At 34.8% G+C, this 142,226-nt stretch overlaps 6 protein-coding genes and 1 pseudogene across 6 annotated transcripts; 4 read left to right on the forward strand and 3 right to left on the reverse strand.

The window, feature by feature from the left end:
• Positions 1 to 4,379: 4,379 nt before the first annotated feature.
• On the reverse strand, positions 4,380 to 28,846 carry LOC147068885 (kelch domain-containing protein 4-like). The gene is made up of 10 exons (XM_085951468.1): positions 28,693 to 28,846; positions 26,949 to 27,069; positions 25,093 to 25,266; positions 23,805 to 23,926; positions 19,940 to 20,048; positions 17,054 to 17,281; positions 15,962 to 16,276; positions 11,945 to 12,146; positions 11,055 to 11,279; positions 4,380 to 5,802 (listed from the first exon to the last, which is right to left on the reverse strand). The coding sequence occupies exons 2-10, from the start codon at positions 27,057 to 27,059 to the stop codon at positions 5,654 to 5,656; spliced, it is 1,635 nt and encodes a 544-aa protein (XP_085807594.1). The 5' UTR covers positions 27,060 to 27,069; positions 28,693 to 28,846; the 3' UTR covers positions 4,380 to 5,653.
• A 13,262-nt stretch (positions 28,847 to 42,108) lies between these two features.
• On the forward strand, positions 42,109 to 46,067 carry LOC147068886 (cuticle protein 19 pseudogene; annotated as a pseudogene).
• A 6,178-nt stretch (positions 46,068 to 52,245) lies between these two features.
• LOC147068887 (replication factor C subunit 4) lies at positions 52,246 to 63,433 on the reverse strand. Its single transcript, XM_085951477.1, has 6 exons — positions 63,207 to 63,433; positions 62,144 to 62,419; positions 58,728 to 58,946; positions 57,484 to 57,640; positions 55,200 to 55,282; positions 52,246 to 54,007 (listed from the first exon to the last, which is right to left on the reverse strand). The coding sequence occupies exons 1-6, from the start codon at positions 63,317 to 63,319 to the stop codon at positions 53,803 to 53,805; spliced, it is 1,053 nt and encodes a 350-aa protein (XP_085807603.1). The 5' UTR covers positions 63,320 to 63,433; the 3' UTR covers positions 52,246 to 53,802.
• A 313-nt stretch (positions 63,434 to 63,746) lies between these two features.
• LOC147068888 (uncharacterized) lies at positions 63,747 to 66,383 on the forward strand. The gene is made up of 3 exons (XM_085951646.1): positions 63,747 to 64,136; positions 65,022 to 65,116; positions 66,001 to 66,383. Exons 1-3 carry the CDS (start codon positions 63,800 to 63,802, stop codon positions 66,346 to 66,348), a joined length of 780 nt encoding a protein of 259 aa, XP_085807772.1. The 5' UTR covers positions 63,747 to 63,799; the 3' UTR covers positions 66,349 to 66,383.
• A 1,570-nt stretch (positions 66,384 to 67,953) lies between these two features.
• Positions 67,954 to 72,145, forward strand: LOC147068889 (ribonuclease H2 subunit B). Its single transcript, XM_085951374.1, has 5 exons — positions 67,954 to 68,124; positions 68,236 to 68,448; positions 69,652 to 69,785; positions 70,917 to 71,091; positions 71,375 to 72,145. The coding sequence occupies exons 1-5, from the start codon at positions 68,034 to 68,036 to the stop codon at positions 71,710 to 71,712; spliced, it is 951 nt and encodes a 316-aa protein (XP_085807500.1). The 5' UTR covers positions 67,954 to 68,033; the 3' UTR covers positions 71,713 to 72,145.
• A 9,285-nt stretch (positions 72,146 to 81,430) lies between these two features.
• Positions 81,431 to 92,104, reverse strand: LOC147068890 (uncharacterized). The gene is made up of 7 exons (XM_085951244.1): positions 91,905 to 92,104; positions 88,919 to 89,097; positions 87,592 to 87,760; positions 85,803 to 85,963; positions 85,211 to 85,385; positions 83,750 to 83,913; positions 81,431 to 82,197 (listed from the first exon to the last, which is right to left on the reverse strand). Exons 1-7 carry the CDS (start codon positions 91,981 to 91,983, stop codon positions 81,562 to 81,564), a joined length of 1,563 nt encoding a protein of 520 aa, XP_085807370.1. The 5' UTR covers positions 91,984 to 92,104; the 3' UTR covers positions 81,431 to 81,561.
• Positions 92,105 to 94,453: 2,349 nt separating this feature from the next.
• Hacd1 (3-hydroxyacyl-CoA dehydratase 1) lies at positions 94,454 to 118,172 on the forward strand. Its single transcript, XM_085950975.1, has 4 exons — positions 94,454 to 94,666; positions 99,513 to 99,636; positions 112,559 to 112,788; positions 115,529 to 118,172. The coding sequence occupies exons 1-4, from the start codon at positions 94,542 to 94,544 to the stop codon at positions 115,788 to 115,790; spliced, it is 741 nt and encodes a 246-aa protein (XP_085807101.1). The 5' UTR covers positions 94,454 to 94,541; the 3' UTR covers positions 115,791 to 118,172.
• The last annotated feature ends 24,054 nt before the right edge of the window (positions 118,173 to 142,226 follow it).

Raw genomic sequence — 142,226 nt, forward strand, 5'->3', positions numbered from 1 at the left:
ATTGTACACAGTGACAAGATTTGTGTGTAATACGCACTGCGTATTAGTGTATTAGTAAATGCCAGGCGCCTGATTGGCTGATTTCAAAAAAGAATTCAAAAAAATCTATTCCAAATTGCAAGGTTACGTGGAGTTCTACTGAGTGTGTTGAAACAAATGAATGTTTCAAAATCTGTCACTTTCATACAAACTATGTTTATATGACAATTTATTCTCTAATTTCTAATGTCAGAAAGTGTCATTTTTAAAACGCATTTTTGTTTATTGATTGCTACAAATTTTAAAATGTATTGAAATAACGCGGGTGCCCTGAGAATTTTTCAAATGTATTTTCCCTGTATTTAAGAATTGTCATCTAAGTGAGCAAGCTAAACGCAGAACAATTCTACTATTTTTCTTTTTCTTTTTACCATGTCCGATCCTAATAAGATCATTTAGGCCTCCACAAGGTGGAGGTTTGTATTAACAGATTTTTGTTTTTATGAGAAATGGATGTTAGACACTGCTCAACCTATTAGGTCCATACTCTGTTTCCAAACACAAATTGAAAAACAATATGACGTATATTTGCCAGACCCAGGATTCAAACCTGGTATCCACGAGATTATAAGCGGACGCGTAAGCCGCTCGGCCATCGTCCATTATACCAACTTTATTTTTCATTAGTAAATAGCAAATCTCACACCACACCACATTTGCTTCCGTTCTTCCGGGCACCTAATATTTTATTATGTTACTACGAAAAAAAATGTCAATAAAACAACATTAGCTACATGTCGAAACATGATATTATATTAAGTATTGACTTAAAACGCTCGACATGTTACTGTAAGTATGAATGTTTTAACACAACTTCTGCACGCATTAAAACTGGGTTCACAAGTTTCATTCTCTACTTTTGTTATTCTATTGTCTCAAAATATAATATATAATTTTTTTATACATAACATATCTATTAAGAATTTTATATTTTTATAAAAAAAGTACAATATGTTTACCACAATTATTGTTATGGTAATTTTTTGTAATAAAAATCTATTTTTGGTATGAAATCTGTGTTTTGAAATTTGATTCTAACCCTTTGACCCTATCAACTTTTTATCTGAGAGAATAATGATTTTGTCTACTTTTTATCATTGACTGTTACACATTAAAGAGAAACGGAGCAAGGACACAACCCTATCCGACTTTAATCGTGACCCCGAACCATTCCATAATAGTGTCACCAATTCTGACAAAGCATTCGCTACATACTATGGAAATCAATACCACCTGACCGAGGTATATCTGTTACCCCACGGTGAAGCTATGCAACCTAAAATACCGTCGCCGTAGATGTCAAGGGAGCCAAGCCACAAATTTGGCGAAAATGAGTAAAGTACACAAAAGCAGATGCAGTGGTCAAAGGATTTAAGCCACAAAACTCTTTTGACTACATTTTTTGTACATTTCAATATTCAGTGGTAAAGAGATACACATAACTTCTAAGATACTATTTTTTTTAGTTATTTGTACAAAATAATAAAAAGATAACACCACAAAGTATATTCTATGTTGAAAGTTTCACCGTTATATCTTTAAAAACAAAAAAGTTCAATAAAAAAATGTTACTTTTCTTTGTCACACAAAATCTTTGAGTGCTTGTTTCTCGGCAATATGATTTTGTGGACTGGCTCCCTTGACATCTACGGCGACGATACGCCAATGACGCTGTCCTATTCGACAACCCAATCGAGGACAATCAACAGGCTGCATGACAACTACTCATTTCGCGTTGGTTTGAAAATCGTTGTTTTTTGCATTAGCACCTGTCCTGATCCAGATTTCCCTCTGATTAGCGACGAGTAAAACATCGAGAGCGTCGACAGATTCAAAAACCTTAGAGGTACGCATTTTACAGAGAGAGTTCGCTATTTGAATGGGAATGGCCGGAGCAACATTCAACTCGATGCGGAGTGTCTGGGACTCACGATTGTACTCAGTCTAAACCAAATGCTGCCTATTCGAAGCTTGCATTCTAACGGTACTGCTTTACGGTAACGAATCATGGCACCTTATGAAGGCTCAGAGTAAGCGTATACTGAGCTTCGAGAACAGATATTTGCGATGGATACTGGGTGTATGACTTTAGGAGACATGAGAACTCACCAAGTAGCCTCTCATCATGCTGAGAGTGAAGAGGCGACGTCGGACCTGGCTTGGCCATGTGCTGCGATTGCCAGAAGAGAACCTCAACCTGGCTTGCCTGTTCATCAAATCTGTGCACTAGAATTTGAGTGATTCCTGCCTGAAAAGACCTCGAGTAAAATGCAACAACCTTTTTGACTTGAAAAGATCTTACCTTTCGACCGTCATATGGGGACACAACCAGAGGATGTGATCGGCATCCTGCAATTCGCTACATAAGCAAATCGGAGATTCTATTAAGTCAAGCACAACTTTGACATGGTATACGTCTGCATAACAGGTGGTGGACAGAAAATCAAGTATATATTATATAATTTGAAAACTCCTCAGATATAAAAGGTGTTTTTTTTTCCTTAGATAAACCTTACGAAAGGGTTAACTGACAAGCCGAGCTGTGATAGTGCGCTAACTTTTTGACATTTTATGATCAGTATAGTCTGGCATATCATCATGATTAGTCACGCTTGAACAACGCTATCAAATTATCAAAATTTACAAAAAAGATGTTGTTGATAGGCGACTTATTATTTAGCAGCTGTTTAAAAATGTAGATATAATTTGGGTTTGTTGTGATTGTTCATTAATGATTCCAAATAATGATAGTTCAGTGCAGTAACGTCCCTAGACAAAATGCCGCCCCTGGGCAGCGCCAAAATGTCATCCCATTTTTTATACAGTATTTTGTATCATCCGTGTACGTGTTGTTTCTGGTCACCATGGACGTTGAAGGGAAACGGAAGTAAACTAGACATCTTGAACTCGAGAAAAAAAATACAGTCTTATTAAACCTTTTATGTCAACTAATACATTTTGTTTCCAACCAGTGAGCAGAATTTTTTAATGGAAAGATATTTTCGTTATTACTAAGTTTAGGTAGCTATTTCTATAGATACCAAATAATTCTCCTCGATTTGCCGCCTTTCGAGTAACTGCCGCCCCCATTCGACGCTCAATCTGCCTACCCCCACGGGACGTCACTGGTTCAGTGTATTTGGCTGAATATTATTAAGTAGGTATATAGATTCATTCACTCCTATACAAACAGGTTGAGGGCAACAGCATAGATATATTAGAAAAATTTATATACAACATACCTACTTAAATATGCTTTATTCTTATAAATATTATAATCCATATTTTGAGCATCGGTAGAATCAAATTCCGATAACTAGTAATGGTCAGTTACTTAATTGTCACTGTATGTACCAGCGGCGAGGGGTGAAGGTAAGCTGTTAAGATTCAACATAAATAATACACACTGAACTTTGTCAGTCCTACTTATTTGTTTTCATTGAACTAAGAATACAATTTGCAGATGGTGGTGGCTTGTTTTTAAAATCCGATTAAACTCTGTCTAAATCAAACCATAATAGTTTAGGTATGCTATGGGCGATCAGACAAAAATAGTACACACTTTTTCAGTCATACTTATTTGTTTTCGTTGAATTAAGAATACATACATATTATTACAGATGGTGTCGGTGAGTTTTTTTAAAATTCATTAAGGCTTCAGTGAAACGGCAAATAATTTTCAACTATAGGCGCGACGAAATTTTGGACTCGCTGGCAGTCTGAGAGTGAACGTCGAGGTGTGAATACGTCAATTTGTGTCGTGATGGCGACGGGGGTATTAATTCTTAAATCGTGTAAAGATTACTAAAAACGTTACCCATTTACTTTAAAAAGAAAACATGTCAATGAATATATTATTATTGTTACTAATAGAACAATAAACAGAACATTAAATGGACGCATGTTGGATTTATATGACAGATTATATTTCGTCCGGCATGCATCATTTGCACCCGTGAGCCGCAATCCGCGCATCGCCTAGCCACGATCTTTTTAGACCATGCCTCAACTGAGGTATAGCCTTAAGCCCTACCTACAACAAACCATAATAGATAAAAAATATTCTTCTATCTACAAAATATCTAAAATTATGTATGATTTAATGGCATAATTTTAGATATTTTATAAATAAACGAATATTTTTTACTATTATCTACTATGGCTCGGATTAGGTAGGGTTTAATTGAATTTTAAAAATTAACAAACACTATCTACACATTGTAGTTTTAGTTCAATGAACACAAATATGTTTGATTGACAAAGTTTAGTGTGCACTACATATTTATGTCAGATCTTAACAACCTACCTCCATCCTTCGCCACCGATATGTATACATGCAGTACATTGCTATAAACATTAAAATGTATGTTAGTAAATTAATATATAGTTATGTAAAAATGTATTGTATATTTCTAATAATGAGAGTTTTGTACGAGTCACGGCTGAAATTAAAAAAATTGTAGAACCAATAAGAAGTAGCTCCATTGGTAAATACATCGCGACGGTATCTATTATAGCGCCTGTACACGTGAATGGATTTACTGGCACCAATAGCGTGTAAATTAACTATCGGGATAACTGTTTACACGTAATAGTGCTGACTGTCTCGCCAATTTCATTCTTCAAGCGTAAAGGTGCACATCAATTCTGTTGTCCGTTCAGTCGAAGTTTCCGCTTCGGTCCGTTCAGTTTTGAAATGGTGGTGTATTTAGACGATCAGTTTAGTTGTCCGTTCAGTCTCAGTTGACAGTTCAGATGGGAAACAGCGATGTATATTTACATATTTATTATCCACTAAAAATGAATATTATTTTTATAATAACATATTGGTTGGTATAACGTAGTGCCTATATTTAAAGAAATTTTAATATTTCAATCGAAATTAGAAAAGTAATATGAAAAATACGGCAACATAGTCAATTTAACTAGCAACTCTAAAAACGGATAAAATAACTGAACCATCCTGTCTCGGTGTCCATTTTGGTTTGAGTCGGTCGCTTCAGTTTTGCATTTACACGTCAGTTTAACTGACAGCTTGACTGTAACGGAGACTGATTGGATAGCAAAACTGATTGTTTAAAAGCACCTTAAGCGAGACACATTGTCGTCATTACATGGTTCTATTTAAAATTGGTAAAAGTCAAAATGCGCTGCGTGGTGTAGTTTGTATTTTTTTTCGGTAGGTTCGCCACTATCGTTCTAGTGCACAGGCGTAGATATAGCACAAATTCCAACTATTGTGTGAAAGTTCTGGATATGGATAGGGACACACTGGATAGGGAGCTGTTGGAAGAGGCCAAGACCCACACCGGGTTGTCGCGCCCCTGATGATGATGATGATGTGTGAAAGTTCAGAAACTGCTGAACTTTTTAAATCCATCTATCTTGCAACTTCTGGCCGCGATAATACGTACCGTCAGCAGTAAATCCATGCACGTGTAAGCAGGGTATTATGATGTTTAATATTTCCAAAATAAATGTATTATTGGAAATCGTGACATCGAGGCGCATTTCCGTCTCCTAATCTGCCAAAGGTATAACTACGCAGTGCATTAATAATTGCCGTAATAATATTTGAAGACCACAGTTGGTCGAGACGGTATCGTAGGTCGTATCAATTAGAGTCGGATTTCTGGGAATCGCTCTCTTCTGATCCGGATTCTTCATCATCACCATCTTCGTCGTCCTCTGAATCGCTGCCCAGCCACTCGGGCAGGCCAGACTGCGATGTGATGGTCCGCCATCCATCCATCTTGTGAAGATCTATCAAAAAACATGTTAGGTTAGAAATTATAAGAAATCAAAATAAACTCAAAATCAAAAAACTCAAAATCAAAAGACACTGAAACACTTATCTAATAGAGGCCTAAATACATCTTCCTGCAATCAATTTTTTTCCTCTACAACACTGATTCCTAACCTTTTTTGTATGGCAGAACCACAGAACAGATTAATAAATAGAAATGAAAAATTCATCGCCGTGGGCCAATATTTTGAAACAGGGTATTTTGTTAAAACACAAATATAACAAAGCATGCTGACGGTACTCAATATTGGATGCACGTTACATTTACGTAACAAACTTTAATGCATATTATTATCATACAGATGTCACTATTGAAAATAACATATTATAACATGAGATTATCTCATATTTTTCCACACTTGAGATCCGTTGCCTGTTATAGGTATCACAGTCAGTAGGGTATTAATTTTGTGTTCTCTGGACGAAACCCTTAAAATCCTGCGGAACCCCTACATAGCTGGCAGTGACGAACGGTGGAGGTAGGTTGTTAAGATCCGTCATAAATAATGCATACTAAACTTTATCGGTCATACATATGTATTTGTTTTCATTGAGCTAAGACTACAATGCAGCCACGGCGAAATCACTTTGGAACGGTGTTAGTGTCATTTGAAAGTATCGATACCAACACCTACACTTTGGATACACGAGTTGTATTAACATACGTCTACATTGTCAAAAAATAATGAGATTAACAAAAAAGAATCAATGCTTTGCTGTACCTATAACGCAGTGACGAAGGGTGATGGAAGGCTGTGGAAATTCAACATAAATAATGCACACAAAAATTTGTCAGTGATACTTAATACGTTTTTAATTGTGTTGTGTATTCATAACACCCCTCTCTATGACATCTGCCCAATGACATTAAATTGTCTTTTGTTTAATTCATCGACATCGTAATTAAGTACCTATTGTTAAGAATATTCGATTGGTGTGATTTCAACTATTGCAATGTACCTACTGAATATTGTATTATTGATCAAGCTTTATTTATCCACCCTATAAACCATTGGGCTCAATTTACCGAGAGTACACCGCAGAGAAACGTCAGATTTTTTTAGTTAATACTTGAAAGCATCTAAGCGAGATTTTTTGAGCATAGACAATCATGGAAAAAACCGCTATTATATGGCAAAAACGCTATTATAAGCGTAGACAATAAGTACAAATATAAAAATCATTTACAATGTATAAAATTCAAACATTTTAACCGGTTAAGTGCCCAGAGCGTCTTTGCACGCCTTAATTACACCGATTCTTACGTTAATTACTATCAATTAACTAATTGCGGCATAGAAAGGAATAAATTAATAAAATTCGCCGTTTTCAAAAATCAGTATAGCATATTAGAGTTCGCCAATGCATTTCATAAAATTTAAATAATTACTTGACATTCGTGCACACACCAAAGCGAATATTCGCCAATCAAGCTGGTATTGGCTTACGGGAAAGAGCACGCGACGTTCAGATTTCGGAAGGGAATTAAGTTATTATCTTACAAAGTTCAATATGATTGTTTAACGTTTCGGTATCGAGCATTCAAATAATATATCAATAATTGCTTTCAAGTATTGAAAAAAGAAATCTGACGTTTATCCAGGGTGTACGGTCGTAATATAGAGCCAACCATTGTACATGAACTTAGTGTAAGGCCTCAGTGTGGCGTGTATGTTCAACAAGTGTACACAGTATGCACGCTGCACGCTACTCACTGCCATTGAGGCCTTACGCTAAGCGTCACTAGCATTACTTACTTACTATTTCATATTATGTATAACATTGTAAATGATTCTAATTCCATTCAACTTGTTCAAACTCAACTCAGCTCTTCTCTCCGAGTTGTTTCATTGCAGATCAAACTCTCCTGAGCATCTCCTTTATTTGCACCTTGTAACTATACTGTGAGATTAATTGACGAATAAACAACAATGAAGATTATAGGTCGCGCAATGAAAGTTGAGGGGAACACAGATACGAAAGATTGTGTGTACCGTAAAACCCCCTAACTTCGCCCGGTTTTTTAACAGAAATTCGTTTTGCCACCAAAATATCCACCAATATGAAGTTTTATAGATCTTATGTAATGCACAATGATACTGTTTAATTTTATTTATATTGAAGTAATACCCTTTTCATACTAAATAATACAATAAATCACAATTTTTTTATATAGACGAAGTTACGGCACGATTCCCTAACTTCGCCGAATGTGTTTTAGTAGGTACACTAAAAAAATATTGTCTTTGGATACTCACGAAATCTATTAAAAAATAGGCTTAAGCAAATTCAGGTCTTATGCTAGAGACAATTTGACATATTTTAAAGAAATATCTACGTTGGCGAAGTTAGGAATCACTTCAATGACTGTTTCATACAACCTACCAATTTACGCTAGGGCTGCCAAAACCCAAAGCATTATAGTATCATTTTTATGTGTTGATTTACATAGTAAATTTTTAATAAAGGAAATATGAGAAAAATTGCTAACTGGTGATTCAAAGTGATGAATAGTTTTTAGTCTAAAAACCATAAAAATAAAAAAAAACACATTTATTTCAAGAAAATCGTTTTTTTGTGACAACCCTAAAGCCAGGGTAAGCGTAGGAACAAGTAGTTCACAAAACATAGTCTGACATTGCATACTCAAATAATTGATGTTTTATTATAAATATCGGAAATCGCAAGTTATATTTGGCAAGCAGACTATATCACTATATTATAGTAAAAATATGAAGAACCTACCTCTACAAGATTCGTAGAAATAAGCAAAAGTTCAGAGGTATTCCGAAAAAATCTCTTCAAACCGGACTCGAAAAAACGGTACTAACACAAACACGGCGAAAATAATGGCGGTTTGAAAATTGTGTGGTGACAGGACGAATATTATCTTTAAAATCGCCTTAGTGGCTTAAAGTGGTGCGATAGTAAAAACATGAGTTTTTAGTGTTTAATTGATTTAGGTGAAGTTAGGGACACTTGGCGAAGTTAGGGGGTTTTTCGGTATTGGTGCATTTCTGAAGCAACTGTCATTGCACAACATCTATGAGAAACAGCCGTTTGTCTTGCTAATGCCTACTTATTGCGCTTATAGCGAAAAGAGGACAACATGTGTATACGTTGATGTCGATTTAAAAATTTGAAACTTCCTGTTTGCAAACTATGCGTCTGTGTGAGTCAGTGGCGAAGGGTGGAGGTAGGCTGTTAAGATCCGCCATAAATAGTGCACATTAAACTTTTTCAGACATACATATTTGTTTTCATTGAAATAAGACCACAATTTACAGAAAGTGTTGGTTAGTTTTTAAAATTCAATTAAAACCTGAGAAACCAAGCCATAATAGATAATAAGTCAAAAAATACATGTATATCTATAAAATATCTAAAATTATGCAGTCAAATCATACATAACTTTGAATATTTTATAGATAGAATAATATTTTTTATTTATTATAGTTTGGTTTAGGCAGGGCTTAATGAAATAAAAAAATGAACCAATAATATGTGTAATATGTATTTTTAATCCAACGAAAACAAATAACTATGAATGAAAAAGTGTGCACAATTTTGTTGTATCGCCCAAATTAGACCAAAACTATTATGGTTTTGTTTAGACAGGGTTTAATTGATTTTTAAAAACTAACTAACACCATCTGTAAATTGTAGTCTTAGTTCAATAAAAACAAATACATATGACTAACAAAGTTTAGTGTGCACTATTTATAGCGAATCTTAACAGCCTACCTCCACCCTTCGCCACTGGTGTGAGTATTGCTTCGCCTCAACTCTTGTTAACACATCTACAACATCCACTGAGTTTTATTACCAACATACACCGTCCACTGGACCACGCGAAGGATTGGGGCCCGTTGGTAAGGGTTTCCGTTGCCGAATACATAACAATTGAACTAATAATACAAATTACAGATATTGGTTAGTTTATAAACAACCCCCCCAATTCTCTTTATAACAATATATCAGACCACTCTTCTCCCCTATGGCATTACTTCATATATGGACAACTTCAAATGGTTTGGAAATACAGTAGAACCTCGATAATTCGAAAAACGATAATTCGAATTTCGTCGTTTTTCGAATTTTTCGTCAATTTTAACCCCCAAAAATCATTTTTCATACAAAAAGTTCGTTATAAATCGAAATTTTCGTTATTTCGTAATTCGAAATGGAATTTGGTCCCAAAGGCCATTTTTATCCATATAAATCGAAATAAATAATAGTAAAATACTTATTTTCTTGGAAAGTAATAAATTTTATGAGTGCAATTAAGTAGGCAAACACCTGCAAATTTACTGATGGGAGGCAAAACCCAAAGTTAAAGTTGTGGAAAAACCCATAAACCCCTAATATACTATGACACAAATTACTTATCCAAGCATCAATATTATTATTGCAGGGGATGTCAATCAAGGTACATTTACTTGTCATTCATGTAAATTCAGAATCCATTATTTTATTAATGTGAAAATAATGTTGTTTTACAAGGTAATCTTAGCACATAGCCACTAAATGGTTTTCAGTGAAAAAAAAACATTTATTTACGAAATTTCGTAATAACTTGTGTCATTTTTTATAACTGACAGAATTACGTTTTTAATATGTATTTTAATAAACAATGAGTTTCTTATCTTTTAAAATTGAAGTTGATAACAACTGAATGTTTAGATTAAACTGGCAATAATGAATACACAGTGACCCTTTGTTTGACAGGACTAGTTCACTAATTGACTTAATGAATTCACTTGACATTTTTATTATTGTTTATAGAATAGTAAAGAATTTTATTTTAAATACAATACACACCTACATAGGTACCCGTTTTTACTGTGAATTTGTATGAATCTAGATTAGATTTTCGAAAGGAACATTCTTATTTAAAAATTTGTATTCTTGGTAGGTACCTATCTAACTGGATGTCTGATTACTCAGTAATTAGTGCTTAATTACAAAGTGTAAAAAACACATATTTCGAACTAGTTCACCATTGAATTACTTTTTTCACTGGTAAATACCACGTAACACTATTTTTCAATACTGTATCGTCTCCATACAAATTGACGAAAATTTTTTTTTTTTCGGAAAATTCGATTTATAGCGATTTTCGCTAATTCGAAATCAAATTTTCAGGGTCCCTTGGATTTCGAATTATCGAGGTTATACTGTAGTGGGAAATCATGTTACGGTCACTCACCCAAACTATACAAATCACTAAGCGTAAACTGCTTTTCTCCCTTCTCTATGAGGCCTCCGTAAAGATAAAGCGTGGACTTCTGCACGGCCATCATAGCGTTCATACGAGGGCTGGGGCCTTCGCGGGGGCCACTCGAATACGTGCAGTCGCTTGAGCCACCCGTTGACAAGTTTGATGATGGTTTGGCGCTGGCTAGGGTCATTTTGAAAACTCCGTCGTCGCACACTGCAAACAAATGCAAAGTTATCATAGTTTTAAAATGTTTTCTTGGTTTCAAATATGATGATATTTGCGTTATTTACGTTGACAGCTGTTTCAGCCTATAAACCAATCTTCAGAATGACAAAAACAAATTTAACTAATTCATGGCTGAAAGAAAAAGTGTTAATCTAGACTGCGGCAAGTATAACACGAAGAGTGGCTGTTTTGAGAACTACAATCCTCCCTAGCCCTTGCCCCTTCATTCCCCTCGCCACGCAATCATTTCACATTTGTTATTTGTGCGTGCTGCAAGTTTGTGTAATGTTTAAATGTGTAAAAAGTGGTAGCAGGAGGATTATAAGTTGTGTTATAACCTACTGCGAAGAAGAAAAAAAACAAAATAAGCTCACTGGGCCTTTAAATGTCGATAATAGAGTCGATGCAATGACAGCTAGATATTCTTTGACATTTAAGTGTTACCATATAACTAAAAATATCCTGACGGATTGGAAAAATATTGTCGTCTGGTATTGTATTCGATATTCACATTCTAAACCAAAGAAGAGGGGGGAAAGTCTCCTTATACTGGCAATTGGAGAGAAAAGGTTTCACTTCTGTCATGTGCGGTGTGGTGAGCACCCAGTTTTTCCACAAAATCAAAATATTACAATTTATATTCATTTACAAACCTGTTGTAACCTTGTCACTTGCATCTTCGGTGGTATCCATGGCTTCATCTTCTTCATTGTCCGGTGCATCGGTGCTCTTGCCAGCCTTGTCATTCTTCTGGGTTCTCATGGAGACCTCCCGCCAGATGCCGGTGTCCAACTCCAAGCAGTGGAGACTGTCGTACAACTCACCGGTCAGAAGCTCTTCTGTTTCTTCCATGTCCTGCATGAATAGTCAAAATATGAAGTTAGCCTAGTGCAGGGGTCGGCAGTTTGTCAAGTGAGAAGAGCCAAATTGTAAGGAAACAGGATAACAAAGGTACCAGAGAGCCGCATATATCCATATACATAGTATGTATATGGATATAGATTTTTAGGGGGGGAAAGTTCAAGATTTTTTATTTAATTAGAACGGCGTCCATGCATCGCTTTTGAGAGCTTTATTATTAGGGCCCAGATTTATATGCTAGTGCATGTTTTGTTAGGGTGTATGCACAGCTATGAGAGTTGCACAGAAATATGTTTTGAAAGACACAGAATCCAAAAATAAAATTTTATTGTGCATATAAATGCATATTTGAGACATTAGTGCATATTTCATAAGTAATTGCATATTTTAGAGCTTTTGAATTTATAATTTAGTTTTTTTTAAATTATTTTATCGAAATATAACTATGCTAGGAAGGAAGATAGTTTAGATGCACTTGCATTTTTAAAGCCATCTCCGAGCTGTGGATTTATCAGAAAAAGTGAATTCAACTAGGGCACTTTTATGTAAAGTTTGCCCAAACACCTCTGTGGACGTTGAGAGGTCGTTTTCCGCATATAAACAAAATACTGACAGATGCGGAAAAATTTAATGCCAGAGATATTGAATATTTTTTTTCGGGCAAAAAACAGAAAATAGTATTTAGGAATAGTTAAGTGTGTCGTTTTTGTTTTTGAAGTTATGTTTGGTTTACATTGCATTTATTATTCAATTATTTGTACTTGTGAAAAAACTGTTTTGAAAATTGTAATTGATTAACTTTATATTCATTGTTTGTGTTTTTTTGTTCTGCTATCATATTTTGTTGAAAAATTATTAACTAGTTATTCGATTTTTTGTCAGTAATATTGGGTAAAGTGGGTATTTACAATTTTTACCCACAAAAAATGTCAATTTTTAACTGTATATTTCTTCGGTTTTATTGCATATTTTATTGATTTTAAGTGCATACGTGCATGTATATAATCATGTTTTTTATTGCATATAAATCCGCTCCCTATTTATTATATCTGGCAAATAGCTTCTTACTTTTAATTGAATACATGATTGTATATTTTCATCCGTTATTCTGCTTCTAAGTTTATTTTTTATTTAGTTCATAGATGAGAATGTTTCTTCGCATATATATGTAGAGCTAAAGATTGTAAAAATACCAAAAGCTAGTTTTTTAACGCGTCATTTGTTTCAGGCAAACTATTCCGTGTATCAAATATTATTGTTTCTATTTTGGCTATCAAGGCTGCTTAACACATTGATCGCCAACTAGTTTTACATAAAATAGTTAAAAAATGATTATTTGTTTATAAGGTATTATTTGATAGGTTATGAAAGAATATAATGTTTTTTTTTTCATTTTGATGATTTTTTTACATAAATATTGGTTTTTATGATGTGCCGGCCACATGTGTCCGTCGCGGCGCCAACAAGTTAATTCATTCTATTGCGCCGGGCCGGCCATTTCGCCGGTCACCTGTCCATATGTGTTGACGAGAGCATGGTGCCATTTCGCGGTCGAATTATATTTAGATTTAGATAGTATAATAAACAGAAAAGACACAAATACGGAACAAAAGTTTTCAAATTGGGTAGTATAATACCTGGATACACATAAACTGGAAATATACGTATACATACCTTATAATCATTTTTGTAATTCTATTTTTTTATTATTTACATAATTTTTATAACTTACATTTTTATAATCTATTTAATTTTTATTTTTATATCAATAAAAACACATTTACAATTTAAAAGGAAAACTTTTTTTTTCATTATGTACATTCTTTACATTAGTGAGCCTATATTTTGTGACTGGGAAGACATATTTTCAGGCCAAGTGGCAGTAATATACAGAAGGGCCATGCCGGTCACCGCGTATCGAAAAATGCACTGCGCGCGTGCCTGCCGGCGCTGTAGAACAACTCTAAGGCAGGTCTTCTTTGCCGGTCACCGGTGACCCCCATGGCCCCCTTAACGTAATCCAATGCCGGTCACCGGTGACCCCCATGGCGATCAACGTGTTAAGATGAGGTGAAATTGGAGTTTAGGTCTGAAGAACTGCAAATGTCTATGTAAAGAGCCGCTTCTGCCGACCTCTGGCCTAGTGCAATGGCACCTGTTGTTTTATGTATGAAATTAATATGTGCTTATAATTATAGAGGCAGTTCTTACATTATGTGGTCATGTACAAATATCTTTTTACATTGCCATGTCTGTGATTATTGTTGCAATGAGATTGTCTTCAAATTCTTCGTCCAGCACTATACCTTGTTGCATTGCATTTCATAAAAAAAATAATGTGTTATCAAATATTTTTACAAAACATGGACCTTTCGTAACCAAGAGAATTTGAAAAATTAAGAATAGCCTAATGTGACATGAAAAGGTTCATGTTGGACATAATAAGGAAAGATCAAAAAAGACACCAGTGGATAAAGACGCAGACTAAAATACACGACATGATAGAGATCGCCAAACTGATGAAATGGCAATGAACTATAAACATAGGTACTACATAAGCGTGAGGTTCGATAATTTTGACAGATAATGTGACATAATTAGAGAGCAACGCTGAGCAAGAGAAAACGTTGCAATAAGCTTCTTGCAAGAGCAGTCGGAATTATTAACGGTAACAATAATTAAATTTACACAATGTAATTCATGCGCAGTAGAAGAGATCGCAATCTACGAATTTCAAGGTTAAGTTCTTCCACTAAGAATGCCGGAGGATATACCGGCGAGACGGCTATCTACGCAACCCCTGATCCTGGATGGCCGAAATTGAGATGGCTGGACTGCGCCATGGGAGATTTAAAAATGTTCGGTCAAAACAACTGGAGAGTGTCGGTGCTGGATCGTCCAGGATGGAGGAAGTTTTTGAAGGATGCTAAGACTGTTAGACAGTGAAGAGGTAGGCTGTTAAGATCCGCCATAAATATTGCACATTAAACTTTGTTAGTCATACGTATTTGTTGTTATTGAACTAAGACTACAATTTATAGATGGTGTCGGTTAATTTTTAAAAATCAATTAAACCCTACCTAAACCAAACCATAATTATTATTATTATTTGTCCATGTCCGATCCTAATAGGATCATAATATGGGCCTCCACAGAGTAGAGGTTTGTATTAACAGATTTTGTTTTTTACGAGAAATGAATGTCAGCCACTTACTTAACCTATTAGGTCCACACCCTGACACACACAAATTGAAAAACAAAATGTGTACTTGCCAGACCCAGGATTCGAACCTGGGACCAACGGCGTTATAGTCCAACGCTTAAGCCGCACGGCCACCGTGGGTGTTTTATATAATAAATAGTTTTGGTATATTTTGGGCGATCCGACAAAATTGTGCACACTTTTTCATTCATACTTATTTGTTTTCGTTGAATTAGAAATGCATATTACACATGTTGTTGGTTAATTTTTTTAAATTCATTAAGCCCTGCCCAAACTAAGCTATAATAGATAAAAAATATTATTCTATGTATAAAATATCCAAAATTATGTACGATTTAATGGCATACTTTTAGATATTTTATAGATAGACCAGTATTTATTTACTATTATCTATTATGGGTTGGTTGTCGCAGGGTTTAGTTGAATTTTAAAAACTAACCAACAGTTAACTATGGACATGTAGCTTGGCGAGTGGATATAATATGTCCAACAAATGCTGTCATACAAAGACTCCCTAAAATCCCCTGGATCAACAAAGCGATAGGCTACGAACTGGGAGCCATCATTCAGAAGTGGATCGAATTACCTGTATCCCACCAAAGACATATGCTTTATTCCCGGGCGCAACGCAGCATGAAAATGAAGTCCTGGGCGGAGTCGGCCTAAATACTCCACCCTTGAGTGATTCCCACTTGTAGCTGACTTCCTTCTCCTTGCTACCGCTCTGGCTGACCGAGGCGACTGTTGATGATGCATTCTTGGCAACTTGTCCGGTCGGAGCGCTCTTGCTGGCTGCTGGGGTTTCTTTGTTGATGGCGGAGAGACGGAAAAGATCTCCGTGGGTCTGACCATGGTCTATCTTACCGTCGCGGACACGGCTGTAGCCGCCATACACCATCAACTGTTAAATATAATTATGGAATTAAAGAACCAGCGGGTCTATTCTTAACAGGTATCACTTTAGCATGTTTCCGTTATTTTCATTGGTCCAAATTAACACGGAAGGTATTCCATACACAAAACAGTTTTCGGCGGCTATCTCCAATTTGTAATACGGCAAAAATTTAGGTTGGTAGACATGTTGGTCAAATTCGGGTATGTTCGTGGTGCCAGTTACGGCCGAACCCAAGCGGATAAGACCGAACACAAGAATTTTGTATTGACATGTCAGACATATCAACATAACCTACAATTTTATTAGTCATGTCATTGCGATTGCAGCACGAATGTAAATTGCAGTAAAAAAAATATTATACTACTAGCCACTCGATATTTGACAGCTCGCGGGAAACTATAAGCCTAGTCGCACATTGAAAATCGTCTCGTCCGGGATAATAGTCATAAATCAAAACTGCAACTTTCAGATGTTTTTTTTCAAACTAAAAAGTCACATTCGACCAATCTGCGGAGCTCCATATGGCAACATGTGTTTTGTGAATAACACATGGTCCAATGAAAAATGATGAAATGTACCCTTTCATACACTAAGAACACTAATAAACGAAGAAATATCAATATTTTTTCTTAGTTTAGGAATAATATATCATTTTTGAGAAACAGACCTCAATTATAGAAATTACAATCGCATATTTAACGATAAAGTTGATTTACTCAACTTGGATCCCTTTGAATACTCAGCTCCAAAAATATAGCATGACTGGAAAAATAATTGATTTACCGTTTCAGGTCCAGCCGGCATGAACAGACAAGCACTCCTGGCGCAAGGTCCGATTCCACTCGGTTTGATCTTAATCCACATGCGTGTATCGGTGCAAAAGGCGTGTATGTCACTGTGATACTTGTACGTGCGTCCGTTGTCGTGGTAACCGCCAAACAGGACCAGCACACGTCGTAGTGACGCCATCCTATGGCCCGAACGGGGCGAAGGACCACCAGGGACATCCACCTTGGAAAAAATAAAAAATATGGTATTATTATCGGTCAGTGACGAAGACTGGAGGTAGGCTGTGGAGATTTGACAAAAATAGTTCACACTACCGTAATAGATTACCGATTACCAACTATTAAATAATAAATAATTTTAGATATTCTACAGATAGAAGCATATCGCTTATCTATTATGGTTTGGTTAGGCAAGACACCATCAATATATTGTTATGTTTTCGGCAACGGAAATCCTTACCAACGGGCCCCGATCCTTCACATGGTCCAGTGGAAGGGGTATGTCAGTAATAAGACTCGATGGATGTTAATCTTCAGAGACGTTTATTCGTCAATTCTCAATCTACAATTACATGGTGTATAAATAAGAGGTTAAGAACTGAGAAGACCTCGATCCGCAGTAAAACAACTCGACGAGCACAGCTGAGTTAAGTTTGAACAAGTTGAATGGTCCGAGTTGAATGATATTAGAATCATTTACAATAGTATAAATATGAAATAGTAAGTAAGTAATATTAGTGACACTTCATGTACAAGGGTTTATATCGGGTGTTTTTTTTAGAAGTATAGAACTTTAAGCTGGCAGTACTTTTTTAATTGGCGGCCATTTTGTCAGCTGTTAAGTGATTTATGTTTAGTTTGGTTTGGCATTTCAACATGAATAGACTGACGCCTGAACAACGCTTCCAAATTGTGAAAATTTATTTTAAAACAAGATTGCCGTTGATCCCGATTTTCATAAGCGAATTTTGTTTAGCAATGAAGCTCACTTTTGGTTGAATGGATACGTCAATAAACACAACTGCCGTATTTGGAGTAATGATAATCCTCAAGTGTATGTTGAGACTCCAGTACATCCAGAAAAATTGACTGTTTGGTGTGCTTTATGGGCTGGTGGAATAATTGGTCCGTACTTCTTTAAAAACGATGCTGGCCAGAACGTTACAGTCAATGGTGACCGCTATAGAGCCATGATTACTGACTTTTTCGTTCATCAATTGAACAACCATGATGTGCAAGAGCTGTGGTTTTAACAAGACGGCGCAACATGTCACACAGCTCGTGCCACAATTGATTTATTGAAGGAAACGTTTGGTAACCGCATAGTTTCACAGTTCGGACCCGTGAATTGGTCTCCAAGATCGGGCGATTTAACGCCGCTTGACTATTTTCTGTGGGGATATGTGAAGTTGCTAGTCTACGCCGATAAGCCCAAAACGATCGACCACTTGGAGGACAACATTCGCCGCGTTATTGCCGATATACGGCCACAAATGTTGGAAAAAGTCATCGAAAATTGGACCTCCAGATTAGACTACGTCCGAGCCAGCCGTAGCAGTCATATTTAAATTATAATGCCAGAAGAGCATCTTTCGAATAAAGTAAATTTCATGTCAATATAAAAAGTCATCTTTGTTTTATTCCATTTCAAAGTTCTATACCTCTAAAAAAAACACCCTTTATATGTGTAGTAATACAGCTAGATAGGGTGGATAAATTGGGGTTGATAGATAATATAATATCGAGTAGGTACTTGGCAACAGTCGAAATCACACCGATCGAATATTCTTCACAACAGTACATAATTAGTAACTTAGGGTGTCGATGAATTAAACAAAAGATAATTTATTGTCATTGGAGAGATATCATAGAGAGGGGAGTTATAGATACATTACAATATATTCTTAATTCAACAAAAACAAATAAGTATGACTGAATAAATGTACTCAATTTTTATCGGATCGCCCATAGCATACCAAAACTATTATGGTTTGGAATATACAAAGGGCGAAACCCGGGTCGCAAAAAAAAACTCAAATAAAATAGTACAAAACTTAAATACACTTGAATATAAATTCAAATTCCATCAAGTACTCAACATCGCACTCAGTATATCAAGACAAAGCGTCTCGCTTACATTTGAACAATAAGATTGTCAAGACAATCAGCACTATGAAGTTTAAACAGTTATTATCAAGATAGTTTAATTTTCACACTATTGGTGCCAGTAAATCCATGCACGTGTACAGGCGATATTAGGCTTAAGTTGTGATTATATTATGGTGCATGTTGTGTATTATCACGTGACATCACAGTAAGCTGCCGCTACAGGTAAAAGGTGTGTAATGTCATTTTTCTTGATGTTTAAAATATTATCAGACTGATGCTTCGATCCCGTAGCATATTTTGAACCTTTAAACAAACATTGTCAGTTCAAAAATCTGCCAAAATCACCAGAACAACTATGAGGTCACCTCACATTATACCGCACTGCATGACTCAATGAACGTTTTTTTTATCATTTTCTACATGCGATTCATGTCAAAATCGCATGTTTTTTTTGTTTTTAACGATTGGCACTATGTATTTTCTATAAGAATGTTATCTATTATCTATGGTCTGCAGGTTGGGTTCTGTTCAAAATATTATTGAATTTATAGAGTCGTTATTAAGTTACTCTATCATTAAATTTACAGACATCGTGTTCATTCAAAATATTCTGCGAAATGATAAAACCACAGACTAAATATGCCGCCGTGATAGCGTGACAGTATGCGACATGCATCTCAATATAATCACAACTTTAGTAACCATTTTTGAGCTTCACTTTCATTGTCTATATGAAAATGTAATTTAAAGAAAACCCATGCAATATTATTACCTTTTCCCATTTTCTTTCGGCTATATTAAAGAGCCAGAGATCCTTGTAGTGGTAGAATTGGAGCTCCGTCGGACTCGTGAACTCTCCCCCAAATATCCACAATTCACCTCTGAAAAAAAAAAACAAATTAATTCAGCAGATTTACATTTTTTTAGTCGACATTAACACAGTTATCAAGACTATAAGTATACGATTTGTCCCTGCTTGCAATTGCAACAATACCTTTTAATTCACTTCGATAATTATTTGAAACATAATTGAAGATTGACATTCCAAACCGGCCTAAGTCTAAAAATCAGATTTTGAGATAATCATACTTTTGTGATTTGCAATTTACCTCCTAATTTTTTGGTACTATAATGTTTGGCAATTTCATAGAAAATTCAAAGACTCGAAAACCTGAAATATAAATAACATTAAAAAGTATAGTAAAACTTCAAAAAAATTCATTCAAAAACTGACTTTTTTTCAAAATGGCCTTAAGTCTGTACTAAGTACAGTTGGAACACAATAAAGTTAAGTTAAGTATCTTTTGTGTGTACAATTATGATTGTGTCATAGAATGTGGTCATGGACAGGTCTGTTGGGATGATTAATGAATAAAAATAATATTAAATTTCTTTCACTTTATTGCATTTTTTGATAAAAAGGTAAACATTGTAACTTTTACAGCATAATATATTATATAATAATACTACAATGTAGGGATTATCTTCAATAAAAAAAATAGTTTACTGATGTCCACATGAACTTATAAAACACAAAATCTCTAATATTTCATCATGACATTTCTAATCTGACGTGTTACAATATTATATTATGGCCGCTTGGAGCGTAAATGTAGCAAAAAGAGTTCAACTGCGCATGTACATTTCCTTAGGCGAGTTTGGAAAGAATCAACCGTTACCTTAGTGTTGTTTTGAAAAAAAAAGGCACATTTCGACATCAAATTGAAGAGACTTAAGAATTTTTAATAAAATATAAGTTTTAGTGAGACTAATCTCAGCACACTTAACATGAAAATTTGTAATTTTGAACTAAGGGCAGTTTAGAATGTCACTCTTCAAATCTTATTGGCTCTACAAACCGATGCGGTTCTTTAAACATGATGTTTTTATTAGAAATGGAGGTTAGCCACTTGCTAAACCTTTTTTAGTCTATGCTCTGTGTCCAAGAACCTAGCATTCTAGCGCTACAAACAATGCTATGTGGGTCTTGGTCTCCAAAGCAGTGGCGAAAGATGAAAGTAGACTGTTAAGATCTGACATAAATAATGTACACTTAACTTTGTCAGTCATACGTAGCTGTTTTCATTGAACTTACACTACAACGTTTTTCTTACTAACTTGTCCGGTGGTTCTTTGTCCGGTACAAATTTTGCAATCGATTTTTAACTAGCTTCCCGACTAGCTAGACATTTGAAACTTTTAGAATATATCAGAACACGATGCCAATGCATTTTTTTAATACTTTTAGCCATCTTTAAGTAGAATTGAATTCATTTTCAGTTAATTCTGTTTTGTATGAAAAGTTAATTCGTCACCATTATTGGTTGCTATTGGGTCTGGAGTCCTAGCAACTAAATGATTAATAATATACATTACGTGCGTAACTACGGTCTTCAAGATACCTCGTCGCAGGACAGATGTTATGTTTCATGATGCTGTGTATCGTGCGATTAACTTGTTTGATGGCACCATACAAGTTGATTTATTTTTTATTAACTACATAATGTTTGTGGACGTGTTAAATAGGTTAAATTTATAATTGTATATATTATCATATTACTTTAATATTTACATAAACACATGCTGTCTTTTCTACTTTCTTGTTATATTAGTTGTTATTTGTAATTCAGATATTTTTATAATTTTGTATTTATTATGTATTATGGCGCATTGGCCAATCGCTGTAATGCCGTAATACTCTTTTTCTAAATAAATAAATATGACATGTCAAGTACAAATTTTTTTGATCGTTTAAGCTAGTCAAGTCAAGTTTATATGGTTCAACAGAATTTAAAAACGTTGTACATAAAAAGTTCTTTTAATCATGTAATTATTTTTAATTTAATTAAACCCTGCCTAATATAGGCCATAGTAGATAATTTATAGATAGAAGAATATTTTTTATCTATTATGGTTTGGTTTAGGCAAGGCTTAATGAATTTAAAAAAACCAACCAACACCATCTGTAATATTCTTAATTTAACGAAAACAAATAAATATGACTAAAGAAGTGTGCACTATTTTGCCCATAGCATACGTAAACTATCATGGTTTAGTTTAGGCAAGGTTTAATTGAATTTTAAAAACTAACCAATTCCATCAACAATTTGGATTGTTAGTTGAATGAAAACAAATAACCGACCGAGTATGACCGACAAAATGTATTGTGCTCTATTTATGTCTAATCTCCACAGCCTACCTCCACTCTTCGCCACTGCAATGTAGGTACTTTACAATTTTTGTACAGAGTACTCTTTATACTGTTTTTCCAATTCTGCTTCTGTTTCCTCATGTTGTCTCATGTTGTGAACGTCAGGAGTTTGTAGTATATAAACAAATAAATTTGAATATTCTATATTTCCAGACTTCTTCCAGTCTTACTGGAGGGTGCCAGGAATATGAATTTGTTAACCGTCTTAAAAACACTTTTATGTACCCTGAAAGTGTCACAACACAGGGTCCGCACGGGGACTTCATTCTAGTAGCGAAGGATGAAGGTAAGCTGTTAAGATCCGCCATAAATAGTGCACATTAAACTTTGGTAATCATACATATTTATTTTTATTGAACTAAGACTACAATTTACAGATGGTATTGGTTAGTTTTTAAAAATCAATTTAACCCTGCCTAAATCGAACCATAATAGTTTTGGTATATTTTAGGCGATTTGTGCACACTTCATTCATACTTATTTATTTTAGTTGGATCAAGAATACATAATATTACACATATTGTTGATTCATTTTTTTTATTCATTAAGCCCAGCCTAAACCAAACTATAATAGATTAAAAATATTATTCTATCTATAAAATATCATAGTTATGTATGATTTGATTGCATAATTTTAGATATTTCATAGATAGATGAGTATTTTTTGACTATTACCTATTATGGCTTGGTTTTTGCAAGGTTTAATTGAATTTTAAAAACTAACCAACACCATCTGTAAATTTATGGTTCTATGTAGTCTTATTTCAATGAAAACAAATTCGTATGTAAAGTTTAGTCTGCACTATTTATGGCGGATCTTTACAGCCTACCTCCACCCTTCGCCACTGCTTCATTCTACTATATGACAACATCTTCTTGGCCACGTGTTAAAACTGTGAACTAACATGCTCGTCACATTTTTAACCGCACTTCCATGATAAACTAACAAGCTCCTCGCATTTAGTTGACAACAGCGCCTTCCTTCATGCAGCCAAGAAGATGTTGTCGTACAATTAATAGTAGTCCATTTTTCAGAATATTTAGTTTCCGTCTTATATAAAATGTTTTCTTCAACGTCTTTGACCTATACAAACTATTTAAGTAACAATGTTTAAATATTGTTATCATTTCGCACCGTGAGTGTAAAACCAAGGCATCTGCAAAAGACATATTTTGGATATATTAGGGTTTGAAGTCTTCGTTTAGTTAGGAGAAATAGAGTTTCTAAAAAAAAACCATAATATTTGGTTTATATCTACATTATATTGCATGTTCTTTCAGTTACTTCACTTTTACATTATCAAGTTCACGACTTTTGCAGTTGTTTTGCATTTAATCTCGAAATTGAAAAATTTGCAGATGCCTTGGTTTTACACTCACGGTGCGATTTATCCACATATTCTCATTAGTCGTTGGAATTACTAACTTGTTGCTAGGAATGGCGACAGCTTGATGCGCGCTTCTGGGAGGGGGTGCGCCGGGGGCTTTTATTACCCGCCACTCGCCTTTCGTAATGTTGTACACGTACAAGCCATTGTACACGTAAGTCTGAAAGTATAAATAACACACTCAAATTCAAGGCACTAACACCGCCAAACAGTGTCATCCCCAAAGGATAACAAATTCCAAGGAAACCTAAAGAGGCCGGAATCATTAGCGGACAGTCTCATAAAAATATGAGCAGGGTTGATTATGAGAGAGCAACTTTTAAGCCAAGAAAAACGTAATTATTAATATATTATATATATTATTATTATCGCGGATTTTTAGAACAAACTCTGGTGTTCCTCAAGGTTCAAATCTTAGCCCAATTTTGTTTTTAATATTTTTTGATAATAGGTCCGGTCCATCCACACAATTAAGTTGGATCGAGTCCACAATAGATTTCTTAGATTTCTCTACTTAAGAATATACGGGTTCTTTCCTTATGATAATGACAATAAAATGAATTTCCCGACTCGTTTTCTTCTGGGTATGCTATCAATGCAATCCCTGTCTACCTGAAGAGTGATTGTTCTTTTAAAGCATTTCTTTTTACTTCTTCGTGGGTTCATTTACAATCCGTATATACTGGCAAATATTAATTTTCATGTTCCCACCAATATCACTCGTAGCTCCACGTTCTTCAAGATACCTCGTCGCAGGACAGATGTTATGTTTCATGATGCTGTGTATCGTGCAATTAGCTTATTTGATGGCACCATAAAGGTTGATTTGTTTTTTATTAATTATATAATGTTTGTGGACGTATTAAATAGGCTAAATTTATAATTGTATAAATTATCATATTTCATTAATATTTACACATGCTGTCTTTTTATTGTTATTTGTAATTAAGATATTTTTATACATTTGTATTTATTATGTATTATGGCGCATTGGCCAATAGCTGTAATGCCGTAATACTCTTTTTATAAATAAATAAATAAATTATTCATTATTAATGTTAATCTAAAATTTGTTTCTGATACGAAATATGTTAAAAGCAGCGCTGGTCTGTCGCATGATCCAACTCGTTTTCGATTGGCTGGAATGACATGCGCTCTTCTATCTTTAGATTAGTGCATCTGCACTCGGTTGTAAAAATAAAATTCAGCAGACTTTCTCGGACGTTCGATTAGTAGAAGAGCAAGGTGATACCTTCACCTATTTTTATTAATCCCTATTAATAATGATTATTATTCATAATATATGTGAGACAAAGAAATCTTCACCTTTTTGCCATCATGGTGTTCCCCCCCGAACAAAATGAGTTCTGCTGTGTTGGTGGGATGCGGCACAAGAGTCGCAGAAACCCTCGGTGATGGAGGAGCGATCACTGTCTCGATCACGGCTTGTTTTTTCGCTTCCTCGCGCTCTATTCCAGCAACTATTGTCTCAATGTCTTCCTGATTAAAAAAAATGGAATCTAATTATAAATAGAAACGGCTTGCTGCATAAAAATAAAACTGTATGTTTGCAAACAGAGAATCGTATGAAAACATGAGTCTGCCAGTATTGTTGTCTTGTTCTTCCGTTGAAGGCATTTATTGCTACAATTCCTCCAAACCATAACATTACCATTCAGAAAGGCAATTTTTAAATGAAGCTATGCAAACGAGAATCAAAACAAAACAGTATCTTCAAAGGAAGTATAGTCGAACGGTGCTTCGAACAGGGTCCAATAATGCAACGAAAATATTGAATGGACATTTATGGTCGCGTAAGAGTTTGCATTATATTTTTGTCTATGATGCTCACATGACAGCTAGTTGGGGTTGACATTAGATCTTCCAACCTGGAAATTAATATATATGCCAATGGTTTTGATAACCGGAATCGTTTCACAAAGGCCTCGTCTATCATTTTAAATGGATCCATCCGGTTACCAAATCTTGACAACAAAATTTCAGAGTGAATCACTTCCATTTTGGTGATGTGTAAAATAACCTAAAATGTGGTAATGACATTATCATATTTAATCAGTACTTATTCTTAAGTTGAATACTCGATGCAGTCAAAAATCAAGGAATCCCTGGGCACTATATAAATATTTTCAATAATATATACAGTAGTGCAACAGCATCTGTCAATCTCCATAAACCATCGCGCAGATTTCCTATTAGCAAAGGAGTCCGACAAGGTGATACAATCTCACCTGAACTATTTACAGCTACCCTTGAAGACTTATTTAGGCAACTTGACTGGAATGACAAAGGAATCCCCATAAATAGAGAATACCTGAGTCATCTGCGCTTTGCCAATTACATAGTAATTTTCTCACAAGACTCAGAAGACCTCCAAAGCAGAATGCAGGAACTCGCCGAAGTAAGCAACAAAGTAGGCTTGAAAATAAATGTAACAAAGACGAAAGTCATGTTCAACTGCTTTGCGGGCCAAAAAGAGATCCTCATCAATTGCACTCAGCTCGAACAGGTGAAAAACTACATCTATCTGGCACAACAAGTGCTATAAATGGATGTATATTTGATGACATTGTTCGCAGAATAAAGCCAGGCTGGAGTGCTTTTGGCCGCCTGAATAATGTCTTCAAAAGTGACCTTCCATTGTGCCTAAAGCGCAAAGTGTTCAACCAGTCTGTGCTTCCCGTAATCACATATGCGTGTGAAACATGGACCCTAAGTAAAAGAGAGATCCAGAAACTTAGCAGTTATGCAGTGCATATGGACGAGCCGCCACTGGATATGGGTATAAGATTTACTCTATTTTCTCATTCTTCCTCCCTCTGAATGGTAGTTGAATGAATGGGTAACAACCATTTTTCGAGGCGGCTCTCGTGGTGCAGTGGGTAAGGCGCTGGCCTTCCACACGAGAGTTCTGGGTTCGATTCCCGGTCATGACAAAAACATTTATGTGTTTTTCTCAAAGCCTGGGTGTTTGTGATTGTTCAAAATTACTAACAACCACCTTGTACGAAGAAGCAAGGACATGGTTATTAATAATTCTAAAAAAAAAAAAAACCATTTTTCGAAAAATAAAGTCTGTTCTCCAAATTGTAGATTAGATTTTGCTTAACTGGATTGCTGGGGAAAGATGAAAGGAATTAAATAATACACTTTTGAATAAATACCTCTCCAAGGTTGGCAATTTCCTTTTTTCTTTTAGATTCCTGTTTCTTTTCCGTTTTAGCTGCTGTCTTCACGGCTCCGCTGACTTTCTTTTTATCTTTGTTTTTCCCCATGATTTAAAAACTGTAAAAAAAAAAGAAGATTTATAATGGAGCATGTGGGCATTCGAATACTTTCTCACTCTTTTGTTCGGACGTCGCACACAGCACGACCCGGGTGGTTTCCACTACAGCACACACCAATGTTGTAACACAGGAGGCAGAGAAAGGGTTACTTATCGCATTCGGCATACTTCCGTGTACTTAATATTTTTTGTATTTACTATTTACACTCTATTTATACTGTTTCTATTTCTTTGGTTTGGTAATACAGTACACTCTCAGTAATTCGCCGCTCGATTATCCGACAATTACTATAATCTGCCAATATTTTTACTAGTTGAAAGCACAAAATTAAGCTCTATAATTCGCCGGTATTTGATTGTCAAATTCAGTAGTCCGCCGCGTACAAGTATACAACGCTGATGAGACGGGTTTATTTTGGAAACTTCTCCTTCGTATAACGTACTTTCATTGCATAGAAAGTAATGTACCAGGGAGGAATGTGCCCAAGGACCCCATCACAATTATGTCGTGCTCCAATGCAACCGGGAACTGAAAACTGAAGCTTTTGGTCATAGGGAAAGCCAGAAATCCTAAGTCATTCAAGAATATCTGCCTCACTGAACAACTGGTTATGTCAAGTGATTTACTGGTTAATATTTAGGTAATAAACTTAGTTTATAAATATGTATAATTTAGTAAATACTTGATTTTGATTATAAATATAACCGTAATTTGCTAGTAAAAATATCTCAAAAGAACTATTTTCATGAAATACCTGTTTTAATTTTTACCATATTTTGTATGTATGCACTATAATCGGAGACTTGTCTGGTTTTTGGGGTGGCGGATTACTGAGAGAGTACTGTATAGTACCGTATGCCGCAGATACCCGAATGAGCTATTATAAATTTTATTTACGAAAACAGTTTATTCCATGTAGACAATTATATTATTAAATACCTTTTTGGGATGGCGCAGTTGCTTTTCTAAACTTTTAGACTGTTTTCGTAAAAAAAAAAAAATATAAAAGCATGCGGGCATCTGTGGCATAATTACCCAAATTTTGAAAATAGCCGATATACTGGATAATTTGTTACGTTAGGTTAGGTTTTCATTTTTCAATTCATGAATTTTGCCAAAATTGGTATGAAAATTAGCGCGGTTAGCACGTGGCTTCCCGTAAACCAACTTGCAGCATGGTTTCTTTGATTTATCATGTCTTGAATTTGTAATTTGTAAAGTTCACTTTAGGTGAATAAATAAATTTGAATTTAAACTGACATGATATAATAGTGGGTTAATCAGCCTTGTCTCAGGGATGAAAGACACCCAACCACTCAATAGGCTTTTCTTCTCTTAAATATATCGGTAGGGAAAACGAAGATCTGCAGATCTAAGCTGAGGTGTTTGGACCGTAAATCCGTAAAAGATTAGGCAGTAAAGGGACATTGTGACAGACATAAGGAAGAGGAGGCGTTACCTGAAACCGCCATGACCAAGACTTAGACGTAGTGACGATTATAATAATCAAACTATTATTTATAAATTTATATAAACAACAAATAGGTTAACCTATAAGTTTAAAATAGTATAGAAAACCTCTCAGTGAATAGATGTGTTATTAAACAAAAATATTACTTACAGTAGATAAAAATTCTACGATGATTATTAATGTCAACTTTAAACTATATATTATTACAAAATATAAATATATTTATCCGGCTTTTCGCACGTGTGAAATAATTATTTGACAGCTTGCTGTCAAAGTCAAATAATGCAATCATAATCATAGCAGTGTTGCCATCTTTTCAAAGTGGAATTATAGTACCGAGCCTCCAAAATTATAGTATTTCGACAAAAAATATAGTACGCGTTGAATACTTTTCTGCATTTTCAAAAAATTACGCGTAAAGTAATTTACGTCACCTTTTTTTAAACAAAAATTCAAATGTAAAGTAATTAACGTCTCGTTTTATTAGACAAAAAATTCAAAAATTTGGTATTTTAGTTTTCCCGAAGAGCTTTTTATCTATTGCGAACTTTTTTTTCGTATCTTCAAAATTATAGTATTTTGGGCGTACTATACCTGTTTTATATCGTACATAGTACGCGGGCCAAAATTATAGTACAAATACTATAATTATAGTACGGTTGGCAGCACTGAATCATAGCAGTGTTGCCATCTTTTCAAAGTAGAATTATAGTACAGAGCCTCCAAAATTATAGTATTTGGGGAAAAAATATAGTACACGTTGTCATCAGCTGTTGAAAATATATAGGTTTTTTGTTTCTCAGAAACTCAGAGACCCCTTTTTATTTAGGTACCTCATTCCACCAAAAATGCTTACCGAAGAATACCAGAATTTCATTTTAAACTTGTCAAGGATTTTTTTTACGTTTTTCAACAAAGAGATTGGACTCCTCCTTTGTTTATCAAGCAATTTTTTTTCCAAGTTCTCCAAATCTTCTTTTATTGCAAAATTGTACTACTTTGTACCAATTTATCGAATGGAAATATCGAAATGTTAGTACTTTTTACATTTTTTTCCGATATTCAAAATTATAGTATTTGGTGCGTACTATACCTGTTTTATATCGTACAGCAGGGGCGGCTCTACCTTAGGGGTTCGTAGGGACCATCCCCACGTCGTTATCATGTCAAAAATACACGTCCGATATTTTTATTATTGTCATAATTCATCATAATCATAATAATACATCATAATAATTAATTAATTAAAATAAATAAATAAGGTAAGTCGGGGCAAGATCGTCAACGGGTCTAGTTCGTCCAGCGCCTTTATTTTCTTATTGCAGCGATGTGGGTGAGTGCCGCTTCGTATCCGTGTTACCAACATTCATACCTACTCAACGTCCTCCACATTTGCAATGAAGTTAGCTTTAGTCTGTCTCATGTCTGGCTTACGTGGCAGAGGAGAAAAGTTTTGTCGTGATTCAGCTTTTATATTGTAAATGGGGTTAGATCGTCAAATCGTAAAATATCTCGATAATCCAATGCCCAAATCAACTGATTTTTTGTATGTACCTAGCTAGTTTGCCTGTACCGCTTTCTATTTTAGCTTTTATTTTTTTATTTCTACATGTGCCTTCAATTATTTTTGACTGCTAACGGACTAACCCCACTAGCTTGGTTAACAGCAGATAAGTTCGTCACATGTATGACGATCTATAACCGTATTTTTTTTAATATTGGGTTAGTTCGTACGAGTACACCTACTTAGATAAAATATATTTATTTTTACCAATAAAAACTCAGTTTTAAAAACGTAATAACAATGGCTGGTTTGTTACAGATAAAAAACCGCGATAATGCCTCAAACATACAAAAGAAAGTCTAACAGAGCCACGTCTTACACAAAAGATTGAATCATGCTGTTGATGAAGTGTTATCAAAAAGAATGAGTAGATATCAAGCATCCAAACTATTTAAAATTCCACGAATGACACTCATGGATCACGTCAATAGAACACATGGGCATAAATCCTCATCGATGGGCAAACCAACTGCTTTATCCCTTGATCTAGAACGGAATTTGGCAGATAATCTACACGTAATGGAGCGAAATGGTTTTGGATTATCGAGGAAGGAAGTTATGGAGTTAGTTGGGCATTATGTTCAAATAAATAAAATAAAAATTCCATTTAAATATTTAAAAATGGCACTCCAAAGAGTGATTGGTTTACAGCCTTTGCCAAGCGAAACCGTTTATCCGTTGAGAAACCGCAAGCAGTAGAACTTGCAAGAAAACAGACCTGCAATCCATTTGTAATCAAAGGATATTTCAAACTTCTAAAATCAACGCTGGACCATCTTAATTTAACAGACAAACCAGCACAGATTTAGAATTTGGACGAGTCAAGTTTTTCTGAAGACCCATCTTAAACAAAAATTGTTGGCCGCCTAGGCTACCAGTGCACTCGTACAAAAAGCTCTTCTGGAAGACAGAACACAACAGTATTGGTAGCCTGTAATGCTGCAGGTGGAAAAATACCTCCGTTAATTATTTTAAGGGTAAAAACGTTTGGGACCAGTGGACAATAAATATATCTGGTGACAAGACCGCATATGCAGCCACAAAGAATGGTTGGGTGGAGAAGGAAGTTCTTAATAACTATTTTACGCGGAGTTTTTTTTTAAATCGGTTGGTGATACACGGCCTATTCTATTAATTTACGATGGCCATAAAACCCATATAGGTGTAGATTTGATAGAAGAAGCTCGCCGACAAGATGTTATTTGTTTGTTTGCTTGTTGATTCGAGATCTATGGATGTCATGGAAGAGGTCAGTCCAATACCATCATCTGAAATCGTCTCATTCAATTCCTCTTGTCAGCATGCTTCAATTTCTACCGATAACATCCAATATGTTCAACAAAACGTTTCGATTCCAGACATTGGTCTCTCATCTGTGGAAAACTTACCTCAAACATTTGAACAAATTTTATTGCGAACCATGAGAGGTAATAATCTGTTTGGCGCTCCTAAGGTTAAAAAAATAAGAATTGCAAATGGTGCCGAAGTGATTCAGTGAAGTGAAGTAAAACGTTTGACTGAAATTGAGAAAAAGGAAAATATTAAAAAAAGAAAGATAATATCAACACATCGTAAAAAATACAAATCAGACAAAGTGAAAAAAAAATAATATCAGAAACAAAATTAAGCCTATAAAGGCAAAAAAAACTATATTCAACGCCAAGCTCTGAAGATGATGGATACTTCACTTCAGCATCATCTGATACTGGAAATATATCTGACTTGTTGCCAGACACCGATGAAGAGAATTTTAATGACCCTTTAGAAATAAAGGATGCAATTGCATTACAAGTTGTAAATGATCCTCAAGAAAAAAAAAATATTGAAGACTGGATTTTAGTCAAGTTTGAAACCAAAAAGACCATAAAACACTTTGTTGGTAAAATTTTGAGTTTCAACAAAAAAGACAAACCCGTGTGCCAAAGTGCAAACTGCCATTGACTATGATATTCGAATGAATAATATTTGTAAATAATTATTGTAATTCATCTACGGACATAGGTAATAATTATTATGAAAGCATATAAATAAATACATCGCGATATTATTTAAAAAATTGTTTTTGTTTTTTTAACAATGTAAAATGGGTGAAGCCATCGTAATTAATCGAATTTTATGATTTGCCGATTTATTAATCGACCATTTTTGAAACCTCTTTAATCTGGACTTGCCTTTTACCATCAGAGGAGGATAGCTTGGGGCTGCAATGCCAAAAGATAGGGATATACCAACACTCTGAAGACATGTTTAATATTTACAAAATCTCCTTTCTATTATTATTTCTCCGCATATAATTATTACAGGATTTAGTTCTTTGTTTATGTATGTCATCACTTACGCGTGTAATGTATCTTTCTGGATCGTAGTGTGTCTGTCATCAAGGTAGGGGTTCTTTGAGATTATACAAATTTTTCAAGCTTCCACCAACGAAGAAAGTTTGAAAACTACCGAAAATCAAATGACATTATAGTGTCAATTTGCCTCAAAAGTTAATTTGATCCACAACAGGAACAAACTTTCAATGAAATGACAGAGATTATGATACTTAGATCACTTTAATAAGAGAAAATACAAGGAAACGTTGCTGTTTATTTAAACGAAGACGTTGGTATATAATTATATCCAGAGTAACATTCTTATTTTTCCACAACTCTTGGGCACTTTAATACTCGCTAATATTTTTTTTAAATACAACAAAAGCATAGTGAAACAGAATTAAACATGCAAAACATATTATTTTTCAACAAATATAAGTACACAATTTTAAAGACTACACGAAACAGTTTTGACAAAATGTAAAATACATCAGGGTCGAAGAATATTTTCAAAAGAATGAATCCAGGACAATAGCGACTGTAGCTTTCTCCATGACTTTCCGCGTCACTTAAAATTGGTGGGAAAATCATTTTTTGGCACTCATAATTTGCGCCATCCATCTGAAGGAAGTTCTTTCTCACACTCTTCGACCTGTCCAAATACTACGAATTTTCCCATGGCATCTTCCTCAAGCATGAAGCCAAATATTAGAGTGCTCGGCACTGTCAAACTCATAATTTCATCAAACTCGGAGACTTTCAGCATCCATTCCACATATAGCACCACATTTCAAATAGTATTTGACAAATACGTCTAGTCTCTGTCTCTCCTTTGATGTGAAAGTCCTAGCATCAAAAGGATAATAAAATATTCATGTTTATTACAGACCAATAATCCTTTGTAACATGCAGAAATGACACAAGAAGAAAAATCATTTAAAAAAAAAACAAAAGAAAATATGATTTGAATGAAGAAGCCATCCTTTGAGCAGTATTACCAAATTTAAAACGGTCATAAATACAATATCAATGTATTTTCACTAACATAATAATATATCAACTAGCAGAGCCAGCTGGCGGGCTTGAAGGTGTTGGATATTAATATAATTGTGAAGTATGCATAAACGGCGCCATAGTCTTCCTTTCGGGATGGATTTTAATTCACCTCAGACAGTTTGACATTTCGCTGATTTGTCAGTTTTACGATTTGCATGTCGTCACTGCCAATATAAATTTGGGGTCGTCGCATAATCTATTCTGGAATCTGGCCTTCATAATATTGTCAGACACCACTTCAGCTTGATAGGCCTAGCAGACCAGCTGGCAATCGCCGATTGCTACCACTAACATTTTATAGAATATACCTAATATGTTTCAGTGGCGCACCCAAGGGGGGGGGCCAAGGGGCCTTGCCCCCCCCCAAAAACATTGAAATTGAAAGCCAATAGATTAGACAAATAAAAACACGGCAAAAAAAATGATTTGAAATTCTCCAGCACCCTCTAGAAAAATTTCTTAGATTTTAATTTCTAACACAAAAATTTCGAAACACTAATGTCAGGTTTTTTTAGAAACCCAATCCCTAATGGAACTGTCAAAAAATTCTCGGTGTCCACCCGAATTCCGGAGTGGTGTAGGTCATGGCTGGGGAGGGCTGACAGGGCTCTAGCTTGGGGGCCCGGGCTGTGGGGGGCCCGGCGTGTTGGGTTGACCAGATAAGTGAGATAAACACACATCATAAATTTGCTTTAATAGTAAAAAAAATCGCCATTATACTTCATGGCCATGAGCATTTTCAATAATTGTGCAATATATTTTTTGATTATTATGTGTCGACACTCGACAGCTCCATTATTAAAGTGGATGTATTGAAAATCGCCAATAATTCACTGTATAAGTACCGTTAATTTGAACTAAAACACAATTTGAAAAACGTTAATGTAGTATTTCACACTGCCTTTAATCTTAGCGGTAGGTAGGGGGCCCGCCAAATATCCTAGCCTGAGGGCCCGTTTCAGGATGTGGGGACCATGGTGTAGGTACACCGAGTGCAATAGACAAAAGGGCGATAAACGAGAAATTAGGCTGTGAAGAAGAAAAAGAGCCTATGGGACTAATTTTCATTCTCCTCCTTGGGCCCCCCCCCAATATTAATACCTGGGTGCGCCACTGATATGTTTATATATTGCACTTTTTCATTCATACTAATTTGTTTTCGTTGAACCAAGAAAACATAATATTACACATGTTGTTGGTTAGATTTTTTATAATCGATTAAACCCTGCCTCAACCAAACAATAGAAGACAACAATATTATTTTTTTAACAATATTATTCTATCTATTAAGTAAATACCCATAATGATGTATGATTAAATGGCATAATTTAAAATATTTTATATATGCGTATTATGGCTTGGTTTTTCCAGGCTTTAATTAAATTTTAAAAACTAACCAACACCACCTGTATATTGTAGTCTTAGTTCAATGTAAACAGATACGTATAACTGACAAAGTTTAGTCTGTACTATATAATATGATGGATACACAATACCTCCACCCATCGCCACTGCAGGATAGTCTTATTTTTTATACATTTAGATTATTGCATTATAATACGTTTTATTTATTCAATGGGGGAAGATCCCATTAGATTGAAAAAATGTAAAAACTATTTCTCATAACGTCTTTTAAGACACTCGTAATTGCCACCCTGAAGGGGTGTGTCCATTTATGCTTTGCTTAGGAGCAAAAATGGTACTTTATTTTAAAATTCGTAAGTACTTAATATCCTAATAAATAAATTCCTATATGCTAAAATTATTATTTAACAAATTATCTCTGTGGGGAAAGAAAAAAATAATTATTTTTATCATGTACAAAAATGGAAAAAGTAGCAGGTACTTACTTGTTGTACCTAATTGTGTCTTAAAATGGTCATAATCGACTATATTTGACTATACGTATATATTTCACTTAGAAGAAATAAAAAATAAAATAACTACCAACATGCACACATGCATAATGAATTTAATTTTTATTGTGTATTAATAGTTACTAATGATATAAAAGAAGAAGACAGGTTACTGTAATTTTATATATAACTAGCTGACCCGGCAAACTTCGTACCGCATCAGAATCAATAAGCTTGTGTTAACTTATTAGCTGAATTAAATTCAGTTTTTTATTAAGTTAAAATGAATACTCAAAATGAATTAAGTTCAATAAATGTGCAAAAATCAAATCAAAATGAAATAGATTACATAGTTTTGGTTGGTTCAGATTTCGAAGCATGATGACTACCGAGCCAACCTTCAGTTGTAAATTGTGCGATGGCAAGCCAGGTAGATCCGATGAGTTTAAAAATTCAGTTGGATAGTTGGTTGCTTGGTCTTCGTTTGTTACACAGTCTATATATTTGAAGGAATGCAGTGGACAAACGATTTGATTTTGAATTGTGAAATTTAAGTGATTCACATCTTTGATGTTCGGGAATACTGTTGGTGGGGTCGTCCTTCGCTGAGGCGAAATTGCAAAAATTCAGCGGAAACGAAATCAATCCGTTCGATTTGTCGACAGGAACACAGCCGTTACCGATAGTCAGCAATTGCTTGGAGAAATCTTCGGCAGATGGATCGTTTAGCAATGCAACTCGCATGTTTGTCGTCAGCTGAAGTTTCTTCACATAGCGTCACAGAGTATATGATTTGAGGCATGCGCTTATTTCATCGGCAGCGGTCGATCTTGGAATGACTGGTAGTGTTTGGCAGAAATCGCCAGATAGTAGAATCATTGCGCCTCCATAACATCTTAAGCCATTGCGCAGATCTTTCATAGTTCGATTGAATGCTTCCAATGCGTTTGTGCGCCATTGTGCATTCATCCCAGGTGATGATTTTACTTGCTACCAAAACTTTAGCCATTGCTAAGTGTTTCGCAATATTGCATGTCAGTTTTTCAGTCGTTTGAAGGTTAAACGGCAATTTCAACGTTGAATGAGCCATTCGGCATCCTTCTAGCAACGAAACCGCTATCCCAGAAGAAGCAACTGCTACAGCAATTTCGAATCTCGCATGAACAGTGGCCAAAATCAATGACATGATGAATGTCTTCCCAGTTCCACCGGGCGCATCGAGGAAAAATAAGCCACCATTTCCATCATCAATTATTGCCTTCATTAACGTATCGTACACTTCCTTCTGTTGGGGGTTCAACATTGGTACATTCGTTCAAACTGATTGGTTCAATGCATCTCGATCATATTCACGTTCACGTTCCAATTCTCAATTGAAAGCGTCGTTAATTCCACGATGTGGCGTTGGCATTCCTAACTTGACTAACAAACTGCCGTACACGAGGTAACACATTTCTTTGATCAAAAGCAAAGCCTGGTTATGTATCTCTTCATTCACCTCAAGATCGGGATTTCCTGAACTGACACGAATTCGATGTTAAATGTCTTCTGACATATCGTTCTTGTACTTGTGTAACAGTTCAGATGGATTCGATGGGAAGCATGTCGAAATAATGAAAGCAAATAGTATGCGTATCTGACTTGGAGATGCAGAAACAATTGCTTTAGAGGTTTTCATGTCCCAATGAGTATCACTTTCAAGAAAATTGTGTTGTTGACATGCAGCACGAAATGTTGGGCACACTACACCATTGACAGTTCGAAGTGATTCAAATGATGTCGGCCCACGAACATTTACCAGCAACAACCGCAAGTAGAAGCATTCGTGATTGTTGAAATTTCTTCGATGAAGCGTTCCAAGTGTAATAACGTGTCATCTCAGAGTAGAGCAACGTTCATGCAAACGGATCGCTTTGGCAAATCGAAAAGAAACTGGCCAATGTTGTCACTGGAGGTGTTTGAGCACGTTGAGCAACATTCGATGCGTTGAAATAAACTCGTTAACCATTCTCCAGATGCACCGCCAAATGTATAGCAGTGGGATGACATTCATAAATGGGGAATGAGAAAATACGCCAAATCGCTTCATTGCAGCTCAAATATCGACCAACTTGATAGTGCGTGATTTCATCGTTGGTATTAGGAGTTTGAACGCCAAAAATCACAATATCGCTGCCTTTGGTGCCATATTTGCAGATGTATTTGTTGGACTTCACTGAATTGCAAAACTCCACGTTGCAATGCGCCTTGAATGTTTTGGAAAGTAGTGGCGAATACGGAACAATCCAAGTGTTGTCGACCACGATATCATTTCCCTTCACTTTCGTTGTGATAGTTCTACCGTTATCATCGGGTGATCGACGCCGATACAGTGGATAACCATCGTTGGCAGTGATAGTCTCCGCCGTCAAATTTCGTGGATAACGCTTGGAACACTTGCCGTCGACCATGCACGGTGATTGGGGGTTGATGGGCACCACGCGGTCCGTGAATCATGTTAGTAATTACAACATCATGCAGTTCTGGATAGGTTTCGGGATCAGGAATCTCGGCACATATGATGTCATATATTTGGTCTGGTCGAATTCTTTCGACTAACCAAATAAGAATGTGTGCATGCGGCAAGCCTCGTTTTTGCCATTTAATCGAATACATCCAGCATCGAGTCTCCCCAAAGACGCAATGCTTCACAATGTAGTTTATCAGCGACAGAACTTTTTGTTTGAAGACACGTGCAGTGATGTCGTGCCGATCACTTGATGTTTGTCCGGGGAGTAGCAGTTGAACAATTTCTCTACATTTCGGATTGGTGATGGTGATTGGTGACGTAAAGGTGATGAATAGATCTGGACGACCGTAATGATGAACATATGTCATTGCATCTTGCGCATATTCATGCATATGACGTGGGCTGCCAATGTACATCGCCGGTAGAATAGTCAATCGATCAACATTGTCTGCATCTCCTTCGGTGCTGATTGCATCGCGTAAATGAAAAATATACTCCTCCGAACGCAGTTTATTATTAGTTGTATACGGATATATTAGTTGTATACGGATTTAAATTTGTTGTGATTTTCTTAATTTTCCAATGCATGAGGAAACTTCTCGAGGCCGAGACGAACAAAAAAAAAATCATCGAAATCAGTCAATCAGTTCTCAAGATATCATCAAAAATGCCGTGCCATACGAAATGTATTAGAAAATAATTTTCCTTCATATTTTTTTCCGTGATTTTTTCGGATGCTTATAGTTTATAGTTATTCTGCTATTCAGGGCGGATACAAATCCAACAAATCAAAGATCATAAAAATCGGTCCAGCCGTTCTTGAGTTATAAATGGTGTAACTAACCCGATTTTGTTTTATATATATATAGAATAGATCTTCTGTCTCGCGGCATTGTAAATAACACTGGATAATTAATCACACAATTCAAAATTATATAATGAAGCAATTATCGATGCGCGCACAATCACAAATTTGAAAACCTCACAAAGTGAACATCTTCGAAGGCAACTTACCGTTTGAAAATCACGATCGAAATAGCTATTTATGCACCTAGCTGGTAATGATTATTCACGGAGATCGATTGTCGAATCAAGTCCGATGAACAGATTTTGTAATTTTGGGATGCTTGCATTCGTTTGATTTATTTGATAGACGTAGTCGGAGAAGCAAAGGAGATTCAGGCAGGCCTACTTCCTCCAAAATTCGCCGGGGTCTACAATTACTACTATAAGTAAGTCTTTCTGGATTATCTGAGGTTGAACTAAATCAACTGTCAAAGGATAATACACACAACGCCTTTCTTTTGTTTGTTTGTTTCTTGTTTATTCTTTCTGTCATGTATCAGAGATGGCGTTGTATACGGATTTAAAATTTTTGTGATTTTCTTACTTTTCGAATCCGCGAGGTTCATCGTTCAAATTCATCGAAATTATTCAAAAACCGTACAATATACGAGGGTGGGTCAATAATTCCTTAGAAAAAAGCATTAAAACAGTTTTTATTTTTGTATTTTTTTTTTATTTCTCAACATAATCTCCTTGGAGCTCAATACACTTGGTTAGACATTTCTCAATTTTTTTTAAACCGTCAGAAAAATAAGTTTTCGGAAGGTCCTCAAAATAAGCATTTGTCCGATCGATGACTTCTTCATTTGAAAAAAAACGTTGTCCACTTAGCCATTTTTTTAAGTTTGGGAAAAGGAAAAAGTCACTGGGGGCTAAATCTGGCGAATACGGTGGGTGGTCGACCAATTCGAACTTCAATTCTTCAATTTTAGCCATTGATCGTAAATATGTGTGAACACGGGCATTGTCTTGATGAAAGAGGATTTTTTTCCTGTTTAAATGAGGCCGTTTTTCTTCAATTTCGTTTTTTAGCTGGTCCAATAAAGATGCATAATAATCTCCTGTTATTGTTTTTCCTTTTTCCAAATAGTCAACGAAAATAATTTCACGTGCATCCCAAAATACAGTAGCCATAACCTCACCAGCTGATTTTACGGTTTTCGCCTTCTTTGGACATGGTTTGTCTTCGCAATCCACTGCTTTGACTGTTCTTTCGTCTCGGGAGTATAGTGGTGTATCCATGTTTCATCTACAGTCACAAAGCGACGAAAAAATTCATCCGGATTGCGTTGCATGAGCGACAACAGGGCTTTAGAGGCCACCACCCTATTGCGTTTATTGTCGACTGTGAGCAAACGCGGCACCCATCTTGCAGAAATATTTTTCATGCCCAATTTGTCATGTAAAATAGAAATGACGCTACCTTTTGAGATCCCTGTAACCTCAATTATCTCACTCAACTTTAATCTTCGGTCACTTAACACCATATCGTGGATTTTATTGATCATTTCTGGTGTAGTCACCTCTACAGGACGTCCTGAGCGTGGTTCATCCTTTGTTGATGTACGACCACGTTTAAATTCATTTAACCAGTTATAAATAGTTGCAAGTGAAGGAGCAGATATGCCGTGAACTAAATCCAACTCATTTTTTATTTCCTTTGCTGTTAACCCTTTTATATTAAAATGTTTAATAACAGCTCTAAACTCAATTTTCTCCATTTTCCATTTTTCCATTTTCCACAAGCAAATTTTTTTTTTAAATGTACGAGAAACACACAACAACCCGACCGATCTAATTGAAACTTCGCAGCATACTGAATCGGTAGTGCCGCTGCATGAAAACAAACCGCTTACAGTACAATTCGCGCCACCTGTCGGCTTTTCTAAGGACTTATTGACCCACCCTCGTACCGTATCCATAAACCGTATCCATACAACATGTATGAGAAAATTAATTTTCTTCCTAATTTTTTTCCCCCATGGGGTAAAGAAGCTTGGAGAATGGGATTAACAAAATTAAATGACAGTAATTATTTTACATATAATATGTTAAAACAAAACTAAAACAATACTGGCATACTAAATTATATGTGAAGAGATCTTCAAGTCCACAATAAGACACTGATATTTTAAAGCAGTATAGTAATTGGCCTGAGTGAAACCTGGTCAAAGTGAAAGTCACCAACAACAGCTCTTTCACCTTCGAGGAGCATCATTCATCCACCGCTGACCTATATGTGCAGGTCGAGAGGAAGGATTCCGACCACGACAGAGAGCGCGTCTGTGGACGTTAAACGGTAGACTTTAGTGAATGACAACAGCGCGCGTCGCTGCCCACTTAAGAGCATATTTCTAATGTTAATGCTTTTGTGGAGACGCATATACCATAGGCTGGCAACGTATGCAATGAACGCCTTTATCCTTAGACTCCATCCATCACCAGCTATAAATACGACTAACTCTCTGGAAGGCCATCCCGGCCTTATAGACCTTGGTCCGGCGTGGTGACTAGCTTGGTTAATATAACTCTAGTATGCCAATTTGGATTGTGGATGATGGACAGATCTTTCAGACAAAACCGCAGTGAAGCGTTTAATCTCCGCCACTATGGTATTCAATCCGGTATAAATCATATTAATAAATGCATGAGTAGTCACAAATATTTTTTTATTCATAAACTTTTGCGCACGTTTTTGTTAGCATTGAAACTTATGGAGTGATTAGTCCAATCAAGTCATCGTGTCAAGTGACGATGGTGTTCATTAAGGTAAATCGTCATTATATTTGATGCAGTTTGTAAAATATATACTAAATAAGCCTAATTCATAGACATCTAGGTCTTATCATACAAATATCATTCATTCGTTGTAATGTATAGATAGTCTAGAATAGTGTACAGATAGTGTGGTACTTCTATATATTTATATAGTAGATCCCAAACAACGTGGTTTAAGACTCAATTTTCTTTATGCCTCTAAAAATATTGGTTCTTTCACACATAAAGATAAACTCATTCCTTTCACATTTGATGTTACTATTGTAACTAAACTCATATATAATGCATTATTTTCTACTTATATACTTTTAGTTATCTCTTTGCATCGTGGCACTAGCCGCAATGTGCAACGGTCATGGAGTCGCAGTCTCGTACAGTAATATTGTACAGTAGGAGACATTGGCCACCATTCACTGGGACTCGCTGGCAATCATCTAAGCTACGGCGGCATAGGTTCCGGTTACAGCAGCTTGGGATATAGCGGCCTCGCTCACAATAACATCGGATACAGTGGACTGGTGTACATCAGCTTAGGTTACAATGGACTGAGACACGGCGGCTTAGGCTACAATGGACTTGGGGATAACGGATTAAATTACAATGGACTGGGTCACAACAGTTTAGCTCTTAATGGATTGGTAAATGGAGGCGTTGGATATGGACATGGGTTATATGGAGGTGATCACTATGTGAGTATTGTAGAAGTGAATTACTATGTATATATTTTTAACTCTCAATGAAATTTTTGTCTATTTGCATTGTAGGTACTCATATATTATAAAATAAATAATAATACACGTTCTCTCTTTTAAAGGCACATCCAAAATATACATATAACTATGGAGTAAAAGATAGTCATACAGGAGACGTGAAGTCACAACAAGAAGTCGGAGACGGCGATGTTGTCAAGGGTAAAAACCTCTTCTTATTTTCGAGATGTAAAATAAACGTTAACGAAATTAACAGCCTTTTTTAGAATAATCAGTCAAGTACCTAATTAATACACAATACCATGTAAAACAATGTATTTTGTGATAGCTATGATAGTTAATGTCATTAAATAGACACAATAGGACAGGCGTAGAGTTACCCGCTCTGGACGATTTTTCAAAAAAAATAGTTATGAATGTACGCAGGAGCTCTTTCGTAAGATCTATCTTCTGTTCTAGGTGAGAGTTTTAAATCCCTCTCTGTCTCTTCATAAAATCAAAATAAATATCGAGGAGACTGACTAAACCCGCTCTGAAAATAAATTTGTTCTGGTAAAACCCTCTCTGCGTAACCGGCCAATCAGACGCCGCAATTTAAATAATGACTCTTCACGAATCCCTTAATCTCCATACAAACCGTCAAACCGTTTTCTCGTGCGCGTCATAATTTCCCTTCAATTATTAATGATGAATGTGTCAATATTTGGTGTGACGGATTCTCAACAAGAACAATCAAGGAAGCGTTTGAAAAACCCAGTTGCGTGGAAATGTAGCCTGTTACGCCAAGAAAGGTATTTAAAAATTGATATTTTGCTGTATTGTCATGAATAACCCAGTGGTGGCTCATATTATTTTCTAGGTTTACGTGTATTTTTTTGTTCTCATTTATATTTAATATTCTGTGTGACATAATAAAATATCATAAGGTTCTCAAGTACACGTTTTTATCATTATTTGGTTTGTGTTAAAAATATAATTAAAAGAAAGCTATTTTCTGTCGGGGAAATGCTTTTTGTTTGATAATTTGTACTACACAAATGATAGATTTAGTAGGTTATGTTACGTTAGGTAAGTTTTTTCATCTCTCCTGATAAAAAATGACATTCCTTATCATTATCTCCACGGGACAAGTTTTTTTCGTCATAAAATTGTATCATTCGTTAACATGAATGATAATGAATTTTAATTCAACCATATTATTTATTAATTTGTAGATTAGCTTAGTTGTAATAACGATACTTAGTTAATAATGCTGTGCTATCTTGTAGAAATACCGTTATTTTTCTAATACGTTTTTGCAATAAATTTCAGAAATTCCACGTTTACTATTATTTGTATACAAAAAGTAGCAGGAACAACAGAATATAGGTAATAAATATTTATGTGGGAAAATAAGTAAGCTAAGACTTCGCGACTTTTGTTTGTCGGATTTGGTTTTCTGAATTAAATGCTATAAAATATCTAATATACCTAAGTAGACTATGAATAATATAGCTTAAAAATATTATCATTTTATTTTTACCTTTAATAAATAGGTTGGTAGATAATGGTGGGTTTTCTACAGACATGGAATTTGGGGACACAGGTAATGCAGGGATTAGTTAGGTTAAGGCCGGTACTTAATTCTGCTGGGTTTTTTTATTTATGCTTTTGATATTATTAAAATATATGTTATTGTTATTTCAAATTATCTCATAATTACCTTTTAAGGGTTTAATAATATCTTTCTGAATCAAAATATGGTCATTAATATTAAAATTATTGAGAATTATTAGGGCACTTATGTAATTATAAAAGATTAGTTACCTATTAAACAAATAATTTGCATGATATGTAGGTAATAACTAATTGTCTCCAGGAAAAGTAACATTTTTTGATAATGATTTTTTTTTGTTTATCTAATATATAAAAATTAATATTTGTTTGTTTGTTTGCTTGTTCGTATTGTATGCACTGCCATACCGTTCATCCGATTGCGATAAAACTTTGTTAACTTATTGCTTGCACTTCCGTGAAGAGTATAGGCTATATCTTATATAACAAAATGAATGTCTGTCTGTGTCTGTAGGCCTGTTTGTCTGTCTTTCCCGTATGCGTTCCTATACCATTCATCCGATTGCGATGAAATTTCGGTAAGTGGTTGTATGCACACCCGCAAAGGTTACTGAATTAGAAAAATTATCACCTTCTTCTTCTTCATCATTCTATTTTCTTTTATTCGTATGGTGCCTATACCATTCATCCGATTGCGACGAAACTTTCGTCAGTTATTGTACACACACCCGCAAAGGTTTCTATATTAGAAAAACCATCTCCTTCTACTTCCTCTTCTTCTTCATCATTCTATCTTCTTTTATTTGTATGGTCCCTATACCATTCATCCGATTGCGATGAAACTTTCGTTAGTGGTTGTGCCAACACCTGCAAAGGTTTCTGAATTAGTACAACCATCTTCTTCTTCTTCTTCATTATAATTATCTTCTTTTATTCGTATGGTTCCTATACCATTCATCCGATTGCGATGAAACCTTTGTCAATTGTTGTGGTAACACCCGCAAAAGTTTCTGAATAAGTACAACCATCTTCTTCGTCAGTTGTTGTGCGCACACCTGCGAAGGTTTCTAAATTAGTATTATACAAAATACAACGTTCATTGTTTGTTTGTTCCATGCAATTTTGATTTTTTTTACTACATATTAATAACATTAATAACGTTTGCATATTTTGGATTCGATTTTAATTTAGTGGTCTTTTGTTTGACCTTTACTCCTATTAGAATTATTTTCATAGTGCCATATTGTATTGCACAGATATTTTAATATTAAAAAAATAATTAAGTACCCCTTATTATTTTTTAAATATCTAAGATAAATATAACCACGAAGCGACCCTGTGCGAAGCCGGGTACTTCAGCTAGTTATAGAATAAAAATAAGTACATGACATTAACATATTAAAAAGTTTCACAAATGCAATTTGACATTGTAAGAAGTAGGTACTATTCAACTAAATAACTATTTTTTTAAATTTTAAAAAAATTATTTTTAAGACAAGTACATATCACTATATTTAAAAAATATTACATACCAATATAACAGCTAAATATGTAGGTGCAATGCGAAAAATATACAGCTTCCAGTAGGTAAGAATGGCTACAAAATATTTTCTAGACAAAGTGAATTCGAAAATATATTACATAATTAAAATAAATACGGACCGCTACTGAACTATCATCTCCTGTCGACAATATACCACTGTGCGACAAACACCGCTCTTTTTAAAAAAATTCCGCGTCAAACGCCGCTCTGTCAGGTAGAGACTGACAAAGACCGCTCTTGGGATAATTAAAATGCATTTATTTGAATAAATATAGCTTATAAATTGGATTTGACATTTTATTATACTTTTCCGTATGTAATGGAAGATATATAACATCTAAAATTACACTTAAATCATCATAATATGCCCAAAAGTTTTTCGTCATTTACTCAAAACTCAAAAAAGTCTCCAGAGCCGGTTTTGTTACTCTACGCCTCACTGGTATTGCTTTAAAAAAATGTATTCAAACTTATTTTTGTCCCCGTGTTTTTTTATTACAAAATAAACTACCTCCAAACGTTTTAACATTAGGAGAATAATTTAAGTCTCACTTAACTAGTAACTGTCCTTGTGCCAAGTTTAGTGTCAATGCGCTATAATAATATTGGCTATTTTCTTTTCAGGCCAGTACTCCTTGGTAGAGCCAGATGGTTCAGTTCGCGTCGTAGATTACACCGCCGATGATGCCCATGGCTTCAACGCCGTCGTCAAGAAGAGTGGCCCAACAATCCACACTGTGCCACATGCACAATATAAGAAACCATTATTATACCTACCCACATGTTCTCAGTGAAGACATAATTTGTACTCATCCGCAACCTTTAATTTTAAGGAGAGGTGAAATTATGTTTAATTTTAATCTTTAACAATTCAATATTTTTATTAATTTCCATTTACTTATTCATTTATCGAAAATAATATTTTTATATGTATGTACTTTGCTTTCTTAATTAATTTTCTACGTAGTATATGATGAGAATAATAAACATTATATTTTAAACAATCTTTTAATACTAGATCCGTTTACTATGCCTAAACATTTGTGATGGGGTTACATCGGCATACATTCAATATGCCGAAGTAGCCCCATGGTTGTGAAATATGATCATAAATGATATTTTATTCCATGTATTTATACTTTTGGTATGATACTTTTCTCTACCAATAACCATATTTTGATGGTCTAACCCCGTGTGGTTCTCGAGCGTGTTATAATGAAAATAATTCTTCCTGACAAACTAACCCCTGGTGAAGGGGTGAGATCGTAATAAGGGTCATTTTTACGTTTTTTGTCAAAATAATGCCATTCAAGCCATACGATACTTTTGTAACAAACAATACTTTTATTAAATAGTATGTTTCATTCAACAAATCTAAAATATATTAAAAATCTCAATTACTAATTCCGTAAAATTAATTTAAAGTCACACTCTTCAATTTGTAAGCCGATCTTGCCCCGACTAACCTTACGTTATATTAATTTCACGATGACACTTATGTACAAATTAAGAAAGCTATGGCGTCTACTTTTCGCTGACCGTGGGTCGCTCAGTCCCATCCCGTCGCCGCAGTACAAATATCTTTCTGCAAAGGATGTGAATGCATTCGTGTTAGTAAACCCATACTGGAGAGCGAATCAAATGACCCTTAGGTTTGTAAAAACGCTTGCTGTATATATAATAATTATTATTAATTAAAATAATATTTTTAAGCACGCTTTTTAGATGTGATTAACGCATTCGCTGCGAACTATATAATGAGATTTTAATTGCCCCCTTTAAAATGCACGTTAATTACATCGATCGGCCGCCTGGCCATTACGCGCATGCGCGTCTTCAGCGTCCAAAGTATTAAGTAACGAGTCAGATAATCATATTATTACAAGTAGCTTGGTACATAATGTATAATATGAGAAAGTTGGTAGGTACCTATATATATTTAATAATTAATGGCTAAACCCCACCACCTAGAAAGTCATCGAGCCGCCACTGATCGTACATCAGCGATTTCCAAACTAGGAGGCGCGAAAAGTTTAACACAATTAATGTAGCCACAGGTTTGCAGTTTGCAAATGCATAGTTTATAAAACGGCCGCTATTGATAAACTACATAAAAAACAGTCCTGTAAAAGGTTTGCAAACCTGTCTGAAAATATGGAGACTAATTTTATAATACTTCACTTCTATACAATTGTGAAGCGCGCTGGCTATCTCGTAAAAAAATGAAATAAAAGGGTCAAACCATAATGTTGAAATTTAAGGCAAATTTGTTCAGGATCGATAATTTTGTTGTTAAACTTCTCTATTTGGTAGAAATTTTTGAAAAAAATGAGTGAATAAATCAATGAAAGGACCATTAATGCATTCAGTGATTTAAAAAAGACAATGTGAATGCATTCTTAAAAAATTGGAGCTCAAAATTACAAAAAAATAAGTTTGCCATATTTCCACTTTTAAATGATTTCTGCGCCAGTAAGCCAGTAAGCAAACAAAAATCTATTTACTGAGTTCTTGGTTAGTTTGCTAATGTATTTTTCTCATTATTTTATTAACAATAAAAAAAGGGCTATTAAATATTTTAAATATGTGGTTGTGTGTTGCAATTTGATGTGATACCTATATGATGATTGATTACTTAAATGATAACTCCCGTGTATAATTTAGGAAACACTACATTAGAGCACCACACTGCCCTTAGCCTCAGCGATAGGTAGGTGGGCCCGCCAAATATCCTGGCCTGGGGGCCCGCTTCAGGATGTGGGGGCCGTGATAGAATCCATTTTTGTCAATGAACGATGATTATTTTGGATTGACTACTATTGAAATTGATTGTGTTAATAAACGAGCACATTCATCGCATGAAAAACATTTAATTAATTTAAAAATAAATATAATATAAGAAATAAAACCTTTTTTTCATTTACGTATTAGTACATTGTTGAATATTGAAATTATTTAATGAAATAAAGGGGGGGGAGGCGCCAAGACTAGATTTTTTTAAAAGGGAGGCGCAGTAACATAAAGTTTGGAAGCCAATGTCGTACATAGTATGCGGACCAAAATTATAGTACAAATACTATAATTATAGTACGGTTGGCAACACTGAATCACAGACTAAAATATAATTTAGTTGCCAGGAAATAAAATGAACTATTCAAATCACACTTGGATGAAAATATAATATTCCTTCTTAACACTTTACGGTCCGGCGACGCCACATTGGCATCCTTTGCGAGCCGAACGTTACGGTCCGGTGACGCCTACGTGGCGTTTTTACTTATGCTTATCTTTACTGTAAAAAATAAATATGGAATTTAATATTTGCTTGAAAGATTTATCGACAGATGGTTGAATGACATGTGCAAGAAGTAAAAGCACGATGGAAAAAAAATATTTCAGGGTTTTTACAGAGATGGCGAACGTAACACCATTCAGTTTTTTTTGTACCTATAACATTTTTTTAATTAGTTACAGGAGCATTCATAGGCGGGTGAATCACTAGACATAAACAAAAAAAGGTAATAAACACTCAATGTTATATTCCAGTGTCGTCACTTCAACTTCGAAATTTAATCGTCGACCCTTTTCAGCGGTAGTCAACCATTTATGAACCTGCATTCTTTCTTTTTTTTTAAATGAACGCGATTTTCGGCTATGAAATTGCGTGCTATTTGATATTTTATCTTTAATGGTTTACTATCCATGATAGAAATTTGTACCCATCGCGTTGTCATTTTCGTTCGCTTTTTTCGGGAGATTATTGCTTGTGTAGCTGCATAAATAATAGCTATTATTATTTATATTTATTGCACTAATTTCTTTCAAAAAGTAATTAATCTATGTATATTTTAGCTAGGATATATATTTTTTATTAGTTTTATCTCCAAAAAAACTTTTTAAAATGGAGGACCAATCGTTTTTAGAGGAAAACTATGCGGATTGTATGTCAGATATTCCCAGTGACTGTGAAGATATCGGAGATTTTAGTGATATTGAAACAGACTCATTTGCTCCTTTGACAACACGCCCACGTACAACATATTTCAGGAGTGATTCTGAGGATTCAGAAACTGAGGCCGACATGACACTTGATTGGAACGATGATGATCCGCCGAGAGACAACAAGCCATTTCAAGGATTGTCAGGAGTGACATTTGACACTGATAAGTCCTGAAGCTATATCTAAAAAATGAGTGAACATAACCATGTCGGAGTTAAAAAAAGTGGTTCGGGTTGGTGGTTATTAAATGACCATTGTCAAAAAAGCGACTCTACAGTCTTATTGGCCGACAAATCCACTTATAGACTTCCATATTTTTGAAAACTATGCCACGTAATGGGTTTTTAAAATATTGCGTTATTTACAGTTCACTAATAATGAAAAATGAAATTTTACGATTTTTTGTTGAACATAAAGTTTGTATCGAGGATATACAGACATCTGAATCAAGTTGATACCGTCTAAACCATGGCATCCTCAGAGGATCCAAGGCCATGAGGCCTGAATCATCATTGGGCTGATTCATGCAAACATGAACAGATCGACTGCGAAGCAAATTTCTAGCCCGTAAGCAAATAGTAATTATTAATATCATTTTTTAATATTACATTAGCCTTCATCCAATTTTGACCAATAGGTATTAAATTCGTACACTTACCTACATAAATATTGAAAGCAAAGTTCCCAGCCATACAATGTACCTAGCACCTAGAATATCTGATTTGAGATTACCTACTTTAAAAAAAATATGTATTTGTACCTAGTTCAAATAATTCAAAATATGTACCTACCTAGCAAAGAAATACAGCCTTTTCAAAGCAGGTACCTAAAAAAAGGTCTAGCTGACTATTTCTGTAGTGAGCGAAATTCTCAGAAATAAGCCAGGTACATAATATGCAGAGTGTTTTTGTCATTTTTCAGAGATAGAATTGTGAATTGTTTGTTGGGTATTATTACTACCTACTCTGCCCTACCAGCCCCTAATAGGGTCATTCGGTTTTCGAACTCTCGAGGAGCGTGACGTCGGATGTGGCGCCGCGCTCCCGGCGTCACCGCCATTTTAAATTTATTTATTTTTTTTAAAAATATTTTTGAATATTTCCTACGCTGTAGTACTTTGTACCTAACTGTATTCCGAACAATAAACGCCCTGTTTCCGCCTGTACTTCCGCGTTGTCAATCAACATAAACATGTTCCCGAAAGAAGAAGCAGACGATATCACCGTGACATTCATCATCAGGGGGGTCCAGCGCATTTACCTACACCCCCCCCCCCTTTCGGAGGTAACAAAGTGATGTTGCGGAAACGCATGCACCTTCTACATCTTTTGATACACATTCAACCCATAGAACCAGTTCACCTACTTCATTACAAAGACTCTCTGGCAGTATAAAACAACATCAAATAATTAGGATTTCCGCAACTAATAAACGTTTAAGAAGAAAGTGTAAAGTGTGTTCCTCCCATAAACTTCGAAAAGAAACTATTTACATGTCCAAAGAGTGTAAAGTACCTCTACATCTACATATTGGTAATTGCTTTTCTTCGTATCATTTAAAAAAAAGTGTATTAGTCGTTAGTTCATTTTACATTCATAGTTTTATAAACCATTTCAAATAATTTCAGTTTTAGTGTGTAATTTGTTTTAAATCTACTCATACACTATATTATTATGTGACAATAATTATTTCGTGCCTAGCCAGTTATCTAAAGGTATTATCCATAAGGTTGAGTGTTACTTCAAATATTTTTGTAGAATGTAAATGTGTTTTACAATTTATTGCTCATAGATTTTATATGATTTTTTTACGCACGCCTCTGCACTGTTATTGGCTTGTCTCGATACCTACAAAAATACAAAATTGTAATAAGCGGTGGGAATGTATATGCTTGCATTTTATTTAATTGAATTTACTCGAAAATATGCACGCCACTGCACCGCTATCGCTAGGCCTCTGCCGACATAAAACCAATAAATTAGACGTTCGGGAATGAATATGCATTTATTTTTAAACACTTCACATTTTGTGTAAAGTCTTTGTTATTTTATTTGATAATCAGAGATGTGAGTAGCTAGTGCTAAAAATGGATTGATACGTATTCTATAGCGGTGTAAAACATTTTGTATTTGAATATTTTATTATATTTTTTAATTAAAAAATAATATATTGAAATTGCTTTATATCAATAGGCTGTTTCCTTTACATTATATTATTTAACAAATTGAACTAATCTAATAACATATAATAAACAATTTACGAAAATTTACAAATTATATACTTTTAACTTTATGGAACACAGGCCAGAGGTTGACAAGTACTAAATAAATTACGCAAATTGATGCATTGATATATTTTAAGTATTTTCTGAAAATTTTATTGAAATATATCAATAGGTTCAAAAATCATTTTTAACTTCGCGATCGAAATTTGTTGATTTTCATTAAAAAATACCGGATATTGGTGTAGGTGCTTCGCAAAAATTCGCGGACCGTATAGTGTTAATCTACAATCAATCATTTTTTTCTAGTAAATTTTAATTGATTTGAGTTTTGTATATATCTGCAACATGTCGAAGTGATTGTTATTTAGTTTGAAAAATACATCTAGTTCTGCTAGCAGTCGAAGCCGCCAGTACGCATACTGCATATGCTACGGATTGGTCATTCCTATACCAGCTCGCCGGTTGCCGCATCCCATACATAATATCCACGTTTTGAGGTTACATGCAACTATCGCTAGGCGCCTAGGTTTGATTTATGGATGTGCGGCAGACAAGGCGAGTTTAGATGTGCGAGCCGGCTAATGGTTAACTTTTAATAAAATTAGTAATCTGGACCGCTTCGTCTGACAAAGTTTTAATCCTGATTGAAATATCTCTAGACTGTCTTCTTCAAAATTATCTTACAAAAAAAAGCTTGCAGCCCAATTAGATAACGCAGGATTAGGGTGAAATGGTAAATAAAAAAGTCTTAAATATTTTGCTTTATTTTCTTATTTGATAATGATAACGTAATAATAGGTATTATAATACTTAAACGAGTAAGGCTTCACCCCCCTTTACTGTTTAGGAAACATGTGCAGACGGTCGCAACATCGCACTACAAACTGGATGACTACTGTAATAAGTCGCAGGTGTTCAACGCAGAAATATTGCATGTTCGAATGTCACATACAAACAGTCCTGTGTCAGATAGCACGTGGCATTCAGTCGGTTGTGTTTATTAGTGATGTTTGTGCCCACACACCACACAAACTCAGTACAACTCGTCAACTTTGTTTATGTGATGATTTAGTTGAGAACATGCATGTAATTTAATGTACTGGTGCACACAGTCGTTCGTTGGAAAGACACCCATTCGCACTTGCAACAAAGCGCATGTCGCCGAAGCCAATCAAATAATAGCTGCCACCGTTCTGTCTGTTCTGTCACACATTCTTAATTTTTTTCAATGCGCAGTTGCTTTTAGTTGTAGGTCAAGCAGCCACAGCGTCAAAACTGGTTTAGAAATAATGTTAATAACATCTTTTCACTACGAGAGGTTGAACTGTTTCAACAATTGAGACACCGTGGGTATTACAATAGGTAATACATAGTGCTAATAGAAAATCACGGTTTCTTCTGTCGCCGCCACCAAGCACACAATACATACTATTCAGAAGCAGAAAAATGACAAAGACAACGACCGTAATGAAATTACATTTCAGGAAAATATATTTCCAACATGACGAGATTGCTAGCAGAACCAAACTGGCATAGAGTGCATTTGGGCGCCTGAATATCTTCAAAAGTAACCTCCCATCGTGTCTTAAGCGTAAAGTGTTCAACCGATGTGTATGCATGTGAAATATGGACTCTTAATGTAAGAGAAATCCAAAAATTACGACTAGCGCGATGTGGCATGGAAAGGCACATGTTGGGCGTAACGCGTAAAGATCACAAAAGAGACCAATGGATAAGGGAGCAGACAAGAGTACGCGATGTGATAGAAGTCACTAAGTGGATGAAATGGCAATAGGCCGGATATGTTGCTCGGCGAGTGGACAACCGCTGGACGAATGCCGTCATACAGCGGTACCCAGGAGGGACTGAATGTCCAAAGGGACACCCTTAAACACGCTGGATAGACAAACTCAAAAAGTTCGGTGGATGTATGTGGCAGCAAAGAATTATGTACTGAGAAGAATGGAGAGAGGGAGGGGAGGCCTTCATCCAGCAGTGGATCGACCCCAGTTGATATTTCCAACAATTGAAACACTGTGCACTGACATAGTTATACCGCCAATTTAGTATGTTCTTAAGCGTCAACACAAAATGACTGTTTCTGCATCTGATGAACAATGACATTTATCCAATTTTTCCATTCTGAATTAAATCGTATGTGATTTGAATTTGAAACAATGGAAAACGTTGAGCATTATGTGAACAAAAAAATTCAATGTATTTAACAGTTAACAACAATATTATGTATTTCATTTCATGTGTTTGATTCATGGTGTGGTCCCTTCAACACAACTGTTGATTAAACCTACAACTTATTAGCTAAAATGATGGTGCATCCGAGATCCATGAGTTGCATCATTTCGGAGCCTCCGTCGATGAGTCGGTAGGAGCAGACAGCTAGTTTCTCGCAGATGGGAACCTTCTGCTGATTGGTTAACGTTGGAGAGTGAACGACAGCTTCTGTCAACTGGTCTAGGAGTTGTGATGCAGAGTACGCTTCAAGAATGAACCTATAACGGAAAAATAAATTATACTAGGTAATTAAGGCACTCAGAATGGGCAAGTGGTAAAGTATACAATGCTGAAGCTATGTGTCAATGGTCAAATTCTCACGTCTTCTTCAAATTTTCATGTGTGTTTCGATCCAGAGCATCGTCCTAAAGAATTGAGCAAACAGTCAACCATTTTTAATAAAAAAAATATATTACATAATACTATGTATCGTCGCTGTAGACGTCAAGGGAGCCAGTCCACAAAATCATAATGCTAAGAAACAGGCACTCAAAGATTTTGTGGGACAAAAAAAGTAACATTTTTTTATTGAACCTTTTTGTTTTTAAAGATATAACGGTAAAACTTTCAACATAGAATATACTTTGTGGTGTTACCTTTTTATTATTTTTTACAAATGACTAAAAAAATAGTATCTTAGAAGTTGTGTGTTATATGTTGTGGCTTAAATCCATTGACCACTGCATCTTTGATGATTTTAAAATGCTTTTGTGTACTTTACTCATTTTTGCCACATTTGTGACTTGGCTCCCTTGACATCTACGGCGACGGTATGTGTTTCTTTTATTCCTGTTTTCTAGATGTCTATTTATTGATTTTCCAAAATGTTTCAAGGGTGCAACAAAGCAACAAAAGGTGAGAATCATTGTTCCAGGGAGACCCAAAATTATTATTACACATTATACCAAAACTAAAGGTAAGTCATCGATAATATAGAAGAAGAAAAATCGGTGTGTGTACTTATGTACGTGCGTTAGAAGTTATACTTCTTTGGTGTAACAAAACAAAAACAAAACTTGTGATAAACTAGATTCTTTGAATAGTTCTTAATTATCTTGTTAAATTACACACTCAAGAAAAGGAACCGCTTATTGGAACGCCGCTGGTTTATTTCTATACACTTTAACTTATATTATTAACTGACGTTTAATTGTTTGTTTACGTAAGGAATTGCAAATGGCCGACAATCATAAATTCACTGCCTAGGCAATGGAACAATTCTAAACCATAATATTATACTGTATAATCATCACGATTGCAGTATCATACTGTGGCGTAAAGGTAGTGCGTTCCGCTGATAATCGAACATTCGGTGGTTCGAATCCAATGTGTTACATGTCACACGCCAACAATACACTGTGATCTGATTTTCCAAACCCGCCAAAAGTATAACTTCAAAAAAAGTCTCACCTATCGACAAACTTTTCCAGAACTGTGTAATCATTTACGCTGAGGAATTCTGTGACCATATCTTGAGGCACTAAACCAGTAACCTAAAAAAATAAATCGGCATATTAAAAGCATAGTCAGGTTTACGCTTAAATAACCACCCATGGTTTAAAAATTATGCAAATTGATTTGAAGCATATTATGTCACCGCGTCCTTTCACAATTTCAAGAATGTTCATTTTCTCTTGAATCGGCAATGTATTTCTTTACTGAGACATTACGTAACCTTTTCTATGTCTTCACGTTAATGTAAAGCAAAGCTTTTACTAAAATCGCTGTACTAGCAATAATTTGTGGCTTAATATTTCATAATTAGTCGAAACAGATGTCACTGTGTGTTTAATTTTTTAGATTATGCAAATCAATCAACAGTGGCTATAGATCTACCATCATAAATTGGCATTTCAGCGAGGGCGCTAGTAGGACAATGAGAATGTTGTCATAACTAACAAAAAAATGGTTATTTATAAATTTTTATTGGTAGTAGATTTATGCACACATATTATTAAAATAAAAAATGAACACAATCAAAATAAAAACGTGTTACTTTTTTTATAACCACGAGGAAGAAATTCTTAGTTGGAAAATATAAAGAAGTATTGTGTATATTTTAGTCATGGAAAAAAATATAATAAAAAAAGCGAAAATAAATTAAATTAACTCTAAAGACAGTAAAATAGTATGAACATCAATGGAATTTTAAATAAAACACGATAACTATAAATTACACAAACAATGTAGAAATTATATAACTACTATAATGGTTCAATTCCAGATAGACTATCATCCGATTCTGTGTCACTCTCAGGACCATTTACGGTAAAAGTAAAACCAGTCGAGGTCATAATATGGAATTCAAACTTGTAAATGTCAGTTTAATTAATATACTAAATTTCTTTATAAATCCGTTTACATACACAAATAATAAGTAAACACTCATTCGATTATAAAATACTATATCAAATATAAAATTATGTATTAGGTACATTCCTTATTTAAAAGGAAAAAGCTTTTTTTACTTGTTGATCTCTTTTTTTAATAGGTATATTTTATTTATCAACACTAAATATAATGCGTTTTTGATATTTTGACGCCATGAGAGCTAGATAAACGCAAGCGCAATCCATAATTCGAGAAACATGTTGTAAAATTAAATGGCGTTTGTGACAAATTTATCCTCGATAGACAATTTTAGTTTCAAATTCGACCGGCTGATGACTTACGATGGTAGATCTATAGTAATTTGTGTTATGCTGATCACGGCCTTAGAGAGCAGGAAAACTCGTTGAAGGCATAGAACCGGTTAAACGGGTATAAACAAAAAAAATATGAAACAATACAATAAAGATGAAATTGGAGAAGATATAATGCTGAGATCTACGGGCTGTACGAAGATTACAGTGCAATTCAATCGATTAAGATTGGGAGACTGCAATGGCTAGGTCATGTGCACCGTATGAATGACAATGAACCGGCAAAGAGAGTGATGTCCAGCAATCCAATAGGGCGTAGAAGAGGCAGGCCAAAGATTCGCTGGTTGGATGGAGCTGCCAGTGACTGCCGTATTCTGGGGGTACCGAATTGGAAAGCGGCCACACTGGATAGGGACAGGTAGACGGAGCTGTTGGAGGAGGCCAAGACCCACACCGGGTTGTCGCGCCCCAGATGATGATGACAATAAAGATGAAAAATGCCATCGATATGTAACATTAGCATTTGACCCAAAACGCGGAATAACAAAGAATAACCACCCCTAATTGGCCAAAATAAAAGATCAGCCATCACTTTCATTATTTAGTATGTATTTAATTCAGTGCAAGGACTTAGTAGATTAGACGACTGGTCTGATAACTATTCCTCGTAAAAAACGTCTGTTACATACTATATATCCACCAGTATAAGTTGTCAGTTGAATGAGGGAGCCACTTGCTAACATTTGACATAAAATCATTCAATACTTTTTATATTGTAATGACTAATGAGCTTAGTACTAAATTCGAACACCTGACGATTTATGATGGCATATATCTCTATACAACTTCCGTTCTGTGGAGGACGATATGCTTCCGCTTAGGAAAAAGACCATTTGCATTAGCAACTAGTTGCAGGTGTACCTACTGAAAAAATTCTGCAAGAGATTAGAACTAATAAAAGCATGACATATATCTACGTTCTGAATGTTTTCTAGCTCTATGGTACCACTGGATGAAAAACCTGAAACTGGTCTACATAATAATTGGTATACCTCTATAATCGAAGTACTGTTAACAGTGCCACCTAATCTGGCACAACTTTGTAAGCATGTAATAGCGCGACGTAAGTCTCCTCCGCAGCTTTCAACCACGGATGCCAGTGCGTCATCGTCGTACGCCAAGTTTTCACAATCGCTGATGTATTTCAATCTGAAAGATAATATACAAAATTAATATATCTTATTCAAATCCAAATTCCTTTATTTTCACAATATAGTAAATTTAAATTAACTATTTCTTTTATTCAATGAATAATTCACAGAATTAAGAATGTACCATTATAATTATTGAACATACATAATTCTGAAAACACCCATGAGAAAATATAGCCAATAGAAAAAATCTTTTGGCTAGAAAAAAGGCTTGGATTAGGCAGGGTGTAACTGAACTGTAAACTAACAACACATTGTAGTGTTAGTTCAATGAAAACAAATACATTTGACTGACAAAGTTTAGTGTGCACTATTTATGTCAGACCTTGACAGCCTACCTCCACCCTTCGCCACTGGTATAGTGGGCATGAAGGACTATTCTATCTCTTTCTGTAAGTCAAGTATTTAATCGGAGACAAATTGTTTATCTTTGCAGACTAATAATGGTTTCACAACCGAAATACCTATTGTATCGACTAACAAATTGTAGAATTTAATGTAATTTATACATATTATCATTTTGTAAAATGATATTCTACTTAGTAAATGATAATGATTGGGCCATTTATATTCGCATTCGTCTTTTCTTTCCACCAACCTCAAATCCCCAATTATTGTCACAAGACCACCAGTCACGGGTCATGATCGACCGTGATGAAAGTTAAGTTTAGTTACTCCAAGCCTACCGAGACAGCCGAGCGCGTAGGCTTGCTTAAGCTATCTAGCTATATCTGATACGATACGAACGAGGCCGTGTTAACTACAGAGTGATTCATACAAAATGTATCTGTTCGACCTTCGTTGCACTAAATCTGTTACAATATCAAACTTATCAATATCATTCATCAACCTCATATATCATCCATTAAAATGTAGGCGCGCGCCAGCCCTCTCAACATAAAGGTCAGTGTCTGGCATTCTGTGTAAACCCCTAGATCCGTAATCCACCATCATCCTAAAATTACAATCACCACCAGATAACTTAATTAATGGAGCAGATAATTTCTTGATTAGACTTATGTGAAGCTTGTAAGCTCAATCATTAAATATTATAATTAGCAGGTAAAAGATTACATTAACCCTACCTTTCTATAACCATTTCCTTAGCCAGTGGTTTGAATCGGAACTTTGAACATCTGCTGGTGAGAGGAGGGATGATGCGAGAGACATAGTTGCAGACGAGGCAAAATCTGGTGGAGCGCGTCTCCTTCTCCATGGTTCTTCTGAGAGCGGCTTGGGCGTCTTTGGTCATCGAGTCAGCCTCATCGAGGATTATCAATTTAAAAGGTGGACAAGGGCGGCCACTGCAGGAAAAAAAACATTTACAGTGATTCGTAAAGTGGCTACTAACGGATACCAGGTTTAATGTAAGTCAACTCGCACATCAGAACTCGCCTCATGCGCCGCATGTCGAATTCGTTGGTGTGACGTCATCGTCATCCACATAACAAACGTTGTCAAATGGAACTTCACACATTGGTCGAATGCGACTGAAAAACATCTATGTTGCAAAGCGACAGAACGAGTAGCGACTCCGCGAACATGTTGGACGCCGATAAAGCCGACTTTGCAATTTTTGCCATTCACATCTAGACGTCACTCCTCGCCGGTGGCCGTTCTGCTGCGATAAATTATGCACTGTGCATTGATATATTATGCCTAATTGACGGATGAATCCAATATTTTCGCCTTCTACTTAAATTTCTGCGATACCAATACATAATAATCGCTGTTTCAGTGTCATATTTGCGTAATGGCGTCTGGCCAGAGTACTTATTATTTTGACGTTTCGAGAAGCGAGTGTCGTTTGTTGATGTGCTCGATTGTCACACGCAACAATTTTTCGCGCGTCTCGGAACTCGGTCGCGGCGAACGAGGCGAGTTTTGATCTGAGAGGCGGCTAAAAGAAATCCAAATATTAAGAAACACCACAAAAGAAATCAATGGATAATAAGGAGGCAGATGTGGTTTGATGAAGGTCACCGAGTTAATAAAATTGCAATAGGTCGGACATGTTACTCCGTGAGTGGATAAATACAGTCATACAATGATACTCAAGGACTGAACGACTACATGGCCACTGGAAAACTCGATGAATTCATGAAGTGTGGTGGCAATACAGTAGAACCTCGACATATCAGAGTAATGCGGGTGAGGGGGTAACATGTTAAAAATAAATATATTGAAATTGAAAATTGAAAGTTAAAGCCGAAAGTCTGTTATATAAAAAACAAACAAATTCCTGTTTATTTGTCTTCGGAAGATATATCTAGACACCAGTGGCGAAGGGTGACTTTTGGGAAGAGGTAGGCTGTAGAGATCAGAGAAAAATAGTACACTTGTAGGAAATAAGAAGATAATACTTACGATATTAGTACTGATGTATAATAATAATATGTGCACACTAATGACAACGACACACTGAATCGTTGAAATTTCAATAGCTCACCGACGGTATAAAGTTGAGCGATGAGTTTAAATTATGTATTTTCATAAACATTCATACACGTAACATACGCCCAAAAATAAATCATTGGTGGCTATGAAAAAAGCCGTTGTTGTCATTTTGCCATTCAAAACACTTCAAGATATTTCAGTAGGTAATTAATATAAAGGCTTACTATAATTATGATCATTTGTACTCTAAGTCAATTCGTCTGTTTTTCTGCAGATTTTTTTTTAAAACATCATCATAAAATGTTTGCCCACGTTTTAATTTAATTAATAATTCTTTTTCAATAGCTATAATTGAAAGATTCGATAATCTAGTTTGATTTTGAGTATTTTGACAATATGTGTGGACACATAAACATCAAACTCGAAAACGATATTTTTAAAATTTGATCCGTACTAAAACAATCAATGACCAATTTCAATTGGAAAACTAGACATTTTTACAAATAATTTGTAATTAAAGCACTGACGAATGACTTAGGGTACAAAACAATATAATCTATCTACATTCAGAACACAATAAATCACTGAATTGTCTCACAAAATAAAACTATACCACCATGTATTGAACAACAATCTGACTGAATTAAAACGATATAAATTATGTTTGTCTATGACTGAACTAATCTAAATAATTATCACGAGATACAATTATTTGTTATTTTTAAAAACAATTAACAATTATATCTGATTGAACCCAATAGACATTATTTTTTAAAATCATTTTATTTATTTATTATTTGCTTAAAGCGGCAGGCATAGACAATAAACTTTGCAAAAAGAGTTGGCAGCGGGTCTCCGAGCGCTTCCGAAACGCGACAAAATTTGTAGACTTGCTTGAAGAGATGAGTCATCATAAGTATAGAAAACAATTTTCGATTATGTTGTCAATAATCGTCATTCAAAGAACAAAAACAGATGTCGCTACTCGCTTGTAATTTATTGTTTGATTCTAAGCTTGACTAATTTAAACAGTCGGGCCAATCTACATTCAAATTCACATCATCGATGACTCTTAATATTTTAAAATATTCCATTTGTATTTAAATTTGAAATAAATACTTGAAGATATAGTTTTCTTAGAAGGTAGGCTTTAAATAATCGCTTAGTATGGAGCCTTCGCCACTGATAGATACACCCGTTGTGGTGTGACGTTAATGTTCGATGTCGACCCGCTTGCTTTCGGTAATCCTGCTTTGAAAAAAGAATCAAGTTTTGTTTGCACTTTTGAAGTCTATTGTTTTTACAACGTTTTTATTAGGTCATATTCTTATTTGTCCGGTACAAATCTTGCAATCGATTTTTAATTAACTTCCTGACTAGCTAGACATTTGAAACTTTTAGAATACATCAGAACACGATGCCAATGCATTTTTTTAATACTTTTAGCCATCTTTAAGTAGAATTAAATTAATTTTCGGTTAATTCTGTTTTGTATGAAAAGTTATTTCAGAAGAAATCCGTAATCCAATCCACTATTATTAGTTGCTAGAAAATTATTAATATATACGTGCGTTACTATGGAATCAATATGAGTGTCAAAATGACATTTCAGTATTATTTCTATCAAATACAATTTTTTTTGATCGTTTAAGCTAGTCAAGTCAAGTTTATATGATTAAACAGAAAATTTAAAAACGTTGTATATAAAAAGTTCTTTTTATCTTACAATTATTTTATAATCAACTCTCTAAAATTACGAAAATGCATGTAATATAGTTGAATTTCGTTATCTGACAAATTGTCCATAAATGTTATTAGATTATCATTTGTGCAGAACATTGTTTACAAGCGGTGACAATTGGATTTAACATTAACATGACATTAACAGAATGTTTTTAACAATCTTTACATTTGACTGGATATTTTGTTTGTTATATCTGAAATCCGTTATATCAAGGTTCTACTGTACGTGGCAGCAAAGAATCGAAGACAAGGAGTGTGGATCGATTCTTTCACGAAGAATTATTGATTAACACTATTAATGTGATTCTATTTCAATTGGCTAACATAGCAGATAGTATTATTTGATGACAAAGGTTCTCACTCGGGTCTAGTAGAGCTAGCGGTGAGCTGCGAGAAGGCCTTGACTTTATCCCTGACGACTTGGATCCCTCTCTCATCGGAGGCATTCAACTCGAGCACTCGATCCTTGGTGATGTCTCCAAAGAGCTGTCGGGCGGCGGCTAGGATAGAGCTGGTTTTTCCGGTGCCGGGAGGACCGTAGAATAGAAGATGGGGGAGGTCACTGCCCGCCAGGCACTCGCGGAGTACTTGAATCACATCGCTCTGTTCCACCACATCATCTACGGTTCTTGGCCGGCTAAAAGCAGGATAAAACATTCATTTTTAACATATGGTTCATTGGTTGCCTGATACAGGCCTAAGAAATTATTAAGTCAATCGGTCAATTATGATTTCTGCCTGTGTGCTTCGGGGGCAATTTAGTTTTACATTTTTCATAAAGGATGCCTGAAATGTGTATTATTTGTGTGAAAAACATTATTTTGAAGTTGATAACAGATGAACGAAACAAATGAGACTACCTAGCATTGCCATTATTCCCATTATGAACTGAAAAAACTGTAATTAAGGCACATGTCGGTTATGGGGAAGCCAGCGGAAAACACATTTTGAAAATAGTCGATATACTGGATTATTTGTTAGGTTGGGTTCAGTTAGGTTAGGTTAGGTTTTCATTCGTGAATCCATGAATTTTGCCAAAATCGGCTATGACAATTAGCGTGGTACCCGTCTGGCTACCCCATAACCGACTTGTACCGTAATTAATTAAGTTCCTTAAAATAATGGGCAACATTTTGCAAGGTATGAATTTATTGAAAGTTTTTCGATGACTTCATTGATTATTAATTATGGAAATAATACTTCTGGATAAGCAAGACATTTTCCTTAGTATTTCCTAAATATTAGGCTCAACACCATGTAAAGCTAAAACTAGACAGATATAAGTAGCAAATTCGTGAATTAGACAAACAATAATCACTTTATGGAATTGACTGTTTCGGTGAATCTGAAAAAAATTGAATACATAGTCAGATTCGTTCCAATTTTGAATTATTGTTAATAATTAACCAAGAAAACAATCTTACTATTTTTCAACCCATGGCGCTGTGGGTCGTTTCTTTGTTTGTTTTGGGCTGTCGGATACGCCAGCTTTATCGGACGTGGCTCCTAATTTACCGGTCTTTAAAAATGCCTGCATTTTATAAAAACGCTAATAACCGAATAAGAAATTTGTACGATTGTCTATCCGCCGACCTGTCCAATTTGACATTAAAATTGGCGGGAAGCCTGGAGAAGTGTCAAATCAAATAGTAAAATGGCTTTATCTCTATGAATAATGTGGCCATAATCAATATTGAATATTTGCGTTGGAATTATTTTCTATAGACTACCTATTGCTTTTTCTAATGCCGGCGCTCCATTGGCACGCAAGTCAGACGATTTACAGTCTTCGGACTTTTTTTTCGCGTGGAGCACCCCAGGTCTGCGGACTTTTTAATCCGCAGACCAGGCTCGTTGGATTTCAAACATGTTTGATATTTTACTCGCCGAGCCGCTGAAATTCGTACGTTCACCACGCTTTACCGTCACATTATTTATATCTATGCCGACGGACGACAGCGCCATCATTATTTTACTGTCATTCAAAGTGTTCGGACATCTCACATCGATAACAACAATGGTAGATCTACGAGTGCATTCGAAAAGTTTCTTGGAAGATTTTATTAGTTGTTTTAAAGACAACCCATCGTTGTGGAAGACGACCAGCCCACTATACAAGAATCGTGATGCCAAGTCCTTGGCGTATGCGGAACTTTTGGAGATTTTAATCAAGGTGGAGCCGCAGGCAAGGGTCGACGATGTTAAAAAGAAAATACAGACATTGAGGTCGGGTTACAGAAAGGAGAGAAATAAAGTAAGGACATCATATCGAAGCGGAGCCGGCACAGACGCAGTTTATCTACCCAAACTGTGGTACTATAAAAATTTGGAGTTCTTGAACGACCAAATGGAAGGTACGTAGGAATGCTTTAAAGCTATTTATTATACACGTGCAGATTATGAAATTGTCGTACCTAGCTCTGAAAGTGACATCGCATTAGATTAGCTACTATTAAGCAATTAAAACATACAGCTATGAATCATTTCTAGTCACAATAAAATTTCTTATTCTTTGCCGAGGTAGGTAATAAATAATAATAATATATAGGTACGAGGGAATGCTTTAAAGCTATTTATTATACACGTGCAGACTATGACATTGTCGTATCTCTGAAAGTGACATCGCATTAGATTAGCTACTATTAAGCAATTAAAACATACAGCTATGAATCATTTCTAGTCACAATAAAATTATTTATTCTTTGCTGAGGTAGGTAAGAAATAATAATATATAGGTACGATCATGGCGGTGGAAGCGCGGCTTATTGAGTCGTGGCCGGGTCCCAGGTTCAAATCCTGGGTCTGACAAGTACACATTGAATTTCAATTTGTGTATGAGTCAGAGTATGGACCTAATATGTTGAGCAAGTGGCTGACATCCATTTCTCGTAAAAACAAAATCTGTCAATACAAACCTCCACTCCGTGGAGGTCCATATTATGATCGGACATGGTCGAAAGAAGAAGAAAAGAAATGATCATAAAATCAAAAATCGCTCGAGTTAGGTTCCTTCAGAGACAATCAATAAATCGTCAATCATCAATCAAAATTAATGGTACAGTTTGGTTATGAGGAATACAGCGGAAAACACATTTTGAAAATACCCGATATACTGGATTACACCAATTATACCAATATCAATATTAACCGTATGAAGGAATGGGTACTTAGGGGAGAGATAATAAAAAACAAGTTTGAGTATTATGTTGTATTTTAACAATTTACATTTTGTTTTACAGAATCGAGCTCAATATCCAGCATGGTGGACGATTTGGAAAACATGTCTCCTGATGAGAGTTACTCCAACTCGTTAAACAACGAAGATTGTATTGAGGTAAAACATTTTAACTAAATTGTTACATTGGTTTAATTTATCTATTGCTTATCATACTTTCTTGCCATGTGACAGCCCCGGTAGTATTAAAATATTTTTCGAAATCTCCTCGCGCTTTCTTAGCATTGGCAGTCGAGTTCCGATTAGTCGTTGCTTCCAAAGGCGCTAAGGTGTCCTGTGACCTCAGTCCGAGCTCTATTAAACCTGTCTCAGGATTTTCCCTATCAAGGTCATGAGAAGGAGTATAAGTATGTGTTGATTTGCGACGAAGAAAGTTGTGCAGCACACAGCAAGTTAATACAACTGTATTGATATTTTCAATTTTCATGTTTATTGGAGCTTGAAAAATGCGGAATCTAGCAGCTAAAATGCCAAAAACATTTTCTATAATTCGCCTGGCTCTGCATGTCCGATAATTATATATTCTTTTACTGTGATTTAATTGCCTTTGTGAATACGGCTTTATGAAATCGTTACGTAATGCAAAGGCTTCATCGCCAATATAAACAAATGGCAGTGCATCAGAATTAGCAGTAGGTTTTTTTGGTGCAGGTATTTTTAATCTGCCTTTGTCTAAACGTTTGAAAAAATCAGATTTTCTCAGTACGCCTCCATCAGAAATACGTCCATTTGTTCCAACATCAACATAAATAAATTCATAATTAGCATTTGCAATCGCCATCAAAACAATGCTGTGGAAATGTTTGTAATTATAAAAGTGGGAGCCGGCGCCTGCAGGTGGCACGATTGCAATGTGTTTCCCATCAACTGCGCCCAGGCAATTTGGAAATTGCCATTTACTATTAAATTCTTCTGCAATCGTCTCCATTTCTTCGCGCGTATCAGGGAACTGCAACAAAAAATAATCAACATTTTATTTACAGATAGAATATTCGCCTTCAACATCCACGTTGTCGACTACTCCAAGGTCGAATCTCAATAGAGCACCAGAACCCCCATCGTTCAAACGAAAAAAATCGAATGATAGCGCCAACAAAGTGTTAGAATTAATCACCGACAAACTAAGCAAGACTGAAGATGAATTTGATGTTTTTGGCAAAATGATGGCCATGAAACTACGATCGATGTCACAGGGACAAAGATTGCTGGCCGAGAAGCTGATGCATGAAGTTGCCTTTATGGGACAAAGTGACAAAATAATGCCAGCAACTACTGTTCATACTCAACCAGTTTATCGTATATTAAGCAAAAATGTACAAAAGCCGGTATAATAAATTAATGTTTTTTGTATGAATAAATATCTTGTAAAAATATTTGTTTTTTTGTTTGTTTTTATGCATATAAACCTTAGCTTAAGCGATACAACAAATGGTAAGTATTTGAGCTATGTTAGCAAACCTATATTATTATGTGGCCTCATTTAGAAATCAAATTCCATGCTTGCTTTTCGAAGAATATGACTAGTATTACAATACATTCAACAGGAATAATTAAGCAGCTTGCTTACAGCCTATATGGAGAGTCCTGGCTAGGTACAGCATTCTAATGGTCTATTGAATATTTAGCATGTCAACGATGGCCTTATTTGTGACTATATATATACCTATCTCAAACGCATCTTGTCTGCCATTCTTATGATGTTGCCGTCTATGATTTATATAGGTAAAACAATCCACTAAGCGTTCACTTTTTAAGACCAACCAATGTCTACTTGTTAATGATATATTTGTAAATTTGCCCAACTTTATTAGATGACGTATAATATAATACACACCTTGAAATATTCTCCTTTCAAAACGTCAATGATGACTTGGCAAGTTTCGGGAATTATCTTGCCCAGAGTTTGTCTTCCAATCGCAGTTCTATAATGCAAGTCAGTGAATGTTCCGCCGGCAGCCAAAAATCGCAGGGTTGCACATAATCTATCATGAGGAGAAATAGCTTCCCTCATCATAGTATTTTTTTTTTTAATAAATGGGGAGACCAAATTTTACAGTTCTGTGTATACATCCTCCGACATTCGCAAATAATTGCGGAAATCGCTCGGTTGCAAACGCAATTCTCGTATTAAATTTGTGTGGGATAATGTCGTTCGTTTCCTTATCCAATGTTTCACCCAGTATTTGTGTACCCTTTGCTTCGTTATTACATTATCTGCCACCCAATAACCCAAAAAACATAAAACGTCGGTATCATTTAACGCCATCACGATTTAACTGTCAGATATACGTATATTATCTATGCTGTCAAAGTCGACTGTTTTACTCGTCAAATTAATTATATACTCGTTTCGTTGAACGTCTGTTGGCCAGTAGCAGAACGTAGAAAAATCTGAAGACTTATTGTCGTCGGACTTTTGGCTCGCCAATGGAGCGCTGGCATAAAGAAAAAAACTAAACAATCCTACCTATTAAAATTCTGGGGTGTATAATATTGCTCGGGAAGCCACTGAATTAAACGCACACAAGTAGTTTTCTCCTTCTTTAAAACTTCCCTTAGGTACTTTAATTAAAAGTCATACCTACCTAATACCTAGGTACCTACTAGGTTCTTACACATTCAAATTTCTAATCCAAATAATATTTTCCTTCAGCGGTAAATAATTAAGATTTTAAATCAAAAATAATTCTTCTAAAACTAAAAATGATAACAAAAAAGTGAAAAAAATATCCAAAAAAAATTTATTTCCATTTTCATTTCATTTTTACTGGCAAGATTATTTTACAACTGTCATTTATCAGTAGTACCAAACAGACGAATAATTATTTTCATGAACACGAAATAGATATACTATGTAATAATGCAATCTATATAAGAGAGAAGGAAAGAGGTATAGTTTTTACCGAATAAACTTACAGAACAGAAAATAGAAAATGACATTTTGATTCAACAGACAACAAAAAAAGCGGGAATATTTTTCTAAACATATTTGTTTTGTTATATTAATTGATAAAATATGCCTTCAACGAGATCTAGTATAATTGAAAAAGATTGTGACACGAGTAAAAAGAAGAAATATCAAAACTCTTGGATGTTTATAGCGAAAGGTTTGGAAATTGAAAAGGACCACATTATTTTATAACAAAAAAATACTGAATGTCAAGCAATATTTTCAATTAATATATTAGTAATTTTACGAATACCTACTCTTTTTACAGATGACGTATTCCAGGACAATTCTACCGTGTCTATTATATCTTTAAAGCATCCAGGGCATATGAAAAACTCCAAATATGTTCTGAATAAAACGTCAAAGAAGTTATATGAAATTCAGACATTCAACGAACCATACAGATCTTGGCTGATCGACGAGAGTGTGAAATCAGACGGAAAGATTCATTTATCCACGCCTATCGATCCATTATTTATCGGTAAGTGGGTAAAACATACTTACAACTTTTACAATGTCAGTGCCCACCTTAGAGCAGAAATTGACGCGCTCGCGGTGGCTTAGCTCCCAAACAAGGGGCCCTAGAGATTTTTCTATTCATAGTGTTACCTACACCATTAACAAAAAAACAACAGAGTTCAAGCTATGATTGGACTGTAAATTTTACTTTCAGCCTCTGCACCAGTGGCGTAAGGGGGAGGTAGGCTGTTAAGACGATACATCAGTGAAACGGCAAATAATTTCAACTATAGGCGTGACGAATTTTGGACTCACTTGCATTCGGAGAGCGAACGTCGATGTGTCAATACGTCAATTTGTTTCGTAATGGCGACGGGGGTATTAATTCTTAAATCGTGTATAGATGACTAAAAACATTACCCATTTACATGAAAAAGAAAACATGTCAACGAATATATTATTATTGTTACTAATAGAACAATAAACAGAACATTAAATGGACGCATGTTGGATTTATAATATGACAAATTATATTTCGTTCAGCATGCGTCATTTGCACCCGCGACCCGCGCATCGCCTAGCCACGATCTTTTTAGACCATGCCTCAACTGAGGTATAGCCTTAAGGTTCGAGATAAATAGTGCACACTAAACTTTGCTAGCCATACTTATTTGATTTCATTGAACTAATAATACAATTTTCAGATGGTGATGGTTAGTTTTTAAAATTCAATTAAGCCTAACCAAACCATAATAGTTTAGGTATGCTATGGGCGATCCAACAAAATAGTGTAGAATTTTCCAGTCATTAATATTTGTTTTCGTTGAATGAAGAATTTATATTACAGATGGTATTAGTTAGTTTTTTTAAATTCAATAAACCTTGCTTAACCAAACAATAATCGATAAAAAATATTCTTCTATCTATTAAATATCTAAAATTATGTACAGGTTAATGGCATAATTTTAGATATTTTTATAGATAAACGAATATTTTTTGACTCTATTATCTACTATGGCTTGGATTAACTCGTTGGACGCGGACGCCGTGTCCCCGTTAAACGGCCATTAGATGCTATTAGCGTGTTATTTAAATATGCTAATCAAAAATTAATTAAAACGTATGCAGTGATTGTATTAAGCAGGGTTTAATTAAATATCTTCGCCACTGCAGTTCGCAAATAATGATAAAGGCTATGATTTATTTAATTTTCATATTTTTTTAGTTTTACCATACCTCAAGGAGCAGTGTTGTCAGCGAGCCATTCCCTTGGAGCATATTGTGGAGTCGGCAGAGGACCATGATTTAAAAGAACTTATCGGAATCGTTACCGACTTAAACCCTATCGCTGACATGAAGGTAGTTAAGCAACTTACTGTATTTAATGAAATGAAACCTTAATTTTCCAGATGCAGATTATCTGGTATACGGTTTATCTGTGCATAAAATGTTAAAGATTCCGAAAAAATATTTTTTTTATGTTACTACACATCGGAAATAATAGCGTGTTTTAAAACTAAATACAAATTAATACAGTATAAACCTCAATTATCTGGATTCCGGATAATCGAGAGTAATCTACGCTAAGGGAAGAGCAATTTAAAATTTATTATTGCCTGATGAAAACAGTCACCGAAGCATACATATCTACCATTTTGACCATGCCGATACACTGAATTCAAATTGCCTGAAATATTATTTTTTTCAATCAACCCCCAGAGAATATCTCAAGGCCAGTGTTATTCGAACTGTGTGCCGCGAACAATACCCAAGGGTGCCACAAGCTATTTGAAAAACATTATAATTTTGCACAATCTTAATAGCACCTGTTTGTGATCTTCGATACTTTTTCTCATGATATACAATTGTTTTTGAACATCACTATCTTATGAAGAATTTAACATGATCTAAGAGTAATAAGTTTCCCTGTGACTAGATGATTGTGCGTTGCTTGGGGGCGGTAAATTGAGGAAGGAAAACGAATAATACAACTTTAGCAAATGGTAGATTTCATGGTCAATAAATTTTTCGCTAGTTGTGCCATTTTTCTATTAAAATTGATAAAATCTTTGTTGATATCGTAAAGTAGTGTAATAATGTAATGTGGATCACATTCTCTGGGAGTGTCCCCATATATCGGTTTGCGGCATTTTACGGTGAGCGAGAAAATCTTGTCTCATCGAAAATTGACCGTAATTTACTATATGAATGCAGGAATCACGCACATTCTAGTACACGCCACTGGCGTTTTGGGAAGTTGCTCCTGGGACACTCGGCACAACTTTGAAGGGCGCTAGTTAAAGTATTGGATACACATTCTTTCTGCCGCGCCTCGGACCGCTGACATCTCTCTTGCGTTATATACAACTTATATATTATAGTTGTTACAATAATAATCTTCAAATCTCCATTCACCCACATAGTCAACAATTAGTGTTTGATTTTAATTACCTCCCCAAATCTATGATTATTCTTTTTTATTATCGACAGGGTCCTGTCGATCTATGTGCCTATAAGTACAATGAAGAGAAAACGATTAAATGGCTGGAAGCCAAAGTGCGAAGAGTGGCCGAGGTTTTAAAGAAGAAAAATCTTTATGTGAAGTCCGGCGCTGTCTCATCGACATTCGTCACCAGTACCCTCAAGCAGGAGGAAGTTGATGATGGTTCGTCTTCTGCTTTATGTTCACAAAACTCAGCATACAATCGCTGAGTCTAATAAAATTGTGAAAACACTCATGAGAAAATATAGCCAATTGAAAAAAGTAAGACACCCGGCAGGATCGAACCTGCATCTCTTGGGTACTTTTTTCAAAAAAGATTATTTCTGTTGGCTATATTTTCTCATGAGTGTTTTCAATAATTAGAATGGTACATTCTTAAAATCTCGTGAATTATTCGATGAATATAGTTAATTAAAATTGTGTTAATTAAATTGTATTTTTGCAGATTTCTACCTGAAATACGCCTATGGAATAGTATGTGAGTATTTGGATGAAGGTCTGTGTCTTTCACTCCACAAATCTCTGGACATCAAGGAAGATTCTATTGCTAGCATAAATAATAAACGGAAATCGATGCAGCCGTTGAATGATAGTAATGATTGTAAGAAAATCAAAACTGAAAATTTACCGGATACGATGAATCAGAATGTCTCTAATATTGCACAGAGTGTTGCCATTCTACCGAAACCGACAAAGCCAGTTGTTTTATCGACAAAAGAGAAACAAATGCAAAAAGCGGCAAAAGGATCAAAGAATATTTCTTCATTTTTCACTAAAAAATAAAGATATTAATTTGTCAGCAAAGGAAAAGAGCCAAGTTGCTAAACGGTCTACGTATTGAATTATCGGATTATTAAAACTGATGACAACCTCTCCATGTATGTTATGCCGCATTCCCACATGTTGATTTTTACCACGATTTTATTAGCTCGTATTCTTGTTTGTCCAAGATTTTTAACTAACTTCCCGACTAGCTAGACATTTGAAACTTTTAGAATATATCAGAACACGACGACAATGCATTCTTTTAATACTTTTGGCCATCTTTAAGCAGAATTGAATTCATTTTCAGTTAATTCTGTTTTGTATGTTTCGGAAAAAATTTGTTAAAAGTAATAGCGACTAAATTATTAATATATATGTGCGTTACTATGGAAATCAATATGAAATGTCAAAATAACGTTTCTGTATTCTATAATATTTATTCAGTATTTCTATCAAGTACAATAAAAAGTTTTCATTAATACATATAATTGTCAAGTTTATATGATTCAACAGAAAATTTAAAAACGTGGTATATAAAAAGTTGTTTTTATCTTGTAATTATTGTTGCTCAACTTTCTGTTGAATATTGAAAGGAGTGTTCCCATATACCAATTATTTAAGTTGAATCGATAATCGTAACCGAGATGGTGTGTTTGTGAATCTATTGGTTCGTTAATGTCATTTCGTTCAAATGCTTCAAAAGTTTTTTGAATGAAGACGTATTTAATTCAGAAACTAAAAACAAATGCATTCTTGTGACTCACTGCAGCCATCCAATCACATTAAAATAGAAATAAGTCACTTCCACTCAACAATTTATTTTCGACTGGAAAAATGATTCACTGTTGAATTGACTAAAAGGAGAAAGGCCCTCAACCACAGAATAGATTAATAAATAGAATTCAGATAGGTTATACCCCCAATACACTACATTTCTAAGCAGGGTTTTGAATGTGAGTGTCCTACGAAAATGAAACGCACATTATTATAGACATACAATAGTGTGTTGCAACCTTCAGATACACCAATATTGAATGAGCGTCAGAACGAAGAACAAGCTTAGAATGATGTATTCTTGACACATGTATAAGTTTATCCCATATTCTTTCACACTCAAGATCGGTTGCCTGTTACTCCACACCCGTCAGGTATTTCAGTTCCCATTAATTCTGTGTTCCCTGACCTCAACTTACGATTTAATCAATTTAGTTTCAACAGGCAGTTGAATGACAAAAATCTGCACTTGGAAACACGGCATTAGACTGCATGAATAGGTTGAGCTAATGGTTAGTAGTAAATTCTCGCGAGAGACGTCCTGTAAAACCGGAATAACATTGTTATCTGTTTATTGAAGAAGAAAATTTGAATGTGAAATATTGGAATTGAAATTAAATAAAAAAATTAATAATATAAAAATGTCAATTGTTTCATTCTTTATAACATAAATATCTTCTTATAGAAACCATGTCACAATTACCAATAGGATTGTGAAGTTGGACAGACTATAATAGCTCTTTCCTTTTAACCAACATATGGGGACACTCTTGCAACTGACCACATAAGCATGTATAGTATTGTGCTCACGCTGACAGCTTGGCGCTAAAACCACCGTGACCAGCCAAGAACTAGGAAGTTCAATGTTCTAGAGACAATCTGGTTATCTCCATACACCACTTAATATTCTTCATTTTCATGTTCCTCACTATTAAGGATTGTTACTTCTTGTAAATTTCCTAGTGATGTCTTCAGTGATCCCTGCATTGCTGAAAGTATTAGAGGTTTATAGCATAATAAGAACTTAATATTACGACCATGGACAGACAGGACTTTAGCCTGGGAGCCCGGCTTGGATCAACCAGCCAAGTAAGAAAAACACATCACAAAATTGCATTAATACCTAGTAAAAAAAATGTCTGCGGCACTATTTTACTTAAAAATATGTGGTCGTGTAATGCAATTTTTGATTATTGTTTGCCGAATTCAACAACTCCATAATTAAGTGCATTCGAAAATACAATGAATACCCTTAATTTTACCTCGAACACCATTTGAAATACTATCTTTAATTAACCTTTGCAATAAGTTGGGGGGACCCACCAAGGATTCTAGCCTGGGGGCCTACTTCAGGATGTGGGGACCATGATTATGACACTAAGTGGAAAGCGTTTTAAGATGTACAAAAGTTCTTATTATTATTCCATTGCTCCTTTTCTAGTATTGGGCAATTGTTGATAACATGCCACACTGTTTGAGACGTGTTGCCATCACATGGATAAGAGTGATTATCCTGTTTTAAATCTTTTTCAATAGGCTCCCAGTGCTCCGTGGCCTGTTGACAAATTTAAAAGGAGAAAAAAGTGGACCAACAGCCAAATAAGTTTTATGATAAATTTGACAAGAGTTTTACTAAAACTGCTACACTTTTTTTTATTATATTATGTTTAATAAAGTTTTAAGAAATATCTAAAAAAATAAAACATTTTTATCAAAATAGTGCTGACTGTCCAGAATCAGCAGCTTGAAATTGCCACCATTGTCCACAGTGAGTTATTATCTGCGTGGTTTTTATATCCCTGGCAAGATTGATGTGTTTGGATTAAATTTCTGTATTATTGATCCTGTGGTGAATGTTATATAACTTTTTCCATACCTCTTTAGTTATTTTTTTTCTGCGCAACTTACGGGGAAGTTTATACAAGTCTAAGATCTTTTGTGGCTTGTTTAGCGAATTTATCTGTTTCCCAGTTATCCCTGTATTACTTCCCATACAGAAAAATCTGAGGTTTGTTCCAATTGGGGAATCCAATCCCGAGCCGAAATTCTGATCCCGGGATTACAATTTGACAATCCCGGGATCCCGGGATTGGCATTTTTTCCATTGTTAATATAAAATTTTTATATTTACAAATAACATTGATAAAATCGGTCAAAAATAAATCTAGTATAATTTATACTATTTAAGACATTTATTGTTAATATTGTATACGTTCAATCTTGGAAATACACAAGTTTAATGGAGTAAATAATATTGTAATAAAAATTTAATATGAGATTGCTGTTTCTGATAGTAAAGACATAATGAATGGATTAGCGAGATTTAAAATAGTAAAGCAAATAATCATGGCGTACTTATGGCCTTTCCGCTTCATAAATCTAATTAGTCAGCCAAATATGAAACTGCCGTAAAACGTATGATATCATGGTAGAATTACTTAGTTAAAAGTGCGAAGCATTGTTTTTTTCCAATCTTTGTCATTTTTAATAATATGTGAAAAAATAAAATAAATCGGCAACCTACACATGGGTATAAATCAAACTTCATTCAAACTCAGTTTATTTCTAATGTAGTTATTTTTTATTAAAAGTATTTTTTCTGTTTTATTTTATTTTCCATAAAAATTTATAAAAAAATCAATCCCGGGATTCATAGGTATCGAAAATAGCTCGGGATCCCGGGATTGGAATCCCTAGTTCCAATCACTTGAAGCTGTAAGCTGAAGCGAGTGTATAATAAAAGTAAAATATGTTTGCGGCTATGGGATTTAATCTTTTGAGTGTCCATTTGAGAGATTATCTGATTGTCAACATTTTTGCTTGGTACAGAACAGAACAGTAACTTCCGATCGAAATAGATTTTTGAGTTTCCACCGTGTGTACTTCTTCCTTCTTTCCTCAATGTTTCAAGCTCGTTGCAGAGGCAATTATCAAGAGATGATGAAATAGATTTTTGAGTTTCCACCGTGTGTACTTCTTTCCTCAATGTTTCAAGCTCGTTGCAGAGGCAATTATCAAGAGATGATATGTTTTCTGATGAAGTATAGTGTAGGTGTATGGATGCAAACGTCGCTCTAAGAATATCAAAAGAAATCCGATTAACTAAGAGTAATGTGTCAATCGTTACGACCAGAGATACCGGATCGAATATTGGATTTTGCTGACAGTGCTTTCGAGTTTGAATTCCCGGAAGGTAATTAACTCTTTTACTCCCAGCTGATTTAGCCTAGCATATGCGAAAACTCCCAAGCGTTTTTTGACAAAAAATCGTTGATTTAGTTTTTTTTAAATAACTAATTCTACACATGTTTTAAAAATTTGAAACTTTTTTTGTGTGTTCTCAATGGTGTATAAAGCAATAATAAGTAATAATATTGATAGTTTACATCAATAAAACAAAAGAAAAAAATAATGTATCAATATTTATTTAGAAATGAACGGATAAAACTATGTTTGAACAACAAAACAAGTGTGACAACATTTTTTTATTTATAATTGATTTATCAAATTTTATAATATAATCTATCCTTATGTAGTAACAGAAAAAAAAATAAACAAATTATTATTTATCTATGAAATAGAATTTTTATAAAGTAATCAAAAACAATCGTATAGTGTTCAAGGTATTCAAGAATATTATTCAATTCACGAAATCGCAAGAGAATTCGATACAGTATCGACGACTAACTGATATGGGAATGAAGTAATTTCAAAAAATAAGTCTCAAAGCAATAAATCATTTATAATAATATTTATATACGTGTATTTTTTCACCATCTTACAAAAAGTACAGTGGCATCCATTGTTAGTTCAAAAATTACAAAACTCATTCTGTAATGTGATATATGAATCATAAAACAACTAAAAGAAATATCAGAATTTAAAATGTGTCATAAAAATAATGTTTTATTATTTTTATGACCCTCTTTGGTCTTGGCGGCACTAAAATAAATATTAGTCATGCCCAACACAGAGTGAATATAATGCTTTGTCTACATGAGACGAAATATGACGGGAAAAAATTTGGAATAAATCGTAAATTTGGTTCCAAACTTTCGGCCGATGGAGTTTTCGCATAGGTATGGTGGGCCGAAATATCGGCCCCGTGGGAGTAAAAGGGTTAAGATTCCATTGTCGCAGGTTACAACAGCTGCCCCTCCTTTGTCAGCAATTAGACTGCCATCTGTGTGAATCTTCAATCCTGTGATGATTTATTGTAGTATTTCAACAAGTCTTGTGTTCCAAATTTTTTAGGTTTGGTACTAAGATGTGGATGTTGCAATGACATTTAATATTGGGATGTTGTATGTAGTGTATTTTGTTTCTGTACAGTCAGGGAAATATGTGGTTTATTTAACATAATCTCATAAATTCATTGGAAATAGGCCGATATTGAATACAAATTGATTATCAACATAAATATCATGGATACGATCCTTAAATTGTTCTATACAGTACTCTCTCAGTAATCTGCCACCCCAAAAACCAGACAAGTGTCCAATTAGTGAAAGCGGCGGATTATAGTGTATGCATACAAAATATGGTAAAAAATTAAAACAGGTATTTCGTAAAAATGTTTTTTTTTGAGAAATTTGTACTAGCAAATTACGGTTTTATTTACAATCAAAATCAAGTATTTACTAAAGTATACATATTTATAAACTAAATATTAAACAGCAAATCACTTGACACAACCAGTTGTTCAGTATGGTAGATATTCTTGAATGGCTTAGGATTCCTGGCTTTCCATATGACCAAAATCTTCATTTTGTGTGTCCCGGTTGCATTGGAGCACGGCATAATTAATGTGATGCGGTCCTTGGGCATTTTCCTCCCTGGTACATTACTTTCTTTGCGATGAACGTACGTTTTACAAAGAAGTTTCCAAAATAAACCTGTCTCATCTGCGTTGTATACTTGTACGTGGCGGACTAATGGATTTGACAATCGAATACCAGCGAATTATAGAGCTTGATTTTGTAGTTTCAACTAGTAAAAATAACCTTAGGGCTTTGTGCGAGCTCAGTTTTTTTTTGGATCGCTTTTCTGTAGATGACTTTATTCCAGACCGATGCTGTGTAAGTTTGGGTTAGCTCCATGACAACACGGTCACAGCAGAAGATACGACCTCAAGGATTCGAGGGTTTATGCACCAATAACAACAATAAGTACAAATTTCTTTTAGAAAAAAATCTAAGTATTTAATAATTTGTTGTATCGAATAAAAAATTGACATTAAAATATAATATACACACTTGAAGTACCAATATAAACACCACAGGTACAAAATTTTATTCAGTTGTGGTATTTATAACAAGGCTTACCTGCTAGCTTATCATTTATCCAACCCCCCTCAGAGAGGTTACATAGAGAGACAACTTAAATAGTAAAACATGAAATTACTAACAAAAAGAGAGAAAACATGATTTTTCATTCATAAAACACATTTAACTAAAAAAAAAATAACAATTTAATATCGCCATCTGTTCACACATAATAATACAGTCAAATAATGAAAAAATTGTTAAAAACGTCCTGTTAATATTATACATGTTTAAATCCAAGTATCACCGCTTGTAAACAATGATTTATGCATGATAATCACTCCATGCCTCTCGCACTCGAATTCGAGTCATAATACCGTCCTGCTCGTAGACTGAACGTAGCACTGACATTTGCAACGCTGGCCGCCAATTCACACAGCTGCACAGTAGTTTAATTTGTTTACTCACATTGAATGGGTGCATTTATTACTCCATTCAATAAGTTTACAATTGTTAAAAGTAGATGAATGTGACCCTGGGTATCATAATAAAGACTGAAAATAAAATAGATAAAATTATGATCTTGGAATATGAGGATGGAAGTGAAGATAGCGAGGAAGAAGAAACAACACGCCCAAAAACAAAGTTATCGGTGATAAGATAGCATCTCGACGATCTATTAACATTTATTGACTATTCGTGTATATTACACGCATTTTAGTAAGTTGATTATCAAAAAAATAGCAGACTTCAAATCTTGATTCTTTTTTCAAAGCAGGATTACCGCTAGCAAACGCGGCTACATCAAACACAACACAACATGCGTGTCTGGATATATCATCCGAAGACAATTCTTTCACCCGCATTAGTCCGTTATATCAAGGTCCTACTGTACTTTTCCAGGAAAAAATGATGTTACTTATATTCAATTGTGATTGAATGCCAAATACATAGAACAAAAAAGGTTTTTATTTTATTTTAGTGCTGTATTGGAAAATAAGCCTCAAAGCACAAGTGTTACTTGCTACATATCTTGCAGTTAATTTCACTGTATATTAAGGGGGGACATGCTCGTCGAAGGTCAAAATTGAGTTTTTATTGTATTTTCAAACCATGATTCTGGACACTCCTTAAACGTTGTAGATAATCTATTTATATCATTTTGAAGCCTTATTATCCTTTATAGTTATTTTGAACATTTGATGACTGTATAAAGTATTTTTGTTACATAAAATAGTATTCTTTTAAACCTCTCGCTCTAATGTTTTAGAATATAGTCATACTTCGGTACATAACTGTGCAGTGGTGTTAAGATTTTTTACATTTATTAATTTTTAAACGCATTTATGAAACCATTAGTATAATTTATTACGAGATAATTTTTGTAAAATATTCACGATAAAAAATTATATTGATAATCTCTGTGATCCCAAATTTGACAAGAATTAGGCATTTTATTATTCAAAAAATCGGCAAGATTAACACATTTGAAGATAGTTTTAAAGATATTTATTATAAGCTATGTCTTTGACCATTCAAGTGTGATAAACATCTTATGAATAATGATTGCTTTATAATAATTATTGACCTAAGAATAAGGTAGTGTTTTTTTGAAATACGCCATTTCTTTTGTCATTCCCCAGTGGTTAAGCTACAACATACGGCCGTAGCCATAAATTGACAAACTATAATTAAAGTAGGGAGAAAAATTATGTTAACGCGCGTGTTTGAACATGTACCTAACTGATTTTTTTTTTATTTTTTTTTAAATGGTACATGTTCAAACACGCGCGTTAATATCATTTTACTCCCTACTTCAATTATAGTTTGTCAATTTATGGCTACGGCCGTATGTTGTAGCTTAACCACTGGGGAATGACAAAAGAAATGGCGTATTTCAAAAAAACACTACCTTATTCTTAGGTCAATAATTATTATAAAGCAATCATTATTCATAAGATGTTTATCACACTTGAATGGTCAAAGACATAGCTTATAATAAGTATCTTTAAAATTATCTTCAAATGTGTTAATCTTGCCGATTTTTTGAATAATAAAATGCCTAATTCTTGTCAAATTTGGGATCACAGAGATTATCAATATAATTTTTTATCGTGAATATTTTACAAAAATTATCTCGTAATAAATTATTCTAATGGTTTTATAAATGCGTTTAAAAATTAATAAATGTAAAAAATTTTAACACCGCTGCACAGTTATGTACCGAAATATGACTATATTCTAAAACATTAGAGCGAGAGGTTTAAAAGAATACTATTTTATGTAACAAAAATACTGTATGCAGTCATCAAATGTTCAAAATAACTATAAAGGATAATAAGGCTTCAAAATTATATAAATAGATTATCTCCAACGTTTAAGGAGTGTCCAGAGTCATGGTTTGAAAATACAATAAAAACTCAATTTTGACCTTCGACGAGCATGTCCCCCCTTAACTGTAGTAATTTTTTTTTCAGTTTATGTACAATTTCATTACATTCTCTACATTAAACGAGCGTATCCTTAGTTACTTTGAAAGAATGTTCTCAGGCCAAGCTGCAGTGACATACAAAAGAGCCATGCCGATCACCTCATATAGGATAATAAACAGTGTGCATGCCCGCCGGCGCTGTGTAACAACTCAAACGTAGGTCTTCATTATCCCCTCGGACAAACCCAGTGCCGGCTACCGCTGACCCCCATCGCGACCAATGTGTTAAAGGCAATGATGGGTTATCACCTAAAGGTGCTAATACCGACAGAACTGTCTGCCTTCAGCAAACGGCCCCTCTAGGGTACGAAAAGACCGGATCATCGCCCTCCAGTATATTAGTCAGCTGGTCTTGAATAGGTAAGTAACCCTCCTCCTACCTACCATTCAAATATAATGAAAATATTTACTAAGTAATTATAATAATAATTAATTGTATTAATATTAAAATCAGTCGACTTTAAAGGGTTAGAGACGTGGCGTGACATACAGGTCGATCTGTATTGGATGAGAGACCTCATACGATGTGTTCGGACAGCCTGTCGGCTCTCCAAGGTCGAAATCGACAGGAAGCAAACAGCAGAAATAAAATCAAAAAAAAATGATAGGAGAAATTCGTTCGAGTGGGATGACATCTAAGGACGTGAGCAAATGTTTAAGTTGGGATTAAAGATAATGTTATAAGATAAAGCTATTATATTTAAATTAAGTTATTGTAATATGTGACTGTAAGATACTTGGTGAATAATAACGGTTAACTTACGCTATGAATTATTTATTGTGAACCCTTCCCTACTCCCGGCTGAGTTAAGAAGTAAAGAAAAGAGTATTAAAGCTATGTGGTGAAATGTATGGAGGTAGCAGTGCACAAGGCATGCTTGAGAAGAGTCTAGCTAGATGAATCTCTCACATGGACATGGCAGAAGTAGGAGTTTGATCCAAGACAAATTCATGAAAACAGATTTCAATACTGCCGAGGATTTACAATATCTTTCCTGTTGCAGAATATCCATCCAAAGTAAATATAGCATAATATAATGTATATAAAATATTGCCATTATTTTCATAGCAATCTCTTTAATTTGAATGTTTTTCCTGAACCTGACACTGTCATTTCTATAAATAATAATAACGGATCATTTGAAAGCGAGAGTTCATTTCCAGCAAAATATTGCAATTGAATATTGAATTTACAATTACACTTTGACCTTGATATTAAATTACTACTTTTGTACTTAGTTCAATTTAATCCTAATTAAAAGTCTGATTGGCACAGGGTACCGTATGCACTCGAATGTTTCAGGGTATCCTCGATCGCATTCTAACGAGAATACAAAATTATTTAAATTTGGGAGAGGTCAAATGAAAATTCTTCTTGGGTTGCCTAACCCGCGTGGTCCTCCTCAGTTGCGACTCGTTGTGACCGTCAGAGCTGGCGAAGGAAGACGTCAAATCTCTCGTGGTCTTCTTGACGGACCTTTTGACCGCTTTAGGTGCGGCTTTGCCCTGTCTAATATGGCGGATGAACGATTCGTCCTCTTGCGGATCGTAAATCTGACTTTCAGCATCCGTATTATCTTGATTGTTATTATGCCTATTTTCTTGGTTCCGTTTCGTCTGTTTGCGGTTGATACTCTGCGTCGATTTCTTGGCTCTGACTGCAACTGGAACGTCTTCGAATCTCTCATCGGCGTGTCCGTTAGCCGTCTCCCTGGATTGAGGCAACCGCGGACGGTTGACTTTTGACTTGGATGGTTTTTTGTGGTTTGTCAAAAAGTCCATTTCATTGCTTGACGAGTCCGGTGATTCTATGGGATGCAAGTTGACGGCGGTGTGAGGACGCTTAGCAGGACGTCTATTTTGGATATCATTGTTATGCGTAAAAACGGTGTCCGCATCGCTGTCACTTTCCTCTCGATGGAGGTTGCGTAAGATTTCTGGATGCCTGTCTTCAACGATCCGCTCCTGTTGACACTGTAAAGATAAAATATAATGGGTACCGTGTGTTACAGCAAAATAGGTGAGATATAAAGCAAAAACAAACAATTTCACATTTGAAAGATACACAGAAAATAGTGCCTGAAAATATTGGTAAGTCCACAGGTGACCTCACATTGATCGCGGGGGATATGGACACGGTTGCGATAAGTAAAATTTTACGACTGACGGGGAATTTGAAAAACAAAGCAATTTAAAATATGAAAACACTACTCATAAACTAGACAAAATTAATAACAAAAATAAAATTCATTTTGTTCCGCGTTGTAAAAAAGAATTTATATACACTTATTCTGGTTGTCTTATTATGTAAAATTTATCGATAACAATGGGACAAAAACTATTAAAAATCGATCATGATATAACGAATTGGCACTCGTCAACGTCGCGATGAATGTGGGTTAACTGTATGCGAGACAAAAATACAATCAGAATCAATAAATTCAATTTTACTTATTTTACATTTGTAGTGAACTTTACAAGTATATGGTCAGCACACGCGATCAGGTTCCGCTGCAGAATATAGACATAGGACAGCATGCATATGAAAGTTCACGTATCGCGGATCCAGCCTAAATAGCCAAAATAAGACAGCGGAGGAGATAAAAATCCGCCTTATCTCCGGGAATAAATGCTGGCATGCCTGCAAGCGACTGGTGGGGTCGAAAATTCTAGGCCGAAGAAGTAAACTTCTAATACATATGATTCACCCTTTTTACAAAACACCGACGATATAAGGCCAGTGGTCACTTATGGCTGCGAGACTTGCTTGTTGCTTGGTGCTTAATTCAAAACGAGGAAAATAAATTAGCTGTCTTCGAGCGTAAAATACTCTGAAAAATCTTTGGACCCACGTTGGAAAATGGGAACTACAGAATAAAAATGAACCACGAGTTGGAAGAGCTGATTGAACAAATTATCATAAGATACAGTAAGTCCCAAAGACTACGATGGGCGAGACATGTGGAAAGAATGCCTGAAGTTAGAGCGCCAAGTATCATGACAAAGTGGCTACCCCAACGGAAGAGACCCAGAGGCCGTCCAAGAAGGAGATGGGCTGACGCCGTAGAAGTGGACTGGCTTCATATAGGAAAATCCGGTAACTGGAAAAGTGTGGCGAGAGACCGGAGTGAGTGGAGAGTGGTTATGGAGGAGGCCAAATCCCACCTCGGGATGTAGCGCCGTGGAAGAAGAAGTAAACTTTACAAATTACAAATTTAAGACATTCACAACATGACATGGAAGAAAATAAAGAAATATCTAACAATGTTAACCCCTAATGTCGTTTAGCGACATTTTGCTCTAACGCCTCTAAATAAGAGCAAAAGTCTCAGCAATCAGGCACCCTACGTCAATGCAATAAATTAAAATCCACCGCCAAGTGAAACATTTACAAATAGTATTTTTTACATATCATAATAGACTTCTTCCTTCTTTCCTCGATGTTTCGGGCTCGTTGCAGAGGTTATTATCAAGAGATTATGATAAAAAACAATCGTGATCGTCTCCAACATTATAATATTTTTACATGGTTTCTGGCGTAGATCAGATCGGCTAGCTCGTCGTCGGTGGGGCAGTAAAAAAGGTTCTCCTCGCACTTTCGCACTGAATTGAAGAAGCCCTCGGCCAGTTGACAGGAGCGCATCGCCTCGAATTGCTCTTCCCCCACGAACTCTTGCCGGTTGTCCATAACTGGGAAAAATAAAGATACACAAATAATTATAAAAAGGGAATTATTCGCATTCCAAAACACAAGACAATCCATTGGTCGGTGTCGTCATGTGCCAGCACGTTGGTAATAAAATCAATTACCGGTGTGAAAAATGTTGGACAGAAAGGTCACTGGAGGTGACGTGGCAAGGTATGGAAGTTGCGAGGGGTTTACGAGCACTACGTTATTACACCAGCTGACTAGTGGATCCAACGATCTACGCTGACCGCCGTGAGACGTCAGAGAACAGACAACAGAGGAAAACGATAAATCGGGGAACGGTTAATGCGGGATTATTTAACATGGTTGTTATGGGTGTTTGGCTTTCAAAAATGAAAGATCTGTGCGGGAAAACGATTTATGCGAGAATGGTAGATCGGGGTTCCACTGTATTATGTAAAAATATGCGATCACACACCTCTCATTAAATTGTTTTTGTAATCAGTAGCTGTAATAAATTTGAAGTTAGTTTTTGTTTTATTTTACGTTTTTCTTAGCTCGTATTCTTATTTGTCCGATGGTTCTTTATCCGGTGGTTCTTTGTCCGGTACAAATCTTGCAATCGATTTTTTTAATACTTTTAGCCATCTTTAAGTAGAATCGAATGCATTTTCAGTTAATTCTGTTTTGTATAAAAAGTTATTTCGACACCATTATTGGTTGCTAGGGGGTCTGGGGTCCTAGCAACTAAATTATTAATACATACGTGCGTTACCATGGAAATCAATATGACATGTCAAGTACAAATTTTTTTGATCGTTTAAGCTAGTCAAGTCAAGTTTATATGGTTCAACAGAATTTAAAAACGTTGTATATAAAAATTTCTTTTTATCTTGTAATTATTAATTTTTGCTTTACATGCAAGTAAACGAAATGCTCTATTATTTTTATTAAAAATGTACCTATAGTGCGAAAACATCTTCTTGGCTACGTGTTAAAACTGTGAACTAACATGCTCCGCCCATTTTTAACCGCACTTCCATTATAAACTAACAAGCTCCTCCCATTTAGTAAACAACAGCGCTTAGAAGCATAGCCAAGAAGATGTTTTTGCACAGTATCTATAATAATAATAAATGGTAAATAAAGTGCTGTTGGTCACTAAAGACTAAAATATTTGGGGAGGGGAGCCTTGGATTTATTTTTTCTGATTTAGGGGGCCGTTGTAGGAAAAAGTTTGAGAAGCACTGCTCTAGAGTCTAGACGTCACCTGAACAACGGAATTGTCTCACTTTCAAATGAACTGATGAAAAAAGTAAATGAATGACATGCCCTTACTGTTCTGTGATACAGTGATTTTCTTAGGCAGCGACTGGAACTGGTCATAGGTGATCTGCAGTACTACGTCTATCGTTTCATAGTCCTGTGAGTTTTGCTTCACCATCTTGAAGATGACCTCCACGAACGCAGTGTTGTTCACCGGATAAATTTGCACGTGTGAAGGCACAAACTCCTGAAACATGAAACAATATGTGCACATACGAAACATGTGTCACGACCATATGCACATGATATTGAGTTGATTAATTTAATAAAACGCATTTTTTTTGTAGTCCTTATTCCACTTTTAAAATGATATTGAGCACTGGTAGCACAATTAATATGTCACCTTTGAAGATACTATTCAGGCGCCCAAATGCACTTCGTGTCAGTATGATTCCGGAAAGCCACTAAATACTATCTACCAGAGTGTATACAGCGGAACTACGAAATGCTGGCATGACATGGAATGATGCAAGATGATTGGTGAGCGACAGGAATTCTTGGAGGCGGCATGTGCTCCAACTAAGGGACGGACATGGCCAAAGTTACAGCTAACGGACACTCGTTGGGATAGGGTGTGTAATTATTAAAATTCACCCTTCATTACCTGTAACTGTATAACCTGAAGTATCCGCTCGTGGCACGCGTATAGCCCCTCATGCATCAGCGTGAGATACTCCACTGTCATTATTTCTTCTCGGTCTGCTAGAGCTTGGAGATTGAAGCAAGACGGCAGGTGAAATTTATTCACTTCCCATGTGTTCCCATCTGAAAGAGTTAAAAAGAAAACCTTAGGCGCAATGCTCACTGACATTCAATCCGACACTAAAATAATTCCAATAAAGTATTTACTGCCATGTTTTGAGCGTTGTCAGTGATCACTCCATGTTCTACACGCAACGTATTGTCTAACTATCATTATGTCAATGCTTTGTGTGAGATGGGAGTTCGGCAAAGTGCTCTTGGTGAGTTGAGTTGCTTGGACGATTTGTTTCAGCTCCTTTTATAAATGTTGACGTTGAAAAACTATCTAACTGTATCGTTGAAAATTAAGAAGATGCCGCTTCATCAGGAATGGAATCGATAGAATTTCAATGTTATTATTCGGCGAGTGTTGCGTCATCTGTATAATCCGTATGGCCTTTCGTCCCAACAGAAAAGTATCAAATTTTAGTTTAAATTGCGCTCAAAATAAAGGCATTGTTTTGTTCTACCTACTTATCAACGTTTTCCATGAAAGTGATTAAAAGTAAATATAGAAACAGACTCACAGACTCACAGACATACCTACATCCTGATAATTGCATTCGTATGGGAGTGACAAAGTACTCACCGAGAATTGAAAAAATTGTGAAGGAAAGTGAATGCCATTCTTTTCATTAATTATTTTTACTTTTACTCACTTATTTCAAGATTTGCATTAAAGTGCAGATTTTACGTTTTATTAGAAGTCCGATATCCTATTTTATTTTAAGGAATATAATAATAGTATGTATGGTACGATAAAGGATGAGGAATATGTATAGAATAAGTAGCTCACGAGATAATTTCAATTTCTGAAAGTAGCTCACATCCTTATTAAGTTTGGAGACCACTGCCATAAGAAAGCTCACGGCGAACTGTGCCACGGTGAAATGTTTTACGTACAATTTACATGTAACCAGGAAAAACACACACATAAGTCACAATTATCAGGGAGACACACATATGGTCTTGCGTAAACAGAATTTCATTTTCAATTTATTTACTCGGTTGTATTTTTAACAAGTATTTATTTACACTTCTTCTGTTATATAATTATTACCAAAACAGTTGAATGTGACTCTTAGCGATAGCGCTCACAGAACGCGTCGAGCGGGCGAAGTCGGCGAATGCAGTGTTTATTCATAACCATAATCACACGTCTCTCGCCGCGCATTACCCTTCACCTATGTAATAAGCGGCCCAAGCAGCACAAAACAATTATTTTTACAGCGTCTCTCATAACAAAGCAATAAAAATATTATATTATTTCGGGGCTTGTAATAAATATTTACGACGACATTATTCAACCAGCGAAATATAATGACACGGAATAAAATAAAACAATGGGTTCTCTGTAATTAAATAATTGCTTTTCGCCCGTCGATCGACGAGGCCTCAAGCAGCGTAATTTTGGTAGCCGTGTTCAATGAATGGACTTCTTTGTATTTTCATTAAATCGTATCGCCGAGAAGCGAAAAACGGTGACTCATGCGGCAGGCGGCGCGCAAGGCATCGTTAAGTCCAGTGGGCGCTGGCGTATTTGATTACGTTGTATTTTTGATGATTTACGCGCCACTTGTAGAAATTTTGCGCGAGCGCCGCACTCGCTGCGTCAATGGGCTTTATGCCTTAAATCTGCTGTGGTTGCTTACCTTTGGACACGAATTGCACAGCGTACTGCGCAATTTTCTGCTTCTCGATGACGACATCGAAAGCGATGGTGCACGACGTGTCCGAGAAATCCTTCACCGTGAGACCGAAGTATCTCAAAGCCTCCGACTGCATCGCGTTCAGGTCGTTGTATTTGTGCGACAGGTTCACCTGAGTCAGGAGAAAATATTTATGAGGTTCAACACTAGTGATTTAAAGAGGTAAGTAACCAAAGAAAATAATAATATTATTACTACTGATGAATGGTGATGGAATTTCTGAAACTCACTTACAGATGGAGAGTTCAAATTTGGGAAGGCAGTGCATCTCAAACTGCTTCATACCACGGCTCCCAAAATCAGAAAAAATAATCCATGGCTCCCTCCCAAAAAAATTTAGTCTTTTGTGACCAACAGTACTTTATTTACCATTAATTATCATTATAGGCAGATTTTTATTAAAAATTTAAAAACAATTTAATGAGAGGGGCGTGATTGCATTATTTTTACATAATACATCAATATCCGGTACAATGTTCGAAATGCTAATTCGCAGGGTTTGCTCCAAAGTCTCCGTTGAAAAGTACAACCTGTGTTTATTTTTTTAATACCAGTAATGATAAAAATGCTGTTTCGCATAGGTATGTTGTCGCAAAAGGAATTGCAAGGAAAGGAAAGGAATGCTGCTTTTGCGATTGACGGATATTCTTACTGTTGCCTTATTCAAAATTCTTCTAAAGACTTCTTTCATTAAATTCGACTTCAAGGACAATTATCTGATCAAATATCAATCAATTCTTCTTGAGCTGCCCATGTTATAATCATATTTTAAGGATTTAGCAAATTGTGTTCTTATCCAATTGTACTTTGGTCTTCATTTAAGTTTGGGAAATATTAATGTGCAGTGATTACGTTTTTATGATTTTTTTTCAAATACTGAAATATTTCGTAGCCCCCCAGTTTGAAAAGTACTGTCTTAGTGTGCGGCCTGAGTGAACAGCGTTCGGCGGGGTGTGAGCAGCATGCGCAACTCAAACGTAAACTCAGCTCCATGAACAACCGAACCTTTCCAAAAAATACAAACTTGCTGGAGTGTTGAACAGAAATCCAAGGATGACGAATCTGCTTGCTTTAATCACGAATAATGACCATTTTGAAACCGGTTTGAGGCACGCAATGAGCCGAGGACGCATGCACTGTGATGAATTCATAAAACGAACGGAAAAATGCCCATATGTTGACAGGTCTATACGTTTAGGAATTCAATTTACTCATGCTCTTAATAAAAATGAAATGAATGCGCACTTCATTAGCAGTGGCATTATTATACCTTTCCGCCTAGTGAGGCGACCTCGTTTCGAATGGCATCAGTGCCTCTGGCGTGAAACGGCTTCGGCTGAGGCAGGGAGTTCTTCTGCAGCTGAAATAGGTACAGTTCCAGCTTGTTCAGCTCCTCCCTGTGTTCTTTTATATTCGCGTTCAACTGCAACGTTTCTTCATCTTCATTGTCTGAAATAAAAGTCAAAGATGTTGAAGAACAGGTATGCTATATTATACAATATTGTAAGTATACATTAATTACTGATTTCCAAGCATTTTCGTTTCTGGATGTCCTAAGTGAACAAAGGTTTTTTCAGTGTTTTAAAAATTATCAGTTAGTGCAGGTATGTACAATTTCAAGTAGGCTGTAATCAGGGCCGCGCCATGGATGGCTGCCGCCCGGGTGCCCGCCGATAATTTCCACTACCCCAAATCAAAAAAAAAAATCAAAAATAGTATGTATCAATAGCGGCTGGCCCTTTAGGTCAAATGGTCAATGACCCTCCAAAAATAAATATCTTACAATCTACATAATATGTACAATGTCATATAGACTTATAATTATCGTCTAATACGTCAACATGTGTGTGTAATTCCCATACACACAATATGTCTCACGTTCGCTAACAGCGCGGTCAATTGGTGATATGCCGAAATAAAATTTTTCTTTCTATCTCATTTTTCATATGTGAGATGGAGAGAAAGCACAACGTTCGCCATAATCTTTCTTCACATTCTGTCGCAACATGTCGCGAGATTCGGTCATTGCCCGATATGAAACAGATATACATTTTCAATGCGTCAAATGAAACAGATATAACGTCGACTGACTTGTACCTACCACGCCGACACAGTATGTTATTCTGTCTGACAATACATAAATGAAAATGTTAAAATTATGTCTGTTTAGTGGAAGTCAGCAGCAAACAAATTATCAAAATAACCGATATACTGGATTATTTTTTAGGTTAGGTTAGGTTATCATCCTTGAATTTATGAATTTTGCCTAAATTAGCTATGGCCAAAGAGATTGGACTCCTCCCCAGAGGTAGCACACAAATGTCAGTGTGTACTCGTTTTGTGAGAGAAAGTTTTATTTCTCTGACATTAGGTACACTTTGCTGCAAATGGGCCATACTCGGACATAAAAACGCCACACTGAGTATTTTTTTTTATCAACACAAGCTTACAACCAATTTATGATAAACGTATTTTCATTATAAAAAGTTCCCGCAATAAAAACTTTATTAGGATTCAGGGTAAGAAAAAATAATGCACAAGGATGTAAGTATTTTATTTTTGAAAATATTTTATGAAATAAAAATATAACATCGTATATTTTGGGTTCAAAATAATATTATGCATACGGCCCTGGATTTTTCGCAATAAACAACCATTTGACGTTTGATGTAAAAGTTGTGAATTGTTATTGTAAAAGATCTTTTAGGAAAAACTATCAATGTATAAATAATTAATAGTATGCATATTGTTCCGAAATGCTGTTACTCATTTGTATTCTTCCATTAATAAAATATGTTACTTCTTTCAAGATCGAAAGAATAACAATATTACATCCGCCATGTTGTTTTACCACACGAACTTGAAGTAGTAGCTCCAGAATACCAACATTACCAACTGTCTTTCTCCGATTTGTATTTTTTTGTACATAAATGATGGCGTGTTCCCTCTTCAGTCTTTCAATCTCTTTGGCTATGGCAATTACCGCTGTTCCCGCCTAGCTTCCAGTAAACAGACTTATACAGATTTTTTTCTTTCCAATAAATAATATAAAAGTTAAAAACAAAATTAATAAAACATAAAGAAAACATTACATTATAAATTCTAATAGCTTTATAAAGAGGTATTTGATGGAGATTGAGTGGTTCATTGGACTTTTTTTACAACGTTTTTCTTAGCTCGTATTGTTATCTGTCCGGTGGTTCTTTGTCCGGTACAAATCTTGCAATGGATTTTTAACTAACTTCCCGACTAGCTAGACATTTGAAACTTTTAGAATATATCAGAACACGATGCCAATGCATTTTTTGGCACAGTTCGGTTATGAGGAATACAGCGGCAAACACGTTTTAAAAATAGCCGATATATTGGATTATTTGTTGGGTTAACCTAACCTAACCCAAACTAAGTAATAATCCAGTATATCGGGTATTTTCAAAATGTGTTTTCCGCTGTAACCGAACTGTACCCATTTTTTAAATACTTTTAGCCATCTTTAAGTAGAATTGAATTCATTTTCAGTTAATTCTGTTTTGTATGAAAAATTATTTCGACACCATTATTGGTTGCTAGGGGGGGGTCCTAGCAACTAAATTATTAATATATACGTGCGTTACTATGGAAATCAATATGAATGTCAAAATGACATTTCAGTATTATTTCTATCAAGTACAATTTTTTTTGATCGTTTAAGCTGGTCAAGTCAAGTTTATATGATTCAACAGAAAATTTAAAAACGTTGTAGGTATATAAAAAGTTCTTTTTATCTTGTAATTATTAAATGGTAACGTGGTATATATAATATGTGGATTTAATATAATAATCCGATAGTGTTGCCTATTAAAACGTTAGTTCGCCTCTATCACTGACTTTAACTAACAGAACATTTTAAATGTCAAAATAACATATTAGGTAGGGTGTTTGTTGCATAGGAACTGAGAAAATTTCTCAACTGACATTTGCTTCAATTATATTGTTAAAGGAACCAAGGGAGGCTCTAATTAATATTATGCAACATCTTTTTGTTTGCTAATATTAAAAATAAACGCGAAATTCATAGACGTTGAAACTTTCACACAAGGCATCAACCGTATTCGATGAATTTCGTGTAGCGTACGGAATTATATATTGTAAAGATATTATATAGAATATATTATCCCGTGTATTCCATTCAATGTCACAGAATTTCCAACAAAAGTAAAGAAGTTAATTTCAACAATTGCGGTCGATGTTTGACAACATTCAAAGTAAACACTCACCGCGACTCGATTGCTTTTCGAAGGCTTTCGTTATTTTCTGTTGCCTTTTATGAGACTGGTCTATGTATGTTTGATCCATTATTTGATTACAGTGTTGAATCGCTGTACCTAATGGTAAATGTTTAAAAAACAAATGAAACTACTAAGTCACCAAGAACAACAAAATGCAACAATGTCGTTGCTCCTCCTCCCACTATTTTGAAAATTGAAAAATATTCGGCCAGTGTTTGCGTCGCAAAAATTACACTGCTGCAAAACATAGACAAAATAAAATGACAATAATATTAAAGTTTTTTTCTTGATATTAACAAGACGAGAAATAATTATATTAATCAAGATTTTATTTTAATATATTGTACTTAAAGCAACACTATATATACAGCCTAATATGTTATCAAATTCAAAAAATACGTACCTACTTACACTATAAATTATTTTTATCTAATGTTTTAGTGACCCTATTATCTATTTTATTTTAGAATCTCCATGTTTAAAAAATATCGTCCAACTTGACCCCTAAATGCAGAAAAACGAGAAAACTAAAATATAGGTGCCACACTGGGCTATTTTCATTCAACTATTTGGACCATAGACTAACACTATGACGTAGAAAATTTTGACACTTGATTTTATCGGTATTACCAAAGTGTAAAAAACTCCCTAGAATAGGTAAAAATTAGACTTGCAATCAGGTATTTTAGATTGTGTACATTGAAAATAATAGCCCCGCAAAACCACAACCGCCCCACCACACCCGGTCTTAATCGGGCGTTTTACGTCTCACTACGTGTTACATCATTTTTTATGATTGAGAATATCTCAGAAGCAGTTAGTTACCCAAAACGAAGGTCACTATGCACTTGAATGTGCTTTGACTGAATTTACATGAATATTAAGAGTAGAATGATACTCGTGTAAGAGAAGAACACTTGGAGACAAAATTGTAATAAGTAATAAAAACTAAATAAAACTGCTGAAAAATCTAAGTGAAGAGATCGTCACGTTGGCAGTATGACGCTACAATTTTTCTAAATGCAACAAAATTAGACTTTGTGGCTCCCAGGTCGGACAGTCCGGTAATAAGGGCATACTCTGGGTCCTAACACACATTAAAAAACTACATGTGTTTATTTCCCGACTCGGGATACCTACGAACCAGGGACCCACGGCATTATAGACCGACACGTTACCCGATCAGCTATCATGGTTGTCAGAATAGGTAGGTATACATACTTAAATGATTTTTGATACTCCTCTACTTACCTACGCGATAATCTAGCTATCTATATTCTATACTATTATCCATGAACAAAAACAATTTAGTCTATAGAAACATCTTATTTTGTTGAATTTACTGCAACATTCCTACTAGATAGTGTCAAAGTGTCTTTGCTAGTGTCACATTAAAAAACAACATGTGTTTATTTCCCGACTCGGGATACGAACCGGGGACCCACGGCATTATAGACCGACACGTTACCCGATCAGCTATCATGGTTGTCAGAATAGGTAGGTATACATACTAAAATGATTTTTAATACTCCTCTACTTACCTACGAGATAATCTAGCTATCTATATTCTATACTATAATCCATGAAAAAAACAATTTAGTCTATAGAAACATCTTATTTTGTTGAATTTACTGCAACATTCCTACTAGATAGTGTCAAAGTGTCTTTGCTAGTAAATACTCATAATAAATTAATTCGATAAGAATTTAAAATCCAATCGTGATTGGCCAAGGTTTTGAATCAGGGTTCAATTTATTTATTTATGACGGTTAGACCATAACACTACTGTTGAACAAGATCTTCTTGGCTACGTGTTAAAACTGTGAACTAACAAGCCCCTCCCATTTTTAACCGCACTTAAATTATAAACTAACAAGCTCCTCCTATTTAGTCGACGACAGTGCCTTCCGGCTTGTGCCTAGATTTTCTTGTTGGACAGTAAACAAAAGACCACATGGGCTGGGTGTTCTCACAATTTGAGATTGAACCACTCATTTAATGAGTGTTTCACACGCATAGTGAATCAAGTCCATTCTGGTTTGTTTTGAGTTAGCTACGTTCTAATATAATATTTGAGGATTTCTAATTCTGTAACGGTATGATTATAATTCTAAAGCGTTATTTTCAGCACTTTTAAGTTATTATGTAATGTATATCATACCCTTACAGGCTGTAAGGGTATGATATACATTACACTGTCATAATAACTTTAAAGTGATGAAAATAACATTTAAGAATTGTAATCATACCGTTACAACATAAGAAATACTCAAATGTTATGTTTGAACCTAGTTTACTCAAAAATAACCAAAATGGACTTGGTTCACTATGCTTGTGAAACACTCAAATTTTACCCATATTGAATGCGTGTCTCATTTATGTGACAAATTTTAATAGACATACAGATGTAAATATTGAGTTTTTATATGCTATGGATAGTCAGAAAATCGGAAGCGGTAAATTTCACATAATGTGGGGAAAATTTTGAAAGTGACATCTGGCAGCACTGGATAATCATAATGTAATTTTTATTTCGTAATCAAGGTCGGCAGGTGTAGTGTCATAGGTTAGGTCTCGGTGTGCCGATTTTCGCACAAATAACCACTCAACAACACCGCAAACACAATGGCAGGCGCTTCTTCCAGTAAATTAAAAGGCCAACCCGAGACTGCAAATAAACGGCAACCAAAGGGACCTTCGACATTATTAAAGACCTATTTAATGGCCTACAATGCGACACAAACAGTCGGGTGAGTTTTTACTTACACTTTCTCTTGAAGGAATGCATGAAAATGACAGTGAACTATGCCAATATCACGACTTATTATAAATAATTAATCTTCTCAGTGTGTTAATTAATAATATATTTAATATCAAATTTGGTTCAGTTTTGGTTTAAATTTAGCAGAAACCGTTTTGTGAAAATATTACAAAAAGTGTAGTAGTAGGAACTTCGGTTAGGTACTTGTCAGATGATAGGTACTATTAATTCCCTGAGGTAATTAATTTATGTAGAAAGTTCGCGTCTTGACTGCCTGTCAGATTATTTTCTTTTCATTGCTCGCATGACTGGCGTTCGGTTTAATTTTCTCCAATTATAAATACGCATTACATTATCCGAGCGGCGATCTGAGATTTAGTTCAAAACGTAAATGAAAAAAACACCGTTAAGTACATTCTATTAATTTATCACTACTTACAGTGACTTTACAGTTTAAAAAGCAATAGTTACATATTCATTTTTACATGGATAGAAAAAAGGTATTTGCTCTCGGTTTTTTTACCTGTAACGGCAAATATTTAAATAGTATTTTCCTATCTTGTACTTAATTTATGCAAATAACCATTATTTAAATTTCTTGTACCAATATTAAAATCATTAACTGGTTTTTCCTCATGCAAAAGAAGTTTATAATGTGCTTATGTCACAATCTGGCAGATTCTATTCTATCAGAATTTAAGTAGGTACTATTATGATGATATAAAATATTAAGGTGATACATTAGTGAAACGGCAAATAATTTTCAACTATAGGCGCGACGAAATTTTGGACTCGCTCGCATTCTGAGAGAGAACATCGAGCTGGAAACACGTCACTTTGTTTCGTGATGGCGACGGGCGTATGAATATCAATGAATAGGTATATTATTATTGTTACTAATAGAACAATAAATAGAACATAAAATGGACGTATGTTGGATTTATATGACAAATTATATTTCGTTTGGCATGCGTCATTTGTACCCGCGACCCGCAATCCGCGCATCGCCTCGCCACGATCTTTTTAGACCGTGCCTCAACTGAGGTACAGCCTTAATACCTACTTACTTAAAATAATTCCCAAAAGTATACTTAAGGTGCTTTTAGATGTCAATAATTCTGTTGTCCGTTCAGTGGAAGTTTCCGTTTTGGTCCGTTCAGTTTTGAAACGGCGGTGTGTTTAGACAATCAGTTGTCCGTTCAGTTGGAGTTTCAATTGCCTGTTCAGTTCGGAATCGCAAAAATGAATATTATTTTTATAATTACTTTACAAAAATATTGGTTGGTGTAATGCAGTAGGTAAGAAATTATAATAATTTCAATCAAAATTAGAAAAGTAGTACTTATTAAAAATATGGCAACACACTAATTTACACGTCAATTTAACTGGCAACTCTAAAAACGGATACGATAATTATTGATAGAAAATCCATCCTGTCTCGTCTCCGTTTTGGTTTCAGTCAGCTGTTTCAGTTTTGCATTTACCGTCGACGGAAACGGAGACTAATTGGATAGCAAAACTGATCGCTTAAGAGCAACTTTATATATACAGTCGAGCTCTCGGTTATTACGATCACCGATATAGTGAGATCTCGGATGTAACGAGGAAACATTCGTTGACATTTTAGTTTGTCATTTTCTCCATACATTTATTCACTTTTATAACGAACTCCTTATCGGATATACCGAACAAAAATATGGTCAAAAATTTTCTTAAAACTGTTAATGTATCGATCATTTAAAAACATTTTCAACCGTAAGCAATAAAATCCGATCTTTTATGACACTAGTTAAGTGTCTAAGTACCTTCCTAATTGGTGTTTTCGCCGACAAGATTAAAAAAGTATCCACATATATGGTTGAAAAAAAAATTCAAGGTTTGTGAAGTAGGTACTTGAGTGGGTATCTACCAGCGTTCATTACAATAAACAACTTCTTTTGTAGTTTATGAATGCCATGCTTTTTTGGGGAAAAATTCTAATTGTATATTTTTGTTTGAATTGCGACTTTTTGTGTTATGTGACCGCTCATTTAAAAATAACCATTCTCTGATATAATGAGTAACGCTTATAACGAGCAAATTCAGTCGGTCCCATCTTCCTCGTCATAACCAAGATCGACTATATTATTATTTTTTTTAAATTTGTTTTTAATGGTGTTAACTGTAATTATTATTGTTCAAGGTGGAAATGCATTGTATTTTTAATTGAGATAAAACGCAATTTTATCGGTTCTGGCTGCCTCAGAGGGACCTTGAAACCGCTCTGGTCGGAAAAGTGGAATTAATACTATAATAATTACAAGATAAAAAGAACTTTTTATATACAACGTTTTTAAATTTTCTGTTGAATCATATAAACTTGACTTGACTAGCTTAAACGATCAAAAAAAAATGTATTTGATAGAAATAATACTGAAATGTCATTTTGACACTCATTGATTTCCATAGTAACGCACGTATATATTAATAATTTAGTTGTTAGGACCCTAGCAACCAATAATAGTGGATTGGATTACGGATTTCTTCCGAAATAACTTTTCATACAAAACAGAATTAACCGAAAATGAATTTAATTCTACTTAAAAATGGCTAAAAGCATTAAAAAAATGCATTGGCATCGTGTTCTAATATATTCTAAAAGTTTCAAATGTCTAGCTAGTCGGGAGGTTAGTTAAAAATCGATTGCAAGATTTGTACCGGACAAATAAGAATACGACCTAATAAAAACGTTGTAAAATTTAATTTTATTTAAATTAATAGATATATTACTATTATTATTATTATTTATAAACGGGTGATACCCTGCGAGAAATACCGACAAATATAGAGAATAAACTGACTTCCGTTTTGTATTTTTTTTCAAATTAGACAACAGTTGGATCTAGACACGTACCTCTCTGCCTTCACCTCACCTCGTCACTCCACCGTCGATATCTGACCACTATACTCGTGATGAATTGTTGCAACTGCTTTGTTTGAGATCGGTTGGATGTAGGCACACGCCACTAAACCTACGCAACACCCCACCGCTCCGCCACTACTATTTGACCTCTTTACCTAGATGAAGATGAAACTACTAAATTGGTACCGACAATGTACTCTATAAAGTGTGAAAGTTTCATTAATATCGGTCCAGCAGTTTGAATAATTGTGAATACGACATACCCGATATTTTTTTATACCCACAATATCGAAATAATATTTAACTATTTAAAAATTATATCATTAATATGTTAATTATTGAATATATCGAGGCTGTTTCCATAACTTATAGTTGAAAGGTTACTCTGCGAAACGTTTGTTCAATCGTGTGTTATATTCGTCAGTAGGGCTACACGCCTAGAAAGTGGAATGACATCTATCCGTTGCACATATTTTCACGCATCTAATTGTAATTTTAATAATTACTAAAACATGACTTAGAAACTCTATGCTTGCACTCGAAAAAGAAAACATTCCATTGAATATTTGTTTGAGTACAAAATTAATAGTAGAAAACGACAATATGTTTTAATTTAAGTCTCTTCTTCTTCTTGGTCATTCCCTCATGGCTGAGGATCGTGACCGCCTTTGAATTTTGTTATCTTTTTGAGCAGATGGTCCTTGTTAGTTTTTGAAATTCAATTAAACGCTGCCTAAGCCAAACCATAATTGCTTAAGGACAGAAATATAGCACACTTTTTCAGTCATAATTATTTGTTTTCGTTAAATTAAGAATACATACTTTTACCGATGGTAGATTTTTTTAAAACTTCATTAAGCCCTGCCTAACCAAACCATAATCGATAAAAAAAATTCTTCTATCTTAATGGCATAATTTTAGATATTTTATTCTTTTGACCATGTGGGCTATCACAGTGTAGAGGTTTGTATTAATAGATTTTTGTTTTTACGGCAAATGGAAGTTAGTCACTTGCCAAACCTATTAGGACCATACTCTGCCTCTAACCAGTGATGCCAAGCGTACTATAATTATAGTACAATACTATAATTTAAATTCTGCGAAAAATGTAAAATACTATAGTTTTACACCAAATATAACCAAAATACTAAAATTTTAAAGGATTCAAGACGAAAAATGTTCCTGTACTATATGTTTTTCAGAAATACTATAATTTTTATGACTTTGTCCTATAATCAGCATAGAAAAAAATGGCAACACTGCCTAAAACAATGTGTGTATTTGCCAGACCCAGTATTCGAACTTGGGACCCACAACATTATAAACCGATGCGTAAGCCGCTCGGCCATCATGGGGCCGATATTTATATATTTAGATGGTGGCCGCGCGGCATAAGCGTTGGACTACAAAGCCGTGGGTCCCAGGTTCGAATCCTGGGTCTGGCAAATACACATATTGTTTTTCAATTCGTGCATGTGTCCGAGTATGGACCTAATAGGTTGAGCAAGTGGCTGACATCCATTTCTCATAAAAAAACAAAATCTGTCAATACAAACTTCCACTCTGTGGAGGTCCATATGATCCTATCAGGATCGGACATGGTCGGAAAAAATATTTTTTTACCATTATTTATTACGACTTAGATTAGGCAGGGTTTAATTGAATTTAAAAAAATAAACACTATCTTCACATTGTAGTCTATGAAAACAATTATGTTTGACTGACAAAGTTTAGTGTGCACTATTATTTATGTTGAATCTTAACAGCTTACCTCCACCCTTTCCCACTGGTGTTCGGGTGGTATGACTTTAGGAGTATCGAGGAGATAAGAGAGCGAACCATGCAGCATCTCATCAATAATTCAATTAATTAAAAAAATATATTCTTTTTCTCATCAATAATTCAATTAATTAAAAAAATATATTCTTTTTAGATGGTCCTATATGCTGTATCAATTGATAACCTTCTACACTCCTGGCTTCAGTAACTCCGACAAATCACTATGGGACACCATCTACTGGACTTTGATGATTTTCCAAAATGCAGCCATCATGGAGGTTTGTGAAGACATTCAATTAAAAATAAATTCCATCGAGTTATACTTTCTTCATTAACACGTTTGCGGATACGACGTCTATAAACGTCGTATTCTGTGAAATGTGATATGACAGAATGACCACTGACGTCCTGTACTGTAGAACGGAGTACGACACGACATTTAATGAAGTCATATTTTGGATGAAAACAATATCGTCGGTCCCTATTAAAAAAGTCGGATCTGAAATTTTGTCATTTTCGGATTATTACGTTAAAGTTATTTAAACACTTTAAACATTTATACCACAATCACAGTTTCTTGTTTGCTTGAAAAATTTCGAGATACTCAAGTTAAAAATGACGAATCTACCGGAGTGTCCGAATAACAATATCGGTTATTACCAACCGACATTGTTGGATGGGCGTAGGTGAGCAAGATGCGTCGGATCTGACAGTTGCTGCTATGTTCACCGGACAGACGGATGTTTTTATAAACGCCTAGAAAAGTTTCTATAACACGTATTTTAATTCATTATGGCAAGCAATAGGTCACAAACGATATTTGATGAAACATCTTTGATTGCTCGTACTGAAAAATAGCATTTTGCAGATCCGACTTTTTTAATAGGGACCGACGATATGTTCCCTGTCTACTTATGGCACGATGCGAACATATTTCCATTAGATAGTGTCATATCTAAAGATTTTGCTCATTTCTATATATCTAAATTGAAAAGTTGAAAAAAAGTAACTAAAAAATTCTTCATATAATAATTTTAATATTATTTGTGTTGTATCAGTAACATTTATTAGCTAATACGTGTCCGCGAATGTGTTTTTATTGAAATTATTATTTTCATTCATCGAATAATTCACAAGATTTAAGAATGCAACATTCTTTTATTCAACATAATATAATTTGAAGACACTTCTGAGAAATATATAACCAAAAACTAGAAAAAATCTTATAGAAAAAAAAATATGACAACCAGCACGATTTAAACTTGCGCCCATGTACCTGAATACTATGATATACGTGTCCTATCAAATTGCTACAATGTTATATATTATATTATATATATAATAGTCTTTACAATACTCTCTGAAGCGCTTTCTAAATTGTGTTACTTATTTTTAATCGGCTTTTATATTACCTTAATTACTAACCGATGTCAGGATCATTCCAAATTTTTGTTATAAAGTACTTGCACTTGCTAATTATTCAATGAAATAATTTTTTTATTGAACGAATAATTCACAAGATTAAAGAATATAACATTCTTTTATAGAATATACATAATTTGAAAACACTTCTGAGAAATATATTGTCACCACTAGAAAAAATCTTTTTGAAAAAAATACGACACCCAGATTGCCAATAAGTAACGCAATTTAGAAAGCGCTTTGTAGAGTATTATAAAGACCATTAATTAATTTCATCACAATTAATTAGGACATGGCATTAATAGGCCGCGCGGCTTAAGCATGGGTCCCAGGTTCGAATCCTGGGTCTAGAGAGTACACATAATATTGTTTTTCAATTTGTGTATGAGTCAGAGTATGGACCTAATAGGTTAAGCAAGTGGCTAACATCCATTTCTCGTAAAAACAAAATCTGTTAATACAAACCTCCACTCTGTGGAGGCCCATATGATCTTATTAGGATTGGATATGGTAAATATATAAAATATATGTATAGCTTATAACTTAGTTAAAGTCACTCTTCGCTGCCCAAAAAAAAACTGATGAGTATAGAGGAGGTCCCCGCAGTTACGAATTTGCAGAAGAATGCAAAAAAATATATAAAACACACAAAAAACACTAGCGCAGTAGCGCACAGTCGTCAACTGTCACTATCAATCTTTCAATCACACTCCAACGCCATTTCTGTCTTGCTCACATGTCTTTTTCTTTTCTAAACGTGTCCTAATTAAACCCATTTACTAAGTAATTTTGGTCCCCGTTTTAAACGGATTCGATTTAAGAGTGATTGTTTCATTACCAATTACCCTCGGATAACGGGGACCCCATGTAAAAGTATTCTTCAGTGTGCTGCGAAAATTATATAATTTATGATTAAAGTGTGAAGTGACAATGTTTGGGAATCACTGGATGTCGCGAAACAAAAATAAGTTTGGAAACCATTGTGACATAGATTAGGACTTTTCTTCAACATCTGTGCTTCTGACTTTCATTAATTGGAGAGGAATGAATGTGTAGAAAAAAAGTGGATTTGAAATCTTATTCTGTAACAAAAAATGATCTTGAAAAATCATTCATTATAAATGCTGTTGTAATTTTTTATCATTAGACTGTTTAAAGAAAATAAATCAAGTATGATTTATTGATTACCTTCGGAGTTGCTGTGTTAATGAATTTTTTATGTTGGTAAAGTCCAACATTTGACTAATGTTTAGACGTAATAACTTTGCTTGCCGAATGTCAATGGCACAAAACTTGTTTGACTGTTAATATTTTTTTATGAGGATTAGTTCCTTGCCTTTTTGCTATGACATGACTTCGCCATGTAGGGCAGGCAAGTTCAAATTTAAATAGACCGCGGTCTACTATTCGGTATCAAAACCGACATTGATCCACCATACTCTTCCGTCGTCATTTTTCAACTTGAACAAACATATTATATTTTGCAAAGAATGCGGAACTATTCTATCTCACATTTGAAATATTTTACAGAAGTGTTCTTTGAAACATCCTATTATTGTTATTTATTATTTATATAAACATTTATTTCATCAATAGTCCTACTAAAATATTATGATGTATTCATCTATCTATAGCAGGGATGGCGAACCTTTTTAGAGGGCTCGCACATCAGAACTCGCCACATGCGTCTTACGACGAATTCGTCGATGTGACGTCATCGTAAACCAAGAAACAAACGTTATCAAATGGAGCTTCGCAGACTGGCCGATGCAACTCGACGCTGCGACGATCCTGCATGCAACATGTCGCATTCTGCTACAGCCTGAATGTTGTATCTAAAAAAAGTCGACTCCGCGCAAGCGCACAGCCCGCGGCCATCGGCCATTTCTGTCTCTATCTCTGTCTACATTGTCATTTCTCGCTCATCGCTGGTCACCGCGTTTGACGTTTGTTCAATTGTTTATACAATCAACACAATAAAAATGGCAGACGAGAGACTCTCCTTTTTCGCGTTTGACGTTTGCCGCTAGGCAGATGTGCGAGGCTTTAGCAAGCAACATTCGTCGGCGGTCTCATAAAATTTGATTTATGGCCGTCAGGCACACAAGGCGAGTTGTGATGTGCGAGCCGGCTTAGGTACACGTGCCAAAATTTCCCAAATAATACTGTCTGATGTGCCAAGCAGTTTTTTTATGGCGAAATTTTTTTTTTAAAGTTTTATAAAAAAAATAGTTAATAATTTTATTAAAAAGGTATAAAAATTACAATTGAGTTATTGCTATTCTATCTTTCACCGTATTTCTAGCCGAAGGCATATCTTTTATTCATTGAATATTTTTTTCCTTGTTTTCAAATTACTCAAAGTGATCGTGGAAACATTTAAACCCCTCTTTATATTATATTCTCCATCACTGAGCGGTTTTCTATTTTTAGAGATTATGTTTGAGGTAAAATAACAAACAGTTACATATTAATTATATTTGAATAACTGCCGATAATTGATTTTATAAGGCTTGTTGATTGTATATTTTTATGTTTAATTCCCCGATCCTAAGGACCGACCTATGCAATCGTATGATGACATTAAACGTAATGATTTTCCTGTAATTTTTTATTCAATGCGATTTGTCATTATTTATGCATGAATTTCATCGTTTCCGTTTGCGCATCGATTGGTACCTGAACATATTATGAAAATCCGAAGAAAATACGCATGGCTGTGTCGTAATTATTTTTTAATATTATAAGTAAGTACTTATACTTACTAAAAGTAAAACTTTTTTATATAAAAGATATTTTTTAAATATATATAAAATAGTAATATTTCTTTTCTTTTCAAAATAAAACATTCGCGTACCATCCAAAATTATATTGCGTGCCACTAATGGCACGCGTGCCATAGGTTCGCTATCCCTGATCTATAGTATCTATCAGTGGCGAAGGGTGGAGGTAGGCTGTTAAGGTGACGCATCAGTGAAACGCCAAATAATTTTCAACTGTACGCGCGACGAAATTTTGTACTCGCTTCGCATTCCTTGAGAGAACGTCGAGTCAGACATACGTCACTTTGCTGCGTGATGGCGACGGGCCAATTAATTCTAAAATCGTGTAAAGATGACTAAAAACGTTACCCATTTACTTTAAAAAGAAAACATGTCAATGAATATATTATTATTGTTACTAATAGAATAATAAACAGAACATAAAATGGACGTATGTTGGATTTATATGAGAAATAATATTTCGTTTGACAGGCGTCTTTTGCACCCGCGACCCGCAATCCGCACATCGCCTAGCAACGATCTTTTTAGACCGTGCCTCAACTAATGCATGGCCTTAAGATCCGCCATAAATAGTGCACATTAAACTTTGTTGGTCATACGTATTTGTTTTTATTGAGCTAAGACTACAATTTACAGATGGTATTGGTTAGTTTTTAAAAACCAATTAAACCCTGCCTAAACCAAACCATAATAGTTTTAGTATATTTTGGGCGATACAACAAAATTTTGCACACTTTTTCATTCATACCTTGTTTTCGTTGTATTAAGAGCACATATTACACATATTGTTAGTTAATTTCTTAAATTCATTAAGCCCTGCCTAAACAAAACTATAATAGATAAAAAATATTACTCTACCCATAAAATATTCAAAGGTATGTATTATTTAATTGCATAATTTTAGATACTTTATATATAGACGAGTATTTTTTGACTATTATCTATTATGGCTTGGTTTTCGCAGGGTTTAATTGTATTATAAAAACTAATCAACACCATCTGTAAATTATAGTCTTATTTCAATGAAAACAAATACGGATGACTGACAAAGTTTAGTGTGCACTATTTATGGCGGATCTTAACAGCTTACCTCCACCCTTCACCACTGGTATCTATGTTACACCGAATGTGCGAAATTGACTATTGCATGAAATGGGCAAAATTTTGGCTAATCGGTCAAGCCTGTTGCCTTATTCATGAATCAGGTAAATTTTCTGCTGAGTACATGAATTCGCCAGGGTATGGAATTCTTGAACTGTCAACATGACAGAAGAAAAAGTAAATTTAATACGGATGGTTTTATTAGTTATAATTGGACATAATATAATATTATTATTATTAGGTTAGGTTAGGTTTTGTAATTCTGAATTAAATTATTCAACTGAATGTCCATTTTGAGGTTAGCTGTCAAGTGTCAACAAACTATCACAAACATTCAATCGACCATTGCACGTTTGATACCAAGCACGAATCAAATCGATAAATACGAACGAAAATACTTTTCAATAAAATTCTTCCGTTATCATATTATAGTTCTAGATTTTTTTTTGCGCATAGTAAATGGATATGAACGTCATTGTAGTTATTAATTGGTATATTTTTATATTATAATCAATGACATTTGACACATTTGCTTAGTTTGATTAGTTGCAAAAAACGCCACCGGACCGCGATCATCTATTTTGACCATATATAATATACGTACATTTTGATCAATGCATGAGCATTTCACACATTTAGTTTAGTTGCAAAATATACCACCGTAGCGCTACTATCTAATTTGTCCACTGCATGAACTAGGCAGAAAAATTACTGCCGAATTCACGCACTCTCCAGATATTTCGTCTAATTCATGAATAAGGCAACGGGCTTGCATTTTTCATGATTTAGGCAAAATTTTGCCCATTTTATGTAATATTCAATTTCGCACATTCGGCGTAACATCTATACAAATAACAGATAATTTAAGTAGATTGTTTCAAAGAACTCTCTTATAAAATATTTCAAATGTGAGTTATAATAGTTTGGGATTCAGCTGACGACTGTTAAACAACACTAATAATCATTGTCTTGTAAAAATGAGAAACTTCGGCCTTTTTTTGGGCACTCATTGCAATAATTATCGTCACCTTCTGTGCATAGTAGTGGCGAAGGGTGGAGATAGGCTGTACAGATCCGACATAAATAGTGCACACTAAACTTTGACTGCAAATCGCAGATAGCGTTGGTTAGTTTATAAAATTCAATTAAACCCTGTGTAAACCAAGCAATATGTATATATTTGTCTAGTTATTATGGTTTGGTTTAGGCAGGGCTTAATGAATTTAATACAACTAATCAACACCATATTATGTAGTATGTATTCTTAATTCAACGAAAACGGAAAAGTGTGCACTATTTTTGTTGGATCGCCTATAGCATATGCAAACTATTATGGTTCTGTTTAGCCAGGGTTTAATTGAATGTTAAAAAGTAACCAACACTATCTGCAATAATTAACAAAGCAACATACTTCGAACCACAACATGAACCGCTGTTTTGTTTTTTGGCTGCCGATAGAAGAAAAAAATAATGGTCATTTTAACAATACAACGACACATATAATCTGGCCTCAAAATTCCTAATAGTTAGTCCGTACTGGACTTCTTCTATCTAGAGCAGTAGTTCTTAACCTTGTTGGAGGTACTGACCCCCACCAGTTTCATATCGTCGTGGTAAATGCAATAGGTTGTATGTCAAAAATACCAAACTTTTCAGGAGAGACAAAAAACTATCCCATCTTAACCCCATTTCACCGATTTTTTTCACAAATTTATTTTCATGGTTAAATTTGTTCCCTGTTAAGATGGTTATCAACATTTTTACGTAAGATGAATATTTAGAAAGTTAGGTTGACATACGACTATTTGCTCATCAATGTTGGCCACTTTTGTTGACATAAGTCCAATTTTTATGTATACATACCTATATTTAATTCACTAAAATTTGGTATTTATAATGAAACGAATATAATATTATACAGATTATATTATATTAATATACATATTGTTATACACTTGTACATAAACGCTTAAAAAGTAAGCTTAGACTAATGAAAAAGTAGATTTATTATAAATTGGAGATCTGTTTAATTAGGTACTTTTAAAAACAATTACAATTTTTAAAAGAAAAGATTAAAGTTAAAATACAATACATAAAATATTTTTTAAAAAAGCATTAAAACAGAGCAGGTAAATACCTACTTAAAAGTAAAAATAGCAGTTTTAAAAGAATACTTAATTTTTTTTATAAAAAAGTATTTTTTTTATTTAAACGGTAGTCTGGTGTAAAAATCTCTGTAGTCCTCTGGAATTAATAGTTTTAGTACCTGCAAGTGTTGGTATTTACTCTCCTCAATAGGGCAAGGCCCATTGTATAATTTTAATCGTTCACTGCTTGCGATTGAAACTCGCGCTCGTGTTGGAAGTGGTTTCCATGTATGGCCGAAGTCCAATTTAAAGTTTATTAAACCTTCTGGAGTATACTGGTATGCAACGACATCGTTTACACATGGGTCGCCAGTTTTCTTTCCAGGCCGAATACTGCTGTAGTAGTCTGTGCTGAATTGTTGAAAATCGTCATGGCTGAGATAAAGTGTTTTGTATGGTTTCTTTACTCTTGCACTTTCAATGATAGCCATGTAGTCGGCAGGGACGAAAATTTGTTTTCGATTTCTCAGCTTCGTTTCGATTGTTGAATGGACGCTGTCAACCTCCATGTGTGTATGCCCTACTTCCAGATATTTGTGTTCTATGATAAGATTATTCTTCATACTGATGTCGAGTAGTGCGTTTGATAATTTTACATTCCTATTTTGATACGCACAACCATCGCTCCATATTATAACTTTTTGTGGTACCAGATGGCCGATTTCCTTCAAGATAAATTTAGTAGCTATAGTGCAAAAGACGTCACTTTCAAGCCCCCCAGCTCCCTCATGCCATACATAACACGAGACGTCCTTCGTGGCTTGGTTATAATAGACTTGGTTGTGTACTTTTAATTTTGTTTTATAATAATTTGCTGAAGCATTTAAACGAGGCGAAAGAAGAACAGCTTGCAAATCGACTGTGTAACATCTGATGTTTTCATTTTTCAGAGCTAAGGATTTATCAGACTCTTTTTCCGCATTAGCATCGTTCTTTTTTTTAATGTGTTTCTGAAAACTTTCTTCGTCGAGTGTCCCGTTTTTGTGCAAAGTGCACTCATTGCACTGATCTTTTTTTGGCGTGTAAATGTCTAGATTCAATTTTTTATAAGTATTTTGAAATGTACCCCATGATACTTTTCTTTTATTTTCAGAAGCACATTTTTCTAGATATAAGCGATGCATGTCTCGAAAACTGTAAAAAATTGGCTCCAGGTATAACTTACTTGAAGAGGATCGACAATAGTGCGATTCAACTTTTGGCAGAGAGTTAAACCAGGTCTCTAACTCTTCTGAAATAGTTAGTGTTGCATCTTTCTGTTTATTTAAATTCGTTTCAGATGACTGCGGCTCTTCAACCTTCGAGGTCCATAATTTTAAGCATTTTTCCCCTATACTTAAAGTGTTTAAAAAAAATTTTTTGCAAACTTGTTTTTTAATTATATTTTCAGTTATTTCTTCAGTTTCTTCATTTTTTGCTGTAAAATAAAAGCGAAAGCTTTGTTTTCTTCTTGAGTTTTCACTGGCGATTCTTCTGTATTTTGGGGTGGTTTGCAAAACGTTTTCGGTGACAAATGTTTTTTTGGAATCCCAACTTGTTTTTTTCCAAAAATTTGTGAATATCACGGTGCGTTGTTTATCACTAATTGTATCGCACTTAAAGGCTGTTTTTGGCCCACCCTTTTGAGGACGCACATTATGCCCACCACAACGTGGACCTATGGTCTTAGATTTTTTTTTAGACGTTTGTCTATACTTGCCGGACTCTTCACTCTTCTCAAAACCCACATAAGACTTGCCTAGCAATCGCAGTTGAGAGTTTTTTTGCCTCTTCCACAGTTTACAATTAATGCTTTGCCCTTTTCGTTTTCTTTGATTGACTTGCTCATTAGGTTCATCACCATGGGTGTCAGACTGCATAGCAAACTCCTCTAAATCTTCTGATGAGCTTGATTGATTAGCTTCAGGTTGATACAGATCTTCAGAGTCACTACTGCTGTCAGATAGTGAATGTTCAGGGCCACTTAGATGTTCAGCCATCGTCATATCATAATTTATATTTTGTCTCAGGGCTGATTGTGTTGATACAGTGTTCTCTGCTATCTCTATGTCCGAAGGTTGCTTCAACAATGATTCTGCTTGTTCTAAAATTGGAGTTTCAACAGTCAAAGTATTATTAACTTCAGCAAAATCGAGTTCTATTTCTGAGCCAATATTTTGAAAAATTTCTTCTAATGGATGCTTTAAGAGTTCAATTTCCGCCGCATTCCCAGGTTCAACTTGTAACGCCACATCGTCAGTGGTTCCTACGACTCCACAGGTTACTTGAGGTCCTGAAGAAAATAATGATTTTTAAATTTGATAATCGTTCATGCTCCTCAGCAAAATGTCATCTCCACTCCACACCGTATTGTTTTATGACGAGATAAACTTATTTATTCTTACCGTTATTCTTAGATGAAGTAATTTTGCTGACTGCTAAAGATACCAAGTACCGCCCACGACTTCCATTAATCATTTTGATAGCTTTTTGGTAATCTGGAACAGATGCAATTGATCGTATGTCAAAACCGATGCTCGGAATTCCCTGATGCAAAAGGTTCTATGTCAAAGATTCGTGTACCAAATTTCTATTTAATTAATAATAATTGCATTATTATATAACTAATTTTTACTCTAAATAAACAGTGTCTTATTAAAACTGTCGATCTTGAACAAATAATTACTTTGGCAATAATAAATAAATGAGACAAAAAGTAAGGTTAGTATCTCTAGAAAGAATCTTGAAAAATTTACTAAAATTAACAACAGTAATGTAATTATAAAGTAGATTTAAATAAAACAGTGGTTAGAAAATTACTTACATCAAATTATTTGATGAATTCTTGAATATAACGTCAAGAACGAGGAATAGAAACAAACAAAAACATTACTGTCATGATGAGGTTTGACATACAACTGTTTGGCTTGACCAATATCAATGACGTGTCGATTCGTCTTTTTGCAAGTGTTGAAATAGTCGACTTCTTATTGGTTCAACGACATAAGAGCTATTCGAGGTCGTGTAGATGACTGAGCTGATCACTATGGCGCAATAAAACAGTTTTGAGATTTTTTTGACATACGACCTATTGCATTTACCACGACGATATGCGCATTTACCGAACCCTTCTTAATTGGAAAAATAAAATATGTTTTTTTTCAAATTCAAAACATAGGTATATATTTTACTGGTGCACAAAATGAACCGTGCATCAACATCACTGTGTTCAAAGAACAAAACCATTAAAACATGATTCACACAAAAACAAAAAGATAATAATGAATATTTACTGCAAATCAGTGTGACTTCTGCTGTTGCCTTTCAGAGACCAGTTCAGAAATGCGCGGCTTCACCTTGGCAAGTGCCACTCTCATGACATTTTTGCAACAAAGTCTGTTTCTTTTCTTCGTTTTTATGTCCAGCATCCTCGAAATTTGATTTCATCGAGGTATTCATCATTGACATCTGTTGTCTCAACACTAAATGTGAACGGCTGTCTCACCCATGCTGGATATGACTCTTGTAGGGAAGTATCCGTCGAGAGACTTTGCAAGCTCATCTAAGTGCGTGTTCGTCGTTTCCATAACGGTAGCTTTTTTTGAAAAGCCTTCAGGTGTCATTACGAATCATATTAGTCGGGTTTGTGTCTTGACCTCCGTCGAACCCCTGAGACTGACTCACCGAACCAGGTTAAGAACCACTGATCTAGAGTCTAAATCTTTGATGAGAATTTTTCGGTTGTTAATGTAATACTATTTTTTCAATCCACCTTTACTTGATTCTAGTTGACCTCACATGCATATGTATTGTTTTTTTTTTTTTTTTTTTTTAATATCTTTTTGTGGTTTACCTAAAAGAATTTGAATTTCAAATTACAATGACATAATAATTTAATATTCATCAGTAGTTCAATTATTGTCTATGGACTTTGTTGCTGTTTCATAGTAGTTTTTGTCGGCCGAATATAATAAACACAACATGGCAGCAATTTAGTCAACATCCAGAAAAAAATATTAATTATTGAAATATTAAAATTTATTTTTCGACTTCCTTGATATAAAACACCCATGCATTAATATCATTGTTTTGATTTACAATTGCTTACAATAACAAATTACAGTATGTATATCAGTGGCGAACGGTGGAGGTAGCCAGTTAAGGCGATACTTTAGTGAAACGGCAAATAATCTTCAACTATAGGCGTGACGAAATTTTGGACTCGCTGGCAGTCAGAGCGAATGTCGAGGTGTCAATATGTCATTTTGTTTCGTGTTGGCGACGGGGGTATTAATTCTTGAATCGTGTAAAGATGACTAAAAAAGTTACCCATTTACTTTAAAAAGAAAACATGTCAATGAATATATTATTATTGTTACTAATAGAACAATAAACAGAACATTAAATGGACGCATGTTGGATTTATATGACAAATTATGTTTCGGTCAGCATGCGTCATTTGCACCCGCAATCCGCGCATCGCCTAGCCACGATCTTTTTAGACCATGCCTCAACTGAGGTATAGCCTTAATATCATTGTTTTGATGTACAATTGCTTACAATAACAAATTACAGTATGTATAACGGTGGAGGTAGGCAGTTAAGATCCGACATAATCCTTTTTTCTTTCACCTTGTCACGACCCAGCATTGGGGCATAGGGCAAGCACAAGTTCGCGCCACTTCCCTCGGTCGATCGCCAACTCTCGCGTCTCCCGCCATGCCAGACCTGCAGCGGGTAAATCGCTTCTGTAGCACCGCTGCAGGGTGAGGGAGGACCTGCCACGGTGACGGAACCCTTGAGGCTGTGCTACAAGGGTACAAAGTGTCGCACTCTCTGGCGGCATCCGGAACACATGTCCCAGCCACGTAAAGCGTCTACTCGTGATAACCTCAATCACCGAAGGCTGCTGTGTCTGCTCACGAACTTGAGTGTTTGTAACGCGGTCGTGCCAATGTACCCCTAAGATTCGACGGAGACATCGATTCTCAAAGCTCAAAAACCGAGACCCTTGAAGCTTTGTAAGATGCCATGTCTCACAGCCATAAAGATGCATGGGTAGCACGCACCCATTGAACAAACGACATTTGGTCCTTCAAGGATACAGCCTTGACCTCCATGCGATTCCAAGTTGGCTGAATGCTGGGCCCGCCATACCCATGCGGATTCCAATGCTTTTGGATGCACATGGATTAGGTTCTAGCCGCATTCAGATGAAGACCCACACGAGTATCTACATAGGTATTTGTCGAATTCCCAACGGTTTCCGAGATATACGTTATTGAAAATCGATAATTTTTAACGATAATTTCCCCATTTGCTCGTTGGCTGCCAATTATCGTTAAAAATTATCGATTTTAAATAACGTATATCTCGGAAACCGTTAAGAATTCGACAAATATGTATAGAAATAATTTTATAAGAAATTTAATTAGATTTCATTTTTATTTAAAACATTTTTTTTCTACATGCACCGTTTAAGAGATATAAGCAAAAAACCAAAAAATGGGACCTTTTGACCCCCCTCCCGCCTTTAGTATGTTTACCTACACACTACTCCTAACAAACAAAATCCTGAAGTCAAAAATTGTGGCGTATTCAATGCACTCTACACCCATCTTTTGAGCACTCATTGACTGGACTAAGACTGGAAGATTTAGTGGATGCGTGCGGCATGGGATGACTAAGGCATTCTCCTAGTAGTGGATCAAGATTGGTTAAGATGATAATGATGTTTCCTATCGTATATGTTTTGTTTTATATTCCAGGTGGTCCATGCATTTGTCGGCTTTGTCCCATCCAATATCCCGGTGACGGTGATGCAGGTGTACTCTCGTATCTTCATCGTGTGCGGAGTCCTGCTGGCGACTGACGCGGCACCAGCCGGCTCCGGGCTTCCCCTCACCCTCCTCGCATGGTCTCTCACTGAGATTGTGCGCTATGGATATTACTTCTTCAATCTGTTCAATGCCGTACCTAAGTTCATGGTCTTCCTCAGGTGAGATTCGCAATTTTATATATCAAGTGTTTATTTTCAAAAATCATCTCTACTACAAAATCATTCACATATGGTCAAAATCTAATAAAATACGTACATACGTCGGCTCTCACATCAAAACTCGTCTCGCCTGCAACTTATCGAATACGTTGATATGACGTCATAGTTATTCACAAAACACACATTGCCAAATGGAGCTCTGCAGATTGGTCGAATGCGACAGCTTAGTTTGAAAAAAACATCTGCTGTTGCAATCGACAAGTTGCATACTTCTTGGGCTCCGAGTCGAAGACGCCAGGATGCATACAAACACCTACGAATTGGTCATTCCTGTACCGGCTCAAAAATATCTATACTTTTCGAAGGTTACGTGCGACTGTCGCTAGGTAGATCTGCGCGGTCTTAATATGCAACACCGGATCGCCGTTCTTGGAAGGTTTGATTTATGGCTGTGCGGCAGACGGGCGAGTTTGGAGGTGAGAGCCGGCTTTGTGAAATGCTAATCTAATGTATATTAGAGACGTATTTAGAGGTCAAATTTATTAAAACAATGAAATAACCATACGACTAAATTCTACAAGTATCTATGTTCTATATTAGATTTAGCTTGATATAGTTCAAGCTAAATCTTAATATGCAACACCGGATCGCCGTTCTTGGAAGGTTTGATTTATGGCTGTGCGGCAGACGAGGTGAGATGTGACAGCCCGCTACTTGTAATAGCCAGCGACTTCATTCATATAAAATACGGAAATAGAAAGGCAGGGTTTAACACAATCACTGCTAACCTTTTAATTACCACATTCAAATAACATGTTAATTATATCTAATGGCCAATTACCCCAAAACGCGCCAGTCCTAGCACCAAATGAGTTATTAATTGAATTTTAAAAACACTAATCAGTACCATCTGCAAATCGTATTCTTAATTCAATGAAAACAAATGACTGACAAAGCTTTGTGTGCACTATTTATGTCAGATATTAATACCCTACCTCCACCCCTCGCCACTGCCAATTATATACGAAAGTTGAGGACCGACTGTAACCGACAAGTTGGAGTAGATACATACATAGTTGTTTGTTTCCAAACCATATGCGTTTGGCCTTTAGACTTGTGTTTTAATAGTAGTATAGTCTTGACCCATGAGGTCAGTTGAATATAATAAAACATAATCTATTGAAAATGCAGCCTTTCGATGCGTTGGTCAGACTTTTAACCTGCAGTGTTACCAACTCCTAGCGGATTTTTTTTTTAAATCAGATTGAAGAATAAAATAAGTATGCTATTTTGCTATGAATAATCTAGGTTTTTTTCAAAATTTAAAAGCGAACACATAATAGTTCAGGTATGTTATAGTCGATCTGATAAAACTAATGCACATTTTTTCAGCAATAGTTTTTTGTTTTCATTGAATGAAGAGAATACGTAGTTATTTCAAATGATGTTCATTAGTTTTTCTTAAATTCGTTACGGCTATACCTCAGCTGAGGCATGGTCTAAAAAGATCGTGACTAAGCGATGCGCGGAATGCGGGTCGCGGGTGCAAATGACAGAAGCCGAACGAAATATAATTTGTCATAAAATTTCAACATGCGTCCTTTTTATGTTATGTTTATTATTATATTCATAATAATAATAGTATATTCATTGACATGTTTTCTTTTTTAAGTACATACGTAAAGTTTTTTAGTCATCTTTACACGATTTAAGAATATTTTCATCTGACGCCATGAATCGACTTGCAGACGCCTCGACTATCGTTCTCCGAATGACAACGCGGCCATAATTTCGTTCTACATACAGTTGAAAATTATTTGCCGTTTCACTTATGTATGCTCTTAAGCGCTGCCCAACCAAACCATAATAGATAAAAAATATTCTTCTATCTATAAAATATTTAAAATTATGTATGATTTCATGGCATGATCATATGTAGATAATTTATAGAGACGAAATTTTTTTGACTATTATCTACTACGGCTTGATTTACACACGGCTTAATTTAATTTAAAAAACTAATAATTAACTCTTTTATTCAACGAATAATTCACAAGATTTAAGAATGTATCATTCTAATTATTGAACATACATAATTTTGAAAAACACTTTCTGAGAGAATATATTATAACCAATAGAAAAAATCTTTTTTTGAAAAATAATAAATAATAAATAAAAAATATTGGAGAAATCCACGACGTCGGTTAGTAATCGAAGTAATAGGTATCTACTTTGATTTAAGAAACAAAAATCGATTGCCAAAGTAGCTTCATTTGGAAGAGAACTGATGAGTAGGTATTAAAATTGACCAATAGTTAAAATTTGTCGCAATTAGTATGTTACTGCGTAGCATAGTGGTAATGCACGGATGGGGCGTAAACCCGGGAGATGCAGGGTTCGATTCCTCGCCGGGGTGGCTTAATTTTTTCAAAAAAAGATTTTTTCTATTGGTTATAATATATTCTCTCAGAAAGTGTTTTTCAAAATTATGTATGTTCAATAATTAGAATGATACATTCTTAAATCTTGTGAATTATTCGTTGAATAAAAGAAATAGTTAATTGAAAATAAATACGTTTGACAGAGTCTAGTGTGTACTGTTAATGTCGAATCTTAACAGTCTACCTCCACCCTTCGTCACTGCTTTATACTTAATTGTAGTAAAGCTTCTGCCTGTCTGGCCTAGATAAACTGCTCGACAAATGTCACATTATAATAACAAATTATGTTTAATTTACAGATACACGTTATTCATTGGCCTCTACCCGATCGGAGTAACCGGCGAACTTCTCTGCATGTACCACGCCCAGCAGGAAATCGGTGCGCTCAAAAAATGGGTAATGTCTATGCCCAACGCCTTCAATGTCATCTTCAACTACCAGTACTTCATGATCTTTTACATGATGTTATATATCCCATTATTCCCCATGCTCTACGGCCATATGATGGCGCAGAGGAAAAAGATGTTAGGGGGCGCTACCAAAGACAAGAAGACATCGTAAGATTAGAAATCGGCGTAATTATAAAATGTACAAATGTTAGGTTAGAAGTGGCCACAGATGGAATTCTAGATTTTATGGTTTATTTATGTATCTCTGGTAGCTTGGTGTTACAATCTCTATACAGTCGAACTCGGTTATTACGATCACAAAATAGCGAGACCTCGGATGTAATGAGGAAACATTCGTTGACATTTTAGTTTATGATTTTCTCCATACATTTATTCACTTTTATAACGAGCTACTTCTCGGGTATACCGATCAAAAATTTGTTATTAATGTTAATTTGATAATTGTATTGTGGCAAAAAAAAACCAAAAATATTTTTTAAACTACGTTCATTCACTACAACCAAATGTGGGTTTTGGACGGCTTTAGGAAATGTCTCTACTACCCTCTGTCTGCCACAAATACCCTCCACCGCCTTAGTCTCAGGGATGGTCTTTTTCTACACAGCAATATCACTAGTCTATTTGTCCCCTGATCCTACTTTTCCACTATGGTCTGTTGAAAAGGAGTTTTTTTGGTGAATAAAAAATAAATACAGTCGAACATAGTTATTATGATCACGGAAATAGCGAGCTCTCGGATGTAATGAGGAAACATTCGTTGACATTTTAGTTTATGATTTTCTCCATACATTTATTCACTTTTATAACGAGCTACTTCTCGGGTATACCGAGCATAACTGTTTATGTGTCGATCGTTTAAAAACAAAATTTTCGACCCTAAGCAATAAAATCCGACTGGGCAGGATGCCGCCAGGATCGGATTACGTGTATGACACTAGTTAAGTGTCTAAGTACCTAATTGGTGTTTTCGCCTACAACATTGAAAAAGTATCCACGCATATGGTTGAAATTGCATATAAAAAATCCAAGCTTTGTGTCCAAGTCAGTAGGTACCTTTGCGTTCATTACAATAAACAACTTCTTTTGCAGTTTATGAATGCCATGCTTGTTTCGGGGATTTTTACGATGGTTTTCAGATTTTTTATATTCTATGCTTAAATAGAACGTGGCGTGAAAAATGTTATATAACGATATACCGAGTAATGCTTATAACGAGCAAATTCAGTCGGTCCCATCTTCCTCGTAATAATCAAGTTCGACTGTATATATTTTATCATCTGTATGTAGGTATTTATTATAAATTGGCTGCTGGCTATGTAGCTATTGGCACCAAAAGAATCCAACAAAGGCTTTGACTAATTTGGTGCATTTCACGCAAACAACACATGCGTACGATTACACACGTATTGTAAAAAACACACATGGTGTCACCAGTGTTATACTATCACGTGACCTGAGGTTGTAGGTATTTAACCCTAATGGGCCCTCCGATCTATACTGTCGTGATAGTACAATTATTTCCTCGTCCGATTTCAAATCGCAGTTTGGTATTAATTTTATTTAATATCTGTTAGTGCCTATTTTCTGTGTAATATCTTTTATAAAAAGGTAAAATGTTCAGCAATATACTGAAGATGAACAAAATTCAAATTCAAGTACTGTAAATATGGTTGTCCTAGGTGCCTGCCTGTCAGCCTTCACCACTGTCTGCGAGGCTATTCTTTCTAATATATCACTTAACATCCAAAAAGAGCTACATGTAATAAATATATTGCATTTATCACTTTATATATTCAGGCAGTTAATTATTGCAATAAGTTAACTGTCTTAACTGTCAAAAAGTGCTATCTTTTAACAGCCCCTCTCTTGGCTGTGTTGACTTTTAGAGCGAGAGAGAGTATGTAAATTTTACATATTGAGAATTGAGATGCAAGATACGAGTGTTTTGAAAAATAATTACTTCACGGCCGCCGCCTTAATTTATAGTTCCCCGCGACCTGTGAAATATCGAGTGACTAGTAGTAACATAATATTTGTTTTACTACATTCTGCAATCGCAATGACATAACTAATAAAAATGTAGGTTATGTTGATATGTTTGACGTTTCAATACAAAATTTTGGGGTTTGGACGGATATGCCAGTACGAACATAACCGAATTTGACCGACATGTCGACCTAAATTTTCGCCGTATTACGAATTTATCAATTATTGGAGATAACCGCCTTTTGTATGGAATGCCTTCTACGTTAATTTGGACCAATGAATGTAACGGAAACGTGCTTAAGTTCTAACTAATAGCTGCGCTGACTTCGAATGTGTACTGCATGGCCCCCACAAGGGGGGGGCTGACAGGGCTCTAGCCTGGGGGCCCGGCGTGGCACGCCGCCACATACCACAAATTTCCTCTAATAGTAAAAAAAGTCGCCTGCGGAGCAATTTTCCTTAATGATTTTTAACGTTTAAAAATATGTGTCTGCACGATGTAATTTGATGTGATATGATTGATATAATTAAATGATAATTCAAGCGTAGAATTTTGTTATATAATTATTTTATGTATCTTTCTTGACTTAGGCGAATATATGGCGAACGGTTCCGCATTACTTGGGTACCACAAAATGAGGTCGCGACCAGTGCTTCATAATTTTCTGAGTGCCGAAAACTCAATAAATCAACTGGATTTATTTAAAAAATCTGTAAAAATACACGAAATACACTTAACCCTGGGGTTCCGTGGAAACCACTTGGGGAACACTACTATAAAAAAATCACACTGCCTTTAACATTAGCGATAGGTAGGGGGCCCATCATAGATCCTGGCCTGGGGGCCCGCTTTAGGATGTGGGGCCCATGGTGTACTGTCATCCAGTATTATTAATTATTGAATTTTATTTGTGGCACACTTCTAAACTAGTGTAAGTACTGCATACCATAGTAGTAATAAATTGTATTTATATAAAAGAATAAATGTAATAGGTTTGTTTGTTTATAATTGGGTGGATGTGAGGTTATGTTACACGACGGAGAGTATTTATAGTTACCGATGGATGAACGAATTTAGAAGAATAACTAATCACACTGTCAATAATAATTATTAGGTATATTGTAATGTATTAATATATTTTTGTAAATTTTAATATAAAACACGTTCATTCCATTTTCTGTCGATGTTGGCAATGTTTTTTACTGGTGTGTGAATACAAAAATCATTATAGCGTGCCTGTATATCGTCGGTGTTTTGTAAAAAGGGCGAATCAACCATTTTAATGAAAATACAATGTGTACCCCACTAGCTTTTTTGTGTAAAAACGGCGAATTTGTATCTCCACAGGAAAGTACTTAAAAACGATAATCGACTAAAATTAAATTAATTAAAATTACAAATAAAAAGCGAATGTGACATATTAGGCCTTTTAAAATATTATATAATAATGCCTATTATAATGAGAGTATTCTTTCTAAGCTTTATTATAAACTTGTTAGATATTTATAATCATCCACAGGTCATAAACAAATAAATGTCAATAGTTAAAAATCCTCCTGTAAAATTGCATTTTGGTTAATTCGCCCTTTTTACAAAACACTGGCACCGATAGTGTGTCAATTAAACTGTTGTGATAATAACTGTTTTCATGTAATAGTGCTGACTGTCTTGTCAATATCATTCTTCAAGTGTAAGCGAGATGTTTTGTCCTGCCGGTGTTATTTGGTAGGTTGTAAACATTAATTGAGTCCATATATGGTAAACGAGCGTTATCCTGAAAACGGCGTTCAGAGATATTGGCAGTTAAACATTTCAGTTACGGATAAACAGCGTGCAACGCGTGGTCAGTTTGGTCTGTCTACTGCCACCTCTTGTTAGAATATCAAAGTAATATTTGGTGAGTGCATGCATAGGTGTATGCCGCGTAATTTAAACAGATTTACCAAAAAACAGCGTTATCACGATAACGCTCGTTTTCTGGATATGGGCTCAATTAACGTCAAAATGTGCTGCGCCGTGTAGTTCGTATTTTTTCCAAGAGGTTTGCTATTATACACATACGTCATGCAAGTTTATAATGGCAAGTATAAATACTTATGTAAGTACTTGTAATTTGTCAGAGTGTCTTAAAATGTTTTTATTGTCTATGACTGTCAACCACAAATTAATTGTTTACAGTACATATGGCAGAAACTTTAAAAAAATTGTAAATTTTAATAGAAAAATGTGAATTTGTCTTAGTTTCAAATAATTTAGGTAGATATTTGGAGATCTTGGATGAATTTAGTTTCTGTAATTTGGAATCATCGGGTAAATAAACCAAAGTTATATATTTTCATAATTCCTGAGAAACACAATTTTAGATTCGCTCAAACGGTCAGTTCCAATAATTATTATTAAGTTTGAAGACATCGCCAAGATAAACCTTGAAACATGAATTATGAATGGATAGTATTGTTTTATTTTACTACATCATCATCATCAGGGGCGCGACAACCCGGTGTGGGTCCTGGCCTCCTCCAACAGCTCCCTCCACCTGTCCCTATCCAGTGTGGTCGCTTTCCAATTCGGTACCCCCAGAATACGGCAGTCACTGGCATCATACGGTGCACATGACCTAGCCATCGCAGTCTCCCAATCTTGATTGATTGAACTCTGCTGTAATCTTCGTATAGCCCCTAGAGCTCAGCATTATATCTTCTCCTCCAATTGGTGCCATCCCTGATCGGTCCATATATACAGCGGAGAATTTTTCTTTCAAAGATGTTCAGGGCTCGTTCATTTCGCAGAGTTATGTCCAGGTTTCCGATGCGTAGGTGAGCACTGGCTTTACAAGTGTCTGGTAAAGGGTGCTTTTAGTTCGGCGAGATAGTATGCGGGACTTAAAATGTCTTAACAGGCCAAAGTAGCATTTATTCGCAGACATGATTCTCTTGTTGATTTCTTCTGTAATATCATTATGTCGAGTTACAAGAGATCCAAGGTATATGAAACTGTCGACCGTATCAAACTTGTATGCACCAATATCCAACTTTGGTGCGCCTTCTCGTGGTGTGACATAGACAGGCATGTATTTAGATTTTGCCTCGTTTATTTGTAAGCTCATTCTTTTGGCAGAGGCTTCTAGTGCTGTGAATGCCCTTTTCAGCGCCAATTCTGATATGGCAATGATGTCGACTATATTACTACATACGTTGAATATTAATTCTAATATGAAAGACGTTCGAATTACACTATAATGCAAATGTGTTAAATATATTAATGGTTTATAGCGCCTGTACACGTGCATGGATTTACTTACACTAATAGTGTTTACTTTAAACTATCGCAATAATAACTATTTACACGTAAAAGTGCTGACTGTCTCGCCAATCTCATTCTTCAAGCGTAAGCGAGACGTTGTCATTCTATGGTACTATTTGACAGGTCATGAAAATTGGTTAACCCCAAAATGAGTTCGTTTTTTTACCGGCATGTTCGCTACTATCGTTTGAGAGTGCAGGCGCAGATATTGCACAGTCCAATTGTCGCGTAAAAATTCAGAAGCTTCTGAATTTTTTTGATACATACATGCAATCTTGCAATTTACACGGTAATACGTGTTTACATGTGCATTTTTTTTGTTGTGGCCGCGATAATACGTACGTCAGCAGTAAATCCATGCACGTGTAAACGGGATATTATTGTATGTACATAGATAGGCAGCCAAACAATACACAACATCATAATGGCCGCCATGTTTCAATGTGCTAATGTACAGAATATAATTTTTTACATGGCTACCAATTGAACCACACTAAAAATTATCTGTTATCGCCATTTAATGTTGTACAAAATGTTCATAAGACTCATTCTGATTTATTGTCCAAAATCTTTGATACTCGACATGGTTTTGTTCTCAATAAAGTCATAATAGATTTTTGGGTTTCCACTGCGTGTACTTCTTCCTTCTTTCCTCGACGTTTAAACGCGGTGGACACCCAAAAATCTATTACGATAAAAAACAAACCGTGAAAGTCTCAAACATTCTTAATACAGGTTCTAAATAAAATGCAAAAACTCTAAGCTTTTGATATTGTGTAAAATTCCATATTAAAAAGTACAAGATTTATATGGGATTCATAATTTATACAAAATGATCAGTACAATTTTTTATAGAATTATTTTTTATATTCAGTGCAATTTTTGGATTGAAAATGACATTTTCGACTAGTCTAACATCAAATAATTTTTTCTATGTTTTTATAACTCATTAGGGCTAAGACACACGGTGTTGCAATTTGCAGCAAATTGACATGTACTACAGTGGTTCTTGCTTGATTCCAATTAGATACTTTCGGAATCAAGTAAGGTCTGCGTTGATGCAGCGCAGTCCGCATCAAAGTATACCACCGTGTGTCTTGGCCCTTAGTTACTATAATTTGTGTAATATCGATTTTTATATTTTATATTTGTTTGCTCAAACTTAAGAAGTATGGTAATTGTATATAATTTGTTAAATAAATATGTTTTTGGTAATAATGTATTTTATTTTATATCACATCCGTTATTGATCCGAATATATTTTTTTTAAATTAAAATACATATTAGTTCTGTTGTACATCAACAATTGGTAATAGCGGCAGTGGCTTAACAAAGGGGGGGGTGGACGAATGAGGCAGCTACGCCAGGCGCAACTTGGGTGAGGGTGCAAAACGTGCAGAAATAAAAAAATGATTCTAGGGACCCATATAAACAAATCCACAGTTTTAAAAAGCATTGCCGCCAATAGTAAGGCTGTTATTATCATTTGTTGCACCGTGGAAAACTGGCATGTATTTTGTTTTACTTTTGTTTATCCGGAGTCGCATGTTTGCAGCAGCTGACTTTAATTAAATAAATGCCTGCTCACGTAACATATTACATATCGCACCCTCGCAACTAAACCGCCACAAGTCCAAATTTACGTGTTTTGAGTTAATTACTACGTTTCATTGTCTATCGTTCATAGTATATGTACCGAAAATTTCATATCACTAAGTCATCAAATTCAAGTCAAAACTTCATTCAATATCTATACATATTTCAAAAACACAGTACAAAAATGCGAAAGGTAAAAACTTCAAAGCTGATTTTCTCTGTTTGACAATATTTGATTGTGGCAGTTTAGTTGCGATGGTGCAATATATGCTGTATTCTAGAGTAAGCCGGCTCGCACATCAAAACTCGTCTCATCTGCAACGTGTCAAATACGTCGATGTGACATCAACTTTATTCACAAAACAAACGTTGCCTAATGGACCTTCGCATACTGTTTGAATAAAACATTTTAGTTTGAACTGGCGGCACTTGCAACTGCTATTAAATTTAATGTAAAATAATAACTTATTATAAGTATACCCAGTACTTTGTTCATTATTTATGGTACATAGAGAAAGATTAAAACTGTTTGTGGTTATTGATATACGCCGTATGCATACAACATCAAATTTAATTACAGTCCAACAAACTTATTTAAAGAAGGCCAAAATGTAACTACGAACTACCATAGGGTGCCATATTGAAAAACGTCATTGTCAGATTTTGCCAGTTACGTGTTGTGATTGCGTAGTTTTCAACAGTGGCTCCCCCATCTCATTCTCCAGATAAGTTTGTAGGTCTGTACGCCGTATGAATACAACATCAAATTTAATGGTACCTTCATTGTAAATAATGCCAATTTGCATGCGTGAACGTATATTTATTAGTGACGTCACATCGCGTCGCACATCAGTATTATGGGCATTTTTAAAATTATTTATTCCCTTATAATAAATATACATAATTTGAAAACATCTCATGCATATACACACAAGGAAAAATCGTTTTGTAGAAAAAAATACAACACTCTACAAGACTTGAACCTGCATCTGCTGGATTTGTGCCAGTATGTTTTACCAATTAAACTACGGACGCCTTAGATAATTATGACGATTTTAACTAGTAGTTATACCAGGGGTGGCCAAACCTTGGCGCATTGGATGATTACAAGTGGCGCATTGCATCTTTGCGCCTACTTATTCTTTTGAAGTAGGCGCCATAACTGAATCCATCTTCATATTTTCAACACCAGAGTGCTCTCAGTTCAAGTCATACAGCCTTCTTTTCTTACTCATCAATTGTAGGAATAAAATGAAATTAAAACTGTTCATCTCTCAGTTAGAAAATGAGGATTTGAGTCAATTTCCACACTTGAAAGATCACAATGAATGTGCTGCAGATAATAGCAATTTGACCAAATATATTGAAAAAATCAAGATATTGCAAGGGTCATTTAAAAGTCGTTTTCATGATTTTGCTAAAGAAGAAACTGCATGCTCTAAAGCGTCAATTACATTGAGCTTCTTTACGAGCTGTTTGTTGGCGAATTTATAATCTGCCTGTAAAGTCACCCAGTGTAATCATCGAACAAGCTGTTTACTGAACTGATGATTACACTGGGCGACTTTACAGGCAGATTATAAATTCGCCAACAAACAGCTCGTAAAGAAGCTCAATGTAATTGAAGCTTTAAGCGTCAATTACATTGAGCTTTTTTACGAGCTGTTTATTGGCGAATTTAAAAGCGGGCAATACAGCTACTGCGATTTGATGATTACACACAAAACTTTCCATTTGTTGAAAAGCCACAAGACAGGCCCCTATTTTGACGGAACGTAGTTCGTTTTTTTACCGGGAGGTTGGTACTGCGCAGACGCAGTAGGCCCACACGCCGCGTGTAGCTTATAAAGTTGACCGGCTTTCAACTTTTCTCGGTAAAGTGTTTACGTTGTAAGTTATATAATGTCACTTTGGATAGACATACAGATGTGAACAAGCATTTTCATCCATAAAATTGATTAAAAGCAAAACGAGGTAGCGAACAACTGATTCAAATTTGAAGAATTCTCTGCTGCTCTCAGTAACAAATTTAACATCAAACATTGAAAGACTAGCGAAATCCAAACACTCATAAGCTCTCAGTGCTCCATCTCGCTCATAGCTCTCTCTCTCTCTCTCTAATCACACTTAACAACTACTGTGGTCCAGAGTTATCTTCATCAAACGAGACTCTCCGGCACCTGTAGCACCATCAGCAGGGTCCACGACAGAGATCACCCTGTCGGCCAAGAGATCATTTCTGACTATTGTAGATTGGTGCTCCATTAAACGTGTGTTTTTTGAACTGGCATAAATTAATTCATTTAATTAAGCGAAGCAGATCCGATCCCTATTTTCCAATTCCAACCGTGAACGTAAGAAGGTAGAAAAGGTGCTCGAGTTATATGGCGCATCTGAACTCGTCTGTGAAGAAAATTGGCGCATGGTATGGCATGTAACAGGTTGGCCACCCCTGAGTTATACTAACTAACCCTTATAAAAAATAAAAAAAATTGTTAAGAAGTTTGGAATTTGTATCCAAACTCCACAGTATAAATTGAATAATAATTATAAATGAATACTTAGTGAATATTATAAACTATAAACATTTCTCATCATTTATAGATTTATACCAATCACCCTATGACAATTTTAATAGGTATTACTAGTGTGTTTGAGACTTCCGTCTTGTTTATTACAGTTTTATTTCCATCTTATCCATGGGAAATACTGCGTTTGGTTATGACATCTTTAGTGAATAATCGAAATAAGGGAGCATTGTACTATCTAGGTTCTAGACTATGGATGTACGTGTTTTGTAAACGGCACGATTACTGTTTTTAAAGTTCGCAAATGCTTTAGACTCTAAAAAATAAACGAGGGTCTTAGACAAACGTCTATTGTGCCATTGTGACAGGCGGCCATGTTCATTTGCAGTGTTGCCAAGTCAAAATTTAAAATTTCAGTAGAATGTGACAAAAAAATTCAGTAGATTTGACAAAATATCAGTAGATTTCAGATTCTGAATACCTACTCATTGAATGACCAATTCTTTTCTGGATTTTCAAAAAATTACACGTAAAGTAATTAACGTCTCGTTTTTTTAGAGTAAAATACCGCGTAAGGTAATTAACGTCTCGTTTTTTTTAGAAAAAATTCAGAAAGTTCAAAAATAATTAGCGAGGGCTTCAAGAAATATTCCATTGCAAACTTATTTTCCAAATTTTCATTGCATTTCATTTCATTTCAGTGCATTAATCATGTCAAGTTTACTATTAACATAATCATGAATTTACTCACAAATATTATGGAAAACACAAATATTAGTAGATTTTAGAAAATGCAATAAGTATATCAGATAGGTATGATTTAAAAATAAGGAAAGAACTCACCTTGTGCAGATAACAAACGACCTTGATGCTACTTTAGAATATTATGGTCTTGTAATAATAATTATGAAATAAAATAACAATAATAAAACTATTCATCACCATCTATTTATTGTTTTATTTATTGTTTGTTTTCGTTATTATTGTTTTCTACACAAAATAATGTTAAGTTTATAATACGATTTATCACTACACTTAAGTAGGCACCTAGTTATTTTTATATCACTGGTTTCACGATTACTACTAAGGACAATTTAAAATGTTTTCTGAATAACAAATGAATCAGGAAAAATATTTTTAAGAAGTTCAAAAATAATAGGTATCAATATTAACGAACTTGTATTAATAATTTTAATATTGCTATAACTGCTGCTATCGGAGAATGCTAGAATAAAACTGATGAAAATTAAGGGCACAGTAGAAACCATTTTCGACTGTCTAAACTCTAAACAATCTGATGAAAACAAAACTATAAAAAGTAGGTACTAGGTAGGTACCCATTTGCTCCTTGTTCGAGTTTCGAGATCCCATTGTTTGGTGTAATTAAAATAATTCCTAGTTATAGAAAGGAAATCTCTCCATTCGCGATGTTTTATTCAGTTTTATTTTCATTCTAAATATCATGAGAAAGTTTTAGTTATAGATATGCCACCATAAATTGTCCGGTTTTCGAATTTAGTACTAAGCTCACCACAGTATAAAAAATATTGAATGATATATCAAAATCAGCATGTGGCGCTCTCACTAATCGGAAGACTTATAAATTGTTATATCATATAATTATGTACATTCACCTTTACTTGCTGAAAGGTTCTTGAGAAACCTGACCTAAAATTTAAAATTGCTATTCAGTAATTAATACCTAACCAAATTAAATGTTCAAATTTACTTTATGTACCTGAGCCGGATCCAAAAAGTATCATTCATTCGAACTTACGTGCATAAGAAAAAATTTGAAACCAGAAGAAAAAAGTTTTTTTGCGTTCTAAAAAAAATATTTGTGGACAAAAACCCTTTGTACTAACAATGATTGAAATGTTTGAATAATGTCTCTTGTTCTTCGGTTTCCTTCTTATCAGCTTATCACTTAACAATGATGCAATTGTTCATCCCCATTAAATTTTATTTTTGCTGGTCACACATAGCATAGCATGAAAATATAATGATTATTGAGTCATGTTACGTTATGGTGTGACGTTTTACGTAATAAATAATAATAGGTAGGTATTAATTTATTATTTTCTAAGCAATGATGATGTCAGTGGGTTAAAATGCCGGTATTGGGTAGCGTAACAATGCATCCTTTGTTAATTTAGAAGCGTGTATCCAAATCAACAAAGGCGTGCGTAAATCTTTTCAACTTTATTAATAAATTCACCATCGTTGACTTAAAAATATGGGAAATAGCCAAATATCAGTAGATTTCATGAATTTCGAAAAAAAATCAAAAATTCAGTATATTGGCAAAAAATATCAGTAGATCTACTGAAATTTCAGTAGACATGGCAACGCTGTAATCATTTGTGAAGTGACGTACGTGACGTCACATTGCTGACGTCACAAACAGTTGTACAAGCTATTAGCTATCCATCGAATACCTGTAATTCATGCATACGGCGAACAGATTGATAGTTTGCAGTGCTGCCAACCCTAGTATAATTATAGTATTTGTATTGTACTATAATTATTTTGGTCCGCGTACTATGTACGATATAAAAAAGCCCAAAATACCATAATTTTAAATGTACTTATTTTTATCTTATTGATTACATTTTGAAAATAAAAAATACGCCGGAAACACTAAAACAATATTGTTGTAGGTACCTAGGTACCTACTATAAATTCGTAATAGCAGAAAATTTGGCGAGCCGAGAAAAAAGTTGGTAAAAGAGACAAAATGCCCTTAACTTTGATTTAAAATGGATTTATTAAATTCACCCATATGCTTTTGATCGAAAGAGGTACCTTATGAGCCCCCGATTTTCACAAAATCTTCATTATTTTTTTGTGAGATACCAAAAACTCATATAATTTTTTCAATAGATGACAATGCAAACGTGGACCCTACAAGCCAAATCGCCCCGCACCACACTCGGTCTTAATCGAGCATATCACGAAGCCTTGCGTTTGGTGTGAAGCATCAACATACGCTTGGGAATGTGTCAGGAACACCCAAGCTGAGGTCGCCACGCTCTCAAGTGAGTTTTGACTGAGTTTAATGAAAGACGTAATTTAATAAAAAGTGCCATAGGAAATAAAAGAACGGAGACTTTAATAATTTTAATGAATTTAATAATTTATATAAGATAATAACAAAGCTAAAAATAATACGGACAAATAAAACTATGTGAAGAGATCTTCACGTCCGCAATAAGACGCTAGAATTTTTTTTAATGTAATATCTGAAGATGACAACGCATATTATTACGTATTCAAATTATGATTGCCGAAATAGTATAATTTTAGTGGACCGCGTACTATAGTTCAATGACAAAAGAATGGCAGTACCATGGCAGCCAGTGTTGCTATCTACTGAAATTTCTTGCCAACATCCCTACCTTTTTCGAAATTCAAGAAATCTACTGATATTTTTGTTTTTCCATAATTATTGTTAACTGATGATTATTTTAATAATAAACGAATTATTCTCGCCCTTTTTTGATATGTGACACTTCTAAATTGACAAAGAAAGCATTGTAACTCTACCCAAGAGCGCCATTAATATCATCATTTTTTACAATAAATTAATGTTATCAGTTATTGTTATTCGTCTTAATAAATCATATGTAATTAAATACATTTTCCAAAATCTACTGATATTTTATGAAATCTACTGAATTCTTTGTCAAAATCTACTCAAATTTTATCTTGGCAACACTGATAGCAGCATTGACAGCTGTCAAAAATTCAAATTTTTGAGGTTAAGTGTGTGGGAAGATTGAGGAAAATTATTATTAAAACAAATAGAGTTTTGTCACTTGTCACATGCTAAAAATGAGCGGAGTCAAGTGCTTTAAATGTCGGAATATAATAACAAGTCCTTCAGAGACGCAGATATTGACGGCACACGGAGAAATCGTCAACGAAATGCACGCTGGTTCGACGAATTGTGCGTCGATTATAGACAAGAGGTTGTTTTATGTAAAGTACGAAATTCTGCCGGAATGGATGAATCACGTCATCGAAGACAGCGTCTGGACGAAAGGCAAATTGCACTGCACCCATTGCAAGAGTAAAATTGGCTCGTTCGACTTTGTGACGGGCAGAAAATGCATTTGTGGCGAATTCATTCCTCCGCCAGTACATTTCATCAGAAGTCAGGTAGACTGGGATCAAAAGATCATTTAATTGACTTACTGCACATACTTATTATAATACTATTTTTATAAATAAATTCTCATTTTTTACTTAACAATTCCGTCTTTTATTATGATCATTTTCACTTCCTTAGTAGGTGCTTTTAAAGTTTTAAACAATCGGTTTTGCTGTCCAATCAGTCTCCATTTCAGTTAAATTGACGTGTATATTAAAGGCTGTACCTCAGTTGAAGCACGGTCTAAAAAGATCGTGGCTAGGCGATGCGCGGATTGCAGGTTGCGGGTGCAAATGACGCATGCCAAACGAAATATAATTTGTGATATAAATCCAACATACGTCCATTTTATGTTCTGTTTATTGTTCTATTAGTAACAATAATAATATATTCATTGACATGTTTTCTTTTTAAAGTAAATGGGTAACGTTTTTAGTCATCTTTACACGATTTAAGAATTAATACGCCCGTCGCCATCACGAAACAAAGTGACGTGTTTCCAACTCGACGTTCTCTCTCAGAATGTGAGTGAGTCCAAAATTTCGTCGTGCCTATAGCTGAAAATTATTTGCCGTTTCACTGATGTATCACCTTAATGCAAAACTGAAGCGGCCGACTGAAACCAAAATGGAGACAAGACAGGATGAATTTTCCATCAGTTATCGTATCCGTTTTTAGAGTTGCCAGTTAAATTGAGGTGTAAATTACTATGTTGCCGTATTTTTCATACTACTTTTGTAATTTCGTTTGAAATATAATTTCTTTAAATATAGGTAGGTACCTACTGCATCATACAAACCAATATGCTTAGAAAGTATTTATAAAAATAATTACAAGATAAAAAGGACTTTTTATATACCTACCACGTTTTTAAATTTTCTGTTGAATCATATAAACTTGACAATTCTATGTATTAATAAATACTTTTTTTTGTACTTGATAGAAATACTGAATAAATATAGATACTGAAATGTCATTTTCATATTTCATATTGATTTCCATAGTAACACTCGTATATATTAATAATTTAGTTGCTAGGACCCCTTAGCAACCAATAATAGTGTTTTATTTTTTCCGAAATAACTTTCCATACAAAACAGAATTAACTGAAAATGAATTCAATTCTGCTTAAAGTTGGCTAAAAGTATTGTATATATAAAAGAATGCATTGTCATTGTGTTCTGATATATTCTAAAAGTTTCAAATGTACTTATATCTAGTCGGGAAGTTAGTTAAACAAGATTTGTATTGGACAAACAAGAAAAAATTTGTACTGGACAAACAAGAATACGAGCTAATAAAAACGTTGTAATAATATTCATTTTTAGTGGATAATATACATCGCCGTTTCCCAACTGAGACTGAACGTGCAACTAAATTGATCGTCTGAAAAAACCGCCGTTTCAAAACTGAAACCTCGACTGAACGGACAACAGAACTGACGTTCCCTGGCATGAGCTCCACGGCCCCTTGGGCCGTGCCCCCCAATTTGAGAAGTACTGGTTTAGATGGATAACTTATTGTAATTGTTACAATAAATGTTTTGATACAAAAAATGAAAAACTATCCTCGATATCTGCCGATAGTGGTCTATAGCAGTCTTGTGTATAGAATAGATGCGCTGGTATGGCCTATCCCATATCGTGTTTTCATGGCGTTAAAATGCTGTGTTGGGTCACTAGTGTGGTGTCGATGTGTAGGTAGAGGATGATGATAGTGAAGTCTACGATGTAGCAGGGTGAGATTTATTAGCAGCGTATCGGTACAATAGTATATTATACATGATAGTTACGAGCTAGGTACTTGGATTCGAGTGACATCTAGATAAATTATTCTTCGTTATTTATACACTAAAAAGTAATACATTAACATTAAATTCTGGTACATAATCATATTAGACTAATTATAGAATCAGCGTTTTAAATTGAGTAGCGAAATGAAATATTATTTGTTATTACAGTTGTAAGAAAATATAATAATATGAAAAATGATTATTCGGCTAATACACCGTAATGGTATAATGTGCTGTGATATGATGTAATAATACACCGTCTCTAATTTCGCCAATCGACTTGCTGGTCTAGCTAAGTTGTTTACTGGAAATGGATTTGATCGCTTATTATTCTGCAGCTACAGCTGTAATGTATGGGAAGATTAGGATGCAGGATTTACGTAGGGAAACGTTACAATGAAAACGTCAATCAATGCGTGATTATTTTATTTTGAAATTTCAAGGGTATATCATAATATCTTACTGACTAGCAAATCACATTATGTTTTACATTGCATTATTATATTTAATAAATACATGTAACATTGTATAAAAAGTACAAAGCAAATATGGCGATCAATTGCAAATTTATCAATCATATTATATATATCTACATGTTTTGTAAAGCAACAAAATGTCTTTAAAATGTGGGGTGGGGGAGGTAAGTTAACGCTAGCCTTACAAGTAACCACCAAACATGTTTGCGTTTGGTTCATTAACTATTTACATTGCCGGAAAGTCAATCCTACCAACACGATATAAAAACAATTTTGGTATTTTCGATAAGTAGTCCAACATATTTTCATCATTATCCATGACCAGGGCATTGATTTTAAATGTAACATTTCAAACTCCTGGGACCAGTGTCAACACTTGACGGGTGTATTTTCAAAGTGAACTTATTCCACTACTTGACGAAAATGAGCTATGAATGCCAGAATTTAACTCATACAGTGCTGACAGCATTAAATGGCCATTAGATATAATTAGCATGTTATTTAAATGTGGTAATTAAATATTAATTAACTGGTCCGCAGTGAATATAACAATAATTATATTTTTTGACACCAGTATGACGTATTGAGAACTTAATGACAAATTATGTTTTTGACAGATTTTTTGTTTTATGATTGGTAAGGTTCATTATTTTGTTCTATTTAGTAACTTTTGCCTGTTTAACCTTCTCTTTAACACGCCAACAATGTTCCGAGGATGTCACCTTATGTTACCGTACGAGATTGACAATATTACTGTTAGCAAAAGGGAAATGCCTATTTTGGCAACATAAATATGTCTAATAAGGTTTCATCATCATTATTTGCCGTTTGTTTTATCTATACATTCTTACAGATTACAAGTCATAATACTCTCTTGATCTCGCGCCTTATTTTCACATCTCTTTCTCACAATTGAGTATGTCTCTCTTTTTCCCTTAAACTTATTTTATTTACTGGATAATGCTATCTATTTTTAAATTAATAACATTTTAATTAGATGTAATATTGATGATTCTAAGAATAACCGAAATATGAAGATGACAAAGTGCATGTTAACTGAAATATTTGCAGTTTACTTGGTTGGGTAACCTAAGGTGACATTACAGTTACGGGAGTGTTAAAGAGTATATCGTGGGGGTGCAAGCAGAAATCACTAACTCCCGAAACACCGTTTTGAAATAATCAATGTTTAGTGATTTTGTATTCTTAAAATAGTTGTCAAAATTCAAACTACACTGATTAGTTACTGGCTATGATTCATGATTGCCGCATCGCATTTCACAATTATTTTAAACAAATGAAAGTCAGTACCTCAATAGTTACTTGGAGATAATGATAATATAAAATCGCAGAAATTTAAAAAAAACTAATTAAGTGAAGTTAGTGACTTATGTCAGTTAAGAGGCTTTACTTTATTTGTATAATGATATTAAAATCTCAGTTTGGGCAAAATTGGAGTTAATGACTTCTGCTTGCATGTCCACGATATATATGTATTTCTGAATCAATTGTCATGTTGCTAACTTTTACCTGAACACCACATCTTATACACTATAGATTTATTAATAAGTATAAGTAACTAGCACATCTTTGATGTACATATTCTGGATTTTACTGTTACAAAGAATATTGATTGGCAATTATTATTGATTGTACATAAAAGATATCATATTAAATTATTATAATACATAAAACCAATGCCCTGATCATGGGATTAAAAAAAAATAGCTTAGATTATAGATTAATAATAAGAAATATACTTCTGTAAATGAGAGAATAATGATCCAATATTATAATAGAATCGATCCATGTAGCACGACATAGAATGATGGATAGTTGAAATGGTTTATATCCAACACCGTATTAAAATAGGCTTTTTATGTGAGGTTTTCTCAATGTCAAACAAATATATGGACTAGGAAGATATTATAATGAAAGGTTTTGAGGATATATTATATTATGGTATAACCCTGCTATAAATACTAATGACTTAAGCAATGTAATAAATCGACAACAAGACTTTTTATTTCCAAAGTTTCCGAAGAACCGTATCACTTGAACGTATGCAGTTTGCCGTATTACACTTCGCCGTGAAATATTATAACGGAAATATATGGGTGTATATTAAAGACCGTCCAACCTCTTAAGGTCGTATAGTACCTACTAACATAAAATTCATGTCTGATTAAACCACAGTTCTTGTCGGTTTACACTTGACAGGAAGCCAGCAGCAAAAAAATTTTGAAAATGGCCGATATACTAGATTATTTGTTAGGTTAGGTTAGGTTTTCATTCTTGAATTCATGAATTTTACTAAAATTAGCTATGAATATTTAATTGATGTTCTTATTGAATCTAATAAAATTGGAGACCGTATAGTATACAGTCATCTCTTTCCGAACGGTGAACTGTGCCACGGTGAAATGGAGAACAGATCCTTACTGGATTAAATTGTTAGGTTAGATTAGGTTAGGCTTTCATTCGTGAATTCATGAATTTTGGAAAATTTAGCCATGAAAATTGAATTAATGTTCATATTGAATCTAATAAAATTGGAGATAGTATAGTATATGGTCATCTCTTTACGATAAGAAAGCTTCCGGCGAACTGTGCCACGGTGAAATGTAGAACAGATCCTTCTCTAAGAAAACCGAAACAACTCTCTCTAAAACTCCCTTGCGCTTTCTATTATTGTATGAATCAGAATGCTGTGCATTCAATAGACAAGATGAGAAAAAGATTAGAGTCACGAGAAGAGAAGGGCTGTTAAAGAAATGGCTTGACGAGCTATATTCTTATTATTTAGATTAAATGATCTCGTGGCATATACAAAATTAAATTACATTCCATGTACATGAATGCCGAAGGAGTTGTCAGCTAGACAGGCTAAGTATTCCCTGATGGTGAGAGAGGTACAGCTGTGGGGAGGTTTTAAAATCATAAATAACTGAAAATCGGTGGTATTGAATTATCCAGAATGAAGAAAGTATCTGAAGGAAACCAAAACCCACTGAGTTATAACAAACACTTAATTATGTTGGTTAGGTTAGGTTAGGTTTACATCACGCCGTGGGTCTCAGGTTCGAATCCTGGGTCTGGCAAGCAGTGGCGCACCCAGGGGGGGGGCCAAGGGGCCCTGGCACCCCCCAAAATTATCAGAATGATTTTAAACATTGAAATTAAAAGCCGATAAACTATACCTTTGGGCTTAGACAAATAAAAACACGACAAAAAAATGATTTTGTAATTTTCCAGGACCCTTTTCAGAAAAATTTCTTAGATTTTAATTTCTAACACAAAAATTTCGAAACACTAATGTCAGGTTTTTTTAGAAACCCAATCCCTAATGGAACTGTCAAAAAATTCTCGGTGTCCACCCGAATTCCGGAGTGGTGTAGGTCATGGCTGGGGAGGGCTGACAGAGCTCTAGCCTGGGGGCCCGGGCTGTGGGGGGCCCGGCGTGTCGGGTTGACCAGATAAGTGAGATAAACACACATGATAAATTAGCTTTAATAGTAAAAAAAAGTCGCCTGCGGCGCTATTATACTTCATGGGCATGAACATTTCAATTATATAATTGTGCAATATATTTTTTGACTAGTATGTGTCGATACTCGACAGCTCCATTTCGCCAATAATTCACTGTATGACTGTATGAGTACCTATCCTTAATTTAAACTAATACACAATTTGAAAAACGTTAATTTAGTGTTTCACACTGCCTTTAATCTTCGCGGTAGGTAGGAGGCCCGCCAAATATCCTAGCCTCAGGGCCCGTTTCAGGACGTGGGGACCATGGTGTAGGTACACCGAGTGCAATAGACAAAAGGCCGATAAACGAGAAATTAGGCTGTGAAGAAGAAAAAGATCCTATGGGACTAATTTACATTATCCTCCTTGGGCCCCCCCCAATATTAAATCCTGGGTGCGCCACTGCTGGCAAGTACACATATTGTTTTTTCAATTTGTGTGTGAGTCAGGGTATGGACCTAATAGGTTGAGCAAGTGGCTGACATCCATTTCTCGTAAAAAAACAAAATCTGTTAATACAAACCTCTACTCTGTGGAGGCCCATATGATCCTACTAGGATTGGACATGGTCAGAGAGAATTATGTTGGTTTCTATATTCTAAAATTTTTGTACTATTCCCACAATTTTATTTAATCTATAACCGTTTTCGTTTGTTACATTAATTGACTGCCTGGCTTGTCTCGATGGGTCCCAATGCTTAACTTTGCATCTTGCGATTCGGTAGCTATTCTCTGTGAGAAGTATAATATAAGAATGTAATATAAATTTTTTTTAGGGCCCCTTGTCCAGTTCCACTGGCAATGCTTTGTAAATTTTTGCGATATCCTCTGTGAGGGGTGTATTATTATTATGAAATAAGAATTAACATTCATTAGAACAAAAATCATTTACTGAGATTTAAGGAGAAGTTGGGCCCTAATGATTTGGATACTATTACGATAAGGTAAATATCATTTGAGTCGTATACATAATATCATGGAGTCACTGCCAAAAGTTGGTAAGTCTCGTAATCATGTTATGGAGTAATTGCAATTTTGAAGTTTGACATGCCCTCTAAAATCAAGCATAATATCGTCACTGTTCTGGCAGAAGACACTAATTCGAAAAAATGACACTGAGTTAGTTATACCAAAATGTTCCTTATTTCAAACTTTACCCTCTGGAAACCTTCTTAATAAATAAACAGTCTCTATTTTAAAGTCATCCTTTTTACGATTACTTAATAAACTCACACGATAGACCATTTCAAACATTTTAACAACTTCAAAATCAAATTACTCAAAACTAGTATTCTCCAGTTAGTGTGTTCTGCCAGAACAGAGACGATATAACGCCTGTACACATGCATGGATTTACTTGCAGCGATAGTGTGTATTTACAATGTTTACACGTAAAAGTGCTGACTGTCTCGCCAATCTCATTTTTCAAGAGTAAGCGAGATGCGATGTTGTCATTTTATGGTACTATTTAACAGGTCGTGAAAATCGGTTAACCTCAAAATGAGTCTGCGCGGTGCAGCTCATTTTTTTACCGGTAGGTTCACCACTATCGTAAAGAAACCCCAACTGTCTTGTGAAAACTCAGAAGCTTCCGAACTTTTTTGATTCACGCATGCAATCTTGCAACTTGCATGATAATACATATTTACACATACAATTTCTTTTTATGGCTAGTAGTATGAATGTCAGCAGTAAATTTATGCACGTGTAAACGGGATATAATGCTAATTTATTTATGCTTTATGTGCATGTTCTATATATCGGATAACCTTGATTTTTTCTAGAATTGAAACAGATATCGAATTGAGATTTAGGACCACGTGTCCGGCTAAACTTGCTAAATGACAGCTACGCCGATAACTTATTGGTTCTTTATTCTCTCAGTTACGGAAGTGCATTCGAATAATTCTTAAATACGGTTTGTCTTGTTTGTTAAATTGGACATTTTCTCGCTGCGGTAAAAATGGTACATTATTAATTAGGAATATCGAAATTAAATTTAACATTACTAATCATATTTTTAATCATAATTATATATTGTGCACAGGCAGTATCAGTCACCAATTTTAGTAATATAATAATATTCTTACACAAGCATCTTACAGTACTCTGTCATAGTGACTATAGCGATTTGTTTCGGTATGGGACGTGTATAAACATATTTTATTTATTCTATCATTTAACATCTTTTGCCTGTCTAAGCATTATCTAACTTAGTTATTTGTGTGTTGATTCTGTAGCATTTTTTTTTTGTTTGTTTAAATGTAATATATTCTTTAATTGATCCATCGAGACAATAAATGTAATACATTCTTCATTATAATCTTATTATAATTATTATTTAATTAAATAAATTAAATATTATTAAGTATTAACACTTTACGTATTACGATGTGCTGAAAAATTAATAAAACATGATTTTGGATAAGTGTAACTAATATTATAATATATTATTTTCTTTAAACTCTGTGGTGAGGTAATCTGACATAAATAGTGCACACTAAACTTTCTCAGTCAAACGTATTTGTTTTCATTGAACTAAGAATACAATTTGCAGATGATGCTGGTTAGTTTTTAAAATTCAATTAAACCCTGCCTAAACAAAATCATAATAGTTTAAGTATGTTAAGGGCGATCTGACAAAAATAATGCACACTTTTTCAGTCATACTTATTGTTTTTCGTTGAATTAAAAATACATATTATTATAGATGTAGTTAGTTTTTAAAATTCATTAAGCTCTGCCTAAGCCAAACCATAATTGATAGAAAATATTTTAAAAATATCTATAAAATATCTAAAATTATCTATTATTAATAATGGTGTATTATCGATTATGTCTTGGTTTATGCAGGGTTTAATTGAATTTTAAAAACTAATAAAACTCATCTGCAATTTATTAAAAACAAATACGTATGACTGACTAAGTTTATTGTATACTATTTATTTCGGATATTAACAGCCTACCTCCACTCTTCGTCTCTGGCTAATTTCCCTAATACACCGTTATCCTAAAATGATTATTTTATGATACCGTACTGCATCGACTCGACAACTTGATGCAGGATGTCTGGCGTTCACAACTTTACTTGATTAAAACCAAATGCTGCCTATCCGATACTTGAATTCTGATGGTGCTGCTTTACCGTAACGAGTCATGAAGGCTCAGAACAACCATATACTGGATGTTTGTGGTAGATACTGTGTACCTATTAATTTAGAAGTACTGAGGAGTTAAGAGAGCGACGTTAGACCTGGCTTGGCCACGTACTACGGATGTCTCAAAAAAATTTCAACCTGACTTGCCTGGCCTTTAAGCCTACTGGATGCAGGCCACCTGATACTAAATGCCATCTACAAAGTGTATATGGCAGAGCTACGAAATACCGGCATGACCTGGGAATTATTGGAGGCGCCGTGTGGTGTTCATATGCTCTAATTAAGGGGTGGACATGGTCAAAGAAGAGGATGATTCTATACGTAATGTTACCATCAGGATATCTAATAAAATAAACAAAAATATTGACATGAATATAGTTTTCGACAATGATTGTAAAATGCCATTGATTCTAAGACGCTCTCTGAATTCAGACAGACGAAAATAGCAAAAAACATGCGTCTATGTAATTAATTCATCAATTCAGCTCCAAGGCAGAACATGGATACCTTATTAATATCGGATCTGAATTAAATGGATCCAAGTACATAAGTGTTTAAATTTGATAAGTACTATTAGTACTATAAGTACTATTAGTAAAATAACTATTTTCAATATTCTAGAAAATGAGGTATTGTTTACAAATTATTGAATTCATCGGACACGGGTTCAAATTAGTGAATAAATCATGGGGTTACTGTCAAAAGTTGGTAAGCCTAAGAATCGTGTTTTGGAATAATTGCAATTTAAAGTTTGACATGTGTTCTAAAATCAGGCATAATGCTAATTTCTTTGTGCTTTATATGCATATTATATATATTGGATGACCTTATATTTATATATAGACACATAATCCGTCGTTAACTCTAAATACTTAAATTATCAACTTACCAACTTTTGGCAGTAACGACATGAAATTAGGTTTTTTTCATAATTGAAGCCCCTTAAAACCGTGAGCCCCGGGGCAAATTACCCTTCCTGCCCTCCTTTCTAATATGGCCTACTTACAACCAGTTAGAAACCGGGTGATTGATTTGGAGTGAAAATAACAATTCATTTAAAACAACTGTCAACACTATAAACATACCACATAATAGTTCGATAGTTTTGTCAGAATATATGACGTAGTTAGAGGGATGCCGAGCGAGAGAAAACGATGCAATATGCTTCATGTAAGAGCAGTCGGAAATAATAACGGTAACAATAATTTAATTCACCCCACGTAGAAGAAATCGCAATCTGCGCAATTTCAAGATTAAGTTGTTTCACTATAATAATCATAACCGAATATAAACAAAAAGATTGCTGTTTTGATATCATAATATGAGTTATAATTATCCAAGTACAACACATTTATTAAACAATGCGTTATGCAGTGATGGGCGAAGAATGGTTTTATAATGAATGTAACAATAAAACTACACATTTTACGGCAAGCTGTCAAAAAAACCTTTTAAAATGATGTCACTTCACAACAAAAAAAAAACAAATAAAATAATTACACTTCATTAAAATAAACGTGTCTAAGATAGATATATTCTACTGTACCATCTATAACTAATCGGGAAACTATTTAGATTAAAACCAAAGACAATATTATACTATAAACAGGTGGATATAAATTTTGCATTACAACATTTAACATTGGTTTCAATATAGTTGAATTCGTAAGAATACAATGTATTGTTTGTAAATAATATAAATGGCGACGTGTCATTTATATCTTAGTTTTGTTATTTTACCTGATTGTTTATCTAAATATTGTACAACATTTCAGAGCACATTAATTAGTATAAAACCTGTCACAAATGAATCTGAGATACGATAAAACTTGTAGTTAAGTCGATAATTATTAGCCCTTTTCCACCTTCATTTTCATATTGTTATAATACTTCTATATCTGTTGTATATAATATTGGTTTTCTTCAAGTTTCTGTTTAAAATTAATAGTACACTGAAGTAGTTTGTCTAAACTTTTAACTTCTTATATAATGTTCGAGACTTTAACGGTTGTTTTTTATCGTAATAGATTTTTGGGTATTAGCAAATCGGATTACTTTTGTGCATTCTTAGAACGGTATTTGAATTCTACACCATACTTCATCACAACACATATCTCTTGATAATGGCATGTGAAAACCCAAAAATCTATTACGATTTTAACTATCTAGTTAATGGTCCTGTAGATTACGCAACTTGTCCATTATATTAAATATTGTAGTGAAAAGCATATTTGTTTATGATATCTACATATTATAATAACACTTAATATTTAAATTTAATAAAATAAAATATAAGATTTAAAATGGGACATATTATATACATAACTAAAGCCACTAATCATTTGTGCATACAGTAGTTATTAGTAAATAAAACTATATTCAATTTGAAGCAGAAATGTCATCACTGTTATCACTTCAACATTATAAATAGGTAACATAACGTATTCCATTTTCGTGAGGCTATTCTTACATATCACTTAAAAAGAGCTAGATATATGTAATATATATATCACATTTATCACTTTATGTATTCAGGCAATTAATTATTACAATAAGTTAACTGTCTGAACTGTCAAAAAGTGCTATCTTTTAACAACCTCTCTCTTGGCTGTGTTCAATTTTAGAGCGAGATAGAGCATGCCAATTTTACATATTGAAAATTGAGATACATGATATGAGTGTTTTGAAAAATTTAATTTATAGTTCCCTGGGACGAACTGTCAAATATCGAGTGGCTAGTAGTAACATAATATTTGTTTTACTACTTGCTGCAATCGCAGTGACATGACTAATAAAATTGTAGGTTATGTTGATATATTTGACGTTTCAATACAAAATTTTGGGGTTCTGGTGGATACGCCATCATGAGCACGCCCAAATTTGACAGACATGTTTGCCAACGTAATATAAATTGTTTATGTTGAAGAATAACAACGAGAGAGTATCCTAGATCATCGTCAGTTTTAATTCTGGATAATAGATTACAGCCACCTTATAGCATATGTCAACGAAAGACAATATTTTTACACTTTAATACTGTATGGACAATAATTAGCTACAAAATAAAACATTAAACAGGACAAAAGAGTTCTAAGGGGTTAAACAGTAAACACACAGCTCGATTCGACTAGACACAGATTCAATACAACAATAATTAATATTTAATAACCGTTAATTTTTTATGTTACATTAGACAGAGATAAACATCAATTAACCTGACACTTAATCAGTCCAATATTACAGTTACGCTACGGTTACAACATGTAACTAACTATTTTGTTGATAATTTATTGCGATTATTAATTATTTTACAATAATATGTAACACTGTTTTAAATGATAATGTAGGTATTCGTTGACTTACGATTTCTAGGAGTAACGTATTACACTCAAACACAAAAGATAGCAGTATTTCGAGGGAAGTATTTGTTTAGTAAATGTTGCATAACTAAATCAAAATAATAATATGTTTCTTTTGAAAGATAGATATTATATTTCCATGAATACTGACTGTATATTTTATAAACATTTTGTTTATGTGTTTAGAGCAGGGGTAGTCAACCTGGTCCTCACCACCCACTAGTGGGAATTCCAACTTTCATGGTGGGCGGTAGGGGTTTTAAAAACATTTTCATAATTCAATTAATTAAATGTAATTTCATCAGACATCATGCTCCTACGTATGCAAAGTATAAATAAAAAGATTGATTTAACTACAGTAAGTTGTTTTATAAAGATTTATTCTGCAAAACTTATCGAAAGTCTGACATAAAGTATTTGGTAAGTAATTATTATTATATGCTTTAACTTGCTGTAGCTTTGCTTTATAAATTTTATAAAGTAAAGTTACTTGCCTACTTTATAAATCACCATTACTGTGGAACCGGTGGGCGGTAGGTATAAAAAGGTAGACTAACCCTGGTTTAGAGGATCTATTCTAAATCTATTCCGGCTTCGCACAAGGTCGCTTCGTTGATTTCATGATCATATATTTATTTTACTTAACAAAACTATAATAATTACATTCTTCAATATTAAAATATTTGTATGTAGGAATACAACAT

This window comes from Rhyacophila brunnea, unplaced genomic scaffold (assembly GCF_057557595.1).
Source record: "Rhyacophila brunnea isolate RB1 unplaced genomic scaffold, BYU_Rbru_1.0 scaffold_24, whole genome shotgun sequence".
Classification (NCBI taxonomy): Eukaryota; Metazoa; Arthropoda; class Insecta; order Trichoptera; family Rhyacophilidae; genus Rhyacophila; species Rhyacophila brunnea.

What these genes read in the sequence shown, in the direction of transcription:
- LOC147068888 (XM_085951646.1), top strand. Translation starts at nt 63,800, where the DNA reads ATGGTAGATCTACGAGTGCATTCGAAAAGTTTCTTGGAAGATTTTATT. An exon ending in CTTGAACGACCAAATGGAAG is followed by an intron (nt 64,137 to 65,021) that starts GTACGTAGGAAT and finishes TTTGTTTTACAG; the next exon opens with AATCGAGCTCAATATCCAGC. An exon ending in ACAACGAAGATTGTATTGAG is followed by an intron (nt 65,117 to 66,000) that starts GTAAAACATTTT and finishes TTTTATTTACAG; the next exon opens with ATAGAATATTCGCCTTCAAC.
- LOC147068890 (XM_085951244.1), bottom strand. Translation starts at nt 91,983, where the DNA reads ATGGATCAAACATACATAGACCAGTCTCATAAAAGGCAACAGAAAATA. An exon ending in TCGCCTCACTAGGCGGAAAG is followed by an intron (nt 87,761 to 88,918) that starts GTATAATAATGC and finishes CTCCTGACTCAG; the next exon opens with GTGAACCTGTCGCACAAATA. An exon ending in AATCACTGTATCACAGAACA is followed by an intron (nt 83,914 to 85,210) that starts GTAAGGGCATGT and finishes TATTTTTCCCAG; the next exon opens with TTATGGACAACCGGCAAGAG.
- LOC147068885 (XM_085951468.1), bottom strand. Translation starts at nt 27,059, where the DNA reads ATGGGGAAAAACAAAGATAAAAAGAAAGTCAGCGGAGCCGTGAAGACA. An exon ending in AAATTGCCAACCTTGGAGAG is followed by an intron (nt 25,267 to 26,948) that starts GTATTTATTCAA and finishes TTTTTTAATCAG; the next exon opens with GAAGACATTGAGACAATAGT. An exon ending in AACACCATGATGGCAAAAAG is followed by an intron (nt 23,927 to 25,092) that starts GTGAAGATTTCT and finishes TTATACTTTCAG; the next exon opens with ACTTACGTGTACAATGGCTT.
- LOC147068889 (XM_085951374.1), top strand. Translation starts at nt 68,034, where the DNA reads ATGCCTTCAACGAGATCTAGTATAATTGAAAAAGATTGTGACACGAGT. An exon ending in ACCCTATCGCTGACATGAAG is followed by an intron (nt 69,786 to 70,916) that starts GTAGTTAAGCAA and finishes TATTATCGACAG; the next exon opens with GGTCCTGTCGATCTATGTGC. An exon ending in GCAGGAGGAAGTTGATGATG is followed by an intron (nt 71,092 to 71,374) that starts GTTCGTCTTCTG and finishes GTATTTTTGCAG; the next exon opens with ATTTCTACCTGAAATACGCC.
- LOC147068887 (XM_085951477.1), bottom strand. Translation starts at nt 63,319, where the DNA reads ATGCAGGCATTTTTAAAGACCGGTAAATTAGGAGCCACGTCCGATAAA. An exon ending in GCGCCATGGGTTGAAAAATA is followed by an intron (nt 62,420 to 63,206) that starts GTAAGATTGTTT and finishes TCCTGCTTTTAG; the next exon opens with CCGGCCAAGAACCGTAGATG. An exon ending in GCTAGCTCTACTAGACCCGA is followed by an intron (nt 58,947 to 62,143) that starts GTGAGAACCTTT and finishes TTTTTCCTGCAG; the next exon opens with TGGCCGCCCTTGTCCACCTT.
- Hacd1 (XM_085950975.1), top strand. Translation starts at nt 94,542, where the DNA reads ATGGCAGGCGCTTCTTCCAGTAAATTAAAAGGCCAACCCGAGACTGCA. An exon ending in AATGCGACACAAACAGTCGG is followed by an intron (nt 94,667 to 99,512) that starts GTGAGTTTTTAC and finishes TATTCTTTTTAG; the next exon opens with ATGGTCCTATATGCTGTATC. An exon ending in AAGTTCATGGTCTTCCTCAG is followed by an intron (nt 112,789 to 115,528) that starts GTGAGATTCGCA and finishes TTTAATTTACAG; the next exon opens with ATACACGTTATTCATTGGCC.